The 121,896-nt window shown below is 45.9% G+C and overlaps 3 protein-coding genes across 7 annotated transcripts; all 3 read left to right on the top strand.

Moving 5' to 3' along the window:
- The first annotated feature begins 17,933 nt into the window (after positions 1–17,933).
- Positions 17,934–78,160, top strand: SMARCAL1 (SNF2 related chromatin remodeling annealing helicase 1). Of its 5 annotated transcripts, none has more exons than XM_074967042.1 (17): positions 17,934–18,062; positions 19,740–20,732; positions 22,860–22,910; positions 25,283–25,543; positions 26,618–26,668; positions 31,902–32,085; positions 34,361–34,511; positions 38,574–38,732; positions 40,744–40,809; positions 51,001–51,141; positions 60,877–61,095; positions 62,557–62,627; positions 64,966–65,068; positions 66,176–66,358; positions 72,672–72,772; positions 76,810–76,906; positions 77,795–78,160. In XM_074967042.1, the coding sequence occupies exons 2-17, from the start codon at positions 19,829–19,831 to the stop codon at positions 78,002–78,004; spliced, it is 2,952 nt and encodes a 983-aa protein (XP_074823143.1). In that variant the 5' UTR covers positions 17,934–18,062; positions 19,740–19,828; the 3' UTR covers positions 78,005–78,160. The 5 variants fall into 5 exon arrangements, 4 of the variants coding, with proteins under 4 accessions (XP_074823143.1, XP_074823144.1, XP_074823142.1 ...); XM_074967043.1 differs by having other exon boundaries at positions 17,980–18,058; XM_074967041.1 differs by having other exon boundaries at positions 18,023–18,177.
- A 10,460-nt stretch (positions 78,161–88,620) lies between these two features.
- RPL37A (ribosomal protein L37a) lies at positions 88,621–95,147 on the top strand. Its single transcript, XM_074967039.1, has 4 exons — positions 88,621–88,709; positions 90,233–90,361; positions 92,911–92,993; positions 94,752–95,147. Exons 1-4 carry the CDS (start codon positions 88,707–88,709, stop codon positions 94,813–94,815), a joined length of 279 nt encoding a protein of 92 aa, XP_074823140.1. The 5' UTR covers positions 88,621–88,706; the 3' UTR covers positions 94,816–95,147.
- A 3,074-nt stretch (positions 95,148–98,221) lies between these two features.
- LOC141995729 (uncharacterized) lies at positions 98,222–113,746 on the top strand. The gene is made up of 6 exons (XM_074967038.1): positions 98,222–98,380; positions 105,704–105,786; positions 106,738–106,838; positions 107,179–107,328; positions 111,208–111,377; positions 112,450–113,746. Exons 2-6 carry the CDS (start codon positions 105,712–105,714, stop codon positions 112,590–112,592), a joined length of 639 nt encoding a protein of 212 aa, XP_074823139.1. The 5' UTR covers positions 98,222–98,380; positions 105,704–105,711; the 3' UTR covers positions 112,593–113,746.
- Positions 113,747–121,896: the final 8,150 nt, after the last annotated feature.

Raw genomic sequence — 121,896 nt, 5'->3', positions numbered from 1 at the left:
CACTTCAACGGATGCATGTAGTGGAAAATACAGTGGGGAGATTTTATATACACAGAGAACATGAAACAATGGGTGTTACCATACAGACTGTAACAAGAGTGATCAGGTAAGGTGAGTTATTACCAGCAGGAGAGCGGGGAGGGCGGGGGGGAGCCTTTTATAGTGATAATCAAAGTGGGCCATTTCCAGCAGTTGACAAGAACGTGTGAGGAATGGGGACGGGGGGGGAGGGGGGAGAATAAACATAGGGAAATAGTTTTACTTTGTGTGATGACACATCCACTCCCAGTCTTTATTCAAAGCCTAAGTTAATTGTATCCAGTTTGCAAATTAATTCCAATTCAGCAGTCTCTCGCTGGAGTCTGTTTTTGAAGTTTTTTTGTTGAAGAATTGCCACTTTTACGTCTGTAATCGAGTGACCAAAGAGATTGAAGTGTTCTCGGACTGGTTTTTGAATGTTATAATTCTTGACGTCTGATTTGTGTCCATTTATTCTTTTACGTAGAGACTGTCCAGTTTGGCCAATGTACATGGCAGAGGGGCATTGCTGGCACATGATGGCATATATCACATTGGTAGATGTGCAGGTGAATGAGCCTCTGATAGTGTGGCTGATGTGATTAGGCCCTATGCTGGTGTCCCCTGAATAGATATGTGGACTCAGTTGGCAACTGGCTTTGTTGCAAGGATAGGTTCCTGGGTTAGTGGTTCTGTTGTGTTGTGTGTGGTTGCTGGTGAGTATTTGCTTCAGGTTGGGGGGCTGTCTGTAAGCAAGAACTGGCCTGTCTCCCAATATCTGTAAGAGTGATGGGTCGTCCTTCAGGATAGGTTGTAGATCCTTGATGATGCGTTGGAGAGGTTTTAGTTGGGGGCTGAAGGTAATGGCTAGTGGCGTTCTGGTATTTTCTTTGTTGGGCCTGTCCTGTAGTAGGTAACTTCTGGGTACTTTTCTGGCTCTGTCAATCTGTTTCTTCTCTTCAGCAGGTGGGTATTGTAGTTGTAAGAACGCTTGATAGGGATCTTGTAGGTGTTTGTCTGTGTCTGAGGGGTTGGAGCAAATGCGGTTGTATCGTAGAGCTTGGCTGTAGACAATGGATCGTGTGGTGTGGTCTGGATGAAAGCTGGAGGCATGTAGGTAGGAATAGCGGTCAGTAGGTTTCCGGCATAGGGTGGTGTTTATGTGACCATCGCTTATTAGCACCGTAGTGTCCAGGAAGTGGATCTCTTGTGTGGACTGGTCCAGGCTGAGGTTGATGGTGGGATGGAAATCATTGATTGAGATTGAGACTTGAGAGCTGCATGTGGCTCCTTATTGTGTCTCCTGCAGCTCTTTGCATCACATGATATAAAAACACTGTGTGTGATTTAATTATTGACCAATCAGGATGCTTTTACTGTGTTATTAACCAATTGTAGAATACTTGGTCAGTCGTTTTGCTGTGAGAATTCTAATATGTTAGGACTGTCAAACAATTAGAAAAATAATCACAATGAAACATGAGATTTTTTTAAGAAGTCGCAATTAACAGTTTTAATTGCACAATAAAACAATAATGGAATACAAATTTAAATCCAGCGTGGAAGCATGTCCTCTAGAATGTTGGCAGAAACTTGAAGGTGCATACAAATGTTTAGCATATCTGGCACTTAAATACCTTGCGATGCCAGCTACAACAGTGCCATGCAAACATCTGTTCTCACTTTCAGATGACATTGTAAATCAGAAGCGAGTAGCATTATCTCCTGTGAATATAAACAAACTTCTTTGCCTTAGCGATTGGCTGAACAAGAAGTAGGACTGAGCGGACTTGTAGCCGCTAAAGTTTTACATTGTTTTGTTTTTGAGTGCAGTTATGTAAAAAAAAACTCTACATTTGTAAGTTGCACTTTCACAATAAAGAGATTACACTACCGTACTTGTATGAGGTGACTTGAAAAATACTATTTCTTTTGTTTATCTTTTTTACAGTGCACATATCCGTAATCAAAAATAATATAAAGTGAGCACTGTGCATTTTGTATTCCATGTTGTAATTGAAATCAATGTGTTTGAAAATGTAGAAAAACATCCCAAAATATTTATAATAACTTTAAATTGGTATTTTATTATTGCTTAACAGTGCAATTAAAACTGCAATTAATCAAAGCTTTTTTTAAATCTAGTTAATTTGTTTTGCATTAATCGCTTGCGGTAACTATGATTAATTGACAGCCCTAATATATATGAGTAAATGAAACAATTAATTCACACTATTGTGACTCTTTCAGGTAATGTTGATCACTAATTTGGCTCCTGAACTTTTGCGGTCTGAGTATCACTGCGCTAGATTGACTGTTTACTAATGGACCTATGTTAATTAAAGGGAGATTTCAAAAGCATATATAATTTCCTGTCCAGGTAATGAATTGGTTTAGAATAAGATTTATGTAGTTAAGGGGTTTTTATAATTACATTTTACACAGGGTGGAAAACTGAACTTGGCCCATTGAATTGAGCGTTCTCAGCACCACTCAGGAGCAGGTCCTACATTACTCCAGAAAGGACATTGTCAAGGTAACAGCATTTGTTTTTCACCACATAGCTGGGGATTTCACACAAGCAGCTCTTGTATGCCATTAAAGGTGAGTCTTCTTCCTATTGGCTTTTAGCTTAGATCAGACTCAGGTCACTGTGGCACTGGGCCAGCTGTGATCTCCTCCCTCAGTTCTATATTATTAATGAGATTTTTCCCTTTAGGTTCAGATCCCTGGATCTTCATTCAAAGATGAACATCTGAACCCATTCAGAAAAGACTGGGGGAGGCAGAACTTTAACCTGGGAGTCCATTACTTTTTCAGATATTCATCAAAATCACAAAACCCTTACGTAAGAACCCTGTTCTTCAGGCCTCATGCTCACACAGGAACTTCCACTGAAGTATCTACCTACCCGGACTGGATGTGTCATCTAAAGATCTCAAAGCACTTTACAAAGGTGGAGAAAATCACTTGTCCAAAGGCAACAGTGGATCAGTCCAAACAAGCAACTTGTGGCAAAGGCAACAGTGACAAAGCCAGGATTAGAACCCATTTTGCCTGGCACCCAGACCTCTGCTTCTGTACCATGCCGTCTTTGAAGATGGAGTTGAGTGAGGACGCATCATGTATATAGTTTGATACTATCATTCTGTGTCATCCTTCTCTTTTATTAGTAGAGATGGTTGTGTGAAAACAGGATCTTTGTTTCTTAGAAGTTCATCAGCTCCTGCTGCTGATTGTCCCCTGGAAATCTGATTCGTAATCCTCTGTGTGGGGACATCATTTCCACAGCAACTCGTGAAGATGGCCCAAACACCTCTGGGAAGGAATACACTGCAAGAACTGGTGAAACTCCTAAGCAACAAAAATCCTGGATTTGGGTGAAAGTTTGCAATAAGAAGAAGAAAAGAAAACCCCAGAGAGTTTCTCTAGGCAGGAGGACTAGAAATTTGTTTTGGTTTTAATGAAAGTCGAGATTCTAGTGTACTCTCATGACACTGGAGCTGGGGCTTTAAGAAAACCACCAAATATCATGAGACGTGGGATAAAAATCATAAGAGGTAGCGACGCTGAAAACCAGAGCATACTAATGGACATTATTATGCCGATCATTTATGGTTTCGCAAAAAGAAAAGGAGTACTTGTGGCACTTTAGAGACTAACCAATTTATTTGAGCATAAGCTTTCGTGAGCTACAGCTCACTTCATCGGATGCATACTGTGGAAAGTACAGAACATCTTTTTATACACACAAACCATGAAAAAATGGGTGTTTACCACTACAAAAGTTTTCTCTCCCCCCACCCCACTCTCCTGCTGGTAATAGCTTATCTAAAGCAATCACTCTCCTTACAATGTATACGATAATCAAGTTGGGCCATTTCCAGCACAAATCCAGGTTTTCTCCCCACCCTCCCCACAAACCCAACATCCGATGAAGTGAGCTGTAGCTCACAAAAGCTTATGCTCAAATAAATTGGTTAGTCTCTAAGGTGCCACAAGTACTCCCTTTTTTTTTTTTTGCGAATACAGACTAACACGGCTGTTACTCTGAAACCTGTCATTTATGGTTTGTATTACTACAGCACCTGGGCACTGGTCTGTGACTGGGGCTCCTAATTATGCTAGGTACTATGCAAATATTAAACAAAAGGACAGTCCCTTTCCCGGTACGCTTATGCTTTCATTACCTGGACACGTTTCAATGAGAGGGAAGAACTTGTTTCCAGCTGGGACAAGTGTGATGCAGGGAAAGAGGGCACCAAGGGAGCCGCGAATGGGGGAACTGTGGCTCATAAGAGGTGCCCCCAGCCAAAAACCCTCCCTCCGCACCCCTGTGTTGCCCAGCCTGTCCCCCCTTGAACTGCTGGGCCCCTGCTTTGTCCCCTGCTGGCAAAGCCCTGAGAGCACCTCTTCCTCCTCCCCTAGCTGCTCTAGTCTGTCCACTGTAGAGTGGAGTCACTGCAGAGTGAACCCTGCTCAGTCTCTGCAGCGCTGCTGGGTGGACGAGAAAAACTTTAGCCACAGCTGGAACAAGCACGCAGGGGATCTCAACCCTCCTTCCCCGTTCCTTTGAGAGGCAGACTGTTCATCCAGTCAGTAACTAAAGATATCCAATCCTGGTGAAGCTGCTGGCCCACTGAAAACACAGTCAGGTCCTGGAGTGCTAGAAGAGGTTGATTTTTCCCTTTTTCTCTTTCCTGCATGCTGCATCCTCATATTTTTCTTTTTGATTCATTTTCTGGGCTATAAATTAACGACTGGTTTGCATGATCCTTACCTACTGGCAGACTTATGGGCCAGGATAAGAATGAGCCAGTGCAACGCAGTATATTGTACTGACACTTTGATAGAACTAACTTGTTTTTCCCCCCACCACCGCTCAGCTCCATGTGTGAGCCGGGGAGGGTGTGCCACTCACACACAGCTCGACACACTTGTCACTTTCCCTTCCAGTGGTTGTTTCCCCCACTTCCCACCACCCCTCTTATCCAGCCACCTTCCTCTGCCTCCAGACCCTGCACCAAAGTTGTGCTCTTGATGGGATTGTAGCCCTGATGAATGGTGCCAGGTTGACAAGCCTGGAGACCAGAGCAGAGTCATTGGTCTATCCCCAGCATTGGGCAAGATGGCATCCCTGCGCCAGGGTGATGGCTGCCATCTTGCCCAATGCTGGGGACCTCAGGAGCTAAACACGTAAGTTCCCTACAGCTTGAGCCAGGGGAGAGCTATGACAGATGCACATCCTCTGTGGATCAGGCATAGAAGGGGCACGTAACACACACTGGCGATTCTCCCCACTGTCAGTATTGCTTAGCCCCAACCCCAGGAGGCCAATTCTAGAGATCACTAGAGCTGAGACTGGAATTAGTTTTGCAAGGGCCATGTGGTCCTTGGCCTTCTTGCTAAGTCTGCTGGTTAGGGCCAATTTTTGTGTGTGTGATGTGTTTGCTTGCCCATGATTATTATCACAGCACCTGAACTTCAGTCATGGACCAGTACCCTACTGTGCTAGGCACTGTACAAACACAGAGGAACTGGACTGAGACCATCTACTTTTGTCACCTAACCTACAGTCAGATGCAACAACCTTCTGCCATGCCTAACCTGGGATCAATTTGAACCACCAACCTAGGAGGTAAAAGGATCTGAAGGCTGTTAATTCCCTAAGTCATCCAGTCCCTATTAGTCAGTTAAAACACTCACACTCACACTCACAGAAATATCCTCCACCTGGGGCTTTTTCTTGATCTCTTCCTTACAAGATCAAATGATTTACAAAGCAATCTTTTTTTTTGCCCTGGGGACTAAACCTTGGCAACTCACTACTTGCAGTGTATATGACATCTCTTTGCAAAAATAACTGCACGTGCAAAATGCCTTCCTTTCATGAGCAGTGTTATCTTTAGCTAAGCTTATTCCTGGAATGAGTGTTGCTTAATAGCTGTCAATATCTTAATCTGATTCATGCAAGCTGTCCTCCCCCTCCCTACACCAAAATCAGCACTAACAAGTTCTGATCTTGGAGTATTCCCGGGTAACAGGATAACTGCAGTGGAAACACATCAGCTTTGTTGGCGAGTCTGGGGCTGGAGGTGAGACTGCAGAAAATGGCTTTTCTAGATTTTTTTTTAAAATTTTGTTTGTAATTAGTGGTGCTGCCTGTCTGAGAAAGAGGTATAGATCTCTAAATTACCTTTTAGCTATTAATTGGCTCTAGTGATGTTTGTCTTTGTAAATTAATGAAATTCTAGCAAATCTGTAAAAAATGTGCCTTTTGTATGCATATTAACTATGTGGCGATCACTAACACCCCATGACATTGTGGCCAGAAATAAAATCTGAGAGTATATGCAAATTTAGGAGAAACTTCCTTTTCACTGATGTACAGAACAATCATCACTCCTTAGCTGGAGATCAAGGCTAAGTTACCTGGAGTGATTTTTCAAGTGGTCCTGAAATCTGCTTTAGCACTGGAGAATTTTTGTAGCGCAGATGAGGGCTCAGTCTTTGTCCTCCCAGGCAAAGTTGTCACATTCTGATTGTCTAAGGAAGTTACATTGGATATCATAGACATGAGCGGCATTGCTTTTGGCCTCACACTTCTCTCTGCATGATGGTGTACTGTGATGGAATCACAATGCAACAGCATGCCTTGCGGATGCCACATTGGTTCCAAATACATTTGGGGACTGTTTTAGGCCCTGATCCTGCAATGAGTAAAGTTACTTATGTGAGTATTTTCAGTATTGGGTCCTTAATAGCTAGCCAGTGTTCCCAGGATGTGGGGGCATAGTCTTGTGAAAACTGAGACCAGTACCACACCTATGTGACCTTGGAGAAGATGTTTGATTTCCTTGTGCTGCAGTGAACCCAGTTGGACAACAGGGAAAGAGTCATAGAGTTTAAGGCCAGAAGGGACGACCAGGTCATCTAGTCTGACCTCCAGCACCCACAAACCAAACCCAACAACCGAAATGAGACCAAAGTACCACAGCCCCCGACAGACTAGACTGCGATGTGCCCCAGGCAGGGGATAGGAGGGGCTGAAGTGCACCAGTGCCTGAGGTCCCTGCAAGGGCAGGGAAATGGTTTAGTGAGATATACCCAGATAACCCTGGCAAGTGGCCCACAGCCACACACTGCAGAGAAAAGTGACATCCGTCTTTCTTCCCTCTCTACCCCCAAAGTCACTGCTAATCTGATCTGGGGGGCAATTCCTTCCCAACCCCACATATGGCGATCAGCTAGACCCTGAGCATGGGAGCAAGAACCAACCAGCAAAGCACCTGAGAGAGAGAATGCTCGGTGTCACCTCAGAGCCCTGGTCCACCCATCCAACATCCCATCTCCAGCCATGGCCATCTCTGATGCTTCAGAGGAAGGAGACCAACTCCCGCTCTGAATTCATGGCGGGGGGAGAGCTCTTCCTGACCCCTGCAGGTGGCTGGCTAGTGCCCTGAAGCATGAGCTTTTAGAAAGAAGCAAGAGGCTCACTGAAAGTCCAGATGCAGCTTCTGAGCTAAGCTTTCCTAGGTCAATAAATATCAACCTCCTTTTCCCTCTGATAAAAAGAGGGAAAATCCAGTCCTTACCTATTCAGTCTTCAGCTCTTAAATCCTGCCTTTTAGCCATTTTTAAAGGAATTTTTTTTTGCTGTTAAAAGAGGAGCGACTGGGAGCCCAGGAAAAGGACATTCTCTGTCTATCAGCAGATCAGGGACATGTGACATGGATGCGTGCCCACTAGGAAGTGGCCTGACTCCCACCAATTCATTTCACACACACCACTGGGCACAACTTCCAACCACTACTATGCTGGGCCAGCTTTAAGCCAACCACCTACAAGCAAAAGGCTCCCTATCCAACAGTGACCTCCACTCCACTGCTTCCCTCTTGAAGGGGGTTGCTATCTCAAATAATACGTTAACTCATACAAATGTAAAACTGCATTTTGCGGGTGTGTATATCTAAAACTTAAATATACACACAGGACAAGGGAACTAACAAGATGGATACATTCCACCAGGTACTTCTACATCCACAAAACCACTTTGTTGTTCGTCTTCGTTGTTCGTCACCCCGCTCCAGTTTGGAAGGGGTTAAAAACAGCCCTGGGAAAGGGCTGCCCCAGGGGAGCCAATCATGAGCAGGTTTGAGGCAGCCAATCGGGCTGAGCTGGGCTAGTATAAGAAGGGCTAAGGGAGGAGCTGGGTCAGTCTCATTCCAGCCTTGGAGTGGGAAAGACCTGGCTGCCTGGGAGCACAGGGTACCTATCTGATTGCACCCCACCTGTCAATCTGGGTGCTGTCAGTGTTTCAGGCCAGGCTCAACTGGAAAGCTACCGCCCCAATCAGAAAACCCAAATTTGTTAGTCTCTAAGGTGCCACAAGTACTCCTGTTCTTTTTGCGGATACAGACTAACATGGCTGCTACTCTGAAATCAGTAGTTAAGAATCATGCAAAGTGGGTAGCCCGAGATTGTGGTCTTGATGGCTTCTCCATGATAGACCTTCAGTGAGGTGTCACTCCTTTCCTGGTGGCTATCTGTATTGCAATTGAACAGGCTGCCCTCTGCATGTAATACAAAATGGAGTTCACAATCTGATCGATCTATCCCACTCTGATGTCCAACATATAATGTCCATCACAGACCGTAAACACTTTGGGGAAGACACCAATCTTCTTATTTGTCTGTAGAAAGCCATGCGCACCTGCCCCACCACAGGAATAAAATGGCATTAATCACATTACCAATCCCCTGAGCTATCCTATGCACTACCCCTCCCTCACTCCACTTCAGCCTTTTAAAACCTGAAGTAGCCATAAATCTTTCTAACCATTAAAGGTTCATTTTGCTAAAACATCTTAACATCAGGCTTGATTTCTGAATGAGATTGACTTAGTAGGAGCAGGCCTATAATTTATACTGTGTTTTATTTCCTGGAGCACTGGAATTGTGCTTCCTCCAATGTTATTTTATTAAGATGTGATTTGTCATCATATTGCTGAAAACAAGATAAAATGCAGGGTAATTAAATTCCTTATTTAACTCGACAAGCATCTGCTTTCGGTAGTCACACTTCTAAACGGCACCTTTGTAGCGGTTACTCAGTAGCTGGTCATAATAATATTTATTATGCTCAAAATGCAAAACTAAAGTACCATAAACAAAAGAATAAATAACTTCATATTGCAGATATACCCTGCTTCTTATAATACATTACATTTATATAGCCCTGTCATGGGTGATTGGCTCTCTGAGGTTGACAGGCACCCAGCCTCTTTGGATATCTCTGCATTGTAGCTGGGAACAAGTCTCCCAACCCACTAGACAGACTTGCATTACCGGGGCTTGCGCTAGCATGCTAACAATAGCTCTGTGGATGCTTCAGCTCGGGCTAGCCCCTTGATCTTGGAGTCTTGAGGCCAGGTGGGCTTGAGCTTGGGTGGCTAGCTAGAGCCTTCACCGGTGCTGCAATGTCCATACAGTGATTTTTTAGCGTGCTACTGTGTGTCTGTCTACCAGGGCTGTGAGGCTCACTCGCAGCTGCAGTGTAGACATACCCCCATGACAGGCTCTACAAAGGAGAATGAGCCACCCCAGATGCACATGTGGATGGTTAATTGGATAAGTGGCTGGGCTGTAGGAACAGGGCCTTGTAAAGGGTTATGAGGGCTCAGGCTGGAGCCTGGAACACAGAGAGGAAGCTTCTGGAGACAGAGCACCCTAGGGGAGCCAGGTGAGAAGCTACTCCCAGTGGAGTCTCTCTGGAGAGCAGAGGCCCCTAGAGAGTGGAGGGTCCAGAGGAGAGAGACTACAAAGCTTTCCAGGAAAGGAGGCCTGGGAGATACTCTACAGTCTCTTCCCTGCTAATTCAGGGTTCCAGGCAGTGAGCAAGCCTGAGGCCTTACAGCAGATAGAGAAGGCTTGTTTACAAACCACGTTTGATGGCTAATTAAATGAACTAGACCCCTGAAGGGGCATTGTTCACTGTTTACAAGCTATGAATACTTAGAGTTTCCAAAACAGAATTTTATTGTGTGCAACAAAACAGGCAACAAAAGTAAGGCGGAAAAACCAAAACAGAGTAAAAAGAGTCTAGCAACAGTGTAATGGGGTGCACCATACTTTGAACCCTCCAGTCCAAAATGGAATGAAACACCAGTAGTTCTGAGCCTGTGTGGTTCACAGGTCCAAATATGTGTAGCTGTGGTTCTCCTTGTTTTCCGCTGGCATGGAGGGGTAGAGGTACAGGTGCACACCATGATGCCAGCTGGTGTGTTGGTGGGCAGAGGGTAGACACCACTGAGCATAGAGTTCTCTGAGGACTGGAAAGGCTTGGGAGTCGCTGACCTCTGGGCATGAGGGTCAACGATGCTCTGCAACATTTGCTTGTTGTTTGAGCAGATCCATGGTGTCCTGGTGCATTTCCTGATATGCCTCTTGGTCCTTTTCCCGCTCCTTTACCAGCCGATCCCTTCATCCTTGGTCTCGGTCATATGGCCCCTCCAAGCCCTGTGTTCATTGTCTGAGGCCATAGATGACTGGAGAATCTTGCTGAACATATCCTCCCTAGACCTCTTCTTTCTCCTCCTGATCAGGGCCAGACATTCAGCAGGCATAGAGGGGACCTGTCAAGGCCACCACGCCAGAGGCGACTGATTATAACAGACAGATACACCGATAGATTTATAGTCACTATGAGAAGGGAAAGATAAGTCTCAAAACTCCCTTTCATTATTCCCATAAATACTTTAAATAAGAAATGCAAAGGGTCATCTTAGCTCTGGAGCACCTTCCTACTGCAATACTCCATGGCTCAAACCATGGGGAGGATATCCTAGCCTTGTGGGGAGGAGGGGAGTTGTCCTATTGCCTGGAAGCTTTAAAAGCGGGGTATGGGCATAGGGAAAATGCAATTAATATTGGCAGTATTTTCATAGACAATGATTCTTGGCTGGTATCTCACTCCTGAGAGTGACAAATGCATAGAGAACCTAGCTGCTAATGGTGTCTTGAAGCCACCCTAACCTCTATGCAGCTAGTCTGTTTACTGCAATGGTGCCAGCTGAGCTCATCACTGAGTGGCCTTTGGAAAGTCTCCTCTTGCTGGGAAGAAACAAGGCTTTTATCCCTAGAAGTGGCCAGCAGAGGATTACAGAGTAGTTCCATGAACGTTTCATCGAGATCTCTCAGGATAACAAAAGAGACTTCCCAATTCAGATAAACAAAGTACTCCCCATGCCCCGCCCCACCCCACCTAGCCCAAGGAACCAGAGAATGGAAAAGCAGGCACCAGTTCTGCCTCTTTCTTCTACCTCTGCTGAGCCCAGGACGCTGCTCTGATGTGGATTCTCATCAGACTGCCGTACTATTTTTTAGAACGTCTTCTCTAACTGTATTTTTAACATGATGCTAGTAAAGTAATTAATCACTAATCAATGCCGGTGTTCTTTAACGCTGCAGGTGGCACGGGCACCGTTTTTACGTGGTGAAGAAGGGCAGCCCGGGGGTGGGGAAGGAGGAAAAGAGGGAGGGAGATGAGGTTTGGGGGAATAAAAAGAAGGGCAAGAACTGTAAGGAATCATTCCTGTACAAACTTACCCGAACTCCCTGCCACTTCATCGGTGATCTCCTCTGCATTTGCCTGGCAGGGCTGGCTTGACTTTGAAGGAGGTTCAAACAACTCCTGGCTTGTGGCCTGGTTTGAGTCCCTTGCCGTTGTCCACCCCCAGGATTTTGTCCTCTTCCGTGGCTCCTGAAAAGTGTCCACAGTCGTACGTGGGGTGCTGGAGCGGTCCCTGCCAGGTAAGGCATGCAGTTCATCGTAAAAGCAGCAGGTCTGTGTGGTACCACCAGATTTCTCGTTGCCCTCCCTTGCATTCCAGTTTGCCTGGTGTAGTTCCTTTGCTGTCATGTGGTATGGCTGTTGATCCCTGTCAGCCCCTTTGCCAGCATCCCCTGTACAATCTGCTTGTAGGTGTCAACGTTTCCATGGGTTAGTCTGTAGCTCTGCTTGCACAATCTCTTCTCCCCAGTTGTTCTGGATATTCAGTACTTCTTATCTGTTCCAGGCAGGAGCACCTCTACTGACCCATGTGCATGGAGTTGGCTTGGTCGGATGGACACAACAAAGGTGAGCTGGTAGGTGTGCTCACCACGGTGAGGGCATCAGGAAAAGGCATTTCAGATACATGTAGAGGGGCTTATAGGGGAGAGGGCTTCCAATTTCTGTGATCTCTGAATAGCGGAGTTCCAAATTGTGACCAGAGTGGCCACTATCACACAGGGTCTGGGGAATTGTGGGACAGCTGCTACAGGATGGTTAGGGTTGACACTGGTCACACAGTGTCTACAGTCGCACTGTGTTGACCTAAATAGGGGGACTACGGCTCTGCATCATTTGGGGAAGTCACTGCGACATGGTACTTAGGTCACTGGGAAACAAATTTTGGTGGCGGCACGTGCACAGCGAGGTCAACACATGTTGTCGTAGGTTGACCTAACTTTGTAGGGTAGTCCAGGCCTCAGGACCTTGCCGAGAAGCACAGACAGGAGACCTTGCAATGTGTTCAAGGAGTCAATACTTCTGGCAGGAAGGTTTCAGTGTGCTAGGGAAGCAGAAGCTGGGTAAATAAAGAACAGTGTCTCAAGAGAGCGGAGCAAGGGGGCCACCCATTCCCTTTCCATTGACTGGTCCAGTAGCAGCAGAGGCAGATTAAGGTCTCCTGGGGCCCTGGGCTGAAGCAAGTGTGTGTGTGGCGGGGGCGCACCAGAATAGTGGCCCTGCCCCACCCCTTCTGCCTGCGACCCCGCCCCGTTCGACCCCTTCCACCTGTGACCCCCGCCCCATTCTGTCCCTTCCCTCACGGCCCCACCCGCTGCTTGCTCCTTTTTGCCCACCCCACTCTCACTGCAGCCCCGAGACTGGAGAAGCTCTATGCCCCCACCACAGCCCTGGGGAGAGACTTTTCCGGGGCCCCCAAATTGGTCAGGGCCCCTGGGCACGGGCTCTACTGGCCCATGCAGTAATCCACCACTGAGTAACAAGGAGAACTGGCTTACACCAAGATGGCAGTCATTGTGGAGGCAGAGAGCAATGACCCTGCACACAAAAAATGTTCACAGAGAGCTGCAGACGAAGGCAGTACGTTTCTTTATTTTTACATGGATAACCTTAAGGGTGCTGGAACTCATAAATCTCGAGTCTTGCATACAGTGCTGGGCATCTGGCCGTGCTAGAGAGACAAAGTGGAGGGAATTCAGAGAAAGTGACTAAGGAACCCGAGGGAACAGAGTTAGGAAAGATGGATCTAAGCCACTAAGTTCAGATCCAAATCAGAATCCTACCTTTCTCAAAATTCAGATCTGTTTGGGCCTGGAAATCTGGTCCCACCTACTCTGGAGATGGGCCAAAGCTGGGAAGTTCAGATCCAGATCAGAATCCAAAGATTAAATAATGGTGAAATCTTCAGATCAATGGTTCCAGTTCTAGCTGTGGGGGAAGGAGTAAAAGTGTGAACCTATACAGCATTACTAAACACTAAGAGGGAACATAATTGTCTCCACGTATCTCAAAGATATAAAGGAATCATGCAGGTTGGTCCAAGGAATAGTAAGATGAAATGAGGAAAGGAAAGTTTAGATGGAATAATATCCTAAAAGCAAGGTCAACTAGACTGCAGAACAGCTCTAAAAGCACATTTTAGATAAAGAAGAATCGCCCTTAGCTGCTAGCTGTATAGAACTTTTGACACACAGATCAGCAGTTCTCATTCCAACCAGTAGAGGGCAGTGGCAACACACATTGACCAGCCTGCTCATTACATCAAAGTGGTAGCTCAAGCCACTGTGGAAACACACAACTGCATCACCCTAAATGAGTTGTACAAAGAGGGAATGACTGAACCTTGTGATCAATGCTGCTCTTTCATCAACCAGAGGAGCTGCTGTTAATGACTTGGAGATCTCCTCCCCCCCGCCCCCGGCAGGCTGGGTGTCTCAGCTGACCCTGCTGTGCTTCCAGCTTTTTGTTGTTGCATCTCTGCTCCATAAACTTATAAATGGAGTTAGGAGAGTAGCTGGAAGCTAGGCTGAAATCTTCAAGGGAAAGGCTGCCTGAGAGCTACCAGCAAACTGCTTGCAAATGGCCTTTCATTTCACAACAGGTCTATTCCTTGCACTCTCCATTTGTTTCTCACACCTCACTGGAGATGCATAACACAGAGTAAATGTCTTAACGTTTGACTGTGTTTCTGCTTGACACTGCAACCCCAAGCAAATGCTCCTGTTTGGATCTGACAATTTCTGCAAATGACACTTGTATCTCAAGTCGACATCACCCCCAGGAGGTCAGAGAGATCCTCCTCCCCCCAAATAAGGGCTTGTTTCCCCTTTCCCAAGGCCTCTTTCCACCATTGACACAACCTTATGTGCCCCTCACTATGGAACTGGAAACAAGCAGCCACATGGAATGCCAAGGTGGCTGGGTACTCTCAGGCTCTGCTCTCTCTCTCTCTCTGGCCCATATGTGACACTGGGATCAAGTCTTGCTTAGAGCAATAAAAAGGTCTAAGGCTTGAGCTGCATGAGACACAAAGAGTGTCTGTCATTTGCTTCTTTCTTCCTCTGCAGTGTTCCCACCCGGAATCTGCCAGCACACAGCTGGTGGCGCAGTAATTATAGATGGGCTAGAACCAAGTCCCTAGCTCTGAGGATCCTTTCGCACCACAAAACAGATAGACAAAAGCCTGGGGAAAGAGTTTGGAAACTGGAACCAGATCCAAATTTTGCATCTGCTCCCTCTTTCTATAGCAGGCCAAGACAAAACCCTGAACCCAAATACACCCAAACTTAGGGAATTCAGAAGCTGGATCCAGATCCAAATTTTGCAGCTTGGGTTCATCTATTATATGTATCTCTCCGTGTACATTTGTGAACAGGTAGATATGTATGTATCTGTGTGTAATAGTGTGTCTCTGTGCGTAAACATGTGCATGCAGAAAGGTGAGTCATTGTGGGGTTGTGTGTGCACACATATATTCCGTGTGTGTTATCTAAGGGATAGTGTATAGTGCATTTATGTTTGTGCAGAGGATTGTGTGTGTGTATACACACTGCTAAATGGATGAGTGAACTCCTATGGCTTTTGTTATGTCATGTTGCACCTTATTGTTGATTTCCCTGCTTTTTTCAGGCTGATGAGCTCCTGACTATTGATGGCCATTGCTTTTTAATCAAGAAGTAAATTAAGGTTTAATTACAAGTAGAGAGACGAATGAATAGATAATAATTTATAAAACTGCCAGCTGGCTTCCCTGCCCCCATCCCATGGGTCTGCCAGGTGGGAGAAAACTGCACATGCAAACACAGTGGATCATGGGCCCCAAGCTCAGCATTGTGGGACAGGGCAGTGGGCAAGGGGGGAAGGGGCTAAGACTCCATTTAGTGTAGTTCCCATGTTATATGCCCATATTAGTCCTGCTAAGAGGACACAACACTGGCTATTCAGTATTGGCATCCCCACTCAATCCAGTCCTCCAACAGGAACTGCTTCACTGGGTTCTCATGTATAATGAATACAGTGAAATAATGTTTCTCTACTTTTTCACACCAGGGATCCTTTATTCAACATCCAATGTTTTTCCAACTTCCTTATATTTGCTTTCCATGGTTCTAAGGTCAGAAGGGACCGTTGTGATCATCTAGTCTGCCCTCCTGCATAGCACAGTCCATTAATTCCCTGAATTAATTCCTGTTTGAACTGCTTCAGCGCTTCACGCTGGGATACAGACTCCCTTATACTTTCTCTTCTCCAGTGTGAGTTTCTCTGTGTCCTTCTTCCCTTCCCTTCCCACACTGTTCTCTCTCCTTACCATGCACCTTGGCAAATATGTCATTCAGCCTCAGGTATAGCCTCAGTGCTATAAAAGTAGGAGTTAAAAATGTGTCAGGGATCACAGTGCTAACACCAAATAACTTGTGTGTGTGTCCAGGCTGATTTCCCACTCTGGCACTTTGAGTGCAGAAGGTCAGGGTCCGCAAGGATTCTAAAAATTAATACTGGCCACTCCAGGCTTGAATTAAACTCCCAAGGTTACAACTTCTCTCTGACCTTGGATGGATAAATGCTGCTACCACCCAAGGGCCAAACCCCCTTGAGAACCCAGGAAGGCGCACTTGGGAATTCCTTCATGTGGGGTACCCTCAAGCCCTTTCACACACACACACACACACACACCCTCCCCCGGGGAAGAGCTGAGAGAAAGAAACAAAGGAAATCAGCTGTTGCCACCAGCTAATTAAACAACGTGCACAAACCTCTTAGGACACAAATTCAATCCTGTTTTTAAAAAAGGTAAATTTTATTAAAAACCAAAAGAAAATACATCTGAAAACTCAGGCTATTGATAGATCTTTTTTTAAAAAAAACACTTACAAGAATTAAGCACCAAAAATAACTTTCTTGAGGTCCAGCTTAAAGGTTACAAGCAAAACAAAAGCACCTGGGGTTAGCACAAAGGAATCCACAAGCCATAAAGAAATAAAAGGGGTAAACCTAATTGCATCCGATGAAGTGAGCTGTAGCTCACGAAAGCTTATGCTCAAATAAATTGGTTAGTCTCTAAGGTGCCACAAGTCCTCCTTTTCTTTTTGCAAATACAGACTAACACGGCTGTTACTCTGAAACCTGCATCTTCGTAGACATTTCCTGATCTACTTATGTATCTGGGGTTATAAATGAGTAGTTTCTAGTATGATTCTGATGATTTTTGCATAGCTGGCTCCAAGCTTCTTACAGCATAGTCTTTGCCCTGCTCGCCTCTCCCCAGAGAACAACAACAGACAGACGTAAGGGGAGTCTTTGTTTCAATTTAAAAAAAGTTCTAGCCTTCCCATTGGCTCTTTTGGCCAGGTGCCCACTCACTTCCTTTTACCTATGCATAGCAACGAGACTTTTTAACCCTTTACAGGTAAAGCAAGTAGAGAACAGCTACTAAGAGGGATTTTATAGCTAACTGGCTGGCTGGGTGTCTGTAAAAGGGAGCTAGCTATCCCTCCACCTTTCATTTATCACAGTGTGTTTTGAGAGGTTGACAGAGGGTGCTTGACCTTGAAGTGCCAGGAGTGGGGGAGCGAGGTGTTCTTTGCTTTAGACTGTAATTTGCAGTGTTGTCCTAGCTGTGTTGGTCCTAGCATATGAGACAAGGTAGGTGAGGTAACATCCTTTACTGGACCAGCTTCTGCTGGTGACAGAGACATGCTTTTGAGCTATGCAGAGCTCTTCTTCAGGTCCTCTGGTGAGGCCTTGGATGAGGCTGGCTGCCAGAGAGCTGGGGGTGTGCTCCCGAAAAAAACCTGAGAAAAGCTCTGTGTGTAGCTTGAGAGCTTGTCTCTCTCACCAACAGAAGCTGGTCCAATAAGAGAGATTACCTCCCTGACCATGTCTCTTAGATTGTAACAATATTTCCAAAGCCTTGTGACCCACCGATTGCCTTTCCTTCCCCCTGACCCCCCGGAAATGTTGTTACGATCTAAGAGACAAGGCGGGGGAAGTAAGATATTACTCTCATTTTTGCACTAGGGTGTGGTGGGGTGGACATTACACACAATTCGCAGGGTGAGGAAGGCACCTCCCATACCATTATTACCAACTACACACTATTCATGCTATTAGTAATTATATTATATGGGTGAAACTGAGGCATGGAGGGAGATGATGCCACGTGGCCACACGGTCAAAGGCAGAGCCAGCTGGAGAACCCAGGAGTCCTGCTGCCTCTCCCCCGCCCAGGGGGTAAACTTAACCGCTAGACTACTGCTCGTGGGGTGGGCTTCGGGAGACTACATCTCCCACGGTGCAATGGGACCACAATTCCCAGCATGCAGCGCGCGCCCCGCCGGCTAATCTCCCCCTCCCGGTGGGGCGCTGCCTGCTGGGAGTTGTAGTCCGGACAGATGCGCACTCCTGGGGGCGGGCTCCGCCTCTCGCCCTGCGTTGGGAGCTGGCGGGAGCGGCCCGCGGGGCTGCGTGCGGGCAGGTACCAGGGCTGCGGCCGCCGTGGGGAGGGGCGCGTGGCTCCCCGCGGCCACGTGACGCCGGGCCCTCAAGGGAGGCCGGCTCCGGGAGGGGCGGGGCTGAGGCCCCGTAGCTGGGTGAGCCGTAGTACCCGGGAGGCAGAGCCCTAGTAGCTGGGAGGGGTGGAGAGGGTGAGCCCCAGTACCCTGGGGGGGGGGGGGCAGAGCCCCAGTTGCTGGGGGGGGCAGAGGGGGGTGAGCCCCAGTACCCGGGGGGCAGAGTCCCAGTTGCTGGGGGGGGGGCAGAGGGGGGTGAGCCCCAGTACCCGGTGGGCAGAGTCCCAGTTGCTGGGGGGGGCAGAGGGGGGTGAGCCCCAGTTGCTGGGGGGGGGGGGTGAGCCCTAGTAGCTGGGAGGGGTGAGCCCCAGTACCCGGGGGGCAGAGTCCCAGTTGCTGGGGGGGGGCAGAGGGGGGTGAGCCCCAGTACCCGGGGGGCAGAGTCCCAGTTGCTGGGGGGGGCAGAGGGGGGTGAGCCCCAGTACCCGGGGGGCAGAGTCCCAGTTGCTGGGGGGGGCGGGGCTGAGGGGGTGAGCCCCAGTACCAGGGGGGGCAGAGCCCTAGTATCTGGGAGGGGTGGAGGGGGTGAGCCCCAGTACCCTGGGGGGGGCAGAGCCCCAGTTGCTGGGGGGGCAGAGGGGGGTGAGCCCCAATACCTGGGGGGGGTGAGCCCTAGTATCTGGGAGGGGTGGAGGGGGTGAGCCCCAGTACCCCGGGGGTCAGAGCTCCAGTTGCTGGGGAGGGGCAGAGGGGGTAAGCCCCAGTACCTGGGGGGGGGGGTGAGCCCTAGTATCTGGGAGGGGCGGGGATGAGCCCCAGTACCTAGGAGGGGGGTGAGCCCTAGTAGCTTGGAGAGGTGGAGGGTGAGCCCCAGCATCCAGGAGGGGTGGGGGAGTGAGCCCCTGGAATAGGGGAGTGAGCCACAGTATCTGGGAGAGGGTGGGGTGAATGAGCTGTCACCTTTGAATTTTTCAGAGGAAGGGGCTGAATTGCTACCTGTAGCTATGGGAATGCCATTGGTGCTGGAAGTGTAAATTTCCCAAGGCAGGAGGTGGGCCCTTGCCGTGCACCATGGATTATGGGGCTCAATTTGTGTTTGCCACTTGCTGCAAGAGGCTGAGCCGGAAGGATAACGTGTGGTCGTACAATACTTTCCCACTCCCACTCCCCCATTAGGAGTCAAGGCCCTTGATTTTCAGGCTAGTTGCATGGATGAGAGATTTCTTCAGTCATTTTTTCTGACTGCATCCACGTCGGGCTGGCCCTATGTTGTTCAGAGCCCTGTGAGAGGTCGTGTGCAAGGGCTCAGTTGTATTTCAGGATATGCACAAATCTTGGTGGGGTTGAGGGAAAACTTTGGTAGTTGGAGTATGTGGGGTGGTTTTTTTTTTTTGTTTTTTTTAGCAAGGAGGTGTAGGGTGCAGGGACCCCAAAGGCGAGTGTCTCTATGGTTGCCCACTTTGCATATGGCTTAAGTCTAGCCCCGAGTCCATGCTGTTGCCTTACTTTTATTTTAGGTATTTGTACTGCACCAGTCACTCTGGTGTCTAGGTGCCAGTGGCACCATTTCATCAATAAAAAACAAATGCCTTCCATGCATGTGGTTAAAATTTACCAGAACCTTGGTCTTGTGTTTTATTTAGGTTCACCTCCAGTCCTGTAAAAGGAACAGTTGGCTTCCTCACTAGTATTCAACACACAGGATTCAGGACTATCATTTTAATTGTGGAAGATGTCATCTGGCCTTACGGAAGAACAGAAAAGAAAAATTGAGGAGAACAGACAGAAGGCCTTGGCTAGAAGAGCAGAGAGACTAGCAGCCCAGCAAGGAGGGCCTGGTGGGCTCACTAGCCAACAATCCAACCAGCAGAATCCAAGCTATCGAAGAAACCTGGAGCATCAGTGTATGAAACAAGAAAACAATCATGTTAGGTTCATTAGCCAACACCAGCAGACACCCAACAGCCATGTGGCGCAGAAGAGCTATGTTCATAAAGGATATAATCACTTTAACGCACCCCAGCAAATGGCTGGTTCATGTGGCGTGCAACAGGAGAATTGTTCAGAGGGCTCAAAGCAAGATTCGTGGAGTCAAATGTGCAGCACTAAACAGTCCCTCCCAATACTCCAGAATTCTTTGAGTCCCCATCAACATTATTCAGGTTCTGAGCAACCCAAGTACCACGCAACATTCAAAAAACCTACAGAACCTTCTCATCCTAGATTAACTGTTAAGGAGCACCCTGATGATGTTAAACGTTTACAAAGTCTGAACAGATCTGCCAGTGGACATGTTGGCATGAAATACATGCCATCACCGAGCAGTGCTACCTTGAGTGATTCTGAAATGTCAACAAATGCAGGGAAACCAACCTGTGGGCCCTTCCCCCAAAAGGATAGCATCTCACAGTTCTGTGGCACTCTGCGGCCACCCACTCCGTTGAAGGAGGGTAAGATGCAAAAGGTGGCCAGTTCTAGTGGTGTAGGCTCTAACTTGGAAATATTTTGTCATAGAAAAGTACCCAGTGTTATCAAAGGAAGGTGCGTGAAGCACAGTGAAGACCGATTCCAGGTTGAAGTAGGCTACAATGCAGAACTCATCGCTGTGTTTAAGAGCATACCTAGCAAAAGATATGGTAAGAAAACATATAACAATTTATAATAATTTCTTAAGGTTGGTTTATGCCCCTGTTGTTCTTAAGAAAAATCAGTATATCAGTCTCTTTAAGGAACTGTACAAAAATCACCTTACCCGTCACGGAAATGCAGCTATTTGCAGGGGTGGAATATGGCAATGATGTTGTATATAGCTTTTAGGGGTGATGTGAAAAGTAAGGCAGTTGAAACTGCAGAAGAATTCAGGGAGTAAATAACTCAGACTGGAATTTAGCCAAGATAATCTCCATTAACCCCCCCGCCCCCCTTGTATTGAAAGTGTCCTGAGATGTTTTGTGACTTCAGGCAGTCAGAACTAGAGCTGGTTGGAAGCTGGATTTTCCACCTTGCAAAAAAATTTGAGCTTTTGGAAAAAATATCCTGATTTGTGAATTTTTTTTTTTTGAAATTTTTCACAAAATGAAATATTTTTAAAATTGAGTAAATCAAAATGTTTAATTTCAGTAAATTTTGAAATGTGTTGATGTTGATCTTTTTAAAAAAAAATTTTAAAAAGTACATTTTGTAATGAAAAGTCACTTTGAAACAAAAAAAATCAAAGCTTTTCATTCTAAAAATGTCAAAACGTTTTTCCATTTGTTTCAAAATGAAATTTCATTTAATTTTCTGATCGTGGAAAAAATGATTTTTGTCAAAATGGTACTTTTTGACACACAACTATTTTGACAAAAAAAAAATTCCTGCCAGTTTTAGTCAGAACCTTTGAGGGGGGGAAACAGTATTTGGAAATTGGTATTGGAGAAATGGTCAGTTAATTTCAGTTGCTCTTGGACAGTTGGTTGACTCATAGTCTTTAAGACCAGAAGGGACCATCATGATAATCTTGTCTGACCTTCTTCACATCACAGACCACAAAACTTCAACCACCCACTCCTGAAATAGGCCCATAACTTCTGACTGAGGTACTGAAGACCTCAAATCTCAATGTCAAGGCTTCAAGTTACAGAGAATTTACCATTTACTCTAGTTCAAACCAGTAAGTGACTCATGCCCTGTGCTGCAGTGGAGGGTGAAAATCCTCTGGGGTTTCTGGCAATCTGACTTGGTGAAAATTCCTTCCCGATCCCAAATACGGCAATCAGTCAGCCCTGAGCATTTGAGACCCACCAGCCAGACACCCGTGAAAGCATTCTCTGTAGTAATTCAGAGCCCTCCCCATCTAGTGCCACATCTCCGGCCACTGGAGATATTTGCTAATAGCAGTCACTCAAGGACCATACGCCATTGTAGGCAACGTCATTATACTATCCCCTCCATAAAGCTATCTAGCTCAGTCTTGAAACAAGTTAGTTTTTTTGCCCCCACTAGTCCCTTTGGAAAGCTGTTACAGAACTTCATTCCTCTGATGGTTAGAAACCTGCATCTAAGACTGTCTACGCTGCACTTTCGTCAGTAAAACTTTTGTCAGTCGGGGTGTGAAAAAAATACCTGCCGACCGACAAAAGTGTTACCAACGAGCGCGGGTGTACACAGCGCGTTGTTAGCAGGAGACACTCTCCCGCTGACAAAGTTACCTCCCCTTGTTGGGGTGTTTTTAGTTTGTCAGCAGGAGACCTCTCTCCTGCTGACAAAGTGCGGCTACACTGCGTGCCTTACAGCAACACGGCCGTAGCAGCACACCTGTGTGGATGTAGACATAGCCTAATTTGAAGCCTAAACTTGTTGATGGCCCATGTATATCCATTTGTTCTTGTGCTCACATTGGCCCTTAACTCAAGTCTGTAGTCAGCACCAGTTTAACCCTGTGGTCTCCAGCCATCCTAGTGTCCTCCAGGTTCTCCTTCTTAACATCCAAGGGCGTGCACAAATATTTGTACCACCCTTATTTGCAAAATCCATTGTCCTTTTCAGTGCTGTGATTTACTTCCACACTCCTCTCATATTTGGGTGGATGTTTGTTTTACTATCCTACTGCTAAGTCTTTCTGTATTTCCAGCTGTCCTGCAGTTGTAATAACAATGCGCAGTGCTTTTGACAGGTACTTGTGAAGTGTCTGCATAAACAGACCAGATTCTCTTTAATTACTAAGCCTTTAACAGCACTGTTTGTTTCTATTCCCAAATGACTCAAATTCTGTCCAATTTCAGATCCTGCTATGAAGATTTGGAATTTTGGTTTAGAAGACTACAGAAGTCTCAGTAAGTAAGCAGACCTATGGAGTGATATGCAGGATCAAAGTCTCTCTCTCATCTTTGCATGATTATTGTTGGCTGTGTTATTGCTTGGAGTAACAACGGGGCAGCACTGTTCAAACAGAAAACCCATTCTTCAGGCATGGGGCATTTGAGGGTCTGCTGTGAATCTCTGAAGTTAGTTAGATTTAACTGGGTTTCTAGGTGTAATCTAAATGCTAAGTATATGCTTTCTCCACTCACTAACTGCATGTTTCAGGGGCGAACAAACCACAGTATATGGCTGAGTTCATGCATGTAGTTCATATGGGTTCATGCAGAGAAAGTGAAAACATTCCAGAAGTGCAGGCTGGCTAATACTTAGTGATTTACTCTGATGCCATCTTTTTAAACAGTAAACTATGTGTAGGTTTCATGAAGCTGTTTCTTTTCCTCTTTATTGGGAGAGTGGAAAGTGAAATGGCATGATCTTCTTGGCTTTGCGAGGTTGCTATTGTGGTTGCCTCAGAATTTGGAATATCAGGGGATGGTTTTCTTCGTTGTGGACTGGAGAAAATTTGAGATGGTTGCAGCCATGCATTCCATGTGGGCTTTTCAAAAGCACACAGTCTTGATCCAACTCTCCTTTCCTTGAAGTCAATGGTAAAACTGCTGTTGATTTCAATGGGAGCAGATTTAGGCCAATGCTTTGGAAAAGTCCACCTTTCAGGCCTAATTTTAACCTCCCGTGCAGATTGCTGTATATTTAAGCGCTGACAGGTGGCTCTCTTATAATCCTAGAATATCAGGGTTGAAGGAACCTCAGGAGGTCATCTAGTCTAACCCCTTGCTCAAAGCAGGACCAATCCTAAACTAAATCATCCCAGCCAGGGCTTTGTCAAGCCTGACCTTAAAAACCTCTATGGATGGAGATTCCACCACCTCCCTAGGTAACCTGTTCCAGTGCTTCACCACCCTCCTAGTGAAAAAGTTTTTCCTAATATCCAACCTCTTCTGTATCTTATACCGCGTAAGCAGAGTCCTAGCCCTGCACAGCTTACAGTCTAAATAGACCATTTTAAAATAGCATGTCATCTTTTTTTAAAATGTCTTGTCAAATTATCCTGAAGCGTGAGCTTATGGTAGAAGGCACCTAGTGAAAAGCAGCTGCTGACATCCCTATCAGTAGATGGTTACCAAAGACAGTCCTGAGTGTTTCATACACTATGATTAAATGGACTCTGTAGACTTGAAATCTAGGCAGTTTTTTAAAGACTAGTTAAAAAAATAGTGGCAGGTTCTGTACCTTTCCCTGCCAGTTTCTGTGGTTTTACAGTTACACTTTCCTGTACTTTTTTAAAAAAAAGTTTCTATCTTTTATTGTTTGTGAAAGACCCTATCAAATAGGGGAAACAAAGTGTACACAAAATGAACAGAGAGGTTTTCCCCCCTAATTTCTTTAAAGCAGGGGCGGGTTATAGCTATATTAGATATAAAGAATCAGATAAAAATGAAAGTTTCCATACAGGCTTTAATTGAAAGCCTTGCTTTTCATTTGTTAGATGCTTCTTCTGAAATTCTCCTTTTGGGATGAAATTTCACATGCTTGCATTCAGTTTGGAGGTGGCTTAGTATTATTTTATTTTTTTAAAGTTAAATTGGATTAAAATCCATTTTGTCTGTTTGGAATTATTGGTGGGAGGAGGGGAGGCAGGGGGGCAAAATCTGCTTTTCCAGCTTAAAAATGCCCTCAAACCTTAAGGCTTTTGTAGCTCGTCAATAGCTCAGAATGTCGGAGAAGGAAGCTTTACTGTTGTCATAACTCAACTCACAAAGGGATGGCCTCCGAGTTTGTAAGATGAGGGCGGGGGGAACCTGCTGTAAGCAACAGAGATGTGGCTTCTGAGCATGCTCAGTGATCCTCCATCAAGAATTTAATGGTGCCTAAGGAAATTTTGCCTCCTAAGTCAGGTAGTGACATTACACAGGAGGCAGAGAGATTTCAGATCACGCTCCCTGGTGACTTAGAGGGAACCTGGGCAGGGCTGGTGCAGCTTGTGTGCTGGATTCTCTACCTCTCCATTGCCAGCTCTGCTGCTCTTCTGTTGCCATTGTCTGCTCTAAGGTGGCAGAGTAGGTTCACCCTGCTGCTGCACCTCACCTCAGCTCCCTGATCCTTGCTCTGTACGGGAAACAGGGCCAGCTGTCCCCTTTTGCCCTCAAGAGGAATGAGGCCTGTTCTGCTGATCTCCTTTCCCTCCTCGTCCCAAAGAATCCTGCACCTTTTGTCTGGGTTCAGTTTGGCTCCTGCTCTTTCTGTCCTTCGGGGAATTGAAGTTTTCATGGTCTGCCCATTTTTCATTTATTCTTTCCGATAAAGCCATTATTTTCCCCCGTAGTGGAAGCAGTGAAGCCGCTTTCCTCAGTGACTTTGGTACCATTTGAAGAGATGGACGCAGCTGGCCCAGCCACGTGTTCACAGTCTGTCGGCAGCAGGCCCAGCTTGAAATCCGTCTTAAAGACATGCAGCGGCTGGAAGAAACCCTCTGCCACCATCCGGGGGAAGTGTGTTCTGATCTCACGCTCCCGGTTTGAGGTTGAGATTGGGTATGCTGCAGAAATTATTGAAGTGTTTAAACAGATGAATTCCAGGAATTATGGTGAGTCTCTGGTTTAATTGCTGCACTAATGTAATGGCATTGTTGGTGCTGGCTATATTCATGAATGCTTATAAAGTGCTTTGGGATTGAAAGATAAAAGGTGGTATACAAGAGCAAATATACTCTGGACACGCTGAAAGGAGAGGATCTGTATCAGAGAGGGTTTTGGTATATGTTGTAATAATGCTGGGCTACTTAAACATTGTGCCCACTGCTTTGCTCTGTGGCAGCATGAATGACTCCCCATTTTGTTCAGAGACAAATTCCAAAGACCGTATTTCAGTGCTGGATGTGCTGAATTTGACCAGTGGTGCCCAACCTCTGCATCTCCGCACCTAATTTGTAGTTTTTGTCATAGAAAATGACAGAACAAGTCAATGTGGAAATGTGCATGATCTTCCTAGATAATGAACTAAAATTGGTTGAGTTCACCCAGCTATACTAATGTTTAGGAGGAGTTCTTATAGCACTCTTAGAACTACAAAGGTAGTTAAATATCCCCATCTTCACTTTACAGACAGGCAAACTGAAGGACAAAGAGGTGAAGTGACTTGCCCAGTGTCATGGCAGGCCAGTGACAGAGCAAGGAACAGAACCCAGGCCTCTTGACTCACAAGCCTGTGCCCAGTCTGCTGCATCATGCTGCCTGCTTGCAGTGGATCAGCTTTTTACTCACTCTTGACTTACAGGAAGATGCAACTGCTGTCAGAACAGCAGGCTGAGTTTGGCCTTAGTGTTGCACTTCGGGCACCCATGAATGAGGCAGCCCTGCAACTAGCTATTACTCTCTGAAAGTCAGCTGCGGTCTAATTGCCCATGAACTTTGCTGAGAACATATGCTCCCTTCCTCAAAACCATTTGGTTAGCATGAGATAGGAAGGTTTAAATAAATAAATAAAAGATGGCCGGCCAAGGTGGAAACTGTTTCAAAGCAGTTGTGAAATGGAGAGAATATTGAATGCTGCTGTCGCTGTTTGTTTATGGAAGAGTCAGGTGGTGCTGGGTTTTTTGTTTTTTTTTTTTAAACATAGTTTCTGACAACATTTGATGATTTTATTATTGTGACTGTTACAGACATGAAGACCAGAAAATGGAGTTTCTTACTGGAGGACTACGCAAGGCTAAGTGAGAAGCTGCATTTTCCTTGTGGGGTCTGTTCTCTTGGGACGGTGACCCATTCAGGGCCCCGTTGTACGAGGTGCTGCACAAAGGCATATGAAGATGTGATCTTTGCCAGGAGTAGAATTTCTGTTGTTTTTATTTCATATATTTTTAGTGTGTGTGATGATAATTATGACAGTGAATTAATAATGGCGGGGGCGGGGGGTTCTACAGTAACTTCTTCTCAGTTCTAGAGTGAACTAAACAGCGGAGGGAGAATGGCTTCCCTCACTGTCTCCCTCCTTCCCCTGATCTGTAGGCAAGCTGCAATAGGGGCTGCTGGCCCTTCATGTCCATCTCTGCAGAATTCTGGGTCACTAGATCTGTACAGTTGCGCTCTTGGATATGTTTCCACAGCAAAGTAAAACCTGCGGCTTGCCCGTGCCAGCCGAGTCGGGCTGCGGGGCTGTTTTGTTAGTCTGTAGACTTCTGGGTTCAGGCTGGAGCCCAAGTTCTGGGACCCTCTCACCCTACAGGGTCCTAGAGCTTGGCCACCAGCCCAAGCCCAGAAGTCTGCACAGCAAAGAAACAGGCCCGTAGCCCGAGCCCAAGTCAGCTAGCACAGGCCAGCCGTGGGTGTCTAGTTGCTGTGTAGAAATACCCTTAGTGTCTTCTACCCTGGCCTGTCCCTAGTTCCCCACCCTCCTCCCTTGTGCTGGCCTATTCTGCAGCTGGCAAACAGTCACCCCCAACCTGTGGTGAACAAGGGATTTGCATGCATGAGTGCTCTGCCCCCACCCCTGCCAGTAGCCCATTGCAGGACTTAAATACTGTGAAGAATATCATGCTGGTGACTTTCACCTTCTGAGTTTTTCAGATCAAGTTTGCTCAGTTTATAAGTGAACTGATGACTTTCCTAACTGCCAGCGTCAGAACCATAGTCTGGGTGCTGACTGTCAAGGTGGTTTTGTCCAGCTTAAAACGGTACGGCTAGAAATAAAGCCTCTGTAATCGGAACTCAGCCAACAGGTTTGTAGTTGATGTACAAGGCAGACTAGAATCCAGGTTGCTCTCCTGTGGCTGTGTTGACTGCTGGGCAAATGAGTCCCGGCTTGTTTCAATAAAGTGATCAGACTGAGTCAGCAGGCTCCCACAGAGCTGTCACGTCCTGCATGTTTTCATATTCCTCTGAAAAGCCCAAATGCTAAGATGATGGGCACTTAAAATTTTTTGAGTAAAATATGTTGAGTGAGAGAGCATCATTCTTCTACTTATAAGTACGCTCCAGGCGTAGTCTATAGCCATAACATTCACTTCTGGGCACAATCAGACATGCAGTCTCCTCTCCCTTTGTACCCATGTGTGGTGTTGACAAAATTCTGACCCACACAGCAGGGCGTAAAATTGTATTTCTTTTAAAAGATGGATACGCTTTGCAAAAAGCGCTCTCACAGCAGTGTGCTCCCAGCACGTCTGCTTCTTAGTTGTGTGTGTTTCGTTAATGTCTGGAAAGTACTTTGAAGATGAAAAGCAGTGCAGAAGCACTCTGTGTTATAATTATTACTTATCATTCCATTCTACTTGCTTTGGGCCCTCATACTTCCTGAAATATGAGTTAGAGCAGGATAAGCTTTAGAAGGAAATTGCAAGATGCCCTATAATGGTGCTATAACACCGTTGTGGAGGATTGTACAGTCATGGTCCAAAATCCTGCAGCTTAATGCTAGTCCAGTACTGTACACCATTACTATGGGTTAATGGAGCATTTTTAATAATTGAGTGCCTGTATACTCTAGTGATGAGTGCGTTAGGAATACTAATAGTAATCAAGGAGCTGGAAGCCAGGACGCTGGATGCAGCGTTAGAGGAGAGGCTGCTTTATGATGGTAAAGAGGCAAAAGATTTTTGGGGGAGCAAGCCTACATTCTGAAACAACAATATAAAGACCGTAACAGGACAGGAGAACGGAGTTACACAGTGGAGGCTAGTTGAGGATGCACAGCATCTTGCAGGATAGGGCCTGTGCAAAGGGCATGATCTTGTCGGGTGACAAGCAGTTCCTGCTCAATGCTGAGTTTGCTCAGTCTTTTCAGTTGGCTGGCTTTTTTGAGGGTTGAGGGCTTGCACTGCCTTGGAAGAAGCATTCCGTATCTTGCAGGGCCAGAACCAGGTCCAAGGAAAGGGATAAAGGGCCCTGTAGGTGGTGTCCTAGGAGGACACTTGTGAGGGGTTTGCAGCCCTCTCATATGCACCTGTCGAGAAGCTCTGTCCTTCTTCACTTACCCCAGCAAAAAAATAAAATATGGCTTGGTGCCTGTGCCTTATCTTCTGCAATGATTTCCTTTTGTCAGGAACTGTTCCGAGGGGTTAATATCTATTTGCCCAGTTACTCAGTCATCTTTAGGTAAAAGGTCACTTCCGTAAAAAATGACTCTTGGATGAATCACGCTGGCTGCAGACGCATCCTAATGATTTTTCTAGCTTTTCTGCAGAACAATAGCGTCAGAATGATCATGTAGGAAATTGTAGCAATTATAGTAACACAATAAGTAAGTCTGTGAGTTTAATAACAGGCTTTTGATATACTTAGGGGGGAGAGATTTCCCACTATTGAAAGAGTATAGAGTAAACTGGAGAGCTGAGGAAATTCAGACCATCGCACAAGCACAAACTGAAATCCTTTCAAGTAAGGATTTTTTTACTTGTGTAGCAGGAATCCAGTCTGCTCCTCTGCTCTAGAGAGAACTGAAACTAAGATAAAAATCCACAATCTGGAGGCCTATTTGGTGCCCACACAGTTGTAATACATAAAATCAGTGAGCACAAATTTAAATTTGAGTAGCTCTGTATGTTTATACAGCTGGAAGTGTTCTATATTCCCCCAATTTCCTATTTTAGTGGTTTAAAAATAGAGGTGCTTCCAGAAATAATGGGGGGCTGTGCGTGCATTGCACGCATGCTTGGTATAGCGCCTTGTGGGGGTATGCGCGCGTGTGTTGGGTATAATGCAGAAATGCGTTTTGATTTCTCTACGTAGTCAAAAAAAAACTGAAGAAAAATCAGTTTAAAATGTGTGCTAGCCAGATTAGAGCAGGAAATTGTGTTAATATTATTAATTCTTAATCATTTTCTCTTGGAGTAAAAAGTGTTTTTCACTTTGCTTTTATGAGGGAGAGGGAATGGAGGGGTGTGAAATAAGGGTGTCTGAAAATTGAATGCTATGAAATTTTGACCACCGACTTGTGACTTTAAAAGATTAAACCCCAGATTTTTTGCACCAGGGGTATGTGGGAGCTTGTTACAGCATCGGATAAAGGCTTGTGCTGCATATCATTGCAAATTGATGTATGGATGAAGGATATAAATGTTCTGATGTTTAGTGATAGTTTCATAGCAGAGAGTAAAATCCGGTACAGCTTCCCTAAAGATATGGTATGTCCATGCATTAAGGGATGTTTTTAAAAGCCTTTGGATGTTGCTTGAACTAGGCTTCAAAGCACAGTCGTAGCCTAATGTAGTTACCACATCTTCCGTGAAGTGGTTACAAAACAAAGTCATGGGCAAGTTCAAAAAGTGTATAATTGGCAAATCTCTTTCCCCAATCCTGAAACCCGCCTAGAACCACCCATCCTTTGTTATATCAAGCCCTATCTTATTTGAAAACAGGATTACTATTTATTAATTATTATTTAATACATGCAGCGTGGTAGTACCCAGAGGCCCTAGTCAGATAGTCAATGTGCTTGGTGCTGTACAAACATATACAGTATGAAGACAGTTCCTGCCCCAGAAAAGTTAAGATGAGTGACGTACGATGGAGGGCAGACACAATCCCATTATATGCAGCTTTTATGCAGGGATACATTGACAAGGAAAGATTTTAGGCTGGGAATGTGACTCTGTTCAGATAATAGCGATTCAAATCAGTTCTGCTCAGATAATCGAGGAGGAACTCTCTGCAGAGGGACGCCCCGGGGGTCTGCTACTTCAGAGTTCTGAAGCAGAACGAGATCAAAACCTCAGTTCTACGGTGCTTAGGGGGACTCTGCTAGTCAGTGTCAAGGTTCCTTCCCCACTCTGAACGCTAGAGTACAGATGTGAGGACCTGCATGAAAACCTCCTAAGCTTACTTTTACCAGCTTAGGTTAAAACTTCCCCAAGGTACAAACTATTTTACCCTTTGCCCTTGGACTTTCGCTGCCACCACCAAACGTCTAACACCGGTAGTATTATTATTAGGAAAGAGTTTGTTTGGAAATGTCTTTCAACCCCAAATCCTCCCAAATCTTACCCCCTTTTTTCTGGGGAAGGTTTGATAAAAATCCCCACCAATTTGCATAGGTGACCACAGACCCAAACCCTTGGATCTTAAGAACAACGAAAAAAGCATTCAGTTTCTTAAAAGAAGAATTTTAATAGAAGAAAAAGTAAAAAAGAATCACCTCTGTAAAATCAGGATGGTAAATACCTTACAGGGTAATTAGATTCAAAACACAGAGAATCCCTGTAGGCAAAACCTTAAGTTACAAAAAGACACAAAAACAGGAATATCTATTCCATTCAGCACAGCTTATTTTCTCAGCCATTTAAACGAACAGAATCTAACACATATCTAGCTAGATTACTTACTAAGTTCTAAGACTCCATTCCTGTTCTGTCCCCGGCAAAAGCATCACACAGACAGACCCAGACCCTTTGTTTCTCCCCCCTCCAGCTTTGAAAGTATCTTGTCTCCTCATTGCTCATTGTGGTCAGGTGCCAGTGAGGTTATCCTAGCTTCTTAACCCTTTACAGATGAAAGGGTTTTTCCTCTGGCCAGGAGGGATTTTAAAGGTGTTTACCCTTCCCTTTATATTTATGACAGTCAGTAATAAAAATAAGGATTTGAACAAGGTGCTGTACATTGCCTGTGGGGTAATCTGTGCCCTGGCTGATCAAATACATTATTAAAAACTTCCTGTTCACACTGGACCGGGGACCTATGCTAGCAGCGGTTGTCATGGGAAAACAGGGTCGAGCAGCACTGTGCTTGGCAACTATGTCTGCGTGTGTGGGTAGCTAACAGCCCCGGGTTTGAAAACAGATTTTAGGTAACATAGTTGGGCCATCCCTACTGGATCAGGCAAGACTTTCTTGAGCTGTTTCAGGACAAGCGTAGTATCCTAATGCTGGTGGGACCAAAATGTCCCCCTGCCACTAGTGTATATTCCACATGTGAGCTCCATTCAGCTAACAGGTTGCTGTTTATTCTTTTCAGTGGAAGCTGTACAGCGCCTTTCGACGGTAGAGGTGGAACCGCTGCCCAAGCCAGTAATACAAGCCTTTGGTCCTCAGTTTGACGAGCCCGCCTTTCATGTCTCAGACATTCCCGAAGCTGACCTTTCAGCGGTGGATTCCAAAATTGTGATGAGCCTCATGCCCTTTCAGAGAGAAGGCGTGAAGTAGGTCCCATTCATATACCATGAAGAGCTAGGTCTGTCTATGGTTTGGCATTTCCCATCAGCGTGGTGTTTGCATTTTTTAATATGACCCATCAGAGATGGGTTTGGATCCAAATTTCACCAAAGGGGTGTTGGGCTTTGGTACAGACTCAATTTGTCTTTGAATAGAAGGGTAATGAATCCCATTACACAGGTCTACCCAGTATGTATCCAGAATTTCTCAGGATGACTTGGGAAGGAAATCGCCTTTACCAGGGCACATGATAGTGTGAAATATTTCCAAGTCATGTAAATCTGTCCCTTCGGTACATCTTTGATTTTGCCTCTCCGGGTATGTGCACATGCATCATTTGCTTTTCTCATAAATTCAGCTTGTGTGCCCAAGTGCATTAGCTGATGTTTTTTTTTTTTTTTTACAAGCTGCACACATGTGCAGGGCAGCAAAACTGAATCCAAGGAAGATTTAAAACAACTGATTATTTGTGGAGGGAGCAACTATAAAAAAAAAATTTTTTTTCTCATTTGTGGTCACTATTTATTAGCAATCTCAAGCAGCAAAATGTCACAGCTAAATCCCCAGCCCCTGATATTAGCATAGGGCTATTAGTAATGGTTTTCTAGTCTGATCAGGGTAAACTCTGAAAGAACAGGTGAGTGTTTAGTAGTATCATGGAAAGAGCAGATTCAAACATCTCTAATGGTCTGATTCAACCCCAGCAAAATCAAAGTAATTCAGAAGCAGGGCTGAAATGGTTTCTTTAACCAGTCTGTTTTGTCACAGTACTGCAGTACCCTGGCATCTGTACATCCTAAGACTGCATATTTGTTGCTCAGTCTCATTAATGCCAATGGAAGTGACCCATACACGCTGAATGGAGAATTTTCAGGTCAGCACCTTCTGTAATACTTAGTACAATCGAATGGCCCAAGACCAAGGCTTCATTTTAATTTTTGGTTCGAGGTGTGGTGCAGTGATGGAATAAAATGAACATCTTAATCATTGGGGGCCAATAATTAGGCAGGCAAAAAAAGATTTTGAAGAACTACTAGCAAAAGACACACAAACTAACAGCAAATAAAGTTTCAGTGCATCAGCAGCAGGAAGCCTGCCGAACAATCAGTGGGGCCACTGGATGAGCGAGGTGCTAAAGGAGCACTCAAAGAAGACAAAGCCACTGCAGAGAAGCCAAATGAATTCTTTGGCTGTTATCCAAGATGGTCAGGGATGCAACCCCATGCTCTGGGTGTTCCTAAGCCTCTGAGGGCCAGAAGCTGGGACTGGATTACAAGGGATGGATCGCTTGCTAAATTGCCCAGTTCTGTTCATTCCCTCTGAAGCATCTGGCACTGACCATTGTCGGATGGCAGGATAGTGGGCTAGATGGAGTGTTGGTCTGACCCTCTATGGCCATTCTTACGTTCAACATGATCTCAGTGTTTCCATAAAAGTGCAATTCTGAAGTGAAAAACATTGATGTAAAAAACCTGTCTGTGTATTCAGAGCCCTGTCTACTGATCTTAGTGACGAAAATAATTTTCTTACACCTGCAGACCCAGCACAGCTAGACTGTGAGAGTGGGATTTCATTCCCCCTTCTGCACCCTCAGTTACATTGCTTACTAAGTTCCAGTCAGTTAAACCTGTGGAAATCCATTGGAGACAATGGAACTGCCCGGCTGTCATTGGAAGTAGAATTAGAAGGCAATGTGGCTGCACAGATGTTGCTGGAGGTTTCATTTGGACTGCAGAGCCTTTACTGCTGGTGGTGATGCTTAAGAAGGAGAAACCTCAGCTTGACTCAGACTGAGTTTTCAGGAGCTGGGTGGAATGAATTGGTTGGTCAGTCCAGTTCCCACTGCACAAATGTTAGGCTCACAAAAGTCACCATGACAGTTAGTCTCAACTGCCCCCCTTTGTTGTCTCAGCAGAGAGAGACAAAGGGTTGCACAGACTGGACTGGACTATCTGCTTGTCCTGGAAATGGTCCTTGCCCGTCAGGTAGAGGCATCTTGGCAGGACTGCACAGGGAAGCTTGTGCTGCATTGTCTGCACTGTGCCAGTTGAGGGGCTAAACAGAGGGCTTCTGTCTGCCGGATTGTCAGGTCGCCACTATAACGTACTTTAAAAATAAAACCAAAGGGGCTGCAAAGGAAGCCTTCTGCTGTTTCCCTTCCCTCATCTTTGGTAATGAGCTTCTCAGACTGGGGAGGGATTGTGCTAACCTTGGCTGGGAAGATGGGGAAAGGAGTAACCCTTCTGCTTTGTGTTCTTTCAGTTTTGCCATCTCCAGAGAAGGCCGTTTGCTTCTTGCAGATGACATGGGCTTGGGGAAGACTATCCAGGCTATCTGTATTGCTGCATATTACCGAAAGGAGTGGCCGTTGCTGGTGGTAACGCCTTCCTCAGTGAGATTTACCTGGGCAGAGGTATTGTATGTTTAAATAGAACTTTTAGGGGCTCACCTGTGGGTTTTTTTGTATGGATTCTATGAGGGATAGCAAAACTGCCATCCAGTTAGAAAAGTAAGGGGAAAAATAGGAAGAGATGAGGTTCTCTTATCCCCTGTAATTACAAGAAGCTGATCATATGACACATGCTTGCCTGAGTCTAATGGATGATCCTCATTCCATGTTCCAGAGAAAGGTTTAGGAAAAAAGATCTTTGACAAAATGGCCTTAAGGAAAAATTCCTCTCCGACCCCATATATGGTAGTTGGTTTAACCTTGTGCATGTGAACCAGAATCACTGTAGTTAAGCATCTTAATTTCATTAATGCTCAAAACACCATTGGTATCCAAGCAATTGTCTGCTTCTTCTGAAACCTACCAAGATGGGTTCTGTCAGTGTCTCAGCTGCTACAGAATTCCAGATACGGAAATTCTGCTCTGTATGTTCTGCAATTCCCACTGACCTCGGCAAGCGTGGCCAGTGCCTTTTTCAGGGCAAAATTTGACCCATCAGCTTTAATCTACATTTAATCTAATTTAATCAAAATTCTTTATCATTTCCCTGCGCTGTTGTGTGGACACCCAGGAGTGATTCAAGGGCCGCGCGCTTGATTAGCAGAGCTGCGCACATCCGGCAGCATGTGTTCAGGTGTTCTTCCCCCCCGCCCCGCCGCTTTGCAGCCACATTGCTCCTGTAGCTGCTCCCGGGACCCTCCTGCTGGCTGTGCAGAGTTGGGGGAGCGGGGTGCTGATGTCAGGGTATCCCTCACCCACCCCGCTGCCCCGTACCTCATCTCCACAGAGCAGGGAAGAGGGGACAAGGCTCAGGACTCGGAGCAGGAGAGAGCTGCTGTGGTCTGAGGTCTGAACGAGCCATCCGGGCGGTGAGTGAGTGCCTTAAAGAGACTTTCCCAGCAGCCAGCTTACACAATCTCACATTCGCACTCTATCTCTCCACCTTCCCCTTGCCCGTGTACCCCATCTCTGCAGAGTGGGGGAGGGGAGACAGGGCTCAGGGGCAGGAGAGCATTCAGTGAGCGCCTTAAAGAGACAGTGCACGGCGTCTCTCAGAAACTTCCCCAGCAGCCCACACACACACATGTATTGTTGTTGTTACTTCTTGGTACTTCCTGCAATGCACATATATTCTCTGTAATTTTATTCTTTCAAAGTGTGCTATTTTAGTTTTTTGATTAGTCTATGCATTTCATGATTTTTATTTCTCTTACACTTAAATTTAATTCTTGGAGTAGTGAGTTCGAAAACACCTAACCTGCCCTGGCTGGAGTAATTATCCCGATGGTAACTTTTAAAAAATTTATATTATATCTAGGTTTTCTGTTTCTACTGGAGGCACACATCTGCACATTACCTCGGTGCACATAATGAAATTTATTGAGCACATGGATGGAAAAAATTAGAGGGAACATTGGTCAGGACCTGGAGATGGGCGCTCTCAGGGATTGGAAATACACATAATTGAAAGAAAGCAGGGCTGCAGGGCCTGTCCTCAGAGAGCAATTACTGTGCAATTAAACAGCCTGTGCTAGCAAGATGATTTTGAGGCATACTTTTCTTAACTGTGAAATGTTCATTAATGCTGGGAGAAAGTGAAAAGTAGAAGCGCTCATGCCTTTAGGCTAATAAGTTTCATGCCTGACTTGGTGGAGTTCTTTTTTCAGCAGTTCACTGTGCTGATGGCTGTAGAGTAAATTGGTTGGATTTTGTTGTGTGGTGGGACCTTCGTGCCACAACAATTTGTTCTCTTTTTCCCCTGCCATTGGTATAACAAAGCACCGGGCACTCAGCCAAGCTACAGAAGACACATCTAGATTTTCACCTGGGTTGTGAATGAGGGAGTAAAATTACTTATATTTGGGATACGGAGGAGGAGGCAGCAGTGGCATCCTTCAGAGGCTGGTGGAGATCTGGGCCAACATTTTAAAAAGTAGCTATTGATTTATCTCAAATTTTGGGTGCCCAGCTTGGAATGTTTTTGGTCCTGATTTTCAGTTGCCCTTGCAACTCTAATCCTGTTCTGGATAGGCTCTTATGCTGCACGTGTCACCGGGGTATCTGAGCACCTTCTGGTTGTGTACTAACATGTCACATGTTTTTTGTTCTCTCATCTATTCCTCAAAGGGAGAAGTGTGTGCGCCGTGGAACGTTTTATTATTGTAGATTTAAAAAAAACCAAAAATCCAGGTAGCTGTGTGTATATGTTAGAGACGGCAAGGTCAAAGAAATTCACCTTGCACTTTGAGTGGAAGGTGGTGAGTTTTGAGGTGGCCCTTAGTTCCTGTGGAAGTTTATTTCATAGTCTCAGACCAGCCCCCTAGAAAGCTCTGTCTGTGGCAAAGATCGCTTCACCCTTTATTATAGAGAGTTTCACTGTGCCAGAGAAGTGCAGTGGTTGACCATGGTCTTTATCCCAGAGCTTTAGGCTCTTTTAGGTGGCACTCGGTGGGCTGAGACCTTGAACTTGAGTCGATATTCTATGGGGAAACCAGTGTAAGAACAGGTTTGATATGCTTGCAGAAGCCGGTGTTGCTGTGGAGACTGCTGCAGTGGTCTGTAATAGTTGCAACTTCCAGAGCGCCAAAAGCTTCATGCCCAAATCTGTCACATCACTGTAGTCCAGTTGAGAGGTGACGAAGGTGTAAATAACTGAGGCCAGGTTGGGACAGAGTTTCCTAGCCAACTAGAAATGATAAAAAGGGTTACTCATGGATGCTGCTATGAGAGTGCTCGTTGTCTACGAGGAATCTAGGAGCCATCTAAACCACAGATTGAATTAACCAATTGCGTGTTTGTGAACCTTCAACCAAAGGAAACTGCCCTGTGCCTACCATGCTTTCCCCTGCCCATCAGCATTACCCCCGTCTTGCTCGGGTTCAGCTTCAGGCAGCTGCTCTTCATCCGTGGCCTGATCTCATCCAAGCACCAGGCTCTCTTGGTGGTAGTGGTGTGGTTGTATGTGGTGAAGATAGGTAGAACTGTGTGTCATTCTCTTACCGTTGACACTAGAATCCATGTCATCTGCCCAGTTCACAGAGTGGTTTTATGTAGCTGTGTAGTAGGACCAGTGAGAGAATTGATCCTTGTGGGACTGCACAGGTGAGGGGTCTAGTGGCGGAGATATGATTTTTCCCATTGTTACTCTTTGGCTACATCCCTGCAGGGAGGACTCAAACCGTGTTAGCTCATCGCCCAGACCTCCGCCACTTCTTTCAGGAGAGGCAGCAGTATCTCGTGATCAACAGCACTGAATGCTGCAGGGAGACGGAAGTAATTGAAATAGATGGGAACTTTCATTGCTCGGCACCCGAAAAAAAATCTGTCTCAAATTGGCCACCCAGAATCAGTGGCCCCTTTTTGATATTTATCTGCTGGTTTTCATGACGAAACGTGAGCACAAGTATTTCAGTTGCCACCATAGAGCAGCAGTCAGTGGCTCCGTTAGGCTGGTTCTTAGAAGGGAAAAAAGACCTGGAGAAATTGTGCTTCGTCTGTATCATGGTGCAAAGTTTTATAAACCTTCCTGCGGTGTAAAATATTTTCTGCTTGTAAGTCCCTGGCTTTCACAGCTTCATGTTTACTATTGGTGTGGGCGGAATAACAGTGAATCTCTCTACTAACAGTGGCCATGCTACTCTGTTGCTGCTCTGGCTTTTGGGCACAACTAGGAACCTTGGTAGACAATCACGTTCATTTCTGATTGCAGCCAGAGTTCTTGCTGAGTACGAAGCAAAGGGAAAGTAGGCTCAGATCTTTCTGGTGGAGGGAGTGTGGTGTAGTTCCCAGAGCATGGGACTCCACTTCTGATGCCTGCTCTTCCAGTTACTTGGTGCGTGGTCCTGGGCCAGTCACTTAAACATTATTAGACCCATTCTCAAGTTGGTAAAACTGAAGCACAAACTGGTTATTTCCAAAGATGTGGTTATGAGGTTCCATTATAGCTTGAGAAGGTCTTTGGGATCCTCAGAGGAAAGAAACTAGAGATGTTCAGCATCCTATTAATCACTTCTTCTCCTTTCTCAGGCATTTCATAGGTGGCTTCCCTCCCTGAGCCCAGAGAGCACCAATGTCATACTGACAGGCAAAGACAACCTGTCAGCAAAACTGATAAACATAATCAGTTTCGACCTCCTCAGCAAGATGGATAAGCAGCTCAAAGACACTTTCGAAGTTGTCATTATTGTAAGTAGCACCCCTAGTTATTTAAATGGGATTAGGAGGCACATACATGCTGGATTCTCTGGGTTGTTAACAGGCATTTCTTGTAGTGACTGGATGCTCTACACAGCAAGTTGTATATCCTTATATATTCAACCATGTGTTGGCTCCAGGGCAATCTCCAACTGTCACTAGTACATGTAGATATATATGGGGAGGGTTCCTGAAACCTTTTCGGATAAGGTTTGCTGCTCCCCTGCTCTGTACTACATATCCTCCTCTCCAGCTCCTGAGACCCTGATTCTTCCCTGCTGGATGTGAGCAGCTCTCATTGACTGTAAGGGGAAGATAGATGTTTCCTGTGGCTGGAGAATAGAGTTCCAGAAATGCTCTGTTGGCAGATCAATGGGATTGTGTTTTGCCCAAAGAATGCCATAGTGAATGTGTTTTGAGGAAGGGCCATGCCTTTGACTAGTTTTCATAGAATTTTACCATTGGTGACATTATCTGCGTATCCAGTAAACCAAAAAAACCCTCTTGAAATAATGTTCAGAGTCTGGTCTGAAGCATCAAAATGCAGCATAGTCAAAATCAAGGTTGACACTACATGCTTCAGTTGGACTGTTTCATTGCAAGTGTGTGTTTTGCTTTTTGTGTGTGTGCAATTTCTATGATCTCTTTACTTTCATGGATGGCTCTGTAATCTGTAATTTTCAGATACCATAAGGATAACCATTAGAGAAAACCCTTAGGTAGACTTCAGCTCTATTCCAGTTAATTAAAATAAATAAATGTGTGTGTGTGTGTGTGTGTGTGTATATATATATATATATATATATATATATGGGACCCTTTTAGAACTCATTGCTTCAAATCCAGCTTAGATCAATAGTAACCAAAAAGTCATTACACTTTGATGTCTGTTATCGTATGTGAAATTAGTTTAGTGTTCTCAGCCTCGTTTCCAGTGAACAAATGTTTCTGTCACAAAAAGCATCATGACTGCTGTTGTTGGCAGTGTCAGCAGAGAGGATGAGAACAGACTGGGTGCTGGAGACTGAACTTTTCTCTCACCTCTGTTGATTTCGCAAGGGTCCAGGCTGAGACATAGTGTCAGGATGGAGGAAACTCACATTGTCACTTCTTGTCTGGGGATAGAGGATCTCTGACTCTAGAGCAATCAGTCCGGTACCTTTCATCTGCACTAAATTGGCAGATATTTTATTCATGCATGTGTGTGTGCGCAGATTCAAATCCTGGATATGTCCTGTGGATCAAAATGGCCCCACTGAGTGTTTAGCCTCCCTGCTTTTTTTTCTTCCAGTCCTCCTCTGCTGTCATAATAACATTACCTTATTGCTAACCAGGACTGTGAAAGCTGTGCCTTGCAAGCTAAGTGGTGTATCGTCCTCTCTACGCGTGGCTGCTCACTCATCCACACACGTCAAGATGAGAATGTACCCTTTGAGGGTGCCAATTTCCTCAGCGTCTTTAAGTTCTGCCTAACTACAACAAAGGAAAGGTAGCCTATTCTGCGAGTGATGTCTCTCAGTCGGGAGGTTATTATCCACCTGGAGAGCCCTAACAGCAAAACAGTTGGTTCCTAATTAGATTTCCGTACTTCTGGATGCTTTTCATTAACCCCTTCATTTTAGGGAGGAGGCACTGCATGGGGCTCCCCATGAGTTTTGCATTTAAAGAAAGGACACACAGTAGCAAATGAAGATCAGTGGTGGAAATTCTTTGCCTCGTTTCATTTCTTCTCTCCACTTGCTTGCTTGACTATGATCATTCACGATTCGTGTCTTAATGTTTTTCCCCCTGTTCCTGTTAATTTGCAGGCAGTCCTACCCCCTTTATGATGGTTTCACATTCAGAATATGATGTTGGCCAGCCCAGAGACTGAAATCTGCCTGGGGATGATAGGCTTGAAGTATTATGCAGCATGGGATGCTGGGAATTTGTTCTTTATCCCAGAGTTGAGCTATGACTCAGGGCTTAGCTCTATTCATTTTCTTGCCTGTTTTTGTTTCAGGATGAATCTCATTTCCTAAAAAACACAAAAACTGCACGATGCCGAGCTGCAATGCCTCTTCTTAAGGTGTGTATTCTGTATGCCAAGCTTTCATCAACTTCCTCCTAGAGACTCCTAGCGGTATTGCTTTTGTATACCTGATGTAGGAACCAACAGCCAAGTTCTGTTACAGGGGCAGGATAAATCCAAGTAACTTCTTTAATCCCAAGGTAGTTCCTTTGGGCTTATACCAGTGTAACTAAGAGCAGAATTTGTCCCCAGAGCTCAACTGCATGTGTGCATGCACATGACTGGCAGCAGGGTCTAATGGAAAAAGCTCAGGAGCTCCCAATTTCTAATCCCAGTATTACTACTGACTTGCTTTGTGGCCTTGTCTCAGTTTCCCCATCTGGAAAATGGGGATCACAATATTTCATCCCCAGGGTGTAGTAAGAATGTATTAACATCTGTACTGCGCATTTAATGAGGCAAGCACCATGTAAGCACTTAACATTTATTACATGCAATAACTTGGGGCTCTTAAGTACGGCTATACTCCAATATTGTTTATTCTAGGCTCCTTCTTCCCTGGCTTTGTGCTAGGACCCTATGTCCCAACACTGCTTACTTCCCATCTCTTTGTGCAACTGGTGTTTAGAGCAGCCAAAGCTCCATTCTGGTAGAATTTATATAATTCAATGGAGAAGTGGTGGGAACTGACTGGTACAGCCCAAGTTTTTGCTAAACAGGTACATTTGTTCAGAAAGGTTGAGTACTACTACGGTATAGAATACAGATAGATACATGCACACACCAGATTTTTTTTAAAAAGGGCTTTTAACTATTTCAGGTTTTCCTAACATACCAGATGTGTAGAACCAAACCTACACTCAGCGTTGCATTCCTGGCGCCTGCTGTCTCATCAATGACAGACCACCGTGCCTGTGGAACAAAGGCACTTTGTAGTCTGCAGTAGAGAAGGGGCTCAGTATCTCTCCTATGCACAGTGGTTAGCAGTAGTTGAATTCATCTGTGGGGATAGGAGACCTATGCTGTTTTTTTGCTGATTGTAGTGTTGACTAACCTTGTATTCTGGAGATTCGTAATGACATGTTCGCAGGCTGAAGGTTTTTTCTTGTTGTTCTAATTATGCTATTGTCCATGAATATGTAGATGAAAAAAGGTCAAAATCCTGTTTTCCTTTGGTTTTGAGACTTCAATTGGAAGTTGAGCACATGGTGCAACTTTCTGTGCAAACTGCAATAAGTAAACCAGGGCACTTTTCCCATTGTAGCACTTCTATGTAAAGGACAACACCAACTCCTGTGTGCACACCCCTCCCCTGTGCTGGTTGGAGCATCAGACTTGCTCAGCTGAGTGTGTGTGAGAGAGAGCACGCTTGATTCTCTTACAACTAAAGGAGATTCTCCTTTAGCTCAAGTGACAGGGCCCTGTGCTGTTGGATGGATTCGAGTTCTGTCGCAGCTTACAGTTATGTAGTCCTGGGTGGACTACAGATGTGTTGTGATTTCATCAGATGGTTCAGTTCCCAGTAAAGTGTTTTCTTTCCTATTTTGAACTGTGTGAGGATCAGCTTTCAAAACTTGTATCATGCATCCTGCAAATAAGGTAAAGAACCAAAGATTGGTCTCCTTTTAGAGTGCCCCATGTCCTTTATTAAACTATTTAGAGTTTACAATTTTACATTGATCACACATATTGGAGAGCTGATATTTCCAAACTTGTAAATTTCAGTCCTTTGAAGGTACATTGATTTTTGTAGTGTTCAACTTTCAACTAAAAATGGTATTAAGCAAGGAAATGGAGGCCAAAATATGGAAAAAAAACTTTATATCCAATGTCCAGGTGAATGCCATTTTGGTAGTTTCAAATCCTGCTGCTTTAATCTTTTGATTTATGGTGCAAATATTAAATATTTTCTCACTTAAAGGAACAAAAAAGTGAGGTTGTCTTTAGTTAAATGTTAATCTTTTTGCAGCTGTAATCCTAATATGCCTCAAATAAGCACCAAAATGGCTAAATATAACAAAACGTCAGGATTATAAATATTTAAAGTGCTTTGTGATTGTTGGATAAAAGGGTTAGATAAATACACATTTATTATTAAATGTTTTGGGACCTGGGGTGAGGGTCTCACTTCTGTTCCTGCCTGTTTAGGCCATGTGAAAGGATCAGAGCAGTGTGAAGCAGTCTGGTGCAGGAACTGCAGAAGAGGGGTCCTGACACCGTCTCACAAGCCCTGGTGTAGGATTTGAATATGGGAATGCTGTGTATTGCAGCCCTGCTGCTGACACTGTGCTGTGGAGGCAATGGGAAGCCCTGGGATGCTGCTATAATTTAGAGACACCCCTAGAGCTGTCTGAAGCCTTTGTCTGCTTATAAGTTTTTTTTGCTGCTTTAACTATGCTGGCATGGTTTAAATCAGCGACCCCCGCAAACCTCAGATTATGGCTACATTTCGAGCTGCGGGGGTGAAAACCAGCTTGAGGAGACATACCTGTACACTAGCTCTGATTGAGCTTGTTGCTAAAAATAGAGTTAGTGGCCAGAGGTAGGAGGGGCTAGTTGCCCCGAGCACCTTTCTATAATCTTGGATGAGCATGTGCTCAAGAGAGCTAGCCCATCCCACCACTCTGTTTTTAGCCCACTAGTTCAGAGCTAGCACAGGTATGTCTCAAGCTGGGAATCACCCTCACTCCCAGCTCAAAGTGTAGATGATCCCTTACTTATTCTGTGGGCGTCTTTAAGCCCCCTCAGGATCAGGAATGCCTAATCTGCCTTTGCTCCCTTGGCTGTGAGTTCCGCACTGTGCCTCTTGGAGAGGCAGCACAGAATCTCATTCTGGGCGTTTAAGCCACTTTCTCGAATAACAAGTAGATGGACATCTTCCAAAGCATGAATGCTTAGATTTCAGCTGATTTATGGGAGAGGGAAAAAACATCTAAGAAATGTGATCTCTGCTTCTTATTTGCTATAAATATTTATATGCCTTTAACCGCTATGGCCAGATTTAAATTGAAATGTTTCTGAGGCTGATAGCGTCCCTTCCATGGGTATTTAATAAGTCCTTTTTAGCGTACTAGAATCTGGTGCTGTAGCTTCCATATTACAGTGGCAAGTAAAATTTAGAAATTTGTTACGGTGGTTTAGACAAAACTGCACAATAATCAGATTAAATAAATAAAGATTTAAGTTTTAGTATGAATTTGAAAATTACCTTGCTAGCAACAGGGCTGAATATCTGCTTCTGAAATACTTCGCTGTGGATTTGTTTTAATCTTTAATATCTTGAGGTCATTGATCATTTTTCAGCATAAAGTGGTATTTTTTTCCATATCACTCATCTTTTTCTGCTCTGGTGTAAATGTTGTCATGGAGCTGGCACAGGACAGCGATGCATGGAGTTTTCCACTCTACCCACATATAAAACACGTGACTGAAGTCTCACTGTTGTGGATTGGGAGAAATAATCATTCATATAAACGACTACGTGTCTTTGTCTTCTGTATTGTACATCAGAGTCCTGTAAGACAGATTTTGCTGCTTCTCTATCAAGTGCCGGATAGGGAAGGGTTTTGTTCCCCACAGTTTGGCTGAAGAAAGGGGGCCTCCTGAGGCTGGGCAGACTGCGTTTTAATATAGTACTTTAAGCAAACAGGATACACAGAATCGTAGGACTGGAAGGGTCATGCACTCATGGCAGGACTAAATATTATGTAGACCATCCCTGACAGGTGTTTGTCTAACTCGCTATTAAAAATCTGCAGCGATGGAGATTCCACAACCTCCACAGGCAGTTTATTCCAGTGCTTAACCACCCTGACAGTTATGAAGTTTTTCCTAATGTCCAACCTAAACCACCCTTGCTGCAATTTCAGCCCATTGCTTCTTGCCCTCCTTAACCTCTGAGGATAGAACAATTTTTCTCCCTCCTCCTTCTAACAACTTTTTATGTACTTGAAAACTGTTATCATGTCCCCTCTCAATCTTCTCTTTTCCAGACTAAACAAACCCAATTTTTTCAATCTTCCTCATAGGTCATGTTTTCTAAACTTTTAATCATTTTTGTTGCTCTTCTCTGGACTTTCTCCAATTTAGCTACATATTTCCTGAAATGTGGCACCCAGAACTGGACACAATACTCCAGTTGAGGCCTAATCAGCATGCAGTAGAGCAAAAGAATTACTTCTCATGTCCTGCTTACAACATTCCTCTTAATAAATCCCAGAATGATATTTGCTTTTTTTGCAACAATGTTACACTGTTGACTCATATTTAGCTTGTGATCCAGTATGACCCCCTAGATCCCTTTCTGCAGTATTCCTTCCTAAGCAGCCATTTCCCATTTTGTATGTGTGCAACAGATTTGGTCCTTCCTAAGTGGAGTATGTTGCATTGTCCTTATTTAATTTCATCCTATTTACTTCAGACCATTTCTCCAGTTTGTCCAGATCATTTTGATCCTATCCTCCAAAGCACTTGCTCCCAGCTTGGTATCGTCCGCAAACTTTATAAGTGTACTCTATTCTATGCCATTATCTAAATCATTGATGAAGATATTGAACAGAACTGGACCCAGAACTGATACCTGCAGGACCCCAGTTGATATTCCCTTCCAGCTTGACTGTGAACTGCTGATAACTACTCTCGGGGAACGGTATGTCAATCAGATATGCACCCACCTTATAGTTGCTCCATCTAGATTGCATTTCCCTAATTTGTTTATGAGAAGGTCATGTGAGACAGTATCAAAAGCCTTACTAAAGTCAAGATATACCACATCTACTGCTTTCTCCCCCCCAATCCACAAGGCTTGTTACCCTGTCAAAGAAAGCTGTTAGGTTGATTCTTGACAAATCCATGCTGACTGTTACTTTTCACCTTATTATCTTCTAGGTGTTTGCAAATTGATTGCTTAATTATTTGCTCCATTATCTTTCCCGGTACTGAAGTTAAGCTGACTGGTCTGTAATGCTGCTGGTTTATAGATGGGCACTATATTTGCCCTTTTCCAGTCCTCTGAAATCTCTCCCATCTTCCATGACTTTTCGAAGATAATTGCTAATGGCTCAGATATCTCCTCAATCAGCTCCTTGAGAATTCTAGGATGCTTTTCATCAGGCCCTGGTGACTTGAAGACATGTAACTTGTCTAAGTAATTTTTAACTTGTTCTTTCCCTATTTTAGCCTCTAATCCTACCTCATTTTCACTGTCATTCACTATGTTAGACGTCCAATTGCTACTAACCTTTTTGGTGAAAACTAAAACAAAAAAATCATGTAGAATTATGCCATTTCCACCTTTTCTGTTATGTTTCTTCCCCGCACTCCTTTGAGTAACAGGCCTACCCTGTCCTTTGTTGTCTTCTTGCTTAGCATGTTTTCTGGTTACCTTTTATGTCTCTAGCTAGTTTAATCTCATTTTGTGTCTTGACGTTTCTAATTTTGTCCCCACATCTTTGCATTATTTGTTTATATTCGTCCTTTGTAATTTGACCTAGTTTCTACTTTTTGTAGGACTCTCTTTTGAGCTTCAGATAATTGAAGATCTCCTGGTTAAGCCAGGGTGGTCTCTGGCCAGACTTACTGTCTTTCCTACGCAGTGGGATAGTTTGCTCTTGTGCCCTTAATAATGTCTCTTTGAAAAACTGCCGGCTCTCTTCAACTGGTTTTCCCCTTAGACTTGCTTCCCAGGGGATCATAGAAGATTAGGGTTGGAGGAGACCTCAGGAGGTCATCTAGTCCAACCCCCGCCTCAAAGCAGGACCAACCCCAACTTAATCATCCCAGCCAAGGCTTTGTCAAGCTGGGTCTTAAAAACCTCTATGGATGGAGATTCCACCACCTCCCTAAGTAACCTATTCCAGTGCTTCACCACCCTCCTAGTGAAATAGTTTTCTCCTAATATCCAACCTAGACCTCCTCCACTGCAACTTGAGACCATTGCTCCTTGTTCTGTCGTCTGCCATCACTGAGAACAGCCGAGCTCCATCCTCTTTGGAACCCCCCTTCAGGTAGTTGAAGGGTGCTATCAAATCCCCCCTCACTCATCTCTTCTGCAGACTAAATAAGCCCAGTTCCCACAGCCTCTCCTCGTAAATCATGTACTCCAGCCCTCTAATAATTTTCGTTGCCCTCCTCTGGACTCTCTCCAATTTGTCCTCATCCCTTCTGTAGTGGGGGGACCAAAACTGCCAAAACAGGCCCCCATCTTGCAGACATCTGAAAATGTGCACCACTTTACTCACATGAGTGAGATCAGTGAGCCTATTCATGAGAGTAAAGCTACACATGTGCTCAACTTTGCAGGATCAAGGTTACAAGGGAGGAAGTGGAAGCAGACATCCGTTTTACACCATAGGAATCTTTGGCTAAATACAATTTTTTTAAAGTCTTATTTCTCAGTCTCTAACAGAGGTCTTCACTGATGACACACCGTGATGCTTCTGAAACCCATTCATGCTCCATAGAGACCTTCCCCAATTCCCACTGCCTTGTGATATCACATGCAATTACAGAAGAATAAAGAACATGTAACATTTTGACTTTTGGGAGGAAGTGGAATCGTTTTCAGCAGGGGTCCCCAGGAGAATCCTCCGTGGACGAAGTGGAGGAGTATCAGTCTGTCCCAGCAGTTTGTTTTCTCTCTGTTGTACATTTCCCCTGTATCTTTATAGTTTTAGACAATTTGATAGTATATGTATTGTTTATCAGTTACAAACCATGAAGAAAGAGGCTGGGGGTGGGCCTATAGGGTATTATGGAAGTCCTGAAGCTACATGTAGCCTGCAACTTCAGTACTCTGTGTGTGCGCTCATTTCAAAAGGAATGTTTAGAAGAGAGAAATAGGTCAGAGTATATTAGCTAGTGCTGAAACTTGAAGGTGATGGAGAGCAAAAAAGCCCTCTTTCCAGTGGAGAACAGCTAGTTCCTTTCCCATAGGCATTCTGAATCCATGGGATAGAATAAATTAAATTAAAAATCATCACACTCCTGTCTGCAGGAACCTTCAATCTCAGGGGCCGAGAGAGAAAGAGAGAGAACCTTGTTTTGGAATCGCAGAAGACTTTGGCCCTCCAGGCTTATGCTAGATCTTCAGTTCTGGTTTCAAGAGCTTGTGATTCCCGCCCCCCCCGTCTTCCCATCCTACCACAGCCAAATTCAACCACTGCCATTAAAAAAAAATTCTCTTTATTTTGGTATCAATTATACGTACTAGGGGGAAAAAAATCACTTGCAGTATTTATATTGGTGGGATTCTGACTTCAGGCTAGTCCTGATACAACCCGGGCACAATCCAGAGAACTGTCTGATTGGAATAGGGAAACCTATTCTCGAAAGCCGCTTCAGCCACTGCCCGTATCTTTCGCTTGAGAGAGATGAGACTTGTTGAAGGGGATTCTGTCTTCTGCATTAAAATTGTCATCAGATTCTTCATTTGCGTCAGGATAATATTCTTTATATGTTAATCCGCTCAAGAGGACAGAGTAAGCAAGAACTGGGGACTTCAGTAACTGTACGTCCAGTCCCAGCGTTGATGAAGGGAAAAGGTATCAGCCTGTTAGTGTATGGCAGGGCTCATTCTGTGCAATTCATTTAGCACACAGAGAGCCATTGTATGCAAATGAGGCTCTTTGCATGTTCAGTTAGTTCTTCGTGGCATAACCTCCCCCTTTCTGCACTTGGAAGCAGTTGGGTGCTGTGTTTTGACCTCTAAGCTGAGTACCTGGTGCGGGGTGGGAAACACTTCATAAATTAGTCCTGGTGAAGTAACTTTTGGAAATGTTGGCAAACCTATGGAACTCTTCTAATGACGTGTGGGGCATCCTTTGTAAAGTACTTTGAGATCTACAGATCATAGAATATCAGGGTTGGAAGGGACCTCAGGAGGTCATCTAGTCCAGCCTCCTGCTCAAAGCAGGACCAACCCCAACTAAATCATCCCAGCCAGGGCTTTGTCAAGCCTGACCTTAAAAACTTCTAAGGAAGGAGATTCCACTACCTCCCTAGGTAACGCATTCCAGTGTTTCACCACCCTCCTAGTGAAAAAGTTTTTCCTAACATCCAACCTAAACCTCCCCCACTGCAACTTGAGACCATTACTCCTTGTCCTGTCATCTTCTACCACTGAGAATAGTCTAGAACCATCCTCTTTGGAACCCCCTTTCAGGTAGTTGAAAGCAGCTATCAAATCCCCCCTCATTCTTCTCTTCCACAGACTAAACGATGAAAGACTAGATAAGATCTAGATATTATTATTATAAGCCTTATGACTACCTTCTTGGATAGATAAGGGCTTCAGGACAGGGTGCAGGTTCCCAATGAACAAGGCACCAAGTCTTGCTTCCCTTGCACAGTTTCCCGAGGACAGAGCTACAAGAATAGCAACAGAGTGTGGGGAGGAGAATGCCAGTCTGGAAGGTTAGGATCCAGATGCTGAGCGGCGTTTTATCTAAAGCTGTGTCAACCTGGCATGGGCAAGGACCCCCAGCGGGCCAGCCTTTACTTCACCGCGGTCTTCCGGGGATATTTAGTTGGTGGCTCCTTCATGGAGCTGTGAGTGCGGGCATATGGCTGGCACAGTTCATGGATGTCCCAATGCCTGCCCTTTCTGCAGTGATTAGGAGACCCTGGCCCATGCCTGCCCCCAGTGCGACATGTTGCAGCCCCTCTTTCAGCTCCTTCAGAACCTCCTGCTTAGGGTGTGGTTGCACGTGACCTTGTCAACCTCCTGCTGGCACTGGCCAAGTTGGTCATCCATCAGTCCAGGAGAGGGAAGCTCAACGGAGAGGTTCTCTGTGAGCATGGGGCCTACTTTTGGTTCTCTGGGCAGAGTTCCTCCGGGGTGCGTCCACTGACTCCTTTGTCAGGGGTTCTTTACTTAGTGTCACCAACTGGTACTCTCGTTTTGAACCTTTGACCTCTACTCCTGTCTCTGTTTTATCGTTTGTTGTCCCACTGAATCAGATGTGCTCTGTGCCCCCTCCCTCAATTGAGGTGGCTGGCCTTCTGTTTATTCACTTTATTAAAAACCTGCTTTTTATGTTAGTGAGACTTTTCTGACCTTAGCTGTGACCACATCTCCCGCTCGGATCTGCCTAATAAGGGAAAAAAATCCCACTTACTTCGACTTCAGCCTATAAATATCTGACAAAGAACTGCTGAATTAATTTCCGGTAACTGATAAGTGAGCCCTTCTTCCTCCAGACTTGGTCGGTGAGGGAATGAGTCAGTCCAGTGAATAGATTTGGGCGACTGTAGATCTCGCTGAAATGATAAAAGAATTTCATTTTCTTTTTCATATCAGTGAGAACGAGCTTTCAGTATAGATGTCATTCAAGAATCTCTTTGTATTTTGATGATCCTGCATTAAACATGCAGGAAATTGCAAGGCATGTGTAATTTAACTATTGTCTGTGAAATTATAGCAGTGGAAATTCATAGCTCTCTTGCAATAAGGGGATTAGCTGTTATTGGAGGTAAGAGGGCAAAAGTGCAACTTGAGGATTTTAAGTTTATAAAATAGAATTTCTCTTCCCTTTTGAATCTTTTTATTTTAAAGTACTGACTTTTCCCATTTGATTTATTGCATGCAATTTTCCTGCATGACTGTTGTTTGTTAGCTATTAGGTTTTGGCATCTAACAGGCTGTTAATAGAGCCACCAAGATTGGCAGGTTGGCCTCTTCTAGCCCTGAATCACGCAGTATAATTTGCCTCTTACAGTTTTGTTTTTTGTTTTTTTCAGTCCGAAACTTTTCTTGTCCCCCTGCCTCACTTTTGTGTGTGCAGGACAGAGTATATTTATGGCTTGTTGCGGCATGCTTCTTGCAACAGAATTTATTCTGGAAGCGAGGATGCGCCTTAGAGGTGTGTGAAGCCTTCCTTCCTGTGAGATCTGATGCTGATGGGAATGTTGAGCCCGGGATAAGATTTGAACATGCATGGGGGCGAATGCCAGTTGCCAAAGTGCCGAAATAAAAACAGACTTCCCTTTACCTTTGAAACCAGGGCTGACAGTGCGTTGTACTCCCCGCTGTGGAGATCGGAAGCCCTTGTCCTCAGACCATCTTGACATAGCAAAGGCCAGGAGTGTTTTGAAGATGATGCACTCCTTCCTTAGGAGAGTTGAAACAATTGCACTTGACCTTTGTTTTGTGGGTGAGATTTATGGTTCGCAGAAGCTGCTTAAGTGATTTCCTAAACTCTACTTGTGTTTTTATCTGTATAACAATCGTGTTCAATTTTGTTTTTGCAGGCTGCCAAAAGAGTGATCTTGCTGTCGGGAACCCCTGCCGTGTCGCGCCCCGCGGAGCTTTATACGCAGATTGCGGCTGTCAGACCAACCTTCTTCCCTCAGTTCCATTCCTTCGGACTCCGCTACTGTGATGCCAAGAAGGTACTGGAGTGTATTATCTGTGAAATGCTAGCCTAGTGCACGTTCATGTGATCACAAACAGCTGTACAGATCTGGCAGGCTACTTATTTCTTTGCCAAAGTGGAGACCCTCACCCCACTTCTGCTCCTGCTGTGTGTAGCCTCTGCCTGTAATTTTAGGAAGAGTCTCTTCTCTTCCTCACAGCAGTGTTTTGAAAGCTCTCATACTGTGAAGCATTTTGTGCTGCGTGTAAACTGTGTACTTGAGCTGGGGGGAAGCAAAGCTACTCAATTAAAATCTGCCTCAGTGAGACCCTGCCTTAAAAGACCAAAAGGCAAATCAGTCATCACAGCAGTAAGCAAGTCTGATATGAGAGGCTCTGACCCTGTGGCGTCCGACTGTGATGAGCGGCTGCCGGTTTGGGCTGACCATCTGGAAACCAATTTCTAGTCCCATGTATGTTAATGCTAGTTTTTAACAGCCTGAGGAACTTTATGGTTTGAGCACTGGAGCCCTGCTTTTGCAAAGTCCAGAGGCAGGGGAGCAATGGAGACTATAAGCCACCTTTGTGCTCCACCCTCTCCTGATCTTGGGACCGCCTGGCTGGGGCCTGGCATGTATTAGAATAGCCTAAAGGCTGCCTAAATTTATGCCAGCTGCCACTGGCTCCCAAGGGCCATTATAGCAGCTATGGATCAATCAATCACAGCCATGCTGGCAGCCAGGAGGGGTGTGGAGTAGGAGCCGCTACAGCAGCTCTATGCCACTTGCTATACAAGGGGAATTTTCTGGTGCCTGGATTCATAAGGTTCAGGGCTGCTGTGTGCTGGTGGAGCTGGTCTTTGTAGTAACCTGGTTATTTCTTTGGCTCCTGAGATGGCCAGGCCCTGATGATTTTTTTAATTGGTCTGGTAGGTGCAGAGATGGGAGCCAATGCCACTGCTAAATCCTGAAGCAGAATAAGAAAGTGAATTGAGTTGAGCAACAGGAGTCTTCTATGCCAGCGTATCTTTCATGTTAACTTTTTGCATCCTCCAAAATATATATGTGTAATACTTAGCTCTTGGTATAGAGAATCATGGTTTAGTGGCGTGAACACAGGACTAGGGGCCAGGAACACCTGAGTTCTAATCCAGGCTTTTACATGGATTCCCTCTGGAGCCCTGGTCAAGTCACTTAACTTCTCTGTGCTGCGGCTTCTATAAAATGGAGATAATAGCTTCTTCCCTCCCGTAAGGGTTTGTGGAGATCAAACCACTGCAGGAGCAGTAGAAGATAACCCGTGTGGGTGCTAAATGTCATCCCTATAAGTCATAATATGAACTATATTTGTTTTGCTTTACATGGTTTGGTATTTTGTCAGTCTTTGGAGTACCTAGCACTTAGCGGGTCCTCACCAGAGAGTTTTGTACCTGAATTCCATCCAAAGTGGCTACTGAGTCCCCATATCCTGATCATACATTTGAGAGCTGTGTCTCTAATAATCAAAGCACCTACTCTCTCTTTGGGGCGAGCTTGGTGCCAGTAGGGATGCACAAGTGCCCTGCACTTGACTAGCCCATTGGCTTCAGTGGTAATGTATTGACACTGTTGATTTAACTTAAGGTCACACTACATGGGGAGTCAGGATAGCGGGCCTAGCCTCTGGTTTCTGTAAGATCCCTGCATTAGTGTTAGCAAAGTGCAGCATACCTGGCAGAGAATGGAAACCTCCCATTTCCCCAGCCACACTAGGATCTCTCGACACACGTGTGATGGTTCTCGGGGTACCCAGGACTGAGTCACCTTGTTACCTTTAGCGAGAGGAAGTCTTTTTCTTGAGATAGTTTGGCATCAGCTCCCTGACACTGCCAGCCTTTCAGCCACTCAAGCACTGTCCTCTGGACTTATGCGAACCCTTCCTTTGCCTTGTAGGTTAACAGTAGGTGCACCCCAGTACCCTTGAATCATTCCCCTGTGATATCCACCCCTGATGCTGGCTAATCTCAAAAATACCAGGTCTGCTGTCCCAGAAGGAAGAGTGTACACTTGTAAGCTTGTAAGATTCATCTCAGGACCTGCACTTTACTTAACACCACAGCCCTGAAATATATTGACAGTGAAAACAAGAATAAGTTCATTATCAAAGTGTAGAGATTCTGGAGATGAGTGAGGATATTGGAAACAAATGGCTACATATAAAACAAAATCATAGCACAAATCTTTTTAGAGACTAAACTCAACTATCAGGTTAACCTCCTGTGTGAAGAAGTTTCTCACCCAAAGTCTTTTGCAGCGTTTTCAACCAAGATAAGCTCAGATCCCATTTTCGTGAATGTAAACACACTGCCCATTTAATTGATGAGGGGTGCTTTCTTTGCAATCTACATATACGCCCAAAGTTCATTCTCTGTCCTCCGAGACAGGATAACCACCTGTGGCTTGGTTTTCCTGTGTGCTGCTTCCCTGTTGACGTAATATCTGACTTTGTATGTAAATGGGCATTCATCATGTTAGTTTATGACACTTAATTTAAATCTGGACTGAGAGAGACACATTTCTTACTCCTATCTGGTGGAAAATCTGTTTTTCACTTCTGCCTTGACTTTCAAGCTGTATTTTCAGTATAGTGACATAACCCCTAGTGTAGTATCTGAACATACTGTTTGCAACGATATTAATGACCAGTGTAAACTCGGCTTTTATTTAAGTCTTCATGTGACAGTCTTTGGTGAGCCAGAATATACATATCAGAATTGGGATATTCTTGGCATTAATGGGTTCTCGGGTTACAACGTGGAGCTCATTCAGAGGGGCACTGTGCATTCAGCATATCTGTAACGTAGCTCCTTAATTCTTCCTTTCTGAGCAGTGTCGGTAGCTCTGCCTGGGGGGAAACAACACGTGGCCTAATCTCTCTGGCTTTCTGCAGTGTGGAAAGGCTGAATGGTGGTGTGGTGTTCCATAGACCTTTGGGGTAGGGTTCCACATGACCAACTGTTGCTTCAGCTACAAGCCATTTGGTTCGCAGGTTGGACATGGAGTTGGACAAAGAAAATCAAGTTGAAGGAAATAAAATGGAGCTCCTCACGTACCCGCTAGGAGTTCAGTGGCAGGGAAATATTAAACTGGGTCTCATAAAGGTCAGTGCTTGAACCACTGTATAAATGAGCTTGCAACCTACAGTAAAACCAGCAGGAAGGGTCACCGTCAATTTCAACTCACTGTCTTAAACGGCTGCTGCCAAGCATCCCCAAGGTTTCCATTACAGTTTTGTTTCATTGTGAAAGACCCACTTTTACTAGGCAGCTGAGTATTGCTGTTCCTTTAGACCGGTCGCTTGAGACAGGTTGTGCTGTCGTTAATGCTGGTGAATGATAGCAGCGACTGCAGTGAGCCTAGAAAAAATTCAGTCAGCCATTCTGCAAAGAACAAGAGGCGCTTTGTAACTGGAAAGCAACGTAGATGAGATGTGAGGGAAGCGAATGAGATTTCTGCATGTTAGGATCGTAAGTAGTCCATGAAGACGGTGGGGGACAGGGCAGGAAACCTGGGGGAAGTTTGTCGATCTGCTATAAAATGACAATGCGATTTTGGTTGTTCGGTTGTTTTCTCTTGGTGTCAGGCTGGCTTTGGTGTAAATCTCTGTAGTGAGAATAATTCTGAAGGTGCTGAGAAGAGGAGGCAGAGCCTACAATCGGGAAGGGAAGCCTCTGAGGATGCAGGGTTTTGGTAGTTCTGAGCTGACTTGCAGTCCTCAACCTGAACAGTGTGCCTGACCAGAAGGGGCCCTTCCCTTCAGTGTGCTCTGATCCCAGAGCACAGTAGGGCAAATTAAGAACAGATCAGTTTGACCTACTTTTAATGGGTGTGTTTTGTCTGTTAGAGTGGAACTTAATACATGGCCTGCAGCCACGCCTCCCTTACACTACATGCTCTTTGGACCTCACAAGTTCGGCACGGTCAGGCCTGGTTAGTACTTGGATGAGAAACCTCAAAGGAAAATAGCCAGATGTTGCAGGTCAGGACGGAGCCAGTCTCTCAGTATAGCACTGGGGGTGCTGTGCTGCAGGTATGGCCTTTTTAGCTGACTCAACCAAGGTCCTGGCCATTTTTGGTTCCTTTGCATTCCTCGCAATAGTCAAGGCTTTTGGCCCGGTGTCCTGGCCAGATTCCAGTTTTGGTAACTGTTCTGCCTCCCTAAAAATTCCTCTTTTCAGTTTCGACTGGAAGTGGTGGGGGGTTTTACTTGCCGTCCTAAGCTGCTGGTGTGGCATTGCTGTGCACTGTTGAAACAGATGCTTCTTAAAACCGCAGAGGCAGCTAGGCTGTGGCGGTGAGTGGAATTAAACGGAGCAAGAGAGAGTTTGAAAAGTGTCTTGAAACCCGTTGGAATGGAAGGTGCTATATAAATGAGTTGTTATTAATAAACCCTGTTGTAATCGTTACATTAAACAAAAATTGACAAACCTGAACCATTTAATTTAAAATAAAATCCTGGCAATTCAGCATTTAAAAAGAATTGATTTAGTTTCATGACAGAAACCTACAAATCTCTGGCAGATGCAATAAGAAAAGATATAAAACAAGAGTTTTATTGGTTTATGATCCAGTTCCTTGGCACCTCTTCTTTTAAAACTGCAACAAATGAAATGTCATCTGTTTTGTTTACAAGCTCAACTCAACTCAGTTTCTTGAAGTAGAGGCTGTGAAGCCATTTTTCAAACTGTTTGAGGTTGGCAAATAACAAATAAAAAATTAAATAATGTCTAGATCAGCATGTGCTCTGCATTTGTAAGGGTTTGGCAGCTTCTGTTAACGCAGTAATAAATTTACTAACTTGAGTGAGATGCTTTAACACTTTTTGATAAGAAATTCACAGTTGATGTATTTGTTCTGGGATATTATGGCCCAAAGCCAGATGTGTGTGTCGGCAGAATAAACTTGTATTCATTTTTTCCTCTGTCTTTCAGTAGAAGACATCAAAGTATGTTTTAATAATTCTAGTAATAGACTAGTTTTATACACCATGTCCTATTAAACATATTACCATCATGTTCTCATGTTAACTTTATATTTTTTTTAGAATGACTTTTTCAATTTTCCGTTTTCTAGAAATGACCCATCAGAACTCACTGCTAGGATTAGTTATTAAAATTCATGTATAGATATGATATAGCGATAAAGTTACATAGTCTAGGGGCCTTATTTGCTACTGTGTGACTCCAGTGTGATGCCGACGTAACACCATTGAAATCAGTCGTGCAACACTGGCATCTTCATTGGCTAACTGTCAACGGAGCAGGTACAATGTGATCAGTGGTAATGCGTGATGATTACGGCAGCATCCTTTTCTTTCCTACCCCTGTGCTTCTACCCGAAGCAGCGTCATCCACCTCCAGATGCCATAAAGGACTTCAGTGTTTATGGCCCATCTGATTCCATCCCATCCCATCTCAGATCTTATACCGCTCTTCTCTCATCATAGTATCTGTGTGTCTTCCAGTCATGCAGTAAGCAATATAACCTACATCTGTCATATGTGGTTCATTCTCTCTCTCTCCGTCTCTTCACCCCCTCCCCACCCGCCCACCTGGGGGAGAATTGTGTGTGGAGTGTTTTATTTTGGTAGGGTTTTTTTAAATGAACATGCTGGTCTCTGTGTGTGTTTAGAGAGGGTAGGTTGAAGAAGTGTGCCTGACACTTGGGACGGAAGATGTGGGGTTTGTGATGGACCTTAGTTCCTTAGCTTGTAAGCGCCTTGGGGCAGGGACTACCTTTCTATTCCGTTTGTACAGCACCCAGCACAATGGGGTCCATGACTGGGGCTCCTGAATGCTACAGTAGTTATAATATAAATTTGTTATAGTCAGATAAGAAGACAGAAAATTATCATATTGCCTCTATATAAATCCATGGTATGCCCACATCTTGAATACTGCGTTCAGATGTGGCCAACCGATCTCAAAAAAGATATATTGGACTTGGAAAAGGTTCAGAAAAGGGCAACAAAAATGTTTAGGGGTATGGAATGGCTGCCATATGAGGAGAGATTAATAAGACTAGGACTTTTCAGCTTGAAAAGAGATGATTAAGGGGGGATATGATAGAGGTCTACAAAATCATGACTGGTGTAGAGAAGGTAAATAAGAAAGTGTTATTTACTCATCCTAACATAAGAACTAGGGGTACCAAATGAAATTAATAGGCAGCAGGTTTAAAACAAACAAAAGGAAGTATTTGTTCACACAATGCACAGTTAACCTGTGGAACTCCTTGCCAGAGGATGTTGTGAAGGCCAAGACTATAACAGGGTTCAAAAAAGAACTAGATATGTTCCTGGAGGACAGGTCCATCAATGGCTATTGGCCAGGATGGGCAGGGATGGTGTCCCTAGCCTCTGTTTGCCAGAAGCTGGGAATGGGTGACGGGATGGATCACTTGATGATTACCTGTTCTGTTCATTCCCTCTGGGGCACCTGGCATTGGCCACTGTAGGAAGACAGGATACTGGGCTAGATGGACCTTTGGCCTAACCCAGTAGGGCCATTCTTATTTTCTTAAGTTCTATGTTGTTATGTTCATAGACCAGTCCCTGAGGAAGCTGGAGTGGACCTCCATTCCTGAGGTTTAGGATCTTTTAGAGATGCTGGGCCTGGGCTATTGAGCACCTTGAAGGTAAGGACTCAGACCTTGAGTTGACTTCTTGGCTCCTCTCTAGAGACCACTGGTGAGAGTGAGAATCGGTGCTGATCACAGTCATGATTTTGTACAAACAGCTTTCAATATTTTTTAAATTGAAAGTAAATAAGTAACAAATAGAATATGGCTCCATTTGTGATCCGTTTCAACAGAAGTCTCTGCTCGCTGTCCCTGTAATAAATCCGCCCCAGTGCTAGAACAGCAGAGCAGAATTGTATGGGAGTTCTGCTGAGATAAAGCAACTCTCTGTTGAAATTCCATTTACAATGTTCTGTTTAATTTTGGTCACCACATTACGTAAAATTAAATGTTGTAGCGATTTAACATGATGCAAAGAAGGGCGCCAAGGCTGATCCCAGAATGAAAGACTATAAGCCCTGAAGTAAGTTTAAAAAACCCTTTGCTTATGTAGCCTGAAAAAGGGAAAATGTTCTGAGGCATTTTAGTTGGAGAATATATCAATTTTAATGGTGTTGGTTGTCAACTTAGTTGTTCTCCGCTGAAGCAGATAAGAGAACAATATGGTGTGACATTCAGGAAAGCACATCCAAAGCCGTCTTCAAAATCGCATTTCCAAATACACCATGTTGCAGTCTGGGAAGAAATACTGATGGTTGCACTGAGAGCTTTACATCTTCAGATCACTTCTCAAACATTAACTCTTTCACCTTCACACCCACACCCCCCGCCCAGAGAGGCAGGGAATTGCATTTGACATTATTGTTGGTTTGTGTTGTTTTAATACAGTGCAATGGGAGTACATGCAGCTTTACAGACAAATAGACAGGACCCTACCCCGAGGATCCTACAACCTAAATTACATTTTATATGGTGAAGGATGATGATAAAGATTGGGAGGGGGAGTGAAAGGACAAAGGTTACAGCAGAGATGAGCTTGATGTTAGGAATACAGCTTGTTCTTTTCTTCCTGTACACCAGATCTGGGAGGATATGCTAGGCATAGTGGTAGCTTCTTCTGGGAGAAGGAAATAAAGGGAGTGTTAAGGCAAGCTGCCGGTGCAGAATTGATGCCATGAGTGCAAGGTGCCTGGAGAATGAGCTGATTTATGCTGAGACATGACCAAATGTAGTTGCACCTGCTTCCTGCAAGCTACATGGAGGCCTCTGAGCCAGACTTGGCAGTAGCAGAAGTGGGTGCGGTGGTGTACATCACACATCAGGTGTAAGCTGATCAGGAGAAAGGCAAAGTGGGGAGATGTGGTGATTCAGCATTCAGTGGGTGTGCAAGACAATTTACACGCTGAGGGTCTGGAATTAGGAGGAAAAACAATTGTGCCACCCCCCCGATACTGGACACAGGTGGAGGTGCCCAAACCCCCGCCCACCCCCCCCCGCTTCTGCCCCCAACCTGAGACCTCTGCTACCACCAGTGATGCACGCAGAGTTGAGATGCACTGGCCTGGTGAAAGACGTTGCCCCTCTGGTGGGTGCTCAGACTGGATTTCTGGCCTGGTGAGCAGTGGCAGATTTAGAGTTAGTGGGGCCTGTGCACAGCTTCATTTTCACACACACCCCTCGGGACCCAGCCAAGAAAAAGAACATTCTCTCTCCCCCCCCCCGCCCGCCATTGTACATTCTTTTTTTCTTCATCCTCCTATATTATAAGTAATGGGAAGTAAATGAAAATAAAGTGAGGTACTTTGATTGGGGTAGGGGGTTGGGGTGCAGGAGGGGAGATGGGGGGCAGGCTCTGGGAGGAAGTTTGGGGGCAGGCTCTGGGTTGGGCAGGGGGTTGGGGTGAGGGGTACAGGCTCTAGGAGGAAGTTTCGGTGCGGGGTGCAGGCTCTGGTCTGGGGCAGAGGGTTGTGGTGTGGAAGGGCGGGAAGGGGGGCAGTGCTTACCTCGGGCGGTGCAACTCCCTAAACGACCGGCACACACACCTCTGCGGCCGTGGCTCCTAGGCAGGGCGGGCCAGGGGGCCTCTGCGCATCGCTGCCTGCAGGTGCTGCCCCTGCAGCTCCCATTGGCTGCAGTTCCCGGCCAATGGGAGCTGGGGAGTCGGCACTCAGGGCGGGGGCAGCGTGCGGAGACACACCCCCCGAGGCCGCAGGGACATGCTGGCCGCTTCCGGGAGCGAAGCGGTGCAGAGGGAGGGAGGCAGAGCGGGCAGGGAGCCGCCTTGGCTCTGCTGCGTTGCTGCTGGCACGTCTCTGCACGCCCCTTTGGGGGAGTGGGGCAGCGGGTCTCCGTGCACTGCCTGGGGTGGGGCAGCGCGCAGAGCCACCTTCCCCCCGCCAGGGCGCACAGAGACCTGCCAGCAGACGGCTGCTTCTGGGAGCAGCGTGGGGCCACCAACCGTGGCATGCAGGCAGCCTGCCTGCCTGAGCCCTGCTGCGCTGTCAGCCCGGGACTCAGGGGCAGGTTGTCAGATATTTGTCCTGCATTTTGGGGGCCCCCCTGTTGTTGGGGGCCCCGTGCCACCGCACGGTTTGTTTCATGGTAAATCCGCTCCTGTTGGTGAGGTGCTGCTCCTCCAGCTACTTCACCTGCCCTTGGGACCCCCACAGTGTTCGCCTCCACTCCCAGGCTAGCAGTGTCCGTCACGGGTCCTGTTCCCGGGCTCTCTCACACCTGCATCCAGTGCAACATAGTCCTCCTTCCTTCCACCAATGCCCCCTCATGCACTACAGCCAAGATGGTGCCCCTGCCTTCTAGCTCCTCCGGACGGTCATGGAATCTCCTGGCTTCATGCCCCTCTCAACCACTGACCTTCTATTAGTATCTGAGCACCTTCCATGTAAAAGCAATAGCCATGTCCCTAATGGACTTCATGGAGTCTCTGGTATTTTCAGGGGCAATAGGCTGCTCGGAGTAGGGCTTTCATGGTAAGAACTGGAGGGCAAATGGGCCTGTCAGTGTTATGAGTGTCATTCTTACCGTGGAAAGGCTTTTTCAAAGGAGGAAGGCTTTGCAGCATTTCCTGAAGACAGGCAGACTCTGGATTCTCCTGTTCTCCTGTGGAAGTTTGTTCCCTAGCCAGATCCCCTTGACCAAGAATGACTTAAAGGCTCCTGTGGCTTTTGTTGCTGATGATCATGGCTTGCTTTTCCCCAGATGCCATGGGGTTGGGACTACTCCAGATCTTCCAACCTAGGAGAACTGAAGCTTTTGCTTGAAGAATCTGTCATGATCCGCCGCCTGAAATCAGACGTGCTCTCCCAGCTTCCAGCAAAGCAACGCAAAATGGTAGTGGTGGCTCCTGAAGGCATGAATGCACAGACCAAGGCTGAGCTGGCTGCTGCTGCAAAGGACATGGTCAAAGGATACAGAACTGTGAGTCAGAAACTGTTAACATGATGCACTGTTGGTCTTTCAGGTGCTCACTTAAAAAAAAAAAAAAAAAAAAAAATCCTTGGAGAGCAATTCCCAGATTCTTAGATCAACATCAAAATGTACAGCCGATGTTCTCAAGGGTACTGTTTTAAATGGTTCTCTTGAGTATCCAAGAATGCACAACATCAATAATCATAACAGGTCAGCTTCCTCTTTCTTTAGTTTCAGCTGCTTCATCTTCTTGTCATGCTGCATATCACTCTTTCGTTTCCCCCGCCATTCGCCTTTTATCTCCTCTTCGCTCTATTTACTGTTTATTTCGCTCCTCTGTATTTACTCTCCTGTCTGGCCTCATAAGCCCCACTTACCTTACAAGTGTAACTGACAGGGTTGTGAATCACAGTTGTGGCCAACTGTTTTTGTGCCTCTGTGGACAGAAAAGGCATATTATAGCCGTGTTAGAGACCTGTGCTGTTTGTTTTATAGACCTTTCTATGGTGCTTATCATCTTAGTATCGAAGCTTCTGACAGACTTCAGTTCACCCTCACAACACCTCTGCTGCTAGTCTCATTTTACAGATGGGACTCTGAGGCCTAGAGAGCGTCGTGTTGTGTCTACACTGGAGCTGGAGGTGTAATTTACCCGGGCTAGCTCTGATCAACCTCCGGCACTAACGGTAGCAGCGCTGCCAGCGGCAGGATGGCCTAGCCATCCTGAGTGTGTAGCTAGGGTTTCGGTCGGGACTGTGCTCCGGCAGCTAGTCTGTACCATTGCTTGGGCCGCAGCAACCGTGCTGCTATTGTTTAGCATTCTAACTCGATCAATACTAGTTACTCGAAATTACACCTCCAGCTCCGCTGTAGATGTACCTGAAATGACTTGCTCAAGGTCACGCAGAAAGTCTGTGGCAGAGCAGGGTCTCGCAAGTGCTCTGACCGCTGGACCCATCTAGTAGAGAGATCTGTGCTAAAACTTGGTTCTCTAACATGGTTATGACGCCTTTTTCTGTCCGCGCCAGTAAGAAAAAAGCAAATTATGACGTGATTTGGCCACGACTGTGCTTAAATATGGCTCTGCTTGTAGTGCAGACAAAGCCCTCTACACACAGCATCCCTTGGCGAAATAAAAAATACAATCAGCGTGAGAGAGTATTCCTTCAGTTTTCTGAACTTTAATTTTCAGATGGGAGGCCAATCTACTTCTCCCCACTCTTGGGTGGTCCCCAGTCAGAGTAGAACAGGTGCAGTCCCACTGGGGTAAGCGGCAGGGGCAGGATTTTGATAGCGCATGGTGAAAGATATGCCCCTCCGTGTACTACGTTTTGTAAATACCAGTGTTCAGGGGAGCCTGCTTTTCCCCAGCACAGTGCCCAATGGCAGCAGCAGATATACCTAAGTGGATGACACCCAGGAGGGAAGGCAGATTTGAAATTGACATTCAGTTTTTTCCCCTCTTCACAGAAACAACAGGAGAAGGAAGCTCTACTCCTCTTCTATAACAGAACCGCAGAAGCCAAAATCCGTTCAGTCATGTAAGTTGTGTGACAGTCATAGGATCAGAAGGGACCTCGAGGTGGTCTAGTTCAGTCCCCTGCGCTCAAAGCAGGACTAAGTATTATCTAGACCGTCCCTGACAGGTGTTTGTCTAACCTGTTCTTAAAAATCTCCAATGATGAAGATTCCACAACCTCCCTAGGCAACTTATTCCGTCTGACTACTCTGTTTAACTACTACTCGGTGTTTAACTACTCTGACAGTTAGGAAGTTGTTCCTGATGTCCAACCTAAACCGCCCTTGCTGCAATTTAAGCCCATGGCTTCTTGTCCTATCCTCAGAGGTTAATCCAGTGCCTCATTCTGACCTACCTAGTGAGAAGACAGAAATTGAGCCTTTGAGATAAGATTGCAGCAAAATCAAGTGCAGCTAACAAAAAAGAAATTAATTACAACACACAGCAGTCTCTTCTTCCAAGGTCTCTCTACCTGCCCAGTCTTCAGATTTAATTCCAGATAGGTCCAAATTGGGATGTTTAGTTCCATATCTAAAGCTACCCAATGTTTGGGCCTAAGATCAAGTGCTCTGGTTCGGGCCTTTCTTTAGTTTAAAAGGAACAAACCAGTGCAATCATCAGTGTAAAAAGAATTTTAAAAAACGAACACTGCAGCCTTGCTGCAGAAAGCATTGAGCCAACCTATTTGTCAACCAAATTTAGTCTTTAGTTTTATAGTGCTCACTAGAGGTGCCATGTTGACAGCCCTGAAGGTCTTGAATGCTCTACAGAGCCCATGTGGAATCATGATAACAATGTAAGCTTCCTCCATGAATGGGCTTTTAACTCTTTCCTCTGTAGAGGCAATCCCTTCGAGTTGGGCTGCAGGCCCGTTCCTCCGTAGCTTTTTTTTTTTTTTGCTGAGACTCTCAACAGATCAGTTAGGATGTTGGTTTTGTTTTTTTATGGGGACATTTATAATTTGCCACTGATTTTTATTTCTCATAGCCCACTGACTGGCCATGCTATTGGAATGACATGTGTACTGCATGACTTCACAGCCACAGCATTTGCTGCACAATCCAGCATTGCAGCCCAGAGGCTCTGCTTTTGTTTTAAAAAAGTGTTTCTTGTCTTTATGTTGGTGAAGAAAACCACGTGAACTGAATATACAACCATACAGTGTTGTTTCCCCGTGTCTGCAGAGGTCTGAAAAAATAGCACTGAGAGGTGGGAACGGCCCCATTTAGGCAGTGGCACCTATGAAATTCTAAAGATTAAAATTTAAATGCTAGCCTAAGCTGCTTGACTGGTTTAGCAGAGCTTGCCTAGCTAATATTCAGAAGTAGCTCGAGCTAATGTCCTTATCCCACCATCCTAGTATGCCTCCCACAGTATCCTGAGTGCCAAAATGTCCAACTTCCCCCTGACAACTTCTCCAATGAGCAGTGTTGCAAAAATCTGTTGCATGTTAAACTGAAAATGTCGGGACAGCATATCAAATAAATGTAATGACTTGAATATCATTCCACATGGGGTCATTGAGCTGATTGTACTATTCGTTTTCAGCTTCGTTTCAGTGTAAACCTTCTCTTGAATTAAATTAAATTAAACTAAACTAAAATAGAATTTCCTATGATTCACCAGAACATCACAGAGTTCAGTGACTTGGCTGCAGAATTTAAGTCCATCTTGCCACGGAGTCGTTTGGCTTTTTTCAGTCATAGCTGGCCTGGGCTGTGTTGAAAACAGTGACTTAGTGGTGAAATACTTCACAGTCCTGATTTTAGCACCAGTCCATCAAGCCATCTATCCTCATTAGAAGCTAAAATTTTATTTACCTGTTCCCAACAATTTGTAAATAACTTGCAATGAGTTTCCTATGCAACAAGCGATTGTATGTCTTAGTGGACTGAAAAATAAGTTTCAAGATGTCCTGTTAAATTTGTTCTTCAGGGAAGTTTCCTTTTTAGAGTGACAACAGCATTAAATAAATGTATTATGGGTAATTGCCTCCTGGATAACATAACGTGTTCCACAAGATGCCTAGAGTTAGAAATATATATGAATGAATGGGATAGACAGATAAATGGAAATGACTTTAAGTTGGGTCACTCTGTTTCATCAAGTGCGACTCAGTGATGTACAAATAAAAATAGATACATTTGTCATGCAGTGGCCAGATGTCCAGAAAAATGAGTGATGTGTCCCTAGATCTTTTTTTATATGTGGATATTGATTATTGAAATGCTATTTTTTGCTGGCCAGTTTCCTGATTTCTGCCTATAGACGAACAATATCTCTTAGGATTTGAAGGTAATGTGTGCATGGGACAACAGAGACATCAGTAATATAACTTGGATTATTTGTTTTTAATACAGAGAATACATCCTGGATTTAGTGGAAAGCGGGAGAGACAAATTCCTGGTGTTCGCTCATCACAGGATAGTACTGAATGCAATCAGCAAAGAGCTGGAGAACAAAGTAAGTTCTTAAATCAGGTTCCTGTTAATTTTATTATTGATCCAACTTCAAAGCTGCTGGAGACTTCTGGCAGGTCACCTACTTTATGAAAGTTAGTGACACACACAATTCTCTTATTGAGATATCTCTAATATGCCCCCTGGCCATGATTACTGAGTCTCCAGAATGAGACTGCCCGGTGGGATGTACATTTTGTGTATGTGAGGGCTATTGCTGCAGAAGTTTCTTGGTGTTCACCACCACCTGGAGTGATGTGTGTACAGTGTTTTGAGAAGTGCTGTTTTACTACCATACATTGCCATTGCTGCTTTTCGTGCCTCTTTGAAGAAGGTGGTGAGAAGGCAGTGACAAACCAGCCCCAGCTATATCTGCATGCCTTTTGTTTCTTGGGTCCCTGTTGCTCTGATTTTTGTGCCTGGCTATTGTATGGCGGCTCGAGTCTACTTAATAACTGCATAGCGATCTTTCTCCTGTTTCTAGTGATGAGTAGAGATCAAGTTTCTATGCCTGTTTCATCTGATCGATCAGATTTTGAAAGCTCATGAAGTGGCTGTGAGACCTGGTCGTGGTAGATGGGAGGTGGCTTTGCTAATTTCTCACTGAGAAATCTCTAAGGGTAGTACTCGGCAATTGCTCATCATCCCTGACATTTATAAGGTACCCATCGTATCACTGCTCCTCTTCGGTGACGAGACCATTGGAAAATTGTTAGCTTTGCAGCTGCAGCATCAATATGTGGGCAATACTCAGCGCTGCACTGAACCTTTTCATCTACGTCTCCTTTTTGCTGACCCGGACTCTGCAGGCAGCCCAGTGCCTAAGCACGATAGTGACCCGGATGAAGAGTAGCTGAGGGGATGGCAGCTGGTGATGCTGGTTCCTTATTGTGCGTTTATGCCCAAATCGAATGGCAGCATTAGAAAATGCTGAAATAAAATTTAATATATTTTTTCCCCCTTGCCAATGCATTTAAAATATAGCAAAATGTTATGGAGTAGTTCAGTGGGTTTTTTGATCTTCACAAGCACTGCTGGTGGTGGGGGAAATCTTCTAAAGTTTGGGAAAATAAAGACCTGCCAATGATCTTTCTCCACTCCCTCCTTTCAGCATATTGGATATATTCGCATTGATGGCACCACACCTTCAGCTGAGCGTCAGTCTCTGTGCCAGAAGTTCCAGTTCTCCGAGAAGCACTCTGTGGCTGTCTTATCCCTTACTGCTGCCAACATGGGGCTGACCCTCTCTTCTGCCGACTTGGTGGTGTTTGCAGAGTTATTCTGGAACCCAGGTGTAAGAAACCTACGTTACTACCATAACTTAACGAAGTGTGTACCAGTGGAGAGAGCGCTGGACTGGGACTCCAGAGACTTGGGTTCTCTTCCTAGCTCTGCCACTGACCTGATGGGTAACCTTGGGGAAGTCACGTCCCCGCATCGTGCCTCAGTTTCCCCATCTGTAAAACGGGGCTAATGATGCTGACGTCCGCTGTGAAGTGCTTTGGGAGCTACTGAAAAAAGTGCTATATAAGAGCTAGGGGGTATTACTATTCTCATTACTGTACTGATCAGTCATATTGCCAAAAAAGGCAACTGTTTGTAGTGTTGAGGGGTGGAAATAGAAAAGTGTTATGGTGGTTCTTTGGAGGTGGGAGAGAGATTTAGGGGAGCATCATCCAGGATTTCTGTTTCCTTCCTCACTTACTACTCTTCTACGTTCCCAGCCCCCCAAAAACCTTTACATGGCTGCAACCCCAGCTGACTGGACTGGCGGCTGCTGCCAGTGAAGTCAGTCAGTGGCCAGAGGGGATCACTCAAAAGCAATACAAACTTTTGTTCTCTGTCTTGGAATCACTCCAGTACTGGATCACGAGAACTGCCACTAGACCAGCTGGTCAGTTTGTGGATTTTTTGCTTTGAATAGGCTCATCATCAATACTGACCATCTGCTCCACTCTCTAGGACTAGGGAGTTCTGATTATCCATCACACCTCATTTTAAATGGCATTTTCCTTTTAATCCCAGCTACACGTGGGGGACTTTGCATCTAGCAGCAAATAACTAAGGGATGAAGAGGTTATCTTGTTCAGTATTTTACTATGTATTAATTTGGACTCCTGGGACCTGATCCTAGGAGTAGCTTAACTCCTTTTGACTGCAGTGGGAGTAAAGGTGCGTACCGTCTTATAAGAGGCAGTCTTCACCTTCCAGGATCGGGCCCTGTGACAGGGTGTACCAGGTCTTCGTGGCCCCCCTGCTGGAGACCCCGCTGTACTGCTACACCCTGCCGCAGAAAACTGCTCCCAGAGAGGTAAAGAGCAGTGAGTATTAGACCTCCAGTATTGTAATTGTAGGGGTCCTGACCCACAAAGGAGTTTGGAGGGGGGCTCACAAGGTTATTGTCTTGGGGGTGCCCTACGGCTACTCTTTCTTCTGCACTGCTGCCGGTGGTGGCGCTGCCTTCAGAGCTGGGCAGCTGGAGAGCGGCGGCTGCTGGCCGGGATCCCAGCTCTGAAGGCAGAGTCCCCGCCAGCAGCAGCCCAGAAGTAAGGATGGCCTGGTCTGGTGTTGCCACCCTTACTTCTGCGCTGCTGCCTGCAGAGCTGGGCCCTCAGTCAGCCGCCGCCTCTCTCTGGCCACCCACCTCTGAAGGCAGCGCAGAAGTAAGGGTGGCAGTACTGCGACCCCCTTAAAATAACCCACCGCAACTCCCTTTTGTGTCAGGACCCCCAATTTGAGAAACGCTGGTCTCCCCCCTGAAATCTGTACAGTATGTGGTAAAAGCACACACAAGACTAGATTTCAGGGGGGAGACCAGAATCCACCGTCTGTGTCGTGTTTTTCATGGCTGTGAATTTGGTAGGGGCCTACCCATGGTCTAGTAAGATAAAAGACTGAGTGTCCGTTTGGAGCCAGCTTGGCTGCTAGTGAGAAGTAACAATACTGGTTATTAATACCAGATCCGGCTAATGACGTAATCCACCAAAACAGAGAACAGGCTACTCCATATAGCCACCATATTGTGGTGTGGAAGGAACAGCACATTGTTTTTATGTTAGTAGAGAAACAGGGATGAACATTTACCAGAATGTTTTACCAGTTAAACACACATACCTCTGCTAGCTTTAATCTAGCTAGCGCATGGTATGCCCACATCCTGAATACTGCGTGCAGATCTGGTTGCCCCTTTTAAAAAAAAAAGATATATTGGACTTGGAAAAGGTTCAGAAAAGGGCAACGCGAATTATTAGGAGTATGGAACGGCTGTCATATGAGGAGAGATTAGTAAGATCGGGACTTTTCAGCTTGGAAAAGAATGAGTGAGGGGGGATATGATAGAGGTCTATAAAATCATGACTGGTGTGGAGAAAGTAAATAAGGAAGTGTTATTTACTCCTTCTCATAACCCACGAACTGGGGGGGTCACCAAATGAAATTAATAGGCAGCAGGTGTAAAACAAACAAAAGGAAGTATTTCTTCACGCAGCGCACAGTTAATCTGTGGAACTCTTTGTCATAGGATGTTGTGAAGGCCAAGACTATAACAGGGTTCAAAAAATAACTAGATAAGTTCATGGAGGATAGGTCCATCAGTGGCTATTAGCCAAGGCAGGGATGGCATCCCTAGTCTCTGTTTGCCAGAAGCTGGGAATGGGTGACAGGGGGTGGATCACTTGATGGTTACCTGTTCTGTTCATTCCCTCTGGGGCACCTGGCATTAGCCATTGTCGGATACTGGGCTAGATGGATCTTTGGTCTGACCCTGTTTGGCCGTTCTAATGTTCTTAATACTAGCAGTGACAATGCGGCAGCATGAGTAAGTTTCCCCAGTGCATGCCTGCTGGGGACAGTAGGGACACACGTGGGCTGCTGGCACATGCTGGGGTCCACACAGCCGCATCTGCACTGTTATGGTTACCTGCATTAGCTAGATCAAAGCCAGCACGGAATGCCTGTCTGCTCTACAGTTACACCTTGGTCTGCGGTGTAGACGTGCCTTCAGTCTCTCTGGGCCTCAATTCCCCAGCTGTAAAATGGGAATGCAGCCCTTCACTACTTCACAGCGGTGTGTTGAGGATAAATGCCTTGAAGATTGAGAGGGACTCAGATAGTACAGTAATGGGATGGGGGGCATATTAGCACCTTGTAAAGCTGCACTGTATTCTGTCCCCTCTACTGCTCTCTTTAATTATTTAAAGAAAATTAATCCTGTTCTTTTCAGCAGTCCATGTGCTCCAGTCCTGGTTCTCTGCATCCAGTTGGGGCAGTAGATAGGATCACGGCTTTGAACTGTGCCATATAACAAGGCAAATGTCTCAATTTAAACCAATTTCACCTCTGGCTCACAAAGATCTGTTATCTCTCTGATTCACTTGCACGATGACACCAGAAGTGCTGAGCTGTGAAAATGGAGGGGTGGAAAACACTCCTGCAGAGAATGTGTGCTTGGTACCGTTACTGATCAGTCAGTCTTAGCTAGCGCTTGGCTTGGAAACCTCCAAGGAAAGGCCGGGCAGTGCCTGCATTGGGATTAGTGCAAGTGAGCGGGGACGGTGAGCTATGCCATACCATTAAGATATTTATTGCTGTTATGCCATACCGGAAGGACACGTTTTCAGAATGGCAGGGCTCCTCCGAGAACTGCGGCGGCAAAAGGAGCAGAATGCGGGGCCGCTCTGGCATGGCTGTACCGCCCCCAGCCCTTCCACGCAGCAGCGTCTCCTGGCTGGGGTGTGTACAGCCCTGCCGGAGGATAGGGCTTGGGGCTGGAGGAGCTGCTGGCATGGGGCTGCCCAGCGGCCCCACGTTCTGCTCCTTTCACCACTGCAGTTCCCGGGAGAGCCCTGCAGTTCAGAAATCCGTATCCGGCACAGCAGGAGGACAGAGTTCCCCCCCATCCGTCAGGAAATGTGGGATGGGGAGAGCGCGGGGGGCCTGGGCTGGGGGCAGAGCGGGGCGGAATCACTTGGGGAGGTCACCTACCTCTCCTTTAGCTGGTGCTCCCCTTTGTGTCCCTCCCATGAGTCGCCTTTGCGTACTGGTAAGAGTTAAAATCTCCTTGCACCACTGGATTGGTGACTCATGAGGTGGCCGTATTCTCTGGGTCAGTACTGAGCCAGTGTTCCAGCACTGCTTTGGCAGGGCTGCAAGTGCTGCCTTTCATTCTAAACATAAAACAAAGGGCCTAACCGCTTGTCATTAGAAATCCAAGTGTGCCGCCTTCAAGAGAATCATAGAATATCAGGGTTGGAAGGGACCTCAGGAGGTCATCTAGTCCAACCCCCTCTCAAAGCGGGACCAACCCCAACTAAATCATCCCAGCCAGGGCTTTGTCAAGCCTGACCTTAAAAACTTCTAAGGAAGGAGATTCCACCACCTCCCTAGGTAACACATTCCAGTGTTTCACCACCCTCCTAGTGAAAAAGTTTTTCCTGATATCAAACCTAAATCTCCCCCACTGCAACTTGAGACCATTACTCCTTGTCCTGTCATCCGCTACCACTGAGAATAGTCTAGATCCATCCTCTTTTGAACCACCTTTCAGGTAGTTGAAAGCAGCTATCAAATCCCCCCTCATTCTTCTCTTCTGTAGACTAAACAATCCCAGTTCCCTCAGCCTCTCCTCATAAGTCATGTGTTCCAGTCCCCTAATCATTTTTATTGCCCTCCGCTGGACTCTCTCCAATTTTTCCACGTCCTTCTTGTAGTGTGGGGCCCAAAACTGGACACAGTACTCCAGATGAGGCCTCACCAATGTCCAATAGAGGGGAACGATCACGTCCCTCGATCTGCTGGCAATGCCCCTACTTATACAGCCCAAAATGCCATTGGCCTTCTTGGCAACAACAGCACACTGTTGACTCATATCCAGCTTCTCGTCCACTGTCACCCCTAGGTCCTTTTCTGCAGAACTGCTGCCTAGCCATTCGGTCCCTAGTCTGTAGCGATGCATGGGATTCTTCTGTGTTAAGTGCAGGACTCTGCACTTATCCTTGTTGAACCTCATCAGATTTCTTTTGGCCCAATCCTCTAATTTGTCTAGGTCCCTCTGTATCCTATCCCTACCCTCCAGCGTATCTACCACTCCTCCCAGTTTAGTGTCGTCTGCAAACTTGCTGAGGGTGCAATCCACACCATCCTCCAGATCATTTATGAAGATATTGAACAAAACCGGCCCCAGGACCGACCCTTGGGGCACTCCACTTGATACCGGCTGCCAACTAGACATGGAGGCATTGATCACTACCCGTTGAGCCCGATAATCTAGCCAGCTTTCTATCCACCTTATAGTCCATTCATCCAGCCCATACTTCTTTAACTTGCTGACAAGAATACTGTGGGAGACCGTGTCAAAAGCTTTGCTAAAGTCAAGGAACAACACGTCCACTGCTTTCCCTTCATCCACAGAGCCAGTTATCTCGTCATAGAAGGCAATTAGATTAGTCAGGCATGACTTGCCCTTGGTGAATCCATGCTGACGGTTCCTGATCACTTTCCTGTCATCTAAGTGCTTCAGAATTGATTCCTTGAGGAATCAATCAATCAAGAGGGCGGGGTACTAAGCCTGGATCCCTGCCCAGATTCCATCCTGCCTGCCTACTATTCACCAGCCATTTGAGTTGGATAATAGTAATACCTCATTCTCCTAGCACTCTTCATCAGGTAGCTCTCGATGCACTTTACAAAGGAGGTCATCAGTATCATTAGCCCCATATACAAATAGGGAAACTGAGGCACGGAGCCACGAAGTGGCTAGCCCAGTATCACCCAGCAGGCCAGTTTCAGAGCTGGGAATAGAATCCAAGTCTCCTGAATCCCAGTCAGTGCTCGATCCACTGGGCCACGCCACGTCTCATTCTATTTCACTTCTTGCTCTAAACTACAGAGTAGCACAGCTGTGCGCCATTAAGCAGCTGATGCATTCCTCCCCTAAGGCAGCAGCATTTCGGTAAATGATCTTTATATATACAAATTGTGGAGCTGTTTGAGGGCCCTCTGAATACAGTGTGCCATTTGAATTATCAGTTATCGGCAGGACTGGAATTCCAACAGCCCCCATATGCCTCAGAAAAACTGTATGAGTATTTGTTTGTTCATGGTGTTAATTGCAAATCCCACACACACGCACACACTTCTGGTGATGCAGGAAACTGAGACGCTTTCTCTAGGGAATTCTTTTAGCAGCTGGTTGTTTAGAGGACATCGGAGGAAAATGTCTGAGAGGAAGGTTGATCTTTGGGGTTCAGGTGCTGGCCAGGGACTAGGATCTGAACTCAGATCTTTGCTCTGCCACATTTCCTGGGTGACCTGGTGCAAGTTGATTCATCTCTCTCTGTGCCTCAGTTCCTCACGTGTAAAAGGGGGAAATAACCCTTCCGTCCTCCCGCCCATTTTGCAGCTTGGCTGTTCAGGTTATAAATTCTTGGCGGGCAGGGCTGGCTCTCTGCTAGGCTCTGATCTCAGCTGGGGACTCTTGGTGCTAATAGGGTACAAATCGGAGTAGTTAAGCATCAGGAAAAATAGGTCTCTTATTTCCTGGGGCCGGTTTCATAAATTCTTGTGTGTTACACTGTTTCACTGTGCTTTCTCTGTTTATTTAAATACAGGTTTTGATCCAAGCAGAAGATCGGGCACATCGAATTGGACAAACCAGTTCTGTTAACGTTCATTACCTGGTGGCCAAAGGCACAGCAGATGACTACTTATGGTAGGGAGTGGAAAGGACTCAGTCTAACTCTTCATCTATCTCTTTGGGACTTGTGTGACTTGGGATATGTTACTTAACCTCTCTGTGCTTGACTCCTTCTCTGTACCATGGGGGTGGCAGTAATGTGCTCTCAGGGTACTGGGAGGAGTGATATTTGCCGTGGGGTAAGGCTTTCTAGAAGGGCAAAGTCTTGTTAACAGTTTGGCCTTGTCACTGAGGGTGACAAGCCAGTAAAACAGACCTATTTATCAGGCAAAGAGTGGTTGTTGAGAAGTTTGAGAGGAAGTTTGGCTGCTTCTTGGTTGCAACACGGAGTATTACAGGCGCGGAGCGCTTCCCGAGAAGTGAAGTTAGCGGGGACTGAGGGTGTTCAGCAGAGATAAGGCCCATACGACTTTCTGGGTCCTGAGTTCTTGGGCACACAGAGGAAGCCTGCTCTGCTTCCTCTCATATCGCTCATCAGCAAAGCCATCTGACCAGCTCACGAAGGGACATTGACGTGCCCCAGTGGGAACTCAATCCATCCTTCGTTGGCTTGTGGGAAGGTTGGTGGGATTTGGGGCTAGGGGAGTATAATGTGATGGGGAGGGAATCTAGGAAATCCTCTGTGTTTTTGAGGGAAAGGGCCTGCAATCGATGAAGGAAAATGATTCACCAGATGGTACGTTGAATGTCCGAAATTATATCTTTCCATTACCTCATCTGAAAGCGCAAATGAGTTGAAGTGAACTTATACAGTTCCCAGAATATCATGATTGCAAATAATTACGGCCTTGCATCATGAGGAACTGGAAACTGACATGTCGCCCACATTTCAAGGAAAGCTAATGACAGTAATTTTCCTTTTTATTTGTGAAATGTGGTCCATGCAACCACTGGTGCTTGACTGAAAGGAAATATGCTTTTCAGAAGAGGACATACTTATCCTTTCATCCGCCCACCCACCCATGCCAACTCCAGGAGAGATGAGGGCATTTTATTAATGAAGGGTCATTAATTGCGCTAGGTGATGTTCACTTCTTTATAGTTTCTTGTCATGTGCTGCAAATCCTAGGAATTGGAGGTGGGAATGGAACCTGTTGCTCCCAGTACCACCCTGTGGAACCACTTTCCCACCTTGATCTTTACACCTTCCAAATATTTGTAGACTGCAATCACATCCTCTTATTTGTCAGTTAATTACACTGCACACATTTAGCTCTCAACCTTTACATCCAGATCAGTCCATTTAGCCCCTCTAATCCTTTCTACTGCTTTTTTCTGAATGCCTCTATTTAATATCTCTGGTCCTGAGGTGCCCAAAACTTAACACAGCATTCTAGGTGTGTGCATACAAACAGAAGGCAACATAGTGAAATTGACTTTGGTTACTAGAACTGGCTCTGCAAGGATGGGGTCTATCCTAAGGTGAAAGGGCTGGTGCATTTCAATACTCCAAAGACAATGTTTTTTCATTGCCCCATGGTAAATGACACCACAAAACCAATGATATACCTGAGATACATCAATGATGTTTTCATCCTCTGGACAGATGACCTAAACTCCCTCATATATTTCCACCACAAGTTCAACAACCACCGCCCATTTTGATATTCCCCGGTGTTATCTGGACCGGTGATCTGCTAGGTCACTCCAAACCATGACTCTGGGAGCCAGCCTTACGCTGCTCTGCTGTGAAAACCCCCACTCCCGGGCTGTTCACGCACAGCCTCTGGCATGTAAGCTGCTCCCAGTAACGTGAGTGAGCACTTTTGGCCAGCCGCTGCTTGGATTGTGCAACCGAATGACACTAGCCAATGTCTCCGGTCCCAGACACAACCCTAGGAACCTGTCTTGCAGTGTCCAGTTATGCCCACTGCAAGCTTATATGAGTTTGTCAATTTAACAAAGATATTGATATGTACCAGGCTTATTATCCCAAGGGGAGTCTCTGACATGCTTCAAACCAAACACGCTGCTTCAGGTAGGATAAACAAATTTATTAACTACAAAAGATAGATTTTAAGTGATTATAAGTCAAACTACGACAAGTCAGATTTGGTCAAATGAAATACAAGCAAAATGCATTCTAAACTGATCTTAACACTTTCAGTGCCCTTACAAACTTAGATGCGTCTCACCACAGGCTGTCTGGTTGCCCTTCAGCCAGGCTCTCCCCTTTGATCAGCGCTTCAGTCGCTTGGTGGTGGGTGTCTGTAGATGGAGGTGGAAGAGAGAGGAAGAGCATGGCAAACGTCTCTCCCTTTTGTCATGTTCTTTCTTCCCTTTTGGCTGTGCCCCCCCAATCCCGGGTCAGGTGAGCACTATCTCTCATAGTCCCAAACTGACCAAGGGAAGCGGGGTGATTCATTCGAGAGTCCAACAGATCCTTTGTTACTGCCTAGGCCAGTGTCCTTTGTTCCTGTGAGGCTGGGCTGGGTTTGTCCCATACATGCCCTGATGAGGTATGAACTGCCCATCTGTTCCTGGAGAGTTTTGCCTGGGCTTGTTTTAAGCCATGAGGACACATTTTCAGCCTCATAACTATATACATGAAATTACAACCTATAAAATTACTAGAACATTACTGTAACAACAATTACTATAACATTACAATAACAACAATGCTCAGTGTATCATGAGCCTTCTGAAGACACCCGACATGACAAACTTTGCATTGGATACCACACAACCATATTATAAGGATGAACATGGGGGTGCAGGGTGTTCCCCCGAGACACAGAGCGTCATGCCCATCCATCAAACTGTCTCTAGAACATTTCCACATCAGCATCAATTTCCTGAACACCATGATCAGCTTCAACAATGGAACCCTACAAACAACTATATACAAGAAACCCACAGAACCAGTAACCACCCCCAGTATACCAAGAAATCTATGGCCAGGCAGTCAGATACCACAGAATTTGCTCCAAGGAGAAAGTCTGAGACACACACCTTTACACACTTAAAATCGCCTTTACTAAGCAAGGAAACTCCACCAGAAAAGTAGATCAAATCATGGAACTGGCCACTCAAACACTCAGAGAGAACCTGCTTCAGTATTGGTGGAGGGGCGGGGGGAACCCTCCCAACTGCAAATCCCTAGTTGTCACCTACCACCCCACACTGGAACCCATACAAGGCATCATTAAACAATTACAACTCATCCTCAGTGGGGACCACATGCTGAAAGAAATCTTTCCCAAACTCGTTATGCTGGCCTTCAGCCAATACCCTAACCTCACCAAACTCATCATCAGAAGCAAGCTCCCCACAGATCAGGACACGCCAACTCATAGCGGCAACAGCACCTGCCATAACAACAGATGCAAAACCTGCAGACATATCTCCACTGCTACAATGATTGTCACCCCTGACACACACCTTTCAAGCTCCAGGGGTCCTACACATGCCTATCACAACATGTTGTGTACTTCATCCAGTGCGCTAAATGACCCAATAGCAACTATGTGGGTGAAACCAGACAATCACTGTGCTCTTAAGTGAATTTGCACAGGAAAATGATAAAAGGCAAAAATGCCATATCGCCCACGGGCAAGCACTTTTCTTCACAAAACGATCACTCCATATCAGACCTCTCAGTCCTCATCCTCAAAGGATGCACAACACCTTCAGAGGACAAGCCTGGGAGCTTAAATTGATAACTCTGCTATACACCAAAAATCACAGACTTAATAAAGACACTGGATTTATGGCTCATACAACAATCTGCAACCCACGAATTCTCCTTTGTCGTATTCCTGCAGAGGTGTTAACTGCCCACTTCACCTTGGAAATGGTCTCTTGCAACATGGCTTAACTCCCTTGTATTTAGCTGTGACACTCGGTACCTTTCCCAGACCAGACGAATGTAAGCTCGAAAGCTTGTCTCTTTCACCAGTAAAAGTTGGTCCGATGAAAGGGATTCCCTCACCCACTTTGCCTCTCATGGTAAATGATTCTGTGCTCCTCTGCCTGGAAAGGAGCCCTGGGGACATCTTAAATGCTACCACTTTCCTTTCTAGCAATATTTGGTGCTTGTTATCTTCCCATAGGCCTATGATTCAAGAGAAGATCAAAGTGCTGGGCGAAGCCGGTCTTTCTGAAGCCAGTTTCTCTGAAACAGCTGAAGCCACTGATTACTTCTACAAGGTAAGTGCTGTGACTGTGAGACATCAGCCCGAGTCATTCCTGGGAGGAGTTAAGCTGACTTGGGCTTTGTATGTCTCTAGAGTGACGGGTTAACAGAAGAGAAGATCTGAGCTCGCGCCAGTTCTGCTTTAAATGCCATAGGCTGGGCCATCCACCTTCCTCCCCGATCCGTGCTGGAGTGGACCCTCCACGCAATGATCCCAATCTTGTTGTGTGGAAGGAGACTCTGGTGCCTCTGCAGGACCATTTCCTAGCCCCCTCAGGCCCTGTGGAGGTTTCTCCATGTGGTAGGGACCCACATGGGAAAGAGGATGGGTTCAGGGCAGGCTCTGGGCAGCTGGTAATGCAAATACAGTTCCAGAATCTATTAACTTTTCTGCTGAGCCCCCATCCCCTGGGAGATAGGTAGTGTGGCCAGGGAGCTACCAGGGACCAGAACTGGCAGGGAGCACAGGACCTCCGTGTGTGTATTTCACTGGCCTCTTGCAGCTCCCCCAGATCATAAGGATCCATGGGAGCAGCCCCCTTGCCTTCTCTGTGAGGGAATCTCCATGAGGAAATTCTTCTAGAAGTTTCGCTGGGAAAAGCTCCCTCTAGTAGCTTTTCCTTGCTCCGCAAAGGGCCACAAAATTTTGCCAATCAACCCCTTCGTCTCTCTCCACCTCTGAGAAAACGGTGATGTGTGGCTTCATTGCAGAGGGCACAACGGCAGAGCTGAGTTCAGGCTGGCCGTTCTCTCCTGGGTACCTCGCATACTGGAATTCCATTCTCCATTGGTCAGGGGAGCCGCGAAGGAAACGGGAGCTGTGACCGAATTATAATCGCTGGCTGTTTGGCTTGTTTGTTAATATCCTGTGTGTGCAGAACCTCTCTGCTCTACTTCCACAGCGAGACCCGAAGCAGCAGACCATTTACAGCCTTTTCCAGAGGACCTTCTCTGAGCAGGGAGACAACCTCGACGAAGCTTTGCTCGTGGAGGCGGCTGAAGCTTGCCAGGGGTCTGACTCCAGGAGTGCCTCTCAGGATGCAGGAGCAGACACCTGCTCAGCGAGTCCATGTAAGAAACAGCGTCTTGAAGATTATTTTCACAGACAGTAACTAGAAAGGAAGAGACACTTTTAAAAAAAAAAAAAACAAAAAAAACCCCACAGAATCATTGTATTGTTTGAGTTTCCAAAAATAAAACACATGAATGGGTTTTGGAGAAGATTCACTGTCTTACTTCTATAGCGTTTTCCCCCCAAAGGATGGAAGGAGAAGGCAAGGTGCTTTTTTGGTCACCGAAAGGATGGTTGGGTGTCAGCAGATTCCGAGTTCTAATCCTGTCTTTGCCAATGACTCACAAGTGGCCTTGGGCAAGGCACCTCCCTTCTGGGCCTCAGTTTGCACACCTGTTTTATTTTAAATAATGCTCACCTGTTTACATCACAGGAGTGTCACAAGGAGGAACTAGTGAATGGCTACAGACTGCCTTGAAGAGGCAGAGCGCCATATAAATGCAAACTATTATCACCCCAAAGAATTTTACAGACTGTATACGTAGTGTGACAGGGTCAGGCCAGATGGCTACAGGAGAGTGATAGAAGGTAGATATATTAGCCTCAGATTAAGCAGATCCCTTTTCCCTGAGTAAAATACTGGGCTGTTCCAGAACAATCAGGAAGTTGCTGGAACCAATTAAGGCAGGCTAATTAGGACACCTGGAGCCTATTAAGAAGTTACCAGAATCAATTAGGACTGGCAGGCTAATCAGGGCACCTGTTTTTAAAAAGGACCTCACTTCAGTTAGTGAGGTGTGTGCGAGGAGCTGGGAGCAAGAGGCGCGCAAGAAGCTGGAGGACTGAGAGGTACAAGCGTTATCAGACATCAGGAGGAACGTCCGGTGGTGAGGACAAAGAAGGTGTTGGGAGGAGGCCATGGGGAAGTAGCCCAGGGAGTTACAGGAGACACTGTAGACAGCTGCAATCCCCAGGGCCCTGGGCTGGAACTCAGAGTAGAGGGCGGGCCTGGGTTCCCCCCATCCCCACAACTCCCTATTTGATATAAGAGGAGTTGATCTGGACTGTGGGTCCCACCAGAGGGGAAGGTTTCTGGCCTGTCCCCTGACCCATTAGGTGGGCCAGCAGAAACTGTGGGGATTGTTCTCCTTTTCCCCATGCTGGCCAGTGATGAGGTTAGCTGACTGAACGGCAGGTTTGTGCCACTAACAAAAGGAGCCAAACTGAGGACTGCCGTAAACCTCTGAGGCGAGCAAATCTGCCAGAAAGCTCAGAACCCACCAAAGCAGAGGAGGAACTTTGTCACAGTAGTTCACCACTGACATGCAGCCACTGCTGAGATGTAAGGTTGGCAGCTTAGCAGCGGTCTGGGGCGCAGCACAGCAGAAGTGAGAGGAGGAATTTTGGCCACTGGGGCAGATCTCTAGAACTGCAACAAGTGCATAGGATCCTTATCATCTGTGCAGAGCAGTCAGGACCTTGCACCCAGGTTTTCAGAATTGCCTAGGCTAACATGCAATGACCATCTATTTGCAATTATTGCAGACCGCAGTTATTAAATCTCATCCTGAAGACCCACATACAATAAATTGCTTAGAACTCAATATATCTATCTTGGAATGGTGAAGGGCTGATGTGATCCTGCCAAGATTTGAACCCATGACTACCATGGGGCTAGTATTTAAAACCAGAGGCTTAGGCCACTTTGCCACAGCCTCTTGTTAAGCTTTTTTTCCTCTGTGTTCTCTCTCCACTGTGCCTGGTTTTGTGTGGGTGTGGGTGTGTGTGTGCGCGCGCGCGCTCAATTGTTAACAGCAGAAACAACAAATCAGGAAACAGACTTCAGACTAAGCCACTTGTGCAAAAAAGAAATTTATTCCACCGTGCTCTAAGTGCCCCGTGCTCCTGCTTTTTCTTTGATTTGGAGTCTTGTCTCACATCTGGGCCTTGAAACCTTAGGAAATACGAGACATTGGACGCATCAGTATTTATTTAAATTATTTATAGTACTTGAGCTCAGGTCTCTTTGGTGACTAAGAAAAGCACCTTTAAGTGCTTTAGCTCTGATAAGGGACACTTGCTTATAGGCCGTGTACCAACCACTCCTCAAATGGGCATTTAATGTCCCCTAAGGGTACTACTATACTGGCACCTTTAGGACCTGTAATTCATCCCCAGTGCCGCTCTGCTGTAGCAGTGGTGGAGGCTTCTCGGGCGTCTTTACCGCTGTCGTTGTCCAACCCTGCTCCGATTTAGAGTTGAATGGGCTGGTGGTAAAAAGTCTTGCTCCACTCAGTGCTACACCGTCCACCGTTGCTATTGTGCCGCAACGGCGGTGAATTACCTTTCAGATCCTGAAATGGGCCAGCGTAGACGCAGCCTGACAGGGTGCAGCGCTGTTCTTTCATTCCTTTCTAGTGGCGTTTGTGACATAACCCCTGACAACCGACTGGAACCCGTTTCTTTCACAAGGGCGCTGAACAGCCAGCAGATGACTAGAACTATAGGTCGCTACCACCCTGGGCAAAACTTGAAGATGCAATCGAGGGATGACGGGCTCTTTATCTCCTTACTAATCTCCTGAGGAATCCAGGCTCTCAATATTTGCCTAATTATCTTTCTTTATTTGTATTGCAGTAGCGTGTAGTCACTACAGCTTGTTCCTTTCTTCTCCGCCTCCTTTTTTAGAACTAGAAGATGCCCAGGAATTGGCTGGGCATGTATAATTGATGATGCCGTGGGCAATGTAAGAATGAATAGGGGTCAATTTTATGAATTTGCCAAGATGCCAGTTAGATACATGTCCCAGTTACCATATGTGGAGAAGGTGGAGGGGAAAACACACACACACACACACACACACACACACACACACACACACACACACACACACACACACACACACACACACACACACACACACACACACACACACACACACACTTCGCCTCTCACTCCCAGGGGTTAACACTGCTGTTCAGACAGGGTGCTTAGCTGCAGATGGTTACCAGACAATAGTAAAAGCATTCTGTTGCTTGAGTCTTCTGCCAAGTGAACAAAGTGACAATGACAGTGCTTTCCTTAATTAAGGTTTTATTGGATCATTGACTGCAAATACCATCACATAAGCATGGAAATGGCCTACAAGATTCATATACAACGGGTACAATGTCTAAGTGATTCATTTATGACTGTGCAAAAGAGGTTTTCAGTTGGTAGGCAGTAGATTTAAAGGTTTGCAGGTGGTAAGCAAGAGGGAAGAAGAGTCCAACGGTGGACATTGGATCAAAAGTACCAAATGTCGTTCCTACTGTAGGAGACTCTGACCACTGCCCAGCCAGCCGTTTGTGCCTAGCTACTCTCCCCACTAGATTACATTGTTGGGCATCTCTCCCTAATTGTTCTCAACATCTTGCATCTAACCCTGTACACCAGGCGCTTGCCCACAGGACCTCATTTGAAACAGGGTTGTTATCAGTAGGCTGCAGGAAGTGGTGAGAAGGATGGGGAGATTCTTCATGCACAAATCTTGTCGTCTTCTCAGAAGAACAATTCTCTTCCTCTCATACGCAAGAGGAGCGGCAAATAGCATTTTTCAGAAATCTGCTGAAAGCGTCTTTGGAGAATTCTGCCTCCCATAAAATCTCAATTTATTTTTATCTACACACTGATAAATCTCCAATCCCATTAAAGGACGTGAGGTGTACTCTCTCTCTGTAATGGGACTCATAAAATCTCAGCTTGATCTTTGCAGAGTTGCTGAGACTCTTCATGAACACTTGAAATTCACTTTACCCTTTCTATATTGAAAAGAAAATCTAGCCCTGGAGAAAAGTGCTTTTAGCCATTAGGTCAAGGGAGCTCATTGCTGGTACACAGCCTGTTATACCCTCCAGGTTATCAGAAAAGGTCTGTTTACAGTGGGAGCTGGGGTGAGAGTCCCAGCTCCAGGACAAATACCTGTGCAAGTTCTCAATGGGCTAGTGCATTACAAATAGAGTGTAGCCACCGAGTACGTGCCTAAGATCTCCAGTGAGGACATTCTCAGGCAGTTAGCCCATCCTGCTGCTCATGTTGCCATGGCTACATTCTATTTTTAGCACTGCCGCTCGATGAGAGCTACTGCGGGTACATCTCCTCAAGCCGGGAATTGCACCCCAAGCTCCAAGTGTAGATATACCCACAGATGGTACGCCTGGTTGTGGTTGGAGACTGGCAGCAGGGCATTCCAGAAAGTCCAGGCCTCAGTTCTTGGTTGTGTCCAGTTGCTTCCCTTTTATTTTAAGAGGAATCCCCACTCGCTAAACCACAATAAACCGAACAGGAGAAAAAAAGGCAAAAAGCTGGAAAATGCAAGAATTGGAGAAGAGAAACTTTTCTGAAGTAGAAGGAGGAGGATGTTTGTATGGGTATGATACTGTCCTAGGTCTCAGGGTTCAGCTCCCTGTGTGACCTTGAACACAAGCCACTTAGGGTCTAGTCCAAAACCCAATGAGGTCAATGGAAAATCCCAGTGAAAAGCCACTGCCTTAACGGGACCCTTAATCACTCTGGTCCTCAATTCTTCATCTGTAAAATGGGGATGACATTGGATAATTTCCTTTCTCCCGCTCTTGGTTTTGTCTTTTTTTTCTAGTTAGACTGTAAGCTCTTCAGGTTAGGACTGTCTCTTGCCACGTGTCTGTACTCCACAACAGGGCCCTGATCCTGGTTGGGGCATTTAGGTGCAACTGTGATATAAATAATAATAAAGTATAAAACGTACCCCAGAATAGCTAACTATATAAGAGAAAGTATTTAAACAACAACAAAAATATTTCTAATGAGTTTAAAGTCAGAGAATATTGAAATTACTAAACCTGAAATCGGGATTGCACCCAGGAACGGCATCTCATTATTACTCTTTACCTGCTGATACACATCTGCATTCCCTTCATGGCCCCTCAGAAGAAATGCCATTTCAAGATCCCAGCTCCAGTCCTATTGCTATATCTCTTTTAAGTCTGTTCTGTTCCAGGCTCCTGTTGAATTCTTGTTGGGTGTTAAATATGTGTTTGGGTCCATATATCGTCCAGGTTTTAGGACAAAATGTCAAATTACACAAGGTTCTTATGAAAGGAGGAAAAAACCCTTTCTCTTCTATGAAAATGTCATTGGAGGGTTAGGGGAGGTGTCCCAAGCTCCAGCTCTTGTGTATGCTGGGAAGTTAGTGTTATTACTACATATTTGCCATGTGTATTAATAAAGTGGACTTTGTGGAAGTTTGGCTAGACTTTCTTCCCTCTAAGTACTTTCAGAAATTATGAGCAGTTGATGGCTTTGAATATAAAAACTTTTAAGAATTCTGTATTGCATATTGTCATCAAACTAAGAGATTATATAGAATCATAGATTATAAAACCAAATCACATAGATTTGTAGATTATAAAGGGACTGCTGTGGTCATCTAGTGTGACGCTGTAACTCACGAAAGCTTATGCTCAAATAAATTGGTTAGTCTCTAGGGTGCCACAAGTTCTCCTTTTCTTTTTGCGAATAGAGACTAACACGGCTGCTACTCTGAAACCAGATCATAGGGTTTCTCTGAATTCCTGTTCGAACTTCAGCATCTCTTTTAGAAAAATATCCAAACTCAACTGAAAAACTTCCAATGATGGAGGGTCCACCACAAACCTTGGTAAATTGTCTAACTTCAGCTTTCAGCCATTGAACCTTGTTATACTTTTTGTCTGCTAGATTGAAGAGCCCATTATTATCAAATTTGTGTCCCCATGTAGGTACATAGTAGGGATGTAAAATATTAACCGGTTAACCAATAAGTATTAGTCTTACTGTTAATATATTGCAGTTAACGTTTAAAACAGATTGGCAAAATAATTTTGTGACATTTTCCATCCCTACTTGCGCTGTCATTCCCCCAACCCCACATCTGAGCACACCACGTGCACTAACAAATCTGCCTCTTCCCTATCCACATCCCGCTCCCCCCTCAGCGGCAGCACCCAGGGCAGGATGAGCTGGGCTGCCCTCGCACGGCGATGGCTCGGGGGCCTGGAACAGTGGTGACCGGGGGCGGACGGAACACGGTGTGCTCTCAGGCTATCAACGCTGGCTCCCAGGGCTGGGTGCCTCGCTCCCCATCAAGAGCCAGCATAGATACCCCCACCGGGCACATCCCCTTCCCCACAGATACGAACCCACTGCCTGGGGAGCAGTCACTGCCCCCCACTGCCTTGGCCCCCTGTGAGACCCCTTGCCCCACCAGGAGACTCTACTAAGCTCCGGACATCGTCCAGACTCCTACCATGTGGGCAGCTGCTCAGGGTCCAGGTGGTCCCTGGCTGCTGCTGCTGGGTGCAGGCATGGTGGGCTGAGGGGGCGGGTGGTGCTGAGCACTAAGTCCGGCTGGTACTAGGTGGGTCTCACCGCCTCCTGGCCCTTGGGGTGGCCAGGGAGCTGGGCAGCAAGGGGGATGTGACCAGAACTAGCCAAAGTCGCGCGATGCATCGAGGGAGACTGGATCACGTGACAGGGGAGACTGGTGTCCCCATGACACCTCCTGGCCACAAATAGGTTCTCCCCTTCACCTTAACACTCCCAGATCACGTGATGGTCTCTCCCTCCCCCACCACCTCCCTTCGCCATGACAGTGCGCAGAACGGGGTGTTAACAGGGTACCAACTAGGGATGTAAAATATTAAACAGTTAACTGATATTTTAATAGTTTCAATAGGTACCTTCAGTGGGTACATCCCTAATACACATAGACTGTGATTAAGTCACCCTTTAGGCTTCTCTTTGTTAAACTAACAGGTTGAGCTCTTGGAGTCTATCACTATAGGGCATGTCTTCTAATCTTTTAATCATTCTTATGGCTCTTCTCTGACCCCTCTCCAATGTATCAACATCCTTCTTGAATTGTGGAAACCAGAACTGGACACAGTATTCCTGCAATGGTTGCTCTAGTGTCAAATACTGAGGTAATATAATCCCGACTCCTACTTGAGATTCCCCTGTTTATGCATCCAAGGACCACATTAGTCCTTTTGCCAACAGCTTTGCACGGGGAACTCTTGCTCATCTGATTATCCACCCGGATGCCCAAGTCCTTTTCAGAGTCACTGCTTCCTAGGATAGAGTCCCCCAGCCTGTAAATATGGCCTGCGTTTTTGTTTTTTGTTTTTTTGGGGGGGGTTGGTGAGGAGGGAGAAGAGGGAGGGTAGCAGGGGAGAAAACTCATCGTTTGCTTGCACCCAGTTTATGAGATGATCCAGATCACTATCATTACTTAATTAAAACAAATAGGATTATCCTATTATGAGTATTGACAGAACTCAAGGGCGCTGGTGTTGGTTTGTTTTTCTTTTGTTGCTGATTTTTATGTTAGAGAGAAATTCCGTGTTAATTTCCCAGTTATTTGTGGGGTGCTTTCTGAGCTGCAGGGACTCATTTTTGATCAGAGCGAGGGACACTGAGGTCTTATGCCTGTTTGCCTTTATACAGATTTGATGATCAATGGGTGCAAAGAATGTTTTTTAATAATCTGGTTTTGAGGAAGAGGGAGGGGTAACATGAGTTGTTATAAATTATCATTGACTTTTTGTCTCTTAAAACTGCAAGTTTGCTGTTCCCTTTTTATTGTTCTAGTATCTACTGTATTCTTTGATTTTCTTAAAAATAAAACTAGCTAACCACTCTATCCATTTTCTTTTTATGGGCTCTTCAGATATGAAGTCAGAAATCTGCATTCTGTAGCTAAATCTCCAATCCAATAAAATCCATGGTGATATAGATCAATTTTACTGCCTGGATATTTGCTGTATCCCTGCATGAATACATTTCTACAATATTTTCCAAATGATGGATCGTTCCAACTCAAGCTGCAAATAAATTCCATTTTGTGAGTTGGAAGGCTTTAGATAACCCTATTATCACAGGACAGATTTACAGAATTAAGCTGCGTAAGACTAAAAAGAATGACTGAATGCTTTGTGTGGGACTCAAACTCAGTGAGGGAAGGTAATTCTGAAAGAGTGTCATAGGTAGCTTTCAGAGTAACAGCCGTGTTAGTCTGTATTCGCAAAAAGAAAAGGAGTACTTGTGGCACCTTAGAGACTAACCAATTTATTTGAGCACAAGCTTTCGTGAGCTACAGCTCACTTCATCGGATGCTTTGCAGCAGTTGAACCCTGTGATTGTCGGCGGGGTAGCATGGAAGCAGAACTTCACTTCTGTGGTACTAGTTGCATATACTTATTTTTTTCCCCTTACCTTTTGTTAGGTTAAGAAAGAGAAATATTTAAACATCTTTTCATCAACTATACTTGCTGTAAATGTTATATCCTGTACTCTTAACTCCACCTAGATTTAGATTATAGTTGTATAATTAGGCTAAATTTATTCACGATGTAACATCATTGCTGGAATGAACCCGTCTCCTGTTGAATGGTCTTATTTGAAGTCTATTGTTCACCTTTTCCTTTTGTTCTTTCTTAATAGCCTATCATCCATCCTCTTGTTTTCCATGCATATAGCTAATCTCCTGTATAAATAGGATCTGATGTATCAGAGCAGCCTCAGACCTGCTGGCTGCACAGGTTAACCCATACACCATACAGCTAATCCTGCACTTGTGTGGAAGGAGGCTGATAGCCTTAGGTTTGGTGTTGGATCACCCCTTATTTTTTCTTGCATAAATATTATTGGTCATAAAATTATTCAGCCCTTTTTAAAAAGCCAGTTGTAGTCTTTGACCCTTTCGCTTCTATGATAGTGAGGGCCACAGCTTGCCTGCATGTGAAGCAATACAGGAGGATCTAAGCCCTCCTGTTTCAGGGCATAAGCTAACCTCGAACTAATAGGGGTAGGTTATTTCATTGTTGTCCATTGTGGGTGTTCTTGTACTTTCCTCTGCAACATTGGATATTGGCCACAGTCAATTAAAATATGAGATTAGGTGGATAAGTGGCATGATCTACTATTGTAATTCCCCTGTTCCTAGAACTGCAGGGCACAATTAGATCTGGTATATTGTTGCACATTATTGTACTATTACTATATTCTTTCTGAGTTTTCCTTCTACTGGTCTTTGCCTTGAATTTCTCAAAATTCCCTGCTTCCTCACGACTGATATTGCTACTGTTTTGTGGGAGCAGAGAAGCTGGCTAGATACGTGTACCTAACGCTTGGCTTCTATGGAGTACGTTATTGCTCACGTGACCTTCCCCCATCCACCCCATTCCCCCACTGTGCTGTTATTAAACCATCACAGATGGGCCTCCCCCACTATAGAACCACAATATTCAGCAATGGATTCTACACAGGGACTAGATTCTAGGGGACTTTCTTTGTAAATAAATACAGTTCCAGTGATTCCACCAAATATTGTATTTTTGTTGCTTGCCTAGTGTGTGTAGGTGAGGTAGGATTGTCAGGTGTCTGGTTTTCGACCAGAATGCTCAGTCAAAAAGGGATGCTGGTGGTTCCGACCGCTAAAAGTCCGGTCGCCAGTGCAGCGGGACTAAGGCAGACTCCCTGCCTCCAAGTGGCTCCCGGAATAAGCCGGCATGTTCGGCTCACAGGTGCAGGAGTGGCCACAGGGGCTCTGCCTACTGCCCCTGCCCCGACTCCACAGTTCCCATTGGCCGGGAACCATGGCCAACGGGAGCTGCAGGGGTGGCGCTTATGGGCAGCGGGCAGAGCCCCCTGGCCCTTCCGCCTCGGAGCTGGACATGCTGGCCACTTCTAGGAGCCGCCTGAAGTAACAGTCCCCCGGTTGGAGCCTGCACCCCCAAGAACCTACCCCAGCCCTAAGCCTCCTCCCACACACCCTGAATCCCTCATTTGTGGCCCCACCCCAGAGCCTGCACCCCCTCCCACACCCCAACCCCCTTGCACAAGCCCTGAGCCCCCTCCCGCACCCTGAACCCCTCATTTCTGCTCCCCAGAGCCTGCACCCCCTCCCACACCCCAACCCCCTGCACAAGCCCTGAGCCCCCTCCCGCACCCTGAACCCCTCATTTCTGCCTCCCCAGAGCCCGCACTCCCTCCCACACCCCAACCCCCTGCACAAGCCCTGAGCCCCCTCCCGCACCCTGAACCCCTCATTTGTGGCCCCCCCAGAGCCCGCGCCCCCTCCCACACCCCAACCCCCCTGCACAAGCCCTGAGCCCCCTCCCGCACCCTGAACCCCTCATTTCTGCCCCCCCCAGAGCCCGCACCCCCTCCCACACCCCAACCCCCCTGCATAAACCTTGAGCCCCCTCCCGCACCCTGAACCCCTCATTTCTGGCCCCCCCAGAGCCCGCGCCCCCTCCCACACCCCAACCCCCCTGCACAAGTCCTGAGCCCCCTCCCGCACCCTGAACCCCTCATTTCTGCCCCCCCCAGAGCCCGCACCCCCTCCCACACCCCAACCCCCCTGCATAAACCTTGAGCCCCCTCCCGCACCCTGAACCCCTCATTTCTGCCCCTCAGAGCCCGCACCCCCTCCCACACCCCAACCCCCCTGCACAAGCCCTGAGCCCCCTCCCGCACCCTGAACCCTTCATTTCTGGCCCCACCGTCCCTCATCCACTCCCAGGCATCCGGGCTAAGCGCTATCTCTGCCGCAGAGACTCACAGGGTGCAGCAAAGGCGACGATAGAGTCCCAGCCACTCCCCCCGCCCCCCCCGAGTGCAGACAGTCCCGCTCCGAGTCCCGTCCTCTCTGTGGTTTGAGCCCTCCTTCCTTCCGGCGAGGGCCATGCTATCGCGCATGCGCAGGAAGTAGCTCCTTCTTTGCGTCCAGGCCCGGCAGGAAGATGGTGAGTGTCGCTGGGCGGCCCGCCGGCTTCCCTCTCCCCGCTCAATCCGCCGCCATCCGCCCTGCTGGCCGCCTGGACCGCGCCGGCGGAGTCCGGAGCTGGTGCCGCGGGGCCTGCGCTCCCCGCGCCGCCGGCTATTGGCGGGGGCAGCTCGACCCTGATTACCCTGGGTGGGAGCGGGCGGTGGGACAGAGCCGGGGGCCTTGCAGGGAGCGGGCCTGTGGTCAGGCCTTGAAGGGGGAGGGGCAGGGGTGAGACCCGGGCGGGGGGGGGAGCAAGTCTTGGAGGCGGGGGCGGGTGCATTCCTTTAACTGCAGGCCCATGCGGGGCTGGGGGTGTTCCCTGTACCCCTCACTCCCCGCCCCATTGCTGGGCGGTACCCCTCTGCTGGAATCGGGGTGGCGGGTGGTTCAGCCTGCAGCGGTGTGTTTCTCCAAGCTTGGCTGGCCGGTGATCAGGGTGGCGTGGGGGACGGGACGGGACCCCGAGAGCCAGGAAACAGGGCGTGCTGCTCGCCCGCTTTGCTCTTGGCTCATTTGTATTGCGCTCTGGCCGTGAGCTTCCCAAGGTACAAGGCACTGCTCTTGAGGCTGTTCCCTTTCTGTGGGGTTTAGGGTCTGGAAGAGGGGCAGAAACAGGTAGCCTTGGGAGAGCTAGGGGAGAGAATAATATTCCTCTCTCCATATTCTGATTTCCACCCATGTTCTGTGGGCCTCGTAGAGGAAAAGAGGGTCGGTCTCCAGGAGAGATTTGAATGAGAGAGCTTGGGGCCTGATGTACTAAGGTTTGGGATGTCATGCTGAGCCCAGGGGCAGTAAAAATGGCATAAGACTGTTGCAGAAGGAAATAACATGGGAATCAAAGCTAGCATGATTGCACTGATGAGGAATGGGTGTAGAGAGAGGAGAGACCCCAGATGTGGGTAAGGGCTTGAAGTTTAAACTTGAGATGATGGGTAATGGCAAGGCTAGTCAACCCTCACTTGCTATGTGAATTTGAGCAAGTCGTTTAATCTTTTCTAGTTTTCTCCCTGTTTCTGACTTGGGGATAAAACTACTTAGTTTTGCAAGATTTAATTTGTTTGTCAGTGTGATCCTGAGAATATCTGGTGAAACGCCCTGTAGATATGCAATGATGAAATCCTCATTTAGGCCACAGTCCTGTCTATGACTGCATTCAAGTACACTGATGTGCCTGTACGCAGTCATTGCACATTTGTGATCCTAAAAATACTATATACTAGAGCAGTACTCATGGAGCTGTGGCTATGGAATAATTCGTATAGGCTTGAATTTCCAAAGTATTGGACAAATTTTAATTAGCTGCAGTGCAGTACAACTTTATTTTATACATGATTTTGGTGGAAACTATAGTTTAAAAAATACTGTTATATAATTAATGAAAATAGATTCAAGCAGTGTGCAAATAACTTTGCTTTAATTCTTTGGCTGCTGTTAAGTAAACTGCTAAACAGTCTCTGGTTTTAATTAAGCTAATGTATATGGTGGTTTGTATCCTGACAGGCTAAGCGCACCAAGAAAGTTGGGATTGTGGGTAAATATGGTACCCGTTATGGTGCTTCCCTCAGGAAAATGGTAAAGAAAATTGAAATTAGCCAGCATGCCAAGTATACCTGCTCCTTCTGTGGCAAGGTAAGAGCCCTCTCTGATTCACCCCCAGCAAGTTCTCAAAGTCTTACAGTGAATGAAATTTACAAATGGGACTGCTGCTTCGAATTTCTCTACTTCGTAATATATAACAGGTTAATTACCGTCTGCCTAAGCATGGTTTGAATAATCCACAACTTTCAGAGGTGTGAGGTTATACCTTACAAAATCCCTCCCTCCCCCACTTTTTCATATTACCTCAAAATAAAAGATTTACCACGTTTCAAGTTACATATTTTGGTGGTAATTCGGTTAATGTGGTCTCAAGTGGTTTTCACTACACTAAATGGTGATGCTAATGGGCAGAAAATGTTAGGTAAAATTATACACTTTTCATGTATCACTGGTTATTAAAACATGGTATTAATTTGTTTTGCCCAATAATTCTCAAGTTTTTCCAATCTGGATCTCTTGAGTGAGACTGCCAGTTGTGTGCATTATATATTTTGGGGAGGAGGCATGAAACCATCTAATGGATCTTTACTCCTTGGGGAATTCTGCGCCAAAAAATTAAAAGTTCAGCACACATTATATTGTGTTATTTTGACAATAAAATATGCAGAATTTTGTAGAATTTGAAAATAATCACACTAGTTCCAGTTATTTTTGGTCGTTTATTTCAAAATACCTGTCAGCAAGTATGTCTGTAACAATACAAACAACAAAAAATATTCAGGAAATGTTTTCTAACAAATAGATTCCGTACTAGGCATTTTAATACAGAACTCTGAGTATAATTCATTTAAACTACAATACAGAACCAAATTTCCCGCACCCCTCGGAAGCAGTGCAAAGACGTGGGGGATTCAGGGTAATGGAGGAGCTCAGGGACAGGGAAGTAATTGCTGGGAAGGAGTTTGGGTGTGAACATGGAGGGTTGTTGGGTATGGGTGGGAAAAGTATGGAACAGGTGTTTTGCAGGGAGAGGGGAGGGATTGTTAGGGAGCTTCCACCATGCAGACCCTGACTGACCCCTAGCCTTTCCCATTCAGTCAGGCTCATGTGTCCCTGCACCCATGTGTCCCTTCACCCCCAATCAGATACCCCTCCCCCCATCCGCAGGTGGCCCTGCACACCCTTCCCCCATCCCCGTGTGTCTCTGTGTCCCAACTCAGCCACCCCCTATCCATATGTGGTCCAGCTCCCCCATCCCCATGTGGCCCTGCACCTCCTTCTCCCCTTTGGTCCTGTGCCTCCTCACCCATTCGGCCCTCGGCCCAGTATGTCCTCCCCCACTAGCCCTTATGAGCCCCTGACTGACTCCCCCTCACCCTCCCAGCAGCCCCATGCTGTCTGTCTCATCATGTCTCCTGACCTGGCCCAACAGGCGCTGTGAAGAAGACTGGCTCTTTCTCATCCCTAGCTGCTGGGAGCTGCTGCTCTGTTCCAGTGCCAAAGCGCCCTCCGGTTAGCAAAAGGCGTAACTGCATCAACTTTCCAGCGGAAGCTTTTTTCTGTGCAAAAAAAAAAAAAATTAAAAATATGCACGGCTCATTAATTATGCATGTGCAATGGCATAGAATTCCCCCCAGGAGTAGATCTTGTATGTGACAAAAAAGTTTTGAATTCAGGTCTCAGAAATTTGAAAGGCCACTCACTCTTTGACCGAGTAATTTAGCCAGAATTTTCAGATTCAGATGCCTGCAGTTAAAGTGGCCTCATATTCAGGTGTGCTGAGCACCCATGTTTACTAATGATTTCTACCTTTAATGGCTGACTATGGATTTCGGTACTGAGCTATAGGTACCTAAGCTTAAGTGTTGGACTTTAAAAGCTAATAGAAAGCTGAGGTCTTTCTTTGTGTGAACCTAGTGCTTATGAAATGTGCCTGTTTGATAGCTTTGAAGGCATTGAATAGATACCGCATGGGAGCTGCAAGCTGTACGTTTCAGCTTTCACCTGGAGGAAGCAGTTCTAAGAGCGAGAGCAGTTTAGTATCCCAGACCCATTCAATCTTTTTTTTGTTGAGACTCCAATAAAGGTTCCAGTTACAGTAGTGGCTTTCTGTGATGTAGGTATCTGTCCATTCAGAGTTGGATTGATACTAGAGCACTTTTCCTACATTGTAGGCTTGTATATCAGTTAAAGCTAAAATAGTTTTACAACCATATGAGCAGAACACAATATTAAAACAGCTTTCTTGAGCTAAAACAACTTGTAGAGTAAATGACTAGCTATAGACAGTTATCACTGTTATAAATACTATATTAAAAAACCCCTGCAGCTGTTTTTTCCCCCCAAACAGAGAAATAAAGCAGAGGAGCTGAACTGGCTTTAGTTTCTATCTGCCTGAGTAAATGCCATTACCGAAGTTCTTTGGCCTTTGTCAAGAGACCTGTGGAAAGTCTGATGTCTTCTTATTTCTTCTGGCCCTGGTTGCAAATGTTGCAGTTGTGAAAACCTTGACATTTGTATCCTAGTTCCATTGTGGTGTTTTTGGAGCAATGTTGAAAGGTCATGTGTTTTTACTGAACAAAGATGTCTAGATTTCTTGGTTTCTTCAACTGGAAGTATATAAATACTTTGTGTTACAGACCAAGATGAAGAGGAAAGCTGTAGGTATCTGGCATTGTGGATCCTGTATGAAGACAGTAGCTGGTGGTGCCTGGACCTATAAGTAAGGAAACAAATAATGACTGGCTCTGTTGTCTGGTAGTTGAAGCAAAGTTCACATTTTTGTTGCTTTTCTGATGACTGCCGCTTATTTAAGCAGGTCTCTTCCTTGAGCTAGCTGTAGTGGAACCCAGGCTTTCCCCTGCATGGTTACAGTTAGTTCAGAGTATGAGAAGTTCATATTCTGTTCAGCGTGTACTTAGCTCGCTTCTGTGACTATTGAATCTTGTCTGTGCTGCTCTTTCCCCACTTTTGTTAAGTCCCCCTGGAGTTCCTCCCGGTCTTCTCTGGTCTTAACAAAACAAAGTTATTTGAGTCATAGTTAGTTAAAAAATATTGGAAGCCCTGGAATTTCAATTAAGTTTAAACTTAGGATTTCTTTTAACATCTGAAAGTATGATAATACATAGTGTAAGATCCCCATACCATCTTAATTCTGCCCAGTCTTAACACCAGCCTTGAACTTTTCCCCTTTCGTATGGAGGTCCTAAGAATTTCAGACTGGCTGTCTCTGGCATAGTGTTCATATCACTGCCATCCTTCCTTCCCTTCATTATCTGCAGCCATGGGAGCAAAAGGTTTAAATATTGAGAATGTTGCAGTATGTTGTATGTATATGTATGTTTGACACCAGTTATAAGTAGGATCTCAATGTTCATGAACAGGGCCTTTTATTCACTGAGAGTTGTATAAATGATGGCAAACAGTCTCAATAATGTAGCATGATGGCCTTCCTCACGGTATTTCTTCAATCAGGATTTTTAAATTAGGAACCTTCTGGGGCTGTGCGTACTGCCTGAGCTTTGAGTTCCCCAACCACTGTATGATCAAGACTTTGTCTACATACAGGTTTTATACCAGTATTTAACTATTGGTAGAAATATCACACCATTAATCAAAATAGTAAATTGTCACAACCTGTGCAGTGGAGGTGCCTTACGCGTATGGCTTATACTCCTTCCCTACAAAGATAGCTGTACAGATCTCGGATATGAAGCACATTTGCACTGTTACAACTGCATAGACACTCGTGATGTTTTACTGCTTTAACTATAGCAGTATAGTTAAAGTGGTTCAACTTTTGTGTAGACATGACCTTAATACCGAGGTCCCCAAACTGTGGGGCGCAACCCTTAATGGGGTGTGGAGGAATGTTTGGCTGGGCGAGGAGGGAGCACCACCCAGCTCCGCTCTGACCCAGCTGCCAACCCATCCCCAGCTGTGGCCCCACCCTCGGCGCCCTTACCCCGTCTACGTCCCCCTCTCCCAGAGCCACAGTCCTTGCTCGGGGGCGAGGACAGACAGAAGTAAGGGAGGGATGCGAGGTAAAAAGTTTGGAGACCACTGCTTTAGAACAAAATATTAGGTTTCTTATTTTTTCCCTTTTTGGCATCACTGCAGGGCAGAGTTCAGATTGTTTGGGTGTTTTAACTGTAGACTTCATACCTGAACATGTTGGATTTTTTAAATTTAACCTCAGACTCCTCAAATTCAGAATTATTAGTGCTTTGGGGGAGCTAGGACCACCGATGCTAAAATGCAATAATCCTTTAGTTATTGTATGATGTCTCTAGAGCACAGTTCATGTTGAGATACAAGAAATATAGCTGCGTACACCTCAGGTTCATGAGATATTAAAGTGGATTTGGACTAAGATATAACCGCTTCACTTCAGCTGATAAACCGAGTGCACAGGGGCTGCAATTGATGAGCATTGCTGGTTGCTTCAGTGTAGGAGTGACACTGTGGTTTTTTCTTCCAGCACCACCTCTGCAGTGACAGTCAAATCTGCCATCAGAAGACTGAAGGAATTGAAAGACCAGTAGAAGCTTCTACCTGTTCCCATGATTCATACCTTCCTTCTCCAGTGTCTGAAAATCGCTACCATTCCTTTGTCAATAAAAAGGGTGTAGTGGAATGGAATCCTTTTTTCTCTTCTGTACAAAATCATATCTGGCCTGCCACGCTATGGATGCGAATCTGGTTAGCTGTAGACTGTATTATGGAGGCACTGATAGCAAATGCTGTATCTATTTGTTATGGTCATGGACAGGTCATTCTTAATGACACTAACATCAGAAGTAGCTCAATCAATCAGCACCATTCCGTTCCGGTTAATTTGCGTGCTGCAGTTGTACATCTTTTTATAAGAGCTCTAAAGAAAAGCCTAGGCAGGTTCTAATGGGATACCATGGCAGTTGTGACATAGCAGTAATCAGTAACTTGTCTCTCTGGGGAAATCTTAAATGGGAGGGGAGAGAAGGGGCAGATCTCAAATGCTGTGGGCATCTGAATGTAGGTTCTGTGTCTCCGCCCCCACCCAGCTGTTGCTTTTTTTAGCGGGGGCAGGGGGAGGCTCATTCCATAGCATGGAGGGGGAATGAGCCCTGTTGACAGAATCCTTCTGGAGTTGGAGTGGGGATTGAAATCGTGACAAGCAGCTGTCCTCCCTCTGGATCCCACTGACAGTGGGCTACTACCGCCCATGCTGTGTCCTTTTCTATGTGAATGTCTCCAGTATTGGCCACCTGGTGCCTTTCTATTTGGGCTGCCATTCCTGGTTGGCAGTAGGTCCCTGTGAGCCGCTGTACTCAGATGTCAAAATGTTAGTCAAATCTTCCCAAATCCTATAAATAGCTATAATGAAAATTAAATACAAAAAGTTTCATACTAAGCCAGTTCAAAGATCCATCTTCCTAGCAAGGAAAACAAAGTTCCGGTTTCTAGAGCCAAGAAGAGTCACTTCAAAATAATTTCTTTCTGGATTATCAGACTTTAACGTTTTGGTACCTGGGGCCAGCTGTCACATGTGTTTGAACCATCTTTCAGTCACCACTAATAGACTGGATACCTGCACCATCCCTCTATTTCTGTGGGCATACAAATAAGGAAATGATTATCTGATGAAACCAAGGTGCTTATAGTCACACAGGACAATCACTGTCCTGTTTTTGTGTAATTTTGAAGAGGTATTTCTTTCCCAGTGTGAGGTTACCTTGTGAACCTAGTCCCAAAGACTTCATTGTGTAACAGTGACTGCTGGGGCTGCAGTTCAGGAGTCTGAGACAGGCAGTCTCCTTACAGAGCAGTGGTCCAGATGGAGGCAGTGCCCCAAGGGTTTGGAGAATTAAATTCAGATACAGTGGAACCTCAGAGTTACAAACTGACTGGTCAAATACACACCACATTTAGAACTGGAAGTATGCAACCAGGCTGCAGCAAAAAAGACCAGTACAATACTGTGATAAATGTAAGCAACGGGGGGGGGGGGGGGGGGGGGGGAGGAAGGAAAGTGAAACTGTTTAGGTGCTTGTTTCATTTAAATTAAGATGGTTAAAAGAGGCATTTTTCTTCTGCATAATAAAGTTTAAAAGCTGTATTAAATCAATGTTAAGTTACAAAGTTTTGAAGGAACAACCATAACATTTTGTTCAGAGTTACAAACAACCTCTGTTCCTGAGTGGTTTGTAATTCTGAGGTTCTACTGTACTTTTAATAGATTTTTAATGCCCAAAGAAATATATATGATGGGGGCTAATTTAGCTACAACTAATCAGGAAAGAGATCTTGGAGTCATTAGAGTAACAGCCGTGTTAGTCTGTATTCGCAAAAAGAAAAGAAGTACTTGTGGCACCTTAGAGACTAACCAATTTATTTGAGCATAAGCTTTCGTGAGCTACAGCTCACTTCATCTCAAATAAATTGGTTAGTCTCTAAGGTGCCACAAGTACTACTTTTCTTCTTGGAGTCATTGTGGATAGTTCTCTGAAGACTTCTACACAGTGTGCAGCGGCAGTCAAAAAAGCAAACAGGATGTTAGGAATCATTAAAAAAGGGATAGCGAATAAGATGGAGAGTATCTTATTGCCCTTATTTAAATCCATGGTTGGCCCACATCTTGAATACTGCATACAGATGTCTCATCTCAAAAAAGATATACTGGCATTAGAAAAGGTTCAGAAGGCAACTAAAATGATTAGGGGTTTGGAACGGGTACCCTATGAGGAGAGATTAAAGAGACTAGGACTTTTCAGCTTGGAAAAGAGGAGACTAAGAGGGAATATGATAGAGGTAAAAAAGTGAATAAGGAAAAGTTATTTACTTGTTCCCGTAATATAAGAACTAGGGGCCACCAAATGAAATTAATGGGCAACAGGTTTAAAACAAAAGGAAGTTCTTCACTCAGCGTACAGTCAACCTGTGGAACTCCTTGCCTGAGGAGGTTGTGAAGGCTAGGACTATAACAGGGTTTAAAAGAGAACTAGATAAATTCATAGAGGTTAAGTCCATGAATGGCTATTAGCCAGGATGGGTAAGGAATGGTGTCCCTAGCCTCTGTTTGTCAAAGGGTGGAGCTGGATGGCAGGAAAGAGATCACTTGATCATTACCTGTTAGGTTCTCTCCCTCTGGGGCACCTGGTATTGGCCTCTGTCGGTAGACAGGATACTTGGGCTGGATGGACCTTTGGTCTGACCCCGTATGGCCATTCTTATATTATGATTAGGTATGCTGAACTCCAGCATAACAGGCCAGAGAATGGCACCCAGTAACTCCTGCATCAAGCCTGTAACTTTTTGTTGAGCTAGAGCATATCTCATAGAAAAATAGCTTTAGAAAAAGTTGCTTATGAAACACCTAATGCTGCCTGGTGTCGTCAGAGTCAGACAACCTCTTCTGTTGTTTACCTGCCTCAGAAAAATGTTGCACAAGGATTTCCTTTCAAGTTTTGCCTGACTTGTTTTCAGCAATCCAGATGAACCGATGGCCATCTATTGCTGTATGTGTAACCTTTAAATTGGTCTATAGTGTCTACAGAGTGTATAATTTAAACTAACCACAAAGCTTACATCTTCATTTTGACTGTTCTGTAGCAGAATAAAGCACTTGAAAGGAGAAGAAAAAAAACAACAAAAAACCTCTTTTCCCCTGCGCCCCCCTCCCTTATAGCTCATGCCCCCATTGAGAAATGCAAACCCTGTCACAATTTAGGCCCCAGCAAAGATTCTTGGATGAGTCTGTCAGCTCAGCCCTGACATGTGCTCTCTGATAACAAGATAGCTTAAACCCCACTATCTTATCTATGTATTTCTGAGGTACAGAGATCAAGTCCAAGGTCCCACAGAGAGTCTGGCTGAGCTGGGATATGAACCTAGGTCTTCTGAGCCCTAGTCCAGTGTTTTAACAACAAGATCAACTGTTTTAACAGAGCATAGGAATTGCCACCTGGAACAGAGTGGAGGTCCATCTTGTCCTGAACCCCATCGCTGGCATTGGCCAGTACCAACTGCTTCAGAGGAAGAAGCAAGAGACACTGCAGCAGCCTGCTCATAGGGAAATTTCTTCCCAGGCAGTTAGAGCCCTAGGTGTTGAACTATTGATTTCAATAGGAGGTAGGTGCTTAAATACTTTTTGATGATCTGGGCCTTCGTGCTTGGTTTATGCCCTTAAATAGGAGGGTTTTTACCCCTTCTTTTATCCTGTCCAGTGTAATAAGATGGTGCCCCTAGCCATATACACACATAATCCTTTTCTAAATCTTCCTGTGTTCTTGCCCTGAACAATATATTGTGTCAGTGAGTTCCACAGGCTAGTTATACATTGTGTAAAAAGTATTTCCTTTATTATTGACATATGTTTTTCAATTTCATTGAACGCTTCTATTATGAGATGGCGAATGGCAGTGCCTGACTTACCTTCTTTATATCAGTCAATATTTTGTGTATCCCTAACATGTTCCCTCAACTAAACAATCCCAGTGTTTTCACTCTCCTCATATGGAAGTCTCTCCAGGCTTCTAATCATTCTCTTCACCTGTCTCTCTACCCCCTATGATTCTGCTATATCCTATAGGTGCTAGATCCTGCAGCTGGTTCCGAGTGTGTTACCCGAATAAGGTTCAGATATGAAAAAGCTGTGGGCTCTGTTCTCTAAGGACAGTTGCTCAGCAAGCAGCAGGAGGAGACAATTCAGCCAAAGCTGGCAACTGTCAGTCTTTGCACTGCTGCTCATAAGCATAAAATTAAGCGCACAAAAGCTACTACCCCTGAAGGAAACTAGCTAAGCCTTTGCCGAGAACCGAGGGCTTGATTCTGTGCCTTTTGAAGTTGATGGCAAAGCTCCCACTGACTACAAAGGTGCAGGATTAGGCACTATGCCTGGTTGTGTCCTGCTTGCATCCTTTTCCCTGGCCAGTGCAGTTGCTGTATTACTCCTAAGTGTGTATGATCTTAGTCTCAGGGCCAGAATTGTGAAGGTATTTAGGCGCCTAATGATGTAACGTGCCTAGTGGGGTTTTCAAAAGCACCTGAATGTATACCTCCCATTGAAATCATCCCTTTAATAAACCTGGCCCGCAGAGGCTCAGTTCAATATTAGGGGGTTTTCCCTGCTCTCAGCCCTCTTTCCCAGTATTGCCAATACCATTTGTTCCAAAATCACACCCTAAAAAATTTATGTGATTGGCTTTGAATATTATGAGATCTTATATATGCATGTATGGTTCTTTTGTAAAGGGAAATCATGCCTCACCCCTCTATTAGAATTATTTGAGGGAGTCCACATATGTGGACAAGGGTGATCCAGTCAATATTAGTGTACTTGGACTTTCAGAAAGTCTTTTACAAGGTCCCTCACCAAACACTCTTAAGCAAATTAAGCAGCCATGGGATAAGAGGGAAGCTCCTCTCCTGGATCAGTAACTGGTTAAAGGACAGGAAAGAAAGGGTAGGAATAAATGGTCACTTTTTAGAATGGAGAGAGGTAAATAGCAGTGTCCCCAAGGGATCTGTACTGGGACCAGTGCTGTTCAATATATTCATAAATAATCTGGAAAAAGGAGTGAACAGTGAGGAGGCAAAGTTTGCGATGATACAAAATTACTCAAAATAGTTAAGTCCAAAGCAGACTGCAAAGAGCTACAAAAGGATCTCACAAAACTGGGTGACTGGGCAAGAAAATGGCAGATGAAATTCAAAGTTGATAAATGCAAAGTAATGCACATTGGGAAACATAATCCCAACTATACGTATAAAATGATGGGGGTCTAAATTAGCTGTTACCACTCCAGGAAGAGATTTTGGAGTCATTGTGGATAGTTCTCTGAAAACATCCACTCAATTTGCAGTGCCAGTCAAAAAACCTAACAATGATAGGAACCATTAGGAAAAGAATAGATCATATGACATTGAATATCATAATGCCACTATATAAATCCGTGGTACGGCCACACCTTGAATAGTGCATGCAGTTGTAATCACCCCATCTTAAAAAATATATTAGAAATGGGAAAGGTACAGAGAAGGGCTATAAAAATGGTTAAAGGTATGAAACAGCTTCCATATGAGGAGAGATTAAAAAGACTGCGACTGTTCAGATGGGAAATGAGACGACGAGCGGGGATATGATAGAGCAGTGATTTTCAACCTTTTTTCATTTGTGAACCCCTAAAAATTTTTGAAGGGAGGCGTGGACCTCTTTGGAAATCTTAGATATAGTCTGCAGACCCTTGGGGCTCTGAGGACCACAGGTTGAAAACCACTGTTCTGTGGTAATGACAACCTTTCATGGATCCCTTAGATATAGTCTGCCGACCCGCAGGAGTCCATGGACCATAGGTTGAAAACCACTGTGATAGAAGTCTATAAAATCATGAACGGTGTGTGTGACATACTAGGGTACAATCCAGACTAATGAGTAGCTGTGTCACCCCTGCCCTCTAACCTGGGATGCCCTTTACAATGCTTTGCTGCGGTATCTTCCAGCCTGGACTGCTCACAGACAACCTGCAGCATGCAAGTCACTCCCAGCTATGTCCGTGTAGTACGTGCTGCAGCCAGTCAGAACATGGCTCTTACCAGCCTTGGTTATACTGCAAAGTGACCTCAACACACTCCCAGTTTTAGATTTCCCCCCAGAAATGTATGTCCTATACTACCCAGCCCTCTCCTGGACAACAAAAGTTTATATAAAGTCCATTATTTCTTTAAAAGAAATAATATGCACACAACTTGTCACTCATAGAATATCAGGGTTGGAAGGGACCCTCAGGAGGTCATCTAGTCCAACCCCCTGCTCAAAGCAGGACTAATCCCCAATTTTTACCCCAGATCCCTAAATGGCCCCCTCAAGGATCTAGCTCACAACCCTGGGTTTAACAGGCCAATGCTCAAACCACTGAGCTATCCCTCTATATACAAGAAGGAAGTAGTTTTTCAGCCCAGATAGGACTTGAACCCACAACCTCTGGTTAAGGAAGCCAATGCCTTATCCATTAGGCCAAATGGAGTTTCCCAAACACTTTAATTAAACACACTGCATTAGATAAAACAATAACACAAGTTTATTGACCAGAAGAGGATAGATTTTAAGTGAGTACAAGTAATGAGGCATAAAAATCAGAAATGGTTACAAGAAAATAAAATTAAAATACTACTGGTGCCTTACTTAACAATCTCAGATTCAAGCAAAATTTCTCTCCATATGCTTTCAGCAGTCTTGCTGACCAAACGTCTTAGGTCAGAACCTTTTTTTGCTTCTGGTGCTAATAATGTGATGGGCAGGGAGCGAGAAAGAGGGGATCCCTTGGCGCGTTTGTCCCTCCTTTTTATGGTGTCGGTCAGTGTTCCCTCTAATTTTTTTGCATCCATGTGCGGAATGAATTTTGTTATGTGAACCATATCGAGATAATGTGTGGATGTGCGCCACCAGTAGAAACCAAAAACCCAGCTATAATATATATGTTTTAAAAGTTACCGTAAGGATGATTACTCCAACCAGGACAGGTTAGGCATTTTAAACCTCACTACTCAAAGAATTAAATTTAAGTGTAAGAGAGAAATAAAAATTATGAAATGCATAGACCAGCCAAAAAACTAAAATAACACACTTTGAAAGAAGTATCAAGAAGTAACAACAACAATATAAGTATGTGTTGGGAGGTGAGTGTATGTGTCTGTGACAGAGACACGTGTTGCCCCTTTAAGTACGCTGACTGCACTTTAAGTACGCTGCCCTTTTAAGTTGATCAGCAAGTTCAGACAGCAGCAGCTGCCAGCAAGTTCCCTCCCTCCTGAGCCTGTCATGTCCTGCCCTGCTCTGTGGAGATGGGGTACAGGGGCAGGAGAAGAGGAACACCCTAACATCAGTGCCCCCTTCTCCCCTGCCCTCTGCACAGCAAGCAGGAGGCTCCTGGGAGCAGCTAACGGCAGTGTGGGGAGGGACACCTGAACTGCGTGGCACTTGATAGGCTGCTGGGCAGCCGTGCAGCTTACAAGGAACTTAGTTCAGTCCTCCTCTTGAAAAAACATTTCCAGCTGGTACTAGGAGACAAAAGATCTATGGAGAAAGATATTTCCTGCTTTCCCTCACCTGTTTGAGCTTTCTTTATCTCCCCTTTCTGCTTGATGACTCTGTTTACTGCTTAAATGCAAATTAAGCAGAGCACACGTTCTTTTGTTTAGGACAGACCTGTTTGCCAACCTCAGTTTGGAACATGTGTTAATAACACCATGCAGGGGAATCTTATAACTTCAAATACAATCTGGCCATGCATATTTTACCAGGGCAAGGGCCAGCAAATTATGAGTTTTCAAATGATATCTCACAAGACGTACACTGTACAAAGATTATTACAATAGTGTGTGAGTACAGGGGTACCTCCTGTCACTGTATGGAGAAAGTTAATAAGGAAGTGTTATTTACCTTTTCACGTAACACAAGAACCAGGGGTCACCCAAGGAAATGTATAGGCAGCAGGTTTAAAACACAACTCTTCACACAACCTGTGGAACTCCTTGCCAGGGGATGTTGTGAAGACCAAAAGTATAACTGGGTTAAAAAAAAAAAAGAAGAACTGGATAAGTTCCTGGCTGATAGGTCCAGCAGTGGCTATGAGCCAGGATGGGCAGGGATGCAACCCCACGTGCTGGGTGTTGCTAAGCCTCTGACGGACGGTGCTGGGAGTGGACAGCAGAGGATGGATCACGCCCCACAAATTGCCCTGTGCTGATCATTGCCCGGTCACTGTCAGGGACAGGCCACTGGGCTAGATGGACCATGGGTCTGACCCAGGATGGCTGTTGCTCTCTTCAGTGGCCACCTGGCTCTGGCTTGGGGTTTTGAAGCTGCTCCTCGGAGCACTCGCCAGGGCTAGCCCCTGCCCGCGAGCCGCGCTCGCCCAGGATCGCAGGACTCCTGGAGCTGGGGTTTCAGCAGGCGGCATCTTGCTGTCCCTCCGCCCAACAGGGGGCGTGCGTGCCACCGGAACGAACGCCTTCGCGGGAGGGAACCATAGAGCGGCCGACGCGCCCCAGCTCTATGGTTGCGGCCGCGGCGCCGGGTGATGAGGTCACTGCAAGCGGCAGGTTTGAAAGGTGGGAGAGGAGGCGGTGCGCGCGGCGGACGTAGCCGGCTCCGGAGCGGGGAGAGGGAGGCTCTGGGGAGCTGCCCGCGGGAGCGGAGCGATGGGCGAGTATGCAAATTAGGCCGTGTGGTCATTTGCATGTGGTGATTGACAGCAGTGCGAGGTCAGTGCAGCCCGCGCCGTCCCGCGGGGCTGAGTGGGAGCCGTTGGGGTCCGGGGCCGAAGGAGGGGTCGAAGTCGGGGGCGGTTGGGGGGCTGGGGCAGAGGGGCCGAAGTGGGGCAGGGTTGGGGGCCTGGGGCAGAGGGGCCGAAGTGGGGGAGGGCTGGGGCGGTTGGGGGGCTGGGGCAGAGGGGCCGAAGTGGGGCAGGGTTGGGGGCGGTTGGGGCAGAGGGGCCGAAGTAGGGGAGGGTTGGGGGCGGTTGGGGCAGAGGGGCCGAAGTGGGGGAGGGCTGGGGGCGGTTGGGGCAGAGGGGCCGAAGTGGGGGAGGGCTGGGGGCGGTTGGGGCAGAGGGGCCGAAGTGGGGGAGGGTTGGGGGCGGTTGGGGCAGAGGGGCCGAAGTAGGGGAGGGTTGGGGCAGAGGGGCCGAAGTAGGGGAGGGTTGGGGGCGGTTGGGGCAGAGGGGCCGAAGTGGGGGAGGGCTGGGGGCGGTTGGGGCAGAGGGGCCGAAGTAGGGGAGGGCTGGGGGCGGTTGGGGCAGAGGGGCCGAAGTGGGGGAGGGCTGGGGGCGGTTGGGGCAGAGGGGCCGAAGTAGGGGAGGGTTGGGGGCGGTTGGGGCAGAGGGGCCGAAGTAGGGGAGGGTTGGGGGCGGTTGGGGCAGAGGGGCCGAAGTAGGGGAGGGTTGGGGGCGGTTGGGGCAGAGGGGCCGAAGTAGGGGAGGGCTGGGGACGGTTGGGGCAGAGGGGCCGAAGTGGGGGAGGGCTGGGGGCGGTTGGGGCAGAGGGGCCGAAGTGGGGGAGGGCTGGGGGCGGTTGGGGCAGAGGGGCCGAAGTGGGGGAGGGCTGGGGGCGGTTGGGGCCGAAGTGGGGGAGGGCTGGTTGGGGAGGGCTGGGGCAGAGGGGCCGAAGTGGGGGAGGGCTGGTTGGGGAGGGCTGGGGCAGAGGGGCCGAAGTGGGGGAGGGCTGGTTGGGGGGGCTGGGGCAGAGGGGCCGAAGTGGGAGTGGCGGGGGGGCGTGTGTGGAGGGGAAAAGGGGGGGGCTGTGACAAAGGGGACGAAAGAATGGTGGTTGGGGGTGGAGGGGCTGAACTGGAGGAGGGCAGAGACGGTTGCGGGTGAAGATGGGGGGAGGTTTAGGGGGCTGGATGGAGGGGCTTTGGGGGGCCAGGAAGTAGCTAAGGGAAGCTGGGGTTGTGGGGGTGGCTGAGGTTGGGGAAGCTTTGGGGTTGCTGGAGGAAGATGGGTTACAGCTGGTGGAGTGGGCTGGGGACCCCAACTTCTGTCCCTCCCTGCCACTTACTCCTCTTTCGAGTGTCCCACTTTGCCATGCTCTGAGCTGCAATTCTTCCCATGCTCTGACCCAGCGGGGGGCACAGTGGGACAGCCGCTGCTTGGCTGACAGATTTTGAAGAGATTGGTAGTCGACTAGAGACCAAGCTGAGCCTGGCCTGCTCATTTTACTGGTGACTTAAGAAGGATTTGCAGGCAGGTTTATAGAGGAGAGATGACAATGTGCTCTCTACAGAGGTTCTTGACAAAGGCCTTGCGCCCCTTGAAATCAGTAGCAACGTTCTAGTCAGTTCAATAGGAGCAGGACTTAAAAGCTCAGTGTTGTCTGAATGGACTGCGTTTACTCAGTGATGTGCCACCACTACTTTACCAAGGGGTTCTGACAAATTCTCTCCCTTAGCCTGGAATAAACTCCTTGACTAGGGGACTTTGCACGTGCAAAAGAGAGGCTGAGGAATCTATCCATTTACAGTATTTTCCTGTTTGAACACCAAAACTTTCTTATCACAGTAATTGAGTGAAGAGAGGCCATGCCACCTGGTGAACACTATGCCAAAAATGCGTAGACTTTACTACTGGAAAATATGCAGAGTATATTGAGGACATGGCTAAGTGGGATCCTTGTGGGTGAAGACCGCTCTTGCTGTATCCTTCCATGGGAATTATTTTAAATATCTGACACTTGGTGCAATCTGGTTAATTTCAAAAGCAAAAAAATCTGCTCTTCAGAAGTTCTTTCTGTGAGCTGCAGGGATAAGTCATTTCTGGCAGGGATGATTTGCCAGGACCCAGAGGTTTGAGCTCCCTTGAAACCAGGAGAAATCAGCCCAACTTACCTTTCATTGATGTGGCTGAAATGTCATTAGCGGCTCCTCTTGCACACCATTGAATTTATCTCTTTTTACAGTGTCAAAGATGGAAAAGGTGCAGTCCTATTTAACGTTGGATGAAGATGACTTCCTCTCTGACCTAAGCAGTGGGGACCTAGAGGTAAACTTCTGTGCATGAGGAGATGTATTTCATTATGGTCGCTGTGTGTGTGGCTTTCATTATAAATCTATTTTTAGTAGTTTAAACAGCCTCTTGACTGTTGAAGTAGCATCAGGCTGATGAGTATGCTTAAAAACTAGTGTCACCCCAGCTTGCCTTTGGCCATGTTGGTGTGACCTGGGTTTGCTTAGTGGTCTCATGGTTCCTTGCTCCCAGGCCTGTGCTAATTCCAATAGACAGACTTCTCCTGATCTGACAGTTAATGTTATCATAAAAATATTAATTGAAGTAAAACATCACAGGACTAATGAGGGTGTAGCCCACTCACTGTGACGCTCTGTCCCCCTTTGGTGTTGGCTCGGTCACATGTAGAGGTTGATGAGCCTGCTATAGCTTTGGCTAACAGAGTTGGGTCTTTTATCTCAGACACCAGAGGCTTTCAGAAACAGAGTTGGAAGGTTGAATCCCTGCTGCTGGCAACCCACCCAGAGTCATAGTGTTACATCTGTTTTAAAAATAAAGCTTCTCATATCACCATGGTGTTTGTCGAGTAGGAGACCATTATCCCGTGGCAAAGTTCTGTTTTGCTGATGTCTCATTTTTAATTGATAGTGAGAATATTAAGGTTCATTTTAACCAGCACAGTTCTGGAAAAGGAAAAATAGAGGATTTTTTTTTTTAAATTATGACTTGAGACTATCACCAGGGTTATGTCCCTCTGCTTTGCCACCATGCATGTGTTCCAAATGGACCAGTTTTTTATTGTCTTGGCTTAGTGAGGTGCAAGTCTTTCAAAATGTATAAACCTTCCATACCAGGAGCTGCAGGCTGCTGTGGCCCTGGGTGAAAATGAACCAGGAACACTGAACTGACTGGAGCTTTCAGACTCCACCTATCAACTCGGCTTGTTTTGTGTTTACTTGAATTTCTTTCCCTATTTTGCCTTTCCAGATGTTGCTATCATTGCTGCTGGGTGAGGTACATGAAAGTGAAATGAGAGTGAGCACAGAGAAGGATGAGATCATGAGACTTGAGACAGAAATAGCACAATAGTAAGTCTCCTAATAAATCTTTTAACATTGCTAATTAATTAGCATCATGTTTAGCTTTGTTTTAATCACGACTACATTTTAATAGTACTTACAGAGTGCACTATTAAGTCCGAAACCTATGTATGTGGATTTAATATCAGTGCCATATCACAAGGTCTTTGGTTGGCAGGAAACTTTCTGTAAAGGGACATGAAAGGGCTTTTTACAGACAACTCAATGGTTGAATTTTGGTGCTGGCATGTTGTATAAAGCAGTTCTGCTGTATATAACTAACACAAATTGTAGTCACTAGAACAATGACTGGGAAGAGAAATAATGCTTTTGTACTCTGATTTTGTAGTGTCACAGAAAGAGAGAACTGTCTGTCACTGGCAGCACAGATTGTGCATTTGCATCCAGTATTGGAAGAGGAATTCAAGACTCGAGAACAACTTCAAACTGTTGCAGCTGAACTGAAAAGGCTGAAAAAGGATATTGCTCAAGATACCAGGTATAGATCCTTCCAGTTAGAGCAGAGGATGTTTGAGGAAAAAATATATGGCTTGCAATATACTTCTAATTATGATCTTGGGGTAATTAGCAGGGTGCTACCAGGGCCTCTTCAAAGAAACTGATTAAACAGGCACATGTACCACAACCGTACTGTTTATATTATTGATACAGAGACTGTACATGTGCTGTATGCTTAAGATTGTTCATTATGTGAAATCAAATAGTAGCATTTGAGCAGTTAGTTTCCCGGGAGTAACAGAGAATAATCAGAGGGGTGGGCTGGCTGGTGAACTGCCAGGAGCCCACGGGCTGCCTCTTTTGTGCCTGATTGAATCAAATTATGGGATGGGGTTGAAGCTGCAGGTATGTGATGCGCTCTCTGCTCGGGTAGGGAGGTGACATTGCCAGGTGGACTCAGTGGGGCCTATTGCTTGTCCTTCTGCATTAAATACCAGCTGTCCCTTGATCCAGACTAGGAGACTGCTGAGAGGTTTGATTCCTTTGGCTAGGTGTGTCTTTCACTACCCACAGTATAAGCAAAGCAAGCCCACATGGGTTAGCATAAGCGAATGGCTGCCAATAATGCAATGTCCCTTAAAAATCTTCCATTCACTAACAGTTTTAAAGCATGTTGTGTGGCAGCAATCAGATTCACTTAGACCTCAGTGATTCTTTGTTGATTCATGTATCAAAATACTACAGTGATGGGCACATTAGAAATGTCTGAGACAGAGCACTGATGTGCTATTCCACTTGCGGCAACGGTAACAAGCGTTCATCTAAGACCAGGAAATCCCTCCCTTTTACTCTCCCTCAAATGCAGAGGGAGTCTGCCTGCTGGGTTGACTGCCATTTCAAACAAGGGAACTTGTACAGCATATTTTGGAGGCAACATTTTTGGCTCCCTATATTACTTCTAAAAGATGCTGCATCTGATCCTTGTTTCCTAGTGTATCAGCTTTGCCCTGCTAACAAAGTGGCAGGAAAGCTGTCCCAAAGCGTCCGTCAAGGATTCCCCCCAGTGTAGGGGAATTTTCCAGTGGCATAAAGCGGGTGCCAGCTGGCTGTACACAACCCACTTCTCTCCCACCCTCCCCCAACACATGAAGGAGGTATGTCAGGGTGCAGAGATGTGGGCTGAGGGTGTGGCAGGTGGTGGAAGAGCTAGGGCTGGAGCACAGGTTTCTCTGTCTATACAGTGGTCCCTAAGAGATCACTACTGCCAGCGTGATTTGGAGCAGGCTCTAGGTTATGTTGGGGGCCATTTTGTATACCTGTGATTTGGGAGATGGAAAGATGGTTTAGAGCGACCTTCCCATCCTCTCTGCCCAGCTGTGCCAGCTCAGCGAGGGGTTCAACCCGTTAGGTTAATACTACTTCGCTCTCTTGTTCAATCAGGTGTCAAAGGTAACCTGGAGAGTCTGTAACCTACCGTCTTCTGAAAAGGGACTGTACAAATGGCACGTTCCCGTTGCTCACATCTGCTCCTTGCGTGTTTACAGAATTGTCTTTGCTCAGATGAGTGACAAAAATAAGTCTTAACTCCTCCTAGTTTTGCCAAGTCAGCACACGTAAGAGAGGGAGAGCTGGATTCTTCCATCTTATTCATCATCAGAATTGTTTACAAAGTTGCACTCAATTACACCTGAGCAGCCCCATTGAATGCAGTGGGTGGCATAGGTGTCACCGATGGCCTAGTTTGGCCTATAGAACCTCTTTTACCAGACATGATGTTTGGGGTGGAAAGACCCCCAACCACCCCTTCCCCCACAACCACCCAACCATGACTGTCAGAGCCCAGGCTGAGTATGTTGGGCTGACAGGAAAAAAAAATCCTTTAACTTATAACCTGAGTGCATTTGATCTGCTGTCCATTAGAAACAATACACACAGAGCCCCACAATGCTATTTTTGCAGTCATATTTTAGAGTAAAATTGCACATTCAGATGATCACGTCAATGATAGACATTCCTAGTGTGGTGTGTGGCACTCTGTGCTTTTAATGTATTCTGGTTATACACAAAACCCCCAGATGTCCAGCATGATGCTATTCACATGAAAATGTGATTGTACTTGTATTGTAAGCTCTGTGGGGCTGGGACTGCCTTTTTTTTGGGGGGGGGGGGTGTCCGTCCAATGAGTAGGTCTGACCCTGATCTTGACTGGCCTTGTAGGCACTACTGCAACATAAATAATCTGTTTGATACATATCTGCCCCCGCTGCCTTTAGTGTAGTATCTGAACACTTCTCTTTACTGTATTTATCCTCAAAATTTCCCTTTGAAGTGCTGTTATACCTATGCTACAGACGGACGGAGGAAACTGAGGCACAGAGGTTAAGTGACTTGCCTCAGGTCACACAGGGAGTTTGGCGAAATAGAGATTGAACATGGTATTTCTGAGTCCCAGGCGAGCACCCTAACCACTGGACCATTCTTCCTCTGAGTATGGAAGTCCTCTTAATTTTCCCTCGCTACTTTAACTATGCTATATCTGACTCTCAAGGGCGATGGCAAGCCTTCCTGGAGTGCATTAGAAAAACAGCTGTATGTGAAATGATCCCTTAAAAGTTGCCTCCAATCCATGAAATTGCCTTCCAGATGAGTGAGACCTGCCCAGTCCTGCTTACCTCAGAACCCATTCCTAGGACAGGCCCATTAGTCAACTTCTCCCACAAGCACCTCCATGCTTTCTCCCATGCTGTCCCTTGCATACCCACCAGAAATTCTCAAGGTCACTCTCTTATTCTCCTTCACATCCCTCTTAGAGACTCATGTCTGCTGTGATGTCTGCAGAATGTTGCCAGTTTGCCACATCTTGCTGTTACCATCTGAATGTAAGCCAGCATATTATTATTATTGTAGCACCTAGGAGCCCCAGGCATGAACCAGGACCCCATTGTGCTCGGTGCTGTACAAACACAGCACAAAAAGATTGTTGTCGCTCCACCACCACCACCTGTTAGTTTCATCCATCTGATGCATCTCGTCATTAATCGGGAAGCTCTTCAACTCAGGAACTGTCATTTTCCTATTTGTTTGTACAGCCCCTAGCACGATGGGGCCCTGAGCCCTGACTGGAGACTCCAAGGATGCTACTGTAATGAAAATAACTTCTGAAATATCTCCCCTCACCTACAGGAGGCTCCTCCTGGGTAAGGGTGAGACGTACTGGCTCTGTGGCTGCATAGAGGACTTCAGGCTTTAGCTAGTTAATGTTTGTAAAGAGCTTTGAAGTGGGAAGTGCTATATAAGAGCTACATGTTGTTGATATTCAGTGTATAGGGGCTGTCTTCCATCACATCTCACAAGCATTAAATTCACACAGAAAAAAATGGAAAAGAACATGAATGGAACTTTTGTGAGAGCTGTTAATCTTATTCTTGCTGCTGTTGTGGCATGAACTTTATGCTGCAGTATTGCAAATGGCCTATTGGGGGAGTTGCAGCTCCACTAATCCTATGATTTACCTTTACATTTTGCTCTAGAAAAACAGGCTAGATGCTTTGGATTGGACACTTACAGGTATCAAGAATATCCACAGTTGTAATTATTGATAACAAATTTTCTGGAAGGGACATTAGACCACGTGCTTCAAGGGCTTGAGATAATCTCTTAACTATGACAGATCAGGATGAATTCTACATGTGGGGCAGATTATCCCACATCATCTACTGTGGGATTCTTAGACCTTCCTCTGATGAATCGGGACTGGCCACTATTGGAGACAGGATACTGAGCTAGAAGGATCCAGCCTGGCAATTCCTATGTTTTTGTTTTACTACTAGGATTTTTATAGTGTCTAATTGAAATACTAGGGTCAATGGAGACTTTAAGCGCCAACTTAAGATCATTCTATTTCTGGTTACCTTTTTAGTGAGCAGCCAGATGCAGCCAAATTAGAACAGTTGATAGCTGAATCAGAAACCATGATAACCTCTCTCCATCAGAAACAGCGTATGGTTAAAAGCGAGAAAGTCCATCTGATTAAGGTACTGGAGACGACCCAAAATACCCTTTCCGTGGCACAGGCAGAAAGCCATGCAGGTAATTGACTTTGATCTTTGCTTGGATAAATTAAAGCAGATGTGCTGTCTTGAAGTCTAGGTATTTCTGAAACAGACACTGTCACCTTGAAACCTAGTCACTTTCAAAAAATGAGTTGAAAGTAGGTTCAAGCATGGTGCCCGTCCCTGAGTCCCTCTGTCAGTTTCTGTGATTTCACAATACCATTTTCTTTTAAAAAATTTCTCTCCTTTGTTGCTGGCTGAAGGACTCCCACAAGCGGACTCTTGGAGATTGCTGGTAACAACAGATAAAAGAATACTTAGAAGTAATTTTTTTTTTTAAATAACTTGAAGTGTCCCCTTACCATCTTAACTTCTGTGGATAATAATAAAGATGCACAGAGTTTGGATCCACATCAAAACTTCCCCAAAGATCTGAGGAGTTTGGGTGTGATTAATAATCTTCTATATTGAGCCTCTATAGAAGAATCCTGTATGGATCCTTTCCTGATAGAACTTGAGAGCGATTCCTCCAAGGATCTCAACATACTTTGGAATAACAATAAAATGGTTTTAGGGTCTCCTTGAGATAGTAGACTTAGCCAGGTCCAGACTGGAAGGCCCAGTCAGGTTCTGCGTTTGGGTGTTAGACTTGATGGCAGACTACACTAGAACTGGCTGTTTGTGGCCATCGGAGAAAAATCCAAAGATCAAGCTATTTCTGGGAGGATAAGACACTGCATCCAATCTTATTATCAATTTAGGGCATGTTCATTTAGGGAGATACTTGCTATCAAAGCAGCTACCCTTGGTGTGCAGCCTCCTGTGACATCACTAGTCTGCTGCATGGGGTTCAGCTCACACCTTCATGAGTTGCTATTTTGTAATCTCAGCAGGGGTGTGTGTGGAGCTCTTGCCATTCCTTGAGTGGCTGCGGCAGTTGTCCTTCAACCTCTTGCCAGAAAGGGTACCCAAGCCATGATGATTTCCAGCTTTGTGCACTCTCCCATATTGCCTCAGTGAACATTCCCCTACCCTAATTACTGTGATAGTTACCTCTATCAATTTGTCTGAATGAGGAAGAACCTAATGACTGACTTTCGTCTCCACAGCTGATCAGGAGCTGCTTCGCTTGCAGAAGGAATGTACTGAGCAAGCTAATGTGAAGTCTCTGGGGGATAATGAAGCTGACAGACAGCTGGATGCCTGCATCAGACAGCTGGGAGTGTTAAACCTCCTTGCTAGGAAAAAGTGAACTTCTGTCTCCAGCAGGGGATGTGTTAGTCAGTAGACCTGAAGTTCCAAATTCCACTTGGAGAAGATGTAGGCAAGTAGGAGGTGTGTGGCCACCAGTACACAGAGCCCCTGTTGTAGGAGGCATGGGAAGAGACACCACCTTGAGCATAGCTGTACTGGGTTAAGCAGACTGACAGCTCCCCAGTTTGATTTCATTTTATTTCATTCACCTTTCAGCTGTCCACCAAGACATAGCGGCAAAATAATTTCATTGTTCTTCCCCAATCTCATCTTTTCTGGGTGCAGCTTGGGGGACATGAAGCAAAACCTGCTGTATGATGAATTCTGCTACTCTCTGTTTCATGTATGCAGGGTTTCATTTTCATAAATATTGAGACTAGTCCAATGTTTTGTCATTGGTGTCAGGGATGCAGAGACTAAAGGAAACCAATGATTTAAGACGGTCCCATTTCAGCCAAACTCTCCTGGCATCAGCCATTTTCATGTCAGTGCACCCTGGTTTGTGTTGGTGCTTCCCACCCAACAAAAGATTTCCCTTTCCAGCTAGTAGTCTAACTTCCCTGTTTAGATAGGCCATATCCACTGCGCCGATGCACTTCTGTTGCTGTCTCATTCCACTTCACATGGACCTATTACCGTTCTTTGCACTGGGTTGCCTTGAAGTTTCTCCATATTGAGAGTGGAATATCTCTAGGAAATCTATGAAGATCATCAGGTGTATGTGACACAGAACTGGAGACAGAAGCCATTTACTGATCTGGAAGCTGGCCAGCTCATGGGAGACTGTGTACAAAATTGTGGCTAGCTGTAATTGTAATGCAGTATGGCTAGATTTCTAGAATGCTCTGAACAGAGACATGTTTTTGCATAACTTCAAAATAAAGTCAACTTTCTTACGTAAGCAGCTTCTTTTTAATTCAATCCCTTTGTTGCCTGAAAGTGCTCAAAAGCCCTGCATGCCAATGACTTTTATCCTGTCATCGATAAGCAGCGTAGGTGATGCTCAGTAAGGTGACTGATGCTGTGCACTGAGGATGCTATATAAAGGCAGCAGCATCCATTGGACCTCGGATCACTTCACGTAATTTTATACAGGGATCACAGCAGCCACCTATGGAATGTGGTAGCAATTTAACAGTAGCCAGGAACACTGTACAACAGGTTTATAGACAGGAAGTGAAATTACTATTTTTAGTGAAGCTACAAGGTAATCTTTAGGCAGGCACAATGTAATTGCTCACATTAAGAATTGGCCTGGCCTTATTCTTTGTATTATTGTAGAGCCTATAAGCCACAGTCCTAGACTAGGAGCACAGTGTGCTAGGTGCTGTACAAACACAGAATAAAAAGATGGTCCTGCCCCAGGGAGCTTACATGGATTTTATGTCCCTGCTGTAGTAGAAACTGCCATGGGATCTGTAATGACCAGTTGTGGTCAGGACTGTGGTTCTCTCTCTCATATAATACACAGTTCCAAGTCCCCCCTCCCCCAATAATATTCTTGAGTATTGACCCAACATTGTAACTCCAAGAAGAGGATACCACTCACTCCTTGAAATACATGGATTTTTCCCTAGCTATACAACTGCTAACCCAGCCCCAACCCTGCTTTAAGTATGAGACTTGATTAAATCACAGCCAGAGGTGGGATGGCTGCAGAGCGTGCCTGTAAAGTAATCAACTGTCCCCTAAGCTGTGAGTGCAGCTGGACATAAATAGATGATGGACTGTTCAGAAATCATGCCAGACCCCCCACAATCATGAGATGCTAAATTCTGGGGGGGTTTCCCCTTCACCATCCAGATTTTGAGCCTTCCGAGTGCACTTTTTCACATTTTCAAACTTTTCTTTTAAATCTTGAGGGCTAGAAATGTACTTATTTTTGTTTCAAATGAAAGCTGAGATTCTCATCTAATCACTGGTCTCCAAGACCTGGGGCTTTTAAGTAACACATCATATATCATGAGCCTTGTGATAAAGTTGTGAGAAATGGCATTATTGATATGTTAGCTGTAGGTATTGGAAATTATGCTGCAGTCGTCTATAATTTCATAAATAACATTGGGAAAGTAGATAAGGTGGAATCAGTTATGGGTTTTTGATAAAAACCCAACTTGAACTAATCTCTGATATTAATAGGAGAGAAGAAACCTTGGTTTGCTTACTTAATGATGTGGGGAGATTGCACTGATCCTATTGTGCTTAATGTGACTTCCATTCTCTTGTAAACCTGATTCTTTGAAGATGGCATATTTTACTTGTTGGGGATAGGGATGAGTGGGAAAGTAATAAAGTACAGAACGAGCTTTGGTTTTTGGTTTAATTGAAATGAATGACTGTGTCCTTTCCCCTGGTAGAGCAGCAGTGCCCACCTTAATGTGCTTTACAGTCCAGTTCCTGTCCTTCCTGGTACCTGCTTCCTGCCTGGTGCGCTCTTGGGTCCATCCAAACATCCCTAATGAGCCTGTTATCGGTAGCCCCAGCAGGGTGGCCCAAACTGGATGGGCAATGGAGACTAAACTCTGCCTCCTTACAAGGTTCCCTCCAGGGCAGTGTTGAGGCCAAGGGAGGGGGTGAGCAGAGGGGGGAGACTTGCCAGGCTGCATTTATTATTTTATTTTTTTTGTGGTTAGAGGAGTCTAGTCCTGTTTGTTAAGCGTTTTGAAGGGGAAAAGTTCGGTATTCGTGCTAAGTGTATTCAGTCTGCAGGTGCACCAATCCGGCTCATTTTATGAATGCAAAAAAAATTTTTTTTTTAAATGAAGGATAAGTGTGTGTATACTCTGTGAACTTTCTCATCCTTACTGCTGCTAGAGCATTAATTTTAGTCTGCACTACTACAAACGGCCTCTTTGGGAGCACTGCAGCTCCACTGAAATCCAGCGTTTAAACACAGTCTTTTTTTCAGTCCACATCTTTAAACTTCCCTTCTGTATAGTGGTAGCACTTTGTTTGCCTGGACATCTACCATTTAGTTTCTTAGCTCAGTATGTTTCCCTTTTAAAAGAGGTTTGGAAGCCCAGGAGCCTGAGCATATTCTGACTTGCAATCCTTGCAGAGTTCTGCTTACATGTTAAGAAGCTAACCCTATATTCTTTGCACCAACAAAACATCCACTGACTTCGGTGGAAGATTTGCCTCCTTAAGGACTGCAGGATTTGTCTAATTGACCACCCCAGAGCTTTATTTCATCCAGGGATCTCAAAGTCCTTTATAAAGATGAATCTTCTTAGCACCCATCTGAGGGATTACACTGGAAAGAATTAGGGGTTGTACTTTGCTAAACTCTGCCACAGCTCTAAGCTCCATTCACTTGGGTTCCCAAAAGGCCATGCAAGGGTTAATACATTGATGTTTAAAAGGGCAACAAGAACTTTCGATGGAAAGTGCTTTATTATTTGTATTGCTGTAGCTCCTAGGAGCCCTAGTCATGGAGCAAGAGCCCCCTGAGTTGACTGCTGTACATACACAGACACAAAGACAGGTCCTGCCCCAAGAGCTTACGTTCAAGTAAGTGGAGTCTTACCTCCTTGTTGCACTGATGCAGCTTTTGAAATAATGGCATCAGTTGGTGTCACTGGGGGAAAAGAATCAGACTTTGAATGTCATGATTCTGCAGATCTGGCTAAATAACAGCAGCACATTGGAACTGCTTTGAAAGAGAACGAGTTAGAGCAGGACACCTGTCAGGTAGTGATCCTTTGCCTCCCACAATGCATTGTGCACCAGCCATGCTAACCCAAGGGGCAGCAGTTAACTAACATCAAGCTGCAGTGATTGACTGTGGTGTGTGTGCAAATGGGTGAATTTGGTGTCAGGATAGTGGTGCTGTGAAGCTGAAGGTGGAACCAGCTCGCGGGGGCTGTGTAGTTGGCCGACCCTCAGCTTGGGCTCGAGCCGTAGTATCTTTGAGTCTCTTGCCCCTAAGTCCCTTATAGGAACTCCCAGTCATGGGCAATCATGCTGTTCCCAGCGGGAGGTCAGCTCACTCCAGGGGTCTTTTTAGAGCCTGAATTACAGTCCCCTTGTCTCTAGCCCCGGCAGCACCTTCCAGGACCCACCATAGACCAATGGCTGGAAGCAGTCCTCCATGGCCTTCGCTTATACCAAGCTTATAGTGTGTGTGCCTGAAGTGAGGGGTATGAAGGAAAAGGTTAGCAACTGCCTCAGGCTGAGCTCTTGTTACTGGAGCTCGCTCACAGGCCCTGGCAGTTTTCCTGATCCTAGAAATACTTTCCCCCTCTGTGGCCAGTTTCATCCTTTCAAACTCCACTTCTCCAGGTGGCGTATGTTCTGCAGGCGTGCCTAATTGGGAATGCTTGTTAGCCTTTCCACCACAGGGATGGGGGCATGTCCCATCACAATCTGTCAGGATTCTGATTTTCAGCACTCAGGCATTTGCTTCATTGAGTGAAATGAGATGGGCTCTGCCTGTTCCAGCTCATCCATTCTTGACTGTTCTTGGTACAGCCTCAGGGCGCTGTTTATACCAGGCACTTGTTACCATGCACGTTGCACTCCTAGCAACCTCACAGTGACATGACAGACACACCCTTGCCCACACAATCCCTGGCAGGCATACACATCCAGGACAAGAGCCCTGGTGGGTCACGTGTCTGGGGCAGTGAATCACACATCCTTGCATCTTTAAGTGTGTAGGAGTTGGGTAGGCCAGTTTTTGTTTTCAAATATTTCAGGTGCTGGATGAACAGCCCTGGAGATGGAAACCCCAGAACAGGTAGAGCAGGGGCTCTAGTAGGGCAAACTTCCCAACATTGCTCAGCCAACAGGTCTCTGTCCTGACCAGAAGAGTGTAGGGGTACTGCCTGGTAAACAAGGGGTTAACGCCAGCTCTGCTGCACCAGCAATCAGGGGAAGGCTACCGAGGTGTCTGCTTAGAAGACAGAGGGCAAGAGAGTACCTTTAGGTGAGGGAGAACTAAGCTGAGTCCCAAGCTGGGGAGCTTGTTTTGTGCTAACTTATTCTTACCTGAGAAGGCTGGGGAAATCTGGAGAGTTTATGCAAATGGTGTAATGCCCTAACTGGCATATTTTAATATGTGATTCCTTATTTACATAAACGACAAGCATCCTGATTCCATGGCTGAAGCCTTATAGTGCGATCTTCCTGCTGCATGACCAACCGTCCACCCGCTGCTTGCCTTATCCATCCTTCCAGTGTGCAGCCACTCCTTTGGTGGATGGATCCTTTCTGCCGCTTCCTCAGACCTAATAAAAAAATTTGAGCAGATCACACAGGCACAGAGCAGCCCACTAAGGACAGGGGATCCTTCGTGTGCCCAGGGTTTTCATGCTGTGTCCCCAGTGTCGCGTGGTGGTGAGTGGCACCTGAGGCAAAGATACCACTAGTGATGATCATTTAAAATAATCTTCCCTCCCTGCACACCAGAAGGGCTGGGGAAGATTCCCCTCTCCTGGGAAACTTATAAACCCCTTTCCAAGGAGGAAAGAGCTGTGCCTCCAGGGCCTAGTGAAGCCTTGGCTTTTCTGCTAAGATTATTGGCCAGTGGGGAAGTCATTCAAAGTCAGATGTGGTAACTACTAGGCTATCATCCACCTTCTGATTTCACATATGTTACCAAACAGGCTTCAGATGGAAATAGCTTCCAGCCACTACCAGTCTGGTCTGGATGTACACCCGTGCCCTTGCAGTGAAATGCTCTGTATTCCATTCCTAGTCTCCTGAACTATCTAGTCCCCACTGGGGAATGGTTTAACAATAAATTGTAGGAGGAGGCATCTAACTTCCACCAGATATGGTTTGCTGCAGTATGTGTTCCCTTCTGGCTTCCCCACTTTTCAGGATGCCTGGATGTTTCACTAGGGAGAGAGAGAGCCTGAAGGCATGTTGGAAGGTGGCATTTCCTGGGAGCTTGCTCTGTGGCACAGGAGTACCTGTACCGGGTCTTCAAGTGTCCTGTGGTGACATTAGCACCATTGACTTTTCTGGGAATCACACACCTAAAACTGGCCACAACTCTTTGAAAATGGGTAGTCACATCAGTAATGTATTCTTGCTCCATATGTTTGATCATTAACTCATGTCCTTTAAGATTTAAGTATAGTTAAGTTGCTGATAGACTTCAGGTGCCCAAGTGGTTGGATGGATGGATGCATTATGAAAATTGCTTTTCCGAAAATGTCTGATTGCTATTCCACGTATTCAAAGTGTTTTCCCTTGACAAGGCTTTGGCATTCCACTGGTTGCTAAATATACTTTCCTCTTGTGAATGCTTGGCAGGAATCAGTGTGTGGTCTCATGCCAAACTGTCTCTTTAAATGTTAACAAGCTCATTGGTGTGGCTTTCCCAGCACAGAGTCTGTGTTTGCCTTCTTCCACATCCAAAGAACCGGCACTGGCCTCCCTCCACTTCAGTTCCGTGTTGATATGAACTCTGAGCACATCCAAGGAGGAAGCCAGGTTTCTCTTTTAGGGGCTGAGAAAGTTATTCCCAGCAGCTTCATGGGACTCACTTTCAGAGGTGCAGAGCACCTGTTGCTCCCATTGACTTCAGCTGGAACTGTGGGTGTTCAACACTTCTGAAAGCCCCAATTTTTTTCTTTTCATCACTCACTCTGGCCTTCCCTTCTCTCTGCCACTGGTGAGGTGTACGGTCCCAACACCCGCATTTGGGAATGGCAGATCCTGTCCTCCCCATTGGAGGGTCAGTTAGCAAGTGAATAAAGTTGAAGTGCTTCATTTTTCTCTTCTGGATTAATTATTGGCCACGAAGAAGCCATAAGTATTGCCGCTTAATCCAAGTTTACATCTCAACAGCTCCAACATCAGTCACAGCTTTCTCCTGTTCTGCGTGATAATGAATACAATTGCAGCAGGAAAATGGAACTGTGCTGGCAATCCTCCAGCTGCACAAACGACGAGCTAGAGCAGTCAGGGGGAAGCCACAGTCTTGCATCTGGTACTCTCAGGCCACCCTTCTTCCAGTGCTGAAGCCCTAGGCAAGAGTAGCTTGCTTTTGGGAGTAGAGTGTTTCTCAGCAGCATACAAGTGATTTTCCAACCAACCTCAGCCATTACTCAGAACTTGACTCATGCTCAAAATGATGCTTTTTTTGAGGTGGAAAAAGTTTTGATGAGTGAACTGCAATTCCCCCCATAGCCCTTCCCCAGCTCTGCTGGTGCCCCTCGACCTTGGCCTGCTGCACCTCCTGCTATTCTAACCCTGAGCCTGACCCAGCTCTGCCAATGCACCTCACTCTGACATGTGCTCAGAGTTTGACTGGCAACTTGCCAAAGACCTGAGGGATGCATCTAATTTTCAGGCAGAGGAGCAGATTGGAGCTGCTCTCATCTTTGACAGCTCTGCTGTTAACAGGAGGCCTGGTCTAAAGCACTTTGGATCTCATCTTGGGTCCCCTTCACTAGAGTGCCATTAAGGGTCAGGGCTGGACTTGCTTTATTATTTTTATACCAAAACAGGACCAGAACCTGAGCTGGAGCTAAGCTGATTGACAACAGCTGAGGATCTGGCCCACAATTTTTATGTAAGAGCCCTATAACTTAGGGTATGTCTACACTACGAAATTAGGTCGATTTTATAGAAGTCGATTTTTAGAAACCGATTTTATACAGTCGATTGCGTATGTCCATACTAAGTGCATTAAGTTGGCGGAGTACATCCTCACTACCGTGGCTAACATCGACTTACAGAGCGGTGCACTGTGGGTAGCTATCCCACAGTTCCTGCAGTCTCCGCTGACCATTGGAATTCTTGGTTAAGCTCCCAAAGCCTGATGGGGCAAAAACATTGTCGCGGGTGGTTTTGGGTACATGTCGTCAGGCCCCCCCCTCCCCCTGTGAAAGCAACGGCAGACAATCATTTCGCACCTTTTTTCCTGGGGTACCCGTGCAGACGCCATACCACGGCAAGCATGGAGCCCGCTCAGCTCACCGTCACCGTACGTCTCCTGGGTGCTGCTGGCAGACGCGGTACTGCATTGCTACACAGCAGCAGCTCTTCGCCTTCGCGGAAGACGGTGCAGTAGGACTGATAGCCGTCGTACGTCTCCTGGGTGCTCCTGGCAGACCTCGGTGAGGTCGAGCAGGGGCGCCAGGATAGTCATGGCTATTCTCCTCTTAGAGCAGTGAATGGGAGCCAGAGACTCCAGGTCATTCTCTTCTTTAAGTTTTGTCTCATGGAGATTCAGTCCTGCCTGGAATATCATGCGAGCTGGAGGCTTCTGCCTCAGGCTGCTCTCCCGGCCGGCAGCACTGCGCGGTCGCACCTACCCCAGCCTACCCCCTGCTCCCATGGCTCATGAAGCCTGGACAGTAGTAAGGAGCAGTTCAACTACAGGCTGAGCAAGTGCAGAATGGTGGTAGAATGTGCCTTTGGACGTTTAAAAGCTCGCTGGCACTGTTTGCTGACTAGGTCAGACCTCAGCGCAACCAACATTCCCATTGTTATTGCTCCTTGCTGTGTGCTCCATAATATCTGTAAGAGTAAGGGGGAGACATTTATGGCGGGCTGGGAGGTTGAGGCAAATCGCCTGGCGTCCGATTTTGAGCAGCCAGACACCAGGACAATTAGAAGAGCACAGCAAGGCGTGCTGCGCAACAGAGAGGTTTTGAAAACCAGTTTCATGACTGGCCAGGCTTCGGTGTGACAGTTGTGTGTGTTTCTCCTTGATGCAAACCCGTCCCCTTTGTTGATTTTAATTCCCTGTAAGCCAACCACCCTCCCCCCCTTCGAAATAAAGTAACTATTGTTTTGAAACCATGCATTCTTTCTTTATTAATTAAAAAAAAATGAGATAATGGACATGGTAGCCCGGGTGGGGTGGGGGAGGGGGAAGGACAAGGCCACATTGCTTATTGCAGCCACACTAAAAATCAAACTGTTTGAATGTCAGCCTTCTGTTTCGTGGGCCATCCTCTGGAGTGGAGTGGCTGGGTGCCAGGAGCCTCCCCCTCCACGTTCTTGGGCGTCTGGGTGAGGAGGCTATGGAACATGGGCAGGAGGGTAGGCGGTGATACAGTGGATGCAGCGGGGGGTCTGTGCTCTTGTTGGCTTTCTGCAGCTCCAACAGATGCTTCATCATGACCGTTTGCTCCCCCATTAGCCTCAGCATTGTGTCCTGCCTCCGCTCTTCGCGCTCACTTAATTCTTTCCTGGCCTCTGCCACTGAATGCCTCCATGCATTAAGCTGTGCCCTATCAGTGCGGGAGGACTGCATGAGCTCGGAAAACATGTCATCGCGAGTGCGTTTTTTTCGCCTTCTAATCTGTGATAACCTCAGGGACGGAGATGATACGGGTAGC

The sequence above is a fragment of the Natator depressus genome, chromosome 11 (genome assembly GCF_965152275.1).
Source record: "Natator depressus isolate rNatDep1 chromosome 11, rNatDep2.hap1, whole genome shotgun sequence".
NCBI lineage: Eukaryota > Metazoa > Chordata > Testudines > Cheloniidae > Natator > Natator depressus.
The sequence above is the reverse complement of the archived record's forward strand: the minus strand, read 5'-3'. Positions and strand labels throughout refer to the sequence as shown.

Coding starts and splice junctions, on each gene's coding strand:
- SMARCAL1 (XM_074967042.1), top strand. CDS start 19,829: ATGTCATCTGGCCTTACGGAAGAACAGAAAAGAAAAATTGAGGAGAAC. Junction 40,810..51,000: donor CTGCAATGCCTCTTCTTAAG/GTGTGTATTCTG, acceptor TTGTTTTTGCAG/GCTGCCAAAAGAGTGATCTT. Junction 62,628..64,965: donor GCCAAAATCCGTTCAGTCAT/GTAAGTTGTGTG, acceptor TTTTTAATACAG/AGAATACATCCTGGATTTAG.
- RPL37A (XM_074967039.1), top strand. Junction 90,362..92,910: donor CCTGCTCCTTCTGTGGCAAG/GTAAGAGCCCTC, acceptor TTTGTGTTACAG/ACCAAGATGAAGAGGAAAGC. Junction 92,994..94,751: donor GGTGGTGCCTGGACCTATAA/GTAAGGAAACAA, acceptor TTTTTCTTCCAG/CACCACCTCTGCAGTGACAG.
- LOC141995729 (XM_074967038.1), top strand. CDS start 105,712: ATGGAAAAGGTGCAGTCCTATTTAACGTTGGATGAAGATGACTTCCTC. Junction 105,787..106,737: donor TAAGCAGTGGGGACCTAGAG/GTAAACTTCTGT, acceptor TTGCCTTTCCAG/ATGTTGCTATCATTGCTGCT. Junction 107,329..111,207: donor GATATTGCTCAAGATACCAG/GTATAGATCCTT, acceptor TTACCTTTTTAG/TGAGCAGCCAGATGCAGCCA.